The 108987-nt window shown below is 42.0% G+C and overlaps 4 protein-coding genes across 16 annotated transcripts in view; 2 read left to right on the top strand and 2 right to left on the bottom strand.

Annotated features, from left to right (window-relative positions):
• The window catches only part of DPF3 (double PHD fingers 3), a 188411-nt gene extending 172993 nt beyond the window's left edge, over positions 1-15418 (bottom strand). For 2 of the 5 annotated variants that reach the window (XM_015864660.2, XM_032445149.1), the window contains exon 1: positions 15222-15418. In XM_015864660.2, the coding sequence (XP_015720146.1) occupies positions 15222-15253 (32 nt within the window). In that variant the 5' untranslated portion in view covers positions 15254-15418. The remainder of the gene's footprint in view (positions 1-15221) is intronic. The other 3 variants (XM_032445151.1, XM_032445150.1, XM_015864664.2) reach the window with 3 other exon arrangements.
• Positions 15419-33511: 18093 nt separating this feature from the next.
• Positions 33512-70182, top strand: DCAF4 (DDB1 and CUL4 associated factor 4). Of its 4 annotated transcripts, XM_032444925.1 has the most exons (15): positions 33512-33587; positions 33882-34069; positions 35129-35226; positions 36916-37073; positions 37880-37962; positions 38605-38707; positions 39657-39800; positions 40472-40521; positions 41820-41899; positions 43565-43660; positions 43768-43865; positions 44541-44717; positions 44950-45064; positions 68340-68489; positions 68753-70182. In XM_032444925.1, the coding sequence occupies exons 2-14, from the start codon at positions 33960-33962 to the stop codon at positions 68468-68470; spliced, it is 1443 nt and encodes a 480-aa protein (XP_032300816.1). In that variant the 5' UTR covers positions 33512-33587; positions 33882-33959; the 3' UTR covers positions 68471-68489; positions 68753-70182. The 4 variants fall into 4 exon arrangements, with proteins under 4 accessions (XP_032300816.1, XP_015720111.1, XP_015720110.1 ...); XM_015864625.2 differs by having other exon boundaries at positions 68340-70182; XM_015864624.2 differs by lacking the exons at positions 68340-68489; positions 68753-70182 and adding an exon at positions 45947-46355.
• On the bottom strand, positions 52454-76108 carry ZFYVE1 (zinc finger FYVE-type containing 1). 5 transcript variants are annotated; one of them, XM_015864598.2, is made up of 12 exons: positions 75996-76108; positions 74711-75571; positions 63917-64421; positions 61759-61973; positions 59660-59766; positions 58606-58714; positions 57954-58051; positions 57722-57839; positions 57188-57358; positions 56211-56391; positions 55601-55714; positions 52454-54582 (listed from the first exon to the last, which is right to left on the bottom strand). In XM_015864598.2, exons 2-12 carry the CDS (start codon positions 75203-75205, stop codon positions 54350-54352), a joined length of 2346 nt encoding a protein of 781 aa, XP_015720084.1. In that variant the 5' UTR covers positions 75206-75571; positions 75996-76108; the 3' UTR covers positions 52454-54349. The 5 variants fall into 5 exon arrangements, with proteins under 5 accessions (XP_015720084.1, XP_015720085.1, XP_015720087.1 ...); XM_015864599.2 differs by lacking the exon at positions 75996-76108 and adding an exon at positions 75657-75766; XM_015864601.2 differs by lacking the exon at positions 56211-56391.
• A 2453-nt stretch (positions 76109-78561) lies between these two features.
• On the top strand, positions 78562-108108 carry RBM25 (RNA binding motif protein 25). 2 transcript variants are annotated; one of them, XM_015864596.1, is made up of 19 exons: positions 78572-78753; positions 84478-84598; positions 86359-86408; positions 87383-87553; positions 87828-87885; positions 88842-89002; positions 91286-91468; positions 93624-93677; positions 93938-94021; positions 97598-97884; positions 98768-98966; positions 99135-99224; positions 99834-99907; positions 100932-101082; positions 101408-101732; positions 102683-102957; positions 103677-103775; positions 105948-105995; positions 106610-108108. In XM_015864596.1, exons 2-19 carry the CDS (start codon positions 84493-84495, stop codon positions 106700-106702), a joined length of 2508 nt encoding a protein of 835 aa, XP_015720082.1. In that variant the 5' UTR covers positions 78572-78753; positions 84478-84492; the 3' UTR covers positions 106703-108108. The 2 variants fall into 2 exon arrangements, with proteins under 2 accessions (XP_015720083.1, XP_015720082.1); XM_015864597.1 differs by lacking the exon at positions 93624-93677 and having other exon boundaries at positions 78562-78753.
• Positions 108109-108987: the final 879 nt, after the last annotated feature.

Here is a 108987-nt window from a genome sequence, read left to right as displayed (position 1 = left end):
TTTTACTTCAGATCCAGGTTCAATCTTGGAAGCTCACAAGAAGTGCTGAGCTCCAGGATTTTGTTCAGATCCATCCCCGTTACTAAGAAGTCATCTTGCTGCCCATCCTGCGTGTTAAGCTATAGACTTCTGCTAAGGATCTCATAGGTGGCAGCTAATGTCAACATTTGCTCATACATTCTAAGCACAGGGTGTTGCTGAATATCCTACAGGGTGGGAAGATTCTGAGAAGTTAAAGGGAAAGGTAGCTAGGCTGTCTTGAAATAACACAAACTTGATTTATCTCTCATACTGGCACAACATTTTGGACTTCAGTGAATTCACACTGACTGAGTACAAACAAAACCCATGGCCTGTATGAAGCCAACGGGTTTTTTTCCACATTCAATGCCTTGAAACAACACATTCCACTCTGGCCAAAGAAGCTCCTGCTCTCTCATATGCACAAGAAAACAGAGGATCACCCCAAATCTTCCACTGCATATTACTACAAGTGGCGAGGGGGAACAAATCAACCTTCCTCAGTTCAAAAAGGTGCCAAACCAGACATAATCACTAGGAAGAAAAAAAAGAAAAAAAAAAAGAAAGGGGAAAAAAAAGGAATAAAAATAAGAGTCATATTTCAGCAAAGCCTTGGCTGCAGGTTTAGCTGCAGTGGGCAGAGCAGTGGAAATACTGGGTAGATACCTTCCTTGTGAACATGCACAACAAACTACTGACACGACCTTGCCCCCTTCTCTCAGTACTTCCGTTACCTTCCCTGACATCTACCCAAGGATGCTGAGGCAAAGCAAGAGACACAGACAGCCTGTCTGTTCAAGTACAGCTTTCGCTTTTCATCAGTGGGTTTGCCAATGGCTGGGGTAGCTGTGGAAGACTGACAGATTCGTAAGAGCCCAGGGTTTGTGTTTCACTGTTGCCAAGCCACAAGACAAAAACACAAATCTTGCAGAGCACTGAAAATCTACAAGTTTGTGAGGGGTGAGCTGACACCTACCAAGAAGGAAGAAGAGAACTGCAATAATACAAAAAGCAGCCTCCAGATTTCCGAAGTGCCACCTATCTGATCCTCTCATATGGTGCAGTATCTCAGGAGAAGACAACCTGGCATAGAGGCTTCAGAGGCTCTTTAGTCTGAGCTGGGAGAGAGAGAGAACTCACTCCCAGAACACCACAGTCCTTTCTGCTGAAGAAGTGGAGACGAGCAGTAATTGCTAGATGAAATGGAAAAAAATAACCAGCAACAATTCCAGGCCCACATCTACTCTGTCTTTCACTTCATGTGGTCATTTACATCTGGGCAAAGTGAACATGAAACACTTCCAAACCACAGCAGCAGTAATTCACACTTGCTTCCATTGCATAAAGCATGAGATCGGAGAATCAGGCCCTCCCTTAAAAGCAAAACGTCCCCGACAATGAACGCTGAGTAAAATAGAGGATGCGTAATTCCATTTGCTTTGGAAAACAGTCAATTTAGAAAGGTTACCACTCGACAGCAGCCAAAATCTGCTTCTGAACTCCCAACATTCTCAAGCCATAGCCTTGTCAATAGCATACAGGGTGCACAAGATTATGACCAGCTCAGGCCGTTAGTTTCCTTTCTGGGCAGGAATCCCAGCATAACAGATACTTATGCATATTCTGTCCTCATTTTATCTAATTACAAATATCTCTCTAGGGATGGGGAGGGGAGAAGAGGTTTGATCACACGATTTTAGGTCACTTACACAAGGGATTGCTGGGACATGCATTGATCCAAAGAGTGCTGTAATATTGTAAAAGTTCCCAGAGCCCTCCCTCATAAAATAAAGATTTAAAAATCTCTATTTATGAATTTTTGAAAGTAATCAATAGGAAAGAGTCGAATTGCATCCTGCTGTAAATAAGAAAGAAGTACATGGAAATGCTTAAAGTGCCAAGACATTGACTAACAAACAATATCACATTTTCCTAAACACCACCTGTAAACACATTCTTTCTTTTCTATATTATACACACATACAAGCATATAAATATATTCTGCATAGACACCATTTTCTCCAAATAAGATCAATAACATCCGGAAAGAAAAAAAACAAACTGTACAAAGTAGTTTAAGATAAAATGACTTCACGTTGTTAATCTGGATTTTTACACGGTGGTTGCAACTGTGATGAAAGAAGCAGCGTGGTTTTACACTGCTGAACTCTTAAAAGCCACAAACTAATTTAGTGAGATATCCCAACACTAAACATAATTGCCCCCACTTGCCCTAAATCAACATGACCTCAGACTTCTGCAGTCCAAAGAATAGGTACAAAATAGTACACTTCCCACCACCATCATGAAGTGCTCTGAACCTTTTCTTGAGTGCATCACACCTTCTCTTTAAGCGTGAGAGCAAAAAGCAGAACTTGGAGAATTTCTTTAAGACAAAAATGCAAAACTTTGTTTGGAACTGTTTTGGAAAGACTGGAGAAGTTATTGGCTGAATAATTACTTTGGAAAAGGACATGAGAATTAAGCAGACACCCTTCAGGAACAGAAAACCATAGTAATACAAGAAAAAAAGTGGATCTTAAAGGTCAGATGTAGAGTGATAAAGGGAGAAATGCCAGAGTCAAGAGCTGGAACTTGAGAAAGCTATTAAGAAACAGTAATATTCTTCAGACATCAAAACACAAGTGATTAAAGAAATTTCAGCTGTTTTGCAGTGAGAATGGTACACAGGCAAACCATAATGTAGGAACAAGCCAAGAGCTAAAGAAAAACTGTGCCTGAGGATGCCTGAGGTGGAATCCACAGTCTTGCAGTGAAGGCACAACTAGTGAACATCTCTGCTTCTCTGCTTGAGAACTGCAACATGAAATCACACATCTACTAGCAAGTTCTTTAAGCAGATATTGCAAATCACAGTTAGTACTATGCTGCTGAAGTACAGAAAACAAAGTAAAATAATTTTGCTTTAAAACTTTGCAAAATTTTGCAGTAAGGCTAACTGGGCCTGAGTTTATTCATAGCAAGTTTTTTTAGTGCAAAATTAAAAACAAGAAACATGAAAAATTACCAGAAATAGGAAGACAAAAATTAGTACAAGAATGATGAAATGACTGTTGAGCTAGAGAAAGAAGAGTAGACAGGGCTTAAGTCCGACCAAAGACAGTAACTGGAAAGTTATTTAAGGATTTCCATTAAAAAAACTGGTCTGCAGACTGATCTTTTTCAGTGTTTCTTCTAATGACCTTGGCACAAGAAGCATGTGTGCTGATTACTCAAGCTGGAGGGACATCGAGGAAGTTAAGAATATCAGGCAAGAATAAGGAGGAATTAATATAGTAAAAAAAAAAAAATCAGCAGACACCATGAAGATCACCTCCTCAACAACAGCTGAAAAGGGACAGAAGAAACACGAAGAATATCGCAGGCTGACATTACATCTGTCACAGGATGACTGTGAGGAACCAGCATGATACAATAACAAATACAAGATCAAAGTGTTGCAAGGAGAGGTGAAATTAAAGTTATTCTAGAGGGCATCCGGAAGAAACAATGAGTACAGTTCTGCCTACTCATATTCAAGAAAGATAAGTGGGAGTAATCCAAGCTGAGTAGGGAAGGTAAAGATTAAGGGAAAGTAAAAGATAGCATAGATGGTTTCTTCATCAGAACTAAGATGAGAGGACTCATAACAGTGTCATACAAATTCCCGATAGTGGAGAGGAAGACGTGGATGGAGTAACACTATTTAGACTAACAACTCCATTCTGGCACCAGAACAAATGGGTATAAACTGGTCACAAGTAGGGCTAGGCTAAGGATTAAAATGCTATTTCCAGCCACCAGAGAAGTGGGTTCTGGAACCTTCCCAAGGGGAGTAACGGGAACAAACAGTCCAAGCAGGGATTTAAGACAAGGACTTTTCAGTTTATGAAAGGGATTATCTGACATGGTACCAGGGGACTGGACATAAGACCCAGGAACCCTCCTTTAAACCTTCCCTTCTCTTAATTGAACCTCTGTGGCCAATTTGGTCTTTGTCTTCTTGTCTCAAAGAACCCACATAGGAACCAATTAGTGCCAAATCAGATGGCAGCTCTTGTGATATATGAGGACTGCTCTGAAAGTAATGCCTCCTATTTTATTATGTTGGCCTACAACATCAGAGGTGGATGCTGGTGCTATGGCAGTGGAGGCTGAACCTTCTCACCAGTATTCCATTACATTTTGTTGCCGTGTGACAGACAACAGCAGAGGAACAGTCTGACAAAGTGGCGTCTGACATGGAAGTGCATACAAAGCAAGGGTGTGTCACTGGATTTATCCATGCGGAAAAAAATTGCACCCATTGACATTCATTGACATTTGCTGAACTTTTATGGAGATCAAACAGTGGATATGAATACAGTGAGGTGGTGGGTTTCAGCAGCAGCGACAGTGATGTGAAAGACAAGCCATGTACCAGAAAGCCGTACACAGCTGTCACAGTGTGAAATGAAGAACATTTTACCATCAGCTCATCTATGCAAATTGGCTAATGGTGGTGACTACACTGAAAAATAGTGCTTAGTAGCTACAAATCTGCTCTATCAGACAGTGTTATTGTGCTTTTTGTAGTTGTTGTAGTTTCCATGGAAATAAAACGGAGACATTACTTTCAGAACAACCTACGTAGATATCTGTCCACTAACCCAGATCATCCATGCACTCAAGGCAAGAGATTAAGTACAGAATCTTGTTTTAATAGACACTGTAGCCCAACTTAAGTTTTGATGGTAGTACAACATGCATGAAAATCATGTCCAAGCTACTGCTGTGGTCCCTTATGCATTTGCCAAGAGTTCACCAGTGCCAGTGCAAAGCCACTCTCCCAGCTGCAGAGAGGAGTGCAGAATTCCCTCTGAGGAAAGCCTGCATCAGAGCTCATCAGTGAGCACCTCCTAGACATCAGCTTGTAGGAACCCACCACTCTCCTGTCCCATCCTGCTTGCCAACTGCACAAAGGAGAGCTCTGAGCTACGGGTGATTCTTGCAGCCCAACACTGGAAGTACTGGTCAGCATAATGAGCCCTTTCTGACAAACAAAGCCAAAACCCAAGGGAAGCAAAATGTCAAAAACCAAAAGAAATATCCAGGTTTACCAGAATCACCTCAGACTAAGACTGAAATTTTCATGAAGCCTTTGTATGAGTTTAAAGATGTAACACTCAGCATTTGAGCTGGCCCCTCTTGGAAAAAGTAGTATTTATAAAGACAACAGCAAAAGGTCAAAGTCCTGCAGTCCTGAAAACAGATGCATCGGCAGGAAAACCCTGACAGGTCCTAATTGATAACCACGCTTGAGGGAAGCTGCCAGAGGAAAACTGCTGCAGCAAAGGCTACAGGGAGCTACTGCTCCAAAACCCTACTGCTGCAGAAAAGGCACATGTGGCTGCTGGAGCAGGAGATGGACATGGTTAATTGACTGGTAAAGTTTAGCAGAGATGGAATTAATGCAAAGAGCTCAGAGCCCAGGCGTGCAATTCTGTTACCAAGGGAAGGAACCATTCGGCTGGAATTTCAATCCATTTTTAGGTCAAAGACTTTCCCAAAGGCAGAGCGCTCACCCTTCATCTGTTCCTCCTCCTCCCCTCCAAGGGGTGCAGGGAGGAGAAGGTTGCTGGTGACAGCAACCTGAGAAACACGCTGCCTTGTAAGGGCCAGACAGGCCTCGACTTTATGGGCTGTGTGCGTTCAGCAGTGCAGTATTCAGAAGACATTCTCAGGAGAGCCAGCCTCTGATAGCCCTTGGGTTTTGCGGTTAGTTAGGGAAACAAAACTAGAAAGCTGATAATACAGGAGAAGGGAATTTTCTTTCAGTTCAGCTCAGCAAAATGAACACCTGAACCAGATACATTTGCAATCTAGTCAGATAAGGAGTTAGTTACTGTGGAATCACAGCAACAACATGGGAAAAATATACCCAAATAATTACTTGGTTAAATTAAAGTGTACTGCAGAGGAAGATAGGAAGGACACAGACACAAACCACGGACCAGATGACATACGTGACCCGACAAAGTGCTGCACCACCAGTTTTTTATAAGCAACACCCAGCATCATATTCCTCTCATCTAGCCTATCAGAGACATTTTCCTCCATCAGAGGACTAGATTTGGGAACTTCTCAGCTTCTTTTACCATTTGGACAAACACGCTCTACATACTTACAAGTAGTTTCCACTTCCACATACTTATAAGTAGCCTTGTAAAATAAATTGAGTCACTGTTCTCACATCAGTGTCTATGGATTCAATGCATTAATTATACTGAACAGGCTATCTGGTATGCAGCATGGATATTTTTAAATGCAGGGAGGATATATTTTTAACCACTTACCACTTAGTGTAATTCCTTTCATTTTGGTGGTAGAATTTTTGCTCCCCACCAGCCCATAAGCACTCTCATTAAGGATTGTTTCATGGCATTCCTCAGTTAATTCTCCCTATCAGAAACAGGCAGACAGTCTTAGTTTACTTCCCCACTATTCCTGATATCAGCTGGACCAAGGACCTGCTAAGCAGGAAGGATTCCCTTTCACTTCATTCATATCATTCATATACTGCCTAACACTCAACGCTCAAAGCAAAGAAACAGGATTTCTAAACCTCCAAATGTCAGCAGCTGATAGTGTGACACTAACCAAGTCATTTAGTTATGCCATTCCTTCCATGAGAAGAACTGAGAAAAAAATCCCAAAAAAGGGATTACGATGTTTACTTTGAGTATGATTATAAAGTGTTATTCTGCTCTAGAATGAAATTACCACATTCTTGAGATTACAGATAACATTTTTTTTCTAATTCATAGAATCATAGAATCGTTAAGGTTGGAAAAGACCACTAATGTCATCTAGTCCAACTATTGACTCATCACCACTATACCTGATAACCACGTCCCTCAGTACACCTTCACATTTCCTGAACACCTGCAGGGACAGTGACTCCACCACCTCCCTGGGCAGCCTGTGCCAGAGTGTGACCACTCTTTCTGAGTGGTATATATCCATCCTGAACTCCCTGGTGCAATTTGAGGCCATTCCCTCTAGTCCTGTTGCTGTTTCCTGGGAGAAGAGGCCGACCCCCACCACACTTCAACCTCCTTTCTGGTCACTGTACTCTATAACATTAAGGTCTCCTCTGAGCTTCCTCTTCTCCATGCTAAATAATCCCAGTTCCCTTAGCCTCTTCTCAGTAGAAGGAAAAAAATATAGATGGAATAAGTTTTGTCTACCTGTTTTATGATTAGCCTGAAGAAATCTCACTTGGCAGAACTATTCATAGACGGCAAAAAAAAAGTCTTTTGCTGGTAAATAAGGAATCTCCTTTTGACCTATATTCATGCAAAGGAAGTTAAGGACATTTTAGCAACAGGTCATTACATTAGCATGTACTTTACTCAGCCTGAGAGTCATACCTGACTGTAAGAATAAGCTCACAACTCTGACCACAAAAACCAATGAGGAGTCAGGTTTAATTCGGCAGGCTTTCATCTGCCACATCACCACCAAAGAACAAAGCTGCCGCTCCATGCACAGTGAGGCACAGCTCTGGAGGGAGCCTTGCTCCAGGACAGCACCAAAATGCATCACCTCCAACTCCCCACCCACCTCCAAACACCACAGTTGGTCATAAGGAGCCATCCTCCCAGTTCAGGAGCCATTAAAAACACTCTGGCTCACTCTATATGAGGGACCTGAAACAAACATCTCATTTTGGAAAATGGCTCGGGAAGAACACGTGAGGAAGCAGAGCAACAAACAACACCTAAGGTGGGTATAAATCCAGATAAAATATTAAAATCATTAAAGGGTTGCTGCTCCCTGAAGGTTGGAAAAAATGAAGAGAGTTAATTAAAAGCAATCTCCACACAGTGCTGAGCTAGCCTGCCCTGATAAATCAACAGCTAGGACTCTGCTGTAGAGGTCAATGGGGGAAAGAGGTTGAGAGGCAGGGGAGAGGAAAGCTAAGGAAAGATAAAACATCTAGCTGAGCTTATCAACAACAATGAATCATGGCTGGTGACGTGAAATTGAGAAGGGTTTTCCACATATTTCCCCATCAACATTTTTTTGTTACATTTCAGCCTCGTGAATGCCTGTTTGCTATCAGCTGATGACCAGCTAACTGCTGAAGCTCCTATCCATTTGCACCAGGGAGGAGAACAGAAAGAAGGGAGAAGTCTTTGGGGCCCCATTGGACCTGATGAAGTGTTAACATCACATTCACTCACATGCAATTCAATCGCTGGGGACTTCATAACCACAACTGACAGAGGTCACGTCCCAGTTTGGAGAATCACCTCTGAAAAGTAATGTCTGGGCATCAGTCAGGTTCCAGGAAGCAGTAAAAGTGCTGCAATTGAACCACACCTGTGGAGAAAGAGCTCACCGCAGAGGCTTCCCATTACCAGCCCTCATCCAGCACACCTCTCCTGGCTGCTAACCTGCACTAGGCCAACTATAAAAAGTGCTGACCTCAGAGCTATGATCCCAGTCTGTTCTATATCTTACACCAACAGGTATACATTAATGAACTAAAAGCTGAAAGGAAAAGGAGCCCGTAGAAAACACAGAAACCTACAATCTTCCAAACCCTTCTTTAAAAAAAAATTTTTTAAATGTCACCAGGGTAAGCTTGTAGATAGATCTAAGTGGGCTCTGATATCGTTCTGATATATATCTGATACATTTCTGATTCTGATATCACAGAACTCATAGAACAGTAACTTCAAGTATGATGTAGCTTTTATTTGTGGTCAAGACCAAATGAGATTAGCAGTACAACAGCTTTCTGAACCTCCATTTACATCGTTCCTATCTGGAATACAGCTCCATTCATTTCAATTTTTCCCCCATCTCTGACTAATCAGATGTTGGGCTGTGGAGCCGTGAGGCTACAAACACTACAAACTGCAGAACTGCTAGAACCAGACCAAAGATTTCACAGCTGTATGACACAATGCACTGAACTGATGCTCACTTACTCTTCCAAAACGTGTAAAAAAAACGCTCAAAATACTTTGAAGAGGTAATTTTATTCCAACAGGCATAATCTATCTTCCTGTGGCTAGCACAAAGCCAACTCCAAGCAGAAAAGCAGCATAAGCACTGTGCTTTGTGTTTTGGCAGGAGTAGCATGCCCGCATCTGATCAGATCACATCAGCAGTGCCAGCTGATGCGGTAGGGCAGGCTGGCATTAACCAGCTCGGGACGTAGCCTTATTTCTCTGCTATGCACCTGATTTTCTTTGCACCATCTAACAGATTTAGATTTTGAAGCCCCACAAAGCAGAAGCCATTAAAGCCACATGTTTGTAGAGAATTCAGTCTTCACTAAAGAAATCAGGAGCCCAAATAACGTAATCATTACCCCAACCAGAGCACTCTTTATAACACACAAAAGAGCCAAAACGATGAGGGGTCTGGCAAGAAACAAGGGGGAAGAAACTAAATTATGTAGAGTTCCTTTCTTTCACATATTTAGATTTAATATGCACATTACTTCATTACAGTTGGCATTATATACTGATTTATTCATATTAACAGAAAGCAAGGACAGTGTTATCAGATGTCAAAGCCTGATACGGTGCACTGTGTTGTGTGAATGGAGAGGTGATCCTCTCTCATCCAGGCTGGCTCCATTCTGCCTTAGGGGACTGAGACCCTAAGTGTCACTTCCAGCCTTCCTCCCCAGCAGAACAACACTGATGGAGTCAGTGTCCCCATCAGCATCTGAGCAGGGGACTCTCTCCCAGCTACAGCTCAGCAGAACGCCAAATTAATGACTCAGGGCTTGGCAAGCTCACACATGCTGATCACAGCCACCCCAATGCACACTCATCGACACCCATCCCTGCCCCACTCACGCTGCTCAGGTGGCTCCCAGCAGAGCCTCCCTCAAGAGCACCAGGGTGCCAGCAAAACCCTCCGTGCGGCTGCAGCTCAAACCGCACCCAGCCAGGCAGGTAAACTGAAAGCTGAGCCACATGCTGACACAGCCTCACTAGTCCCATGCTGGAGGAGATGGGGGTGAGAGGGATATTGGCCAGCAGCCGCCGAGATACCGCATTATTCTTCTCTGAAACATCTGCTGGGAATCTGTGGTTAAAATACACTCTGCTGGGAAATAAACCATATATAACAATGGGAAGGGGGAAAAAAAAGAGTATAGGAGGCTCATACTTTTAATAGTTCAGGTCATTAAAGATAAATAAGAATTTTAAACATTCAGCATTGAGTCAGTTACTTGGGCTATTTGTTGCACATAACTTGGTTTAGACACTTAAAAAGCAGCAGAGTTTTCTTCTTTCTTTTGACAGAGAAATCACTTTCTGCTTTTCACATACTGGTCCAGAATATTGGGGCTTCTTCCACCAGAGAAGTTTTTAAAGAGAAGAAAGAAGCACTTCCCCTTGAAAAACATTAAAATGGGCATTTTATAAGTATGCTTTCTCCAGGATTGCATTAATGACACCCCTTTAAAACTGATCACCTTAAAAGAAACAAACCAAAGATAAAACTGGAACCTGCATGAAAGAAGTAATCAGCAAATCATAGTCTGTGCCCAATGTAAATGCCAGCAGCGCCATGCACCCCAATGCAGCCCCAGTCTGTACTGCATATAGCACTGCCTCTTTCTGGGGCAATGTGACACCTGAGCCTGGAGATCCCCAGGTCAGGGCTCTGTTTGGTCAAGAGAAAGAGTGTCAGCTCCCAGAGCACATTTGTCCTGCTCCAACAAGTCCTCAGGGATAAACAGCATAGGAACTGTTCTTACTCAAGGCAACATCACATACAGGGTGAGCGCACAGTGAATTCCTAGATTGTAAAATTGAGGTGCCAAGCAAAAGAAATTCATCTTCAATCTGAAAGAGAAAGCAGGGTGAGAAAACACCAGCCTCAGCACACGGTAATTCTAAGAATCTGGAATGTCTCCTTTCTAGACTGCAGAGGCACAGTCAACAAGATAGACAAAGCACCCCCAGGAAGCCATGCTTCCAGTTTGAGGAAAGCAGAGGAAGAAGTGTATTTCCATGAGGCTACACACTGGGTGTGCCCCATTACATTCCCTGGAGTCCACCAGCACTTGAGGACAGAACCCCATTTCACCTCCTGGACTGCCCCCTGCGCAGCCCAGCATGCCATTCCCATTCACCCTCTGGGGACTGAACCTACTGGGCACTGTGAACCCAGACCTCGGGACACATACTTCAGTATTACCATCAAGAAACACCTATCCTTGGAACTTTGTAGCTCATCCCAGATAGGTCAGTATTGCTTTCACACACACCACATATTTTTTAAATCTTTTATTTTTATTTCTTTTTTTCAGTGAGACTTTTATGTCACAAGCTCCATTCATTCTTACTAGCGGAACAACTTCTCAAAAGCACTACAAAAGCTGTTCACACACAAGTTACTGTGTGGCCAGATAAACACTGTAACTAGTAACGCATTCATCTGGCTCTCTTCATTCAGAGCAGCACATCCTCAGGTCTTCAGGATTTGGCTTCTCCCCTCCCCCCCCCACCCCTGACAACTTTGTTCTTAAGCTCGTGTTTCCCTGCGTTAATACAAAAACATTCATCCATCATTTTCCCTGAAGAGTGGTGCTGGGATACAGAAAAGGGTGTTCATGTGGGTAGCAGTCTTGGCTTGAAATGTGTCACACTGGGGCTCATTTATGTTTTTAAGAGACTTCAGAGCCACATTGTAGAGACTTTGGTACATGATTTAATGTATCCAACAACCCTGTTCTGTCAAGCAGAAGAATGCTCCCTTCTGCAAAGCCACATTAAAATCACCTTCACATCACTTGCAAATGCTGAACTGGCAACCTAACTGTCCATCTATCTTTTTGCTTCCACCTGCTGGAAGAAGCACTGCACATCATACTTTGTTACTAAGAATTAGCAAGCAGATGCTTATGCAACAACATCCACACAATAAATAAATAAATAAATAGATAGATGAGTTGTCTCCATCAGCACTTAACCACACTGTAGGGTTGTTTCAGGGGTGGGTAAGAGGGTATGGAAATTTCCAGTTCTGTGTCCTGAGCTTGAAGTCGAGCTCAAGCTAACACAAAACACTCATGTCATACAGGGCCCAAACACCTGCTGCTGACACTAAGCAAGGTGAGCATAGACCTTTTTTCCACTGGTGCCACATGCCACAGAACCCATCGTAACACTGAAGGTCAGTGGTCCACCAGGGTCAGAGCTGCCTGTCAGAGCGATTCTATCCAACCGGCACAGCAATTGGAAAACTGACCACTGCCACGTGCTTGCAGCAGAGCAGCTACAGACAAGGCCAGGAGGGCTTGTAAGGTCAGCTCCAGCACTTCACTCAGCAGGCTGTCTCAAGCTGGTTCCCAACCACCTGGCTGGGAATAAACCTCCCCAAGCACATCAGGGCTGTCCAACAGCACAGCCAGCCAAGGACGGGTTAGTCTCCATCCCATAGCCTGGCAGAGCCAAAGGAGGGAGAGCACCGCACTGGGACACTGGGACACAGCCAGCAGCAGCTCCTTCTGTGTGCATTGGGGCAGAGCTGCAGCGGGGCGACCTCGTGCCGAAAAGACAGCAGCAGCAGCTGAGCGAGTGCTCCAGGGAGTGCATTTAACTGACAATCTGAAAGAAAAGTCAGCTGTGGGAGTACAGACTGAGAAAGGGTGGAGGAAATCAGCTCCACTTCTAGATCGAGCTCTGTAAATTACAAGATCTTAATTACATTAAATACATTATGGTACCGTATGCACATTTCTAGTCAGGCAGGAGTGGAGGAAATGTGGCTGGCTGCTAAGGCTGGAAGCTGCACTGCTGTGCTTTAGACTTGATCTTCAATTCAGAAAGTTTCTTAACCACTTTGTCCTAGTTTAGTCATCCACAAAACAAAGGCAATAATCCCTTCTTCACAGGGGTGATGAGAGGTTTAATTAATTAATGTTTACAAAGCCCACTGAGATTTCTGACTGACACTTTAAGTCATTCAGAATACCACTTCATTGCATTTGTTCCTTCTGCTGCCCCACTCGAACATCTCCGCATTAAGATATCCAAAGGAAAAGATGGAAAGAAGAAATAGAGATAGGTACCCAACAATGAATGCAGCATTTCTAGCCCACTGCTGCCCATCAGCACACTGAGTGCTGCCTTTTCTGCAGGCAAAGAACTCTGTGTTTATCCAGACACCTGCTGCCCTTTCTTCGCAGATCTGTTACGCTCACATCTCTGCCGTTTTTGCCTCGGAGCACCGTGTAGGTGAGCAAGGTGCTGGATGGCAAAAATAGCAGGCGATTGAGTCGGGCTGACCAGACAGACAGAGGCAGCGAGGGGGATAAGAGCAGAGGGATGAAAGCCCCCGAAGAGAACCAGCAAGTGAGAAAAGAGGCAGAGAGAGAGGCGAGCTGAACGTGGGAGCGCCCATCACAGCCGGGGGACTGCACGCACCGCGCTATTCCGTGCAGCGCGTTCCCAGGGACGCTCAGGTACACGGGAGCACGTTATTTCGAGAGCAGCGCAGCACGAACGAGGCCACACATGTGTCCAAGTGCCGGAGAGAAACTGAGCTCTGGGCACCGTAGACGGGCGGCACAGCCGGAGCTGCGGACACCTGAGCCGGGATGTCTCGGTCCCGACATTGTCCCCGGCTCGGAGCGAAACCTTTGTGCGGGCAGTTTCTGTAGGGGGCGTTTGTGGGTTTTCAGATACAATCAAAACGCAGATAAATGCAAATGTCATTCGGCTCCCTTTCATTGTCAGGGAGGACACATGAGGATAAAACGTTGTGCTCTACGTCCTTTCCCCTATTATGCGTCCTACCGCTTTTGTCCTAATTTATCCCGTGCATAATTTATTTACGTGCGTATTGTTTCCCCAACCAGCAACTTTAAAGAATGAGTGGAAATTATAAAATGTTTTATTAAACAACTTCTCGATATAAAAACGCAGGTGGTGCCGGGCAGTCCGTGCCGGTCCCGCTTCCCCCGCTCAGCAGCGCAGCACTTGTGCAGGCAGAGAGACGAGCTGCCCATTGTTCGCGCTCTCCCACGCCGCGCGAGAGGAGCCGAGCTCCGCTGCCCTCCCGGCTCAGCCTGGCGGGGCCGGGGCGGCCCGTTCTCCCCCACCCCCCGGGGCTCCCGGGGAGCGCTGCCCGCTGAGAGCGGCTCCGGAAGCCGGGCGAGAACTGCGAGCGGGACGGAGCGCCCGGGGCATCAGCGCGACAAGTTGCTGCGGGCGGCGCGGGTCCAGAGAGCGGCGGCGGCGGGTGCTGAGCCCCGGGATCCCCTTAAAGGAGCGCGGGGCACCTGCACTGCCGCTGCCCGCGGCCGTGTGGGCGCTGCGGAGCGCACGCGAAATGAAAGCGAAGGTTTTCTGCCAGGACGGAGCGGGAGAGCCGGCAAACGTGTCAGCACCTTTCCGCAGCCCGAGGCTCATCCTCCCCGCAGACTGCGGAGAGACGGCGGCAGGAGTCCCCGGAACCACCTCCGAGCGGTTTGCCAACTCCAGCCGGAGGGACGCGAGTCAAAAACCAACAAAAAAAGAAACAGAAGAAAAGAAAGCGGAGCCACATCCCGCAGCCCTCACTTCGGCTCCGGACTCCGTTCCGCGCTGCTGAGAAGTGCGGGGAAGCGCCGCCGCCAGGTGTCCGCGCTGCGCTGCGCTCCGTCCGCGGGAGCGCTGCCCCGGGAGGCACAACTCTCCCGCGGGAGGTTACGCGGCGCCGGGTCGCGCTCTCCCTAATGCCCCGGGATTAGCCGCGCGCCGGAACCCGAGGGAAACGCCAGAGGAGAGCAGGGGGGACGGCGAGCGATCCCGCGTCCCTCTTAGGACGGGGACCCGGGTGGCGGCGGCAGCCGAGTCGCCCTCCCGCCCCCGGCGCCCGCTCCCGAGCCGCGAGCGGCACCAACTCCCCGCCGCTCGGAGCCTTCCGCGCAAACGGCGCCGCTGCCCCGCGCCGCACCCCGCACCCCGCGGCTCGTCGCTCCCCGCCGCCCGCCCCGCCCCGGCCGCCGCCGGACCCCGCGGGACGCCGCCAGGTGCGGGTGCGCCCCGACCGGGGCCGCAGGACGCGCCGCCCGCCCGGAGCCGCCGAGCCGGGGCCGCGCGAGGAGGCGGGGAGCCGGGGCCGGGCGAGGCGGGAGGGCGGCCGTTCTCGTAGCGGAACCACGCGGAGCGTGTGCGGGTCTGAGCCCTACTTACGCTTTCAGGGGGTTGTGAATGACAGTCGCCATTTTGCTACAATGTAACAGAATATTGTGTCTCGGAGTTCTAAAGGTTCGCTCAGGGGAAGCGCCCGGCCAATCGGCGCGGGTCGTGCCGGCCCGCCGCCCAATCGTGCTCCGCGGGCGGGGCCGTAGCGCTGCTAGTTATTAGGGGAGCTGTCAAAGCCCAGAGGTCGCTCCTGCCTGTGGAGCGGGCGGCGAGCGGCCCTTAAAGGGGCAGCGCCCGCGCGGGGCACGCGGCCGGGCGGATCCTGGCAGGGGCCGCCCCCGGGGACACCGCCCCGCCCGCCGCCCTCCCGCCGGGCCGGCACCGCCATCCGCCCGGCCCCCGGGAGCCGCTTCCCCCCCCCAGGAATTTCCCTCCCGCGTCGGGTGGCCGCGGCCCCGAGCCCTTACATAACCGTAACGACCGGCCGCGATGACCGACACGCCCCGCCCCGGCCGCTCCCGGGACGGGACGGCGGCGGGGGCGAGTCCCGGGAGCCCGCGGCCACCTGCCGCTACACGGAGTGCTCGCAAGGAATTGGGAAGAGCGGCAGAGCGCCCGAAGGAAGCGGCGGGCTGGAACTCCGCGCCACTCGGAGTACAGCGCCGGAATGGAACGGGCACGGTCCGAGCCAGCAGCTCCCGCCCCGTCCCTCCCGAAGGACTCCCCTCCCTTCGGGCACCTCTGTCCATCCAGAAACAAGCAGCAGCCTGCCTCTCCAATCCTCGCATTCATAAAACTGGAGGAAACTCAGCTACACGCAGTTAAATCATTCCCATCGCAGGAGCAAGATAAGCCTACAGAGGGTAGCCCGATCCACAACTTAATGAAAGAATGGAAGTAAATGTTTGAGAGATGTTCAGGTGTAACACAGAGAAAACAGCAATCGTTGAGCTCATGGGATGAGCTTTGCAAGGGCAGAAAAACTAAATCTCTCCCAACTGTTTGTCAAAATAAAACTTTCTAATGTGTGGGCAGCAGAGAAAAGGCTGAGAGATGAACAACAGAGAGGTACAGAAATTATTACATGCAGATAAGGGGAAAGAGCAGTGCATCACTTTCCCAGTCATGCAGGATTCAGCAGCTTTGCCAGAGTCCCCTTTCCCAAAGCAGCACCTGCTGCAGCTCCAAGGCCAACCTGCCCACTGTGTGCTCCCGGAGGGAACCATCTTCCCCTATCTGAGACACTTGGTTACAGGAGAAATAAGCTTCCTGTCAGCTGGAGAGTTGCCAGACTGCCGAGATGTATCCTAACCACGGTTCTGGGAAGCAATCTTCAAGAACGTTTCCATTATCATATTGCATTATATTATATGGTATAGTAGTGGTCCAGGTGACATTGACTGTAACTGCAGAAAGCCCTGTTCGGTACTCACACTGTTCACAGGAAAAGCTAACCACAAACTGCCGAGCTCTCACAAGCACACGATGCTGCGCATGCTGCACAAAAATGAATGGGTCTGAATGCAGCTCAACTGGTGACCCTCGACCAGTGACCTGAATCACGTCCCACTGCCACAAAGATTTCTGGTTTGATGCACTGTTGTGCTATTCACCCGGTGATAAAAATGATCCCAATGTTATCATTTACCCCAGGATGGGCAAGTATCCAATTGAGGGATAACTACTCCTTTGCTTCATGTGAAAAGAAACTGCTGAAGGGAGGCACCAACATCCAACTGTGCTCTAGGAAGTCCTGAGATACCCTAATACAAAATGGTGATGCTTTCAGAGAATTAAAACAAACCTGCTTGAGGTCATTCTCAGAAGTGTATTGAGCCCCTCTGACCCTGTTTGGATGGTGATAAAGACCCATTCTTGCTCTGCAGGCACAGAGATCTTGGCACACTCTGCGGGGAGAGCGGCTTTCTCCTGCTCCTGCAACACCCCTCCTGTCCTTTCTGCTCCTGCCATGTGGGCACTGGGCCTATATCAGCCACCAGCAGGCACAGCAAGTGGCGATAACCACCACAGCTACCAGCCAGAGGAGCACGTCAGGGCCACCCTGCTCAGAGGGGTCCCAGCAGGCCAAGTGCAAAGCGGCCACATCAGACAGAGCCCATTCCTGTTCCACCTGTGCAGATGGAGACATTCAATCTTGCTCACACCTAGCTTTCCTATAGCACATTTCATGGAGAACTGAACAGCATTTAGTTTACTGGTTTAGCTGTGAAGAAGGCACAGAGCACTGACTGACTGCACACTCACAGTGACCTACATAACTTATTCACTGATTTACCAGTTGAAAGTAAAAGAACCGTTACAAAATGTTATTAATAACAAACCATACCACAGAGAGCTCCATATTCACATACACACAGCACTCCATCATCAACTGATTATTCACAAACTAAGGTTTTATATTCATTTGTCTTCTGGTTTTGGGCTACTGCAACTCACTAATCAATACTGTCAACATGGACCTAAACCATGCATGAGCATCAATTCAAGCCCCATGCATCTGAAATACCTCACTTCCATACCCACTGAGCTCCAACTTCATGGTTGTTACACTCCCATTTAACTTCTGATAGTTTGATTCAAACCTACCAAAAACAGCCCAAGGAGGAAAGGAAAGGAAATGTATGCACTGTAAAGACATTTAGTGTTAAAGGAAAATAATATTGGTTTATTTTTAATGAATGGCTGCCAACTGCTTGGACAGACAACTCTCACCATTAAAAATGGAAGGTGGGTTTTGACATAGCACAGTACAATCTCTGGCATTAGCACAATGCCTAAAGCACTCTGATCCTGTGGGGCTGGAGAAAGCAGAGCTTCAGAAGGCACAGTCCACATCCTCACCTCGCAGCACATAGAACTAAGTAGGAGAAGAGCAGGATCCTTTCCACTGCAGTGGAAGTGTCACATCTTAGAGATCATACTGCAGCCATCCTGAACTACCCCTATCTCAAAAGTTTTTACTATTTGCACAACACAAATTTGGCCCCCCTGCGAGGGGCCAAAAACATTCCTGCTCATCCCACAGAGCCTTATTTTAAGCTGAGGACCTTTTGCTGTGAAAGTTTTACCCTCCACTCATTGTCTCCTATTTTCCCTTTTATCTTAAGTTTTCATGAAGTTGTTCTTTTCCAGAGGGAGGCAAGGTTAGGCTCTTGCTTACACATTCCTCAACTCTTGTGAATTGGAAAGTGAAACAAACTACATACTAACACTGAAAGCCACTAATCTAATTTTGCTATGCAGGGAAACAAAAGAAGCAGTTGGTAGTCTACCAGAAGCCACAGGGGCTTTTTTAGCTTTAATATTTCCAGATATGCCTAGTAATATACAACCGTGCTTTGCTCAAACATATTCATATTCAAAGGATGGGATTCACAAAGATACAAGCATGATAGCGTGCTCTGTGAGAGAGGACTTAATTTGTTACAGCAAAACAGGGCCCCACATCCACAGATATCCTGCAACAGATTCTAAGTCTTAACTCCCTTTTATTTATTTAAAGCTTTGCAGGCATCTCATACACTGGTTCTTGTCAGCCCTCCTCCTCCTTTTCTTTGATCTTTCCCAATAGTTGAGTTAGCTGAAAGAGGAGAGGACGGTATCAGGGTGTCAATGTTACAGACTCAACAGCAGCCCTCTGCAGACACATCACCAATAATCTGACACAGTCAGCATAACAAAGATAACTATGGAGCTACACAGCATAAAAATCGGCACCGATGATTCATTCTTTGTAACTTTGGGAACCACATTCTTAAAAGGTGGCCTCCGGTTTTATTTTTTATTCTTGCTTGCTTAAAATTCCCCTCCATAACTACAGCAACAGCTTTTTGAAACCTCAGGGCTGGCTTCATTGCAGCCCTCCTTCTGACTTCCCAAAGTTTTAATTCTGTGCTCTTTCTCCTTTCTCATAAACACCGAGGACACACTATAGTTATTATGGTTCACAGACAGGTTTAACATTTAGATTGAGCATAACGAACCACAATAGAACTCTACCTGAAAAAGAAAAGTTAACAACTCAAAGGAAAACCAAATTGCCAGATTGGCTCAAAGGGCATTAACTTGGAATTTAGCACTTGATTGGAAGAGCTGCACCTTTACCTCATTATTGATGGGACCACCTCACATAAAGGAATGAATATCTGTCTGTAACTTATCCAGTGACTCCACTGTGGTGTTTTTTTTAATATTTATTTAAACTGTAGGCAGAATTGAGCCGTGCAGACACAGCTTGGGAACACCCGTTTTCTTTCATTATTTGGATTTATTTTCTCGTATTTAAAATGTATTTCAGATCTTACAGGGCTAAAGGAACAGATGCTATTGGAAGAAGGATAAAGCAGGTTACTGTTGCAGCACATAAAGAAGTTACACTACACTGAAACTTAAACTTAATCTGAAATTCTCTCACCTTGCAACATTTTTAATTAATATTTATCAGATATTTATTGTCACTATTTGACAAAACCGTCAGTGCTGTCAGCCTCTCTTCCATGGAAATACAAAATGATTACTGTGTTGTAACTTTACTTTTTCTTTCCTTCCTTTTTTTTTTCCTTTTTACTTCCCAAAGAATTTGGGTACAAAAGGAAGACTGAAATCTTGCCACCGTATAACTCAAAATATCTTTCTACATGTAAAAGTTCACGGTAAGAAAAATAAAACCTGATGTGTAGGTGAAGGTGGAAGGGAAAATAATCAGTGTAAACAGCAGTTTAAAACTAGTGAGGGGGTAAGAAGGCATTAAGCTCATTTTATTGCATTGATTGGCCAAACACCAGAGGAAAACAAGTAAGGAGGAAATAAGATGCTTGTGGTTTAGTTCTCTTTTAAAACCTGCTAAATAGTAGGAGTTTTAAAAGCGTCCCGAAGTTGTTTTTATGTTTCCCATCTAACTTTATTTTGGTAGAGGAGGGAAATAACAGAAAGGCACTGACTGACCTGCTTAAATACCAGTTTAGGTCAAGCCTGTCTTTAAAGCTGGCAGGCTCATGGAAATCTTGGTGGACACGAGGTACTGGGATAACACAAAATAGATCTTAGGAATTTATTGAAGTAATTGCAGTTAAAGTCACAAAGCCATACAGAAGCCAGTCCTGATTTTCCTGCCTAAGTCTCCTCAACAACTTGTACCTGTGAAGCTAAATTGGTACATATTTCCCTAATCCAAACAGGCTCTCAGACCAGAAGTACCTCCTTCAGAATTTTACTGATACTCCTACACAGAGATAGCTGTTTTGCTAAAATCTTTTACATAGAAACAGCTCCACTAAGGGTGGGAGCTATTTGTTGGGAGTGCAATGTTCTGTTGTTGTTTGGGGTGTGTTAAACAGGGGTGGAACGGCTTTGGTGTCAAGGACACCTGCTAATAGAGAGGCCCTCCTGCAACAGAAAGCTCTGCCTTGCAGCTCCTGCCCCGTCCATTTCTGTAGCACATCTAAGCCAGTATGTCAGTTTCTCTACAAAAGCTCAATCTTTTGCTAGAGGCATCAGGCCTTTATTGATTCTGTTACAGTGCTGCCTCAACAGAAAGCAGCCAAGAACAACATCAGATTACTAAGAAATTCTAAGCAAAGAAAGTGGCTGATGGGATGGTCTCGATGCAAGGCCCACATTTTTGCTACTGCTGGTGCTGCTTGTTAGACAGTTTCTAGGACTATCCTGTAGAGTCCTTGTGCAACTCCAAGAAAGCCTGTCTGTTTGTGTGTCCGTATGTATATACACACACGAGCCAGACTTTCATCCTCATGTATACTGCATATATAGAACTACTAATTTCATCAGTGTCATTGCTTCTGATTTATATCAATACCTACGAATGTAAGCTTAGAAAAATGTTACTCTAAAAAATCATGGTTAATAGCAGTTACCAGCGACCTCGAGTAGGTTATAGAGTCTCAAGCCTGTTACCTGGTATGCCAATACTTTGCTACAAGTAGTACTCACATATACAATATTATTTAATCCATCTCCAGATCTCAGGCAGGTGGGACAGAAAGGATTGCTACCCAAGTGCTGAGAGTCAAACAGAAGTCTAAACACACCATTACATGAAGCTCACAAAGCCAGCTGTGCCACGTGCAGAAAATCCAAGTGCCATTCCTTGCTATTTCTTCCACAATCTTTTTTTGTTTTAAAGGTCAATCAGCCAGGAGCATCCCAGCATCTAATTCTGAAATAAACACCATTACCTTCAGCATCAGAAGGAAAAAAAAAAAAAAAGAAAGAAAAAAGCCATCAGAAATATCTGAAGGTACCTCAAAGATACCTCATAACATTTAGACTGTTTGATATCTATCATTTTCGAGAGTAATTGAGCACTACAGTTTTCAGACAGAACAGAACTTTGTAGAATTAGGAATTAGACTGGTCACCTACTAAGGTCAGTGCCTTCCATGTGCTGAATTCCGCACTTACTTGAAAAACCCAAAGGGTTTGTCCATCTCACACACAGCAAAATACTCCCTCCCATCTGGTGTCTACAGCTAAAGCCCTCATGAAATACGATCTAAAGGCATTAGAACAATTGTCTTAGAGTAAAAACATTTACAAGGAACAATATTACAGCTGCTGCTGCAATGCTCCAGCTTGCACAAAGTAGAATACTTTACTAAATTATTTTCTTAGGGGAGATTCTCCCTGTCTGGCTCCTGCAGGCGCAGCATCTCGCTACCAAACACAAGCAGTGGGAATTCAGCTTCCAGGAACTAAGTGAAGCCAACAGCCACAGAATAGAGCCTCAGGGCTGATTCTCACCCACTGTACAATCCTTCAGAAATGGTACCAGAAAGTACAACTACCCTCCATTCTTTGCCACTCCCCTTCAGCTCTGCAATAGCTTCTTGCTCTCTCCTAGACACAGGCTAGATCTTCTCCAAGCTCTTTTTATTAAAGCATTTTCTCTCCCCACATAGCAATAATTTTTCTTAGCAATCATAGCCATCCACTCTCATCATCCTTCTAGACAGAGCCATTGGCAAAATCCCTTTAGGGAGGAGAAAGACAACACAGAATGATCTGAAATACACTTGCATTCACTGTGGGTGAGAGGTACTTATTGCTTAAGATCACTCTCGTATCAGACAAGCGATGGATTCCCTTACTCTATTTATACACTTGGAATAATTCACTGGCTAACGCTTTTCCCAGCTAAATAAATGCCCACCTCCTGAAATGGATTCAAACTTCTGGAGCACTGAGGTTACACAACGAGGGTCAGCGTGCAAAGTGCAGTGCCAGAGACATGCAGCTGTTTCCCTCACTCACACTCCCTCCTTCTGATTATTGAACATGAGAATCCCACTTGTATTCCAGATACAAACATAAGCATGTTATATTCCAAAAGTGGGCAGTATCCCAAGCTGGAGAGCTCAGGACATTCAAGCCTGCCACACTTGTTAGCATAACACCAAGAATGCTGGGGAAAAAAAGGCATTCATTTTGCCATTATTGCATATTTAAATTCCACCTCAGCCCATTCCCAAATATATGGGCTCTCAAACCCACCACAAAAATTTTGTTTGCAGGCTGTATCTTTACACAGGTACACTAACTCCTCAGCTTAAAGGCTTGTGGAATATCTATGTGGTTTTCAGAAAAGTCATAACAAGAAAACTCTTTCAGCAAGGAACTGCCACATTTGTCTGCACAGCCATTGAGATGTTGCATTTGCTAAAGGGAAGCTATACTATTAAATACCACACAGGAAAAAAAATACCCAGGAAGAGAAGCAACACAATGAACAGCAACCTGATAAAGCTGTAGACGTCCCTGTTCACTGCAGGGAAGCTGGACTAGATGACATTTGAAAGTCCTTTCCAACTCAGAATAATCATATGATTCAAGGTTGATAGTGTTGGGATGAAACAGGAACAGAGATTTAGGAAGCAATGGCTGATAAAATCTATCTGGCAGAAAGGATCTAGAATCAGAGTAAGAGCGTATAGTCAGTGTGGAGTCACTGGAACTAAGAGCACATAACTATAGGACCTCTAAAAAGCAACATGAGGTATTTATACATGCTGCAATACAGCTGCATAAGCCAAGATGAACACAGCGTAAACTCCACCCAGGTCACGATACCTGGTGCTTCATATCAGGTAACCGAGGGAGCCATTGGGTTGAGGGACCTAGTTTTAGTCTCCTTGACGTTGAATGTTTAGGTTACAGACTTTAAAAACAAACAAACTAAAACTCTGCCAGTCAGATTTTGTTCCCATTTGAAAGATGTAATTCTAACCTTAAGGCTTGGTTCTGCCAAGTTTGGCTTCAAGAGGAAGAAGCACTGGCCAATGCCGTCACAATCAAAGCAGCTCATACTGCCACTCAGACACATTTGTTCTGTGTATACAGTGGTGTGAAGTAAAGCAGAATCTCATCCGCACTTATATGGAAGGTTTTGAAATGTATACACATCGTGCTTGAAATCTGTGCAAAGTCAGTCCAGCGAGAAACCAGCACTGTCCAAAGACAAAGAATAGACCAAGATGTAGCGAGCCCAAAAAGAATCGGCATTTATGCTCTAAAGCACAAAGTCTGGCCTTTATAACTACGAAAGCCGGAGGAGAACGAGGTCCCCGGGGGATCCCCGCACCGCCCCGCGGCCGCGCTCACCTGGGCGTGCGGCCGACAGCGCCCAGCACTGTGGCGCCCCCTGGTGGCGGCCCGTGGCACCAGCAGAGGCAGCCCGGCTAGGAGAGCTCTTCCCTGCGAGTACACCGTGCTAACCAGATACAGGCAAAGCGATTACTTCGCGTTTGTCTGCTTATAAACAAGTTTCTTCATGCAATAATGCACACACACTCGCAGGAAATATTCCCCCCCGCGGTTGAACGTTACCTTCCTTACTATAGGTGACACAGGCACACCGATCCTAAACAGCATTGTCAGCACTTCCATGCCTAAAGCCGCATAAGCTTCCTACTACTCAGTTCCTGAATCGGAAGGTTTCTTCCTTAGAGAAGTTTGTGGCACTGGGGCTTGCCTTGGATTTGTTTTGTTTCCAAAGGGGACAGGAGAATGGAAGCTGAGCATAAAGTGCTTTTGGAGGTTTTGGTAACAGGCACAACCAGCACTGTTCCGCTCTTCCCTCTCCTACCGTGCCATGGAACCAGGGCAGAGAGCGGGCCAGAAAACACTCGGCTCTGCAACTGAAAGTTACATTATAACACAATCCCCATAAAAGAGCTGAATTGAAAACCTTTAATCTGGCATCTTCTACTTTTTGAGGGCTTGAACTTGCAACCCTACTACTATTTCTGTTTCTAAATATCATACACATCCATGCACACCTACACCCAGCTGTGATGGACTTCCATGTGCCATCCTGCTTCTCCCCAGAACACCAGGTGAAAGGACAGAGAGGTTCCATCCCAGGACTTTTATTTTGACCATTCTTTGTACACTTGCAAACACACACAAACATGCAAACACACACACAGTCCCTCTGCAGTACTTGGGCATGCACATGCAGGCATGAACACAGACCTACCAAGACTCATTTAACCTTTGAAGTCAGGCTGGAAGCCTTGGGACACCATCAAATTACACCCAGAAAACAACTTAAAAATAGTGCTATATACGCAGCATTATTTGTCTGCCTTCTACATTTGCTTTATTAGCATAGAGATGCTTCCTGGAAGCCAATTTTTGAAGCGTTTTATCTGCTTTTGCTCCGCTCACTTGAAACCATAGTTCTGTTTGCAGGGTTCTAATTATTCATGCAGCAGCCAACTCGGAATTCACAGGGATGATGATGATGCTTCTGGTGAAGAACAAAACAGAAGGATCAGAGGAACACCTACACAGAGTAGTGCTTCCATGCCAAAACTTTTAGTCAGGAAAAAAAAACAGGTGAAAGATCAGAAAACACTCCAGAAGTTTAGGATTTCTTTGCCACACAATGGTTCTTTAAGGAAGTACCTGGGCTCACGTTTACTGTGTGTGTCTGTCAAATAACACAAGACTTGTTGACTGCAGCCTATAGAGCCAAAGAAGCACATGAGACATTTATTTAAAGTCTTACATCACAAAGAAGCCACTTAGAGTATTTAAATGTTTGTTTCATAATGATGAGAATGGGTCACTAGGCAGTTTGTTATGCTCCAAAAGAAGCAAAATATATATATATGTATATATATGTATATCAGTGATACCAGCCAGTGGAAATCCTTGACAAATGCAAACTTTGGATTTCAGTATCAGATACTTCCTATTCCAAAAGCACGTGCATTATGGCATTGCTTCCATCTGTCAAACTGAAAGTAAGTTTCAAGCTTGTTATGGAGAGGTATTTCCTTAGAGATGGGAAAAAAAAAATCAGACTACAGAAACATTTTCCCCTGAGGACAAAGGATAAACACAAAGGATAAACAACAGTAATGTTGTCACACACATACAGAGCAGCTTCTTCCCCTTCTTCCACTCAACCCTCCCAACCCATCACATCACAGATGAGAGACAGGGTAGAATAAAATAGCCTGGAAAAAAGAATATATAGGGGTAGCAACTAATCCAGACTGTTGTCCACATACGGAGTGCACACAAAGAGCGTCTTACAGGAAAGGAAGCATGGTGGCAGGCTGAAACAAAATGCAATGGACAAGCCAAATAAGCAGTCTCATAATTTATCCATTAAAATCAGGAACATTAAAGGGCACAGCCAAGTTACAACACCCCAAAATAACAAGACTGCACTTGAGTCATTCTTCAGATTAACTCAGGTAGTCACATTACACATCTGACCTACAATACTTATAAATATCCAAAACCTGTAGCATACAAGTTGTTTTGACATTCAAAGTCAATGGCTTCACATTGACTCAGCAAGATGATCCAAAAGAGGTTCACTTTGCATCTCTCTCAGGAAATTCCAAAGATATTGGGTAAGGAACTTTTAAATGCCTTTCCAGGGTTTAGCACCTAATCTAAATTCCATAAAAATAACTCTACAGACTTAAATAGGCTTTGCATCAGATCTGTCAGGGTGTGCCTTTATACTCCATGGCCAGCCTTGCCTACCTGCTAGCTACACCATGACACAGTTAATCTGGAGCTGTCTGCAGTTCTTTTGAGCAAGTTGGACCAAATTACTACAGCAAACTATACTAGCCAAGCACCGTGCTTACTGCAGGCTTTACAGGTGACCAAAATGACATCCAGCTCCATACAAGAAAGGAACTGCTGGGCCATCAGACAGGCTTTATTGCCCAGGCACTGCTCCATGCCAGTACAGCAGTATTGCTGCTAGTTCTGGAGCCAGAGCAGTTGGTGCTGACTTGCAGCCCCTCGCCTGGCACCATCATGACAAAGTTTTCACACAAGCCCAGCATAAATGCTGGTCACAAATCTGAACATAGGAAATGAAGGAGGAAACATATGGTTTTGTAAACCAATAATGTTTTACAAAGTACTAAGAAGGCAACTTTAAACTGGAACATTTATGAGCTCATTCACCCTAATGGGTAAGATACATCTAATATGTTAAAGCTAGAACAGCTTAGATAAGACAATCTCTTTATGGCATTGCTTATATCCTCAGATTAAACCTACTACAGCGCAACTAATTGGACCTATCTGTGGCACACATTCACCAAGCGTTTGGAGATCAGTGTTTCTTCTATTCTACACTTTGTATATTGCAGCTCAACACAGGCCAGCAGCAGCACAGACCCCAGATTCCACAGCAGTAACTAAGCCTGAATAAATTATTTTTAACTGCAAGTCCCAAGCTCTTGCCCTCATTAGGCACAGCCACATCCTTTGTGGCTGTGCTGCATACAAAACTTTTAATAACATCATTTCCAGTTCCTGTAACACTGCTTGTAACTACCAGCAACAGTGAGAAAGAAATCAGGGCCACTTAATAATCTCTTCCCCATGAAACTCTTTCATTGCATCAAACCATCTTGCACTAATTCAGAAAGGCTGCACCCATTTAATATCAGACATTCACATTTCTAGTGCATTCCACGTCATTTCATCAGCAGTGGAATTGGGAATTTAGAAGCAATGGATTTTTTCCCATGCTCTGCCCTAAAAGCAAGGTCCTACCAAATGAAAGGGCACTGTAAGTTAAGTTTTCAAGAAGGTCTCCCTGAGACGTTCCAGCCTACTCACGCGGAAGCTTGTCAGGAACTGAACGTTATTATTCCCACACAACCCAACTCAGCAGGAGCCATCTTTGCCCTTTTTTGTTTTGGAGGTTTTCAGCAATTTTTAGAAGACAGCCTCTACAAGTCAGCAGCACTTCTCTGTTGGACGCAGTCTATACGCAGAACTACACTGCACAAGGACATTCATTTGCTATTTTAGTTTTATCCAGAACAAACTGAAGCAGTTTTACTTAGCTGACTTACCATCATACAATACTTCCTCCCCTTTAAGTTATATTTTTTCCTCAGAAGTTCTCCTAGACCTTGACCTTACATACACATGTATATTTCTTTTCTTTCAGGCCTGGCATTCTGAACTGAAGTGATAAAATATGTTCAGTATTCAAGGTGAGTACACTTTACCAGGTGATATAATAATACTGCCTGTTAGCTTCAGGAAAGTGGGCACGTTTTTTTAAGAAAGCAGGTAAATGCTGAGTCAACCTACACTCAGTTGCTATCCAGGCAGCGGGGAAACAAAACAAAACACAAACAATTACAACTTGCTGGATAATTAATGCAGCTTAAACCGCATGGTCTGGTAGCCTCTTTGTGGAAAATCTCCATCATTTTATACAGAGTGCTCCGTTATCCTTCTTATTTCCCACAAGGTTATAGAAGGCAACGTGTACTGCTCTACAGCCAGTTACTTTGGCTATTCCTTCCTTGTGTCCCACAAAGCTTTCCAGCTCCCAATTAAAAAATGCCTTGCTCAGGGAAATGATAGCTCAACCAAGCCTATAAAGCATCTTCTATATCCTACCTCCTCTTTCAATTTCTATCCAATTAAGCTAAGAGCTAAAGCTCTTTGATTGCTTTGTTGGCTTGTTTTGGTTTGGTCTTTCTTGTGGCTTCTTCGGACTTCAAACTGATAAATTACATCTTGTAGGTGAAACAATTACCGCTTCAGTTTCACAAAGCAGACATGTCGTTTCAGTTGCCTTTAGATTTTTGAAGGACTTCTTACAAAATACTGCTAAGAATAAGAGACTATCCCAATATGCATTTTACTTCAGTGATTTATCAAATATTACGCCCTAGAAATAATTTGTTATATGTTTTGGTCTACAGTACCTTTTTATTACAGGTTTTTCCCCAGGCACAGTAGGGATATTCATTGAGATCTACAGGCTGATGCCCACATCAATAATTAGGACTGGCTATAGTTCATTGTTCCCAGCTCCTAAGCAGTGCTTAGAAGCAAAGCAATCTGCAGATCAGGAAAGGTTCCACAAAGCAGTGTGCCTATGGGGCTTTATGAGCCATGGAACAAACTGAAAGCAACACCAAAGTCAAAGTATACATGCAGTTAGGATGACTAAAGGCACAGCAATCTAAGAATAAAATCTCAGACTGAGGCCACAGTGATAGCTCTAGAAGCATCCAGAATATTAAGAAGTATATAAGTAGAAAGCAAGACATGAGTAGAAGTTTTGTACTTCTATTATGAGACTAGGACCTGCAGACTGATCTTTTACTTCCTTCCAAACCCCTCTCCCTGCCACCAAACAATCAAAGAACCCACAGATACCCTCTACAAAATGTTCTGATGTATAGATATGGACATCGCTTACCTGCGGTAACCTCCCCTCCTCCCACCTTTCTTCCTTCAGGATGTACTCCTGAAAGACCTCAAAAGAAACTTACTCTTACTACTTTACATGTGAGAAACAGGAAGCCTCCCACACTGATCTGCATACACTGCACTGAGCTTTGTCCTCCTGCCCTGTTTCCCCTGAGGATCGCCTACAGGAATTCTTACCTAATAAATCTCTCATTACCCATTAGCTGTTCTTTAAAAAAAGGCAACTTGAAGCAAGAAATTCCACTACATGTCTTCAAAAACAAGAGAAGTGAGGTGGAGTGAGAGACAAAGCAAGAAGATCTTGCATTGTTGAAACAGTGCTTTTACAAGATGGTACATCTACAGTGTGGAATGTATTTAAGGTAACTGAGCTAGCTCATGCTCCAAGACAGTACTGTCCATTTACTGTGCATTTCTAAGAACCACACTCACAAGATTATAATGTTTCCTGCACACAAGTCTTACAAATTACCTTTCTTTGAACGCGAGCAGGATATAGACTTTGAGAAATGAAGCGTTAGCACCTTTGTGACACTATGTTTTTAGTTAAGTTGCTATCAACTTCAAAGATTAAGTATTGCTTTCTGAAAGTGAAGCATGCTTCCACATCAACATTTTTGGAGAAGGGCTTTTTCCCTGCATTATCAGGGTCTCCACATCTGCCCAAAGCCTGTGTATTTAATATTTTTAAAATTCCACTAAAGAGATGATTCCTGTGGTTTACGTCACCAATTTTTCCTTCAGCAGGAAATCAGCTGTCAGAGACCTGACATCCACTATCGATGCGTAAAGCAAAACAGTTCACATCTCTTTGTGCAATATTACAATCTCATGTCCAAAGCAGACAAAGGAGAAAATGAAGCAGCACACAACATTTTGATCCCCCCAAAAAGAAAATACTTCCTTGTAGATTCTGGCTAGGTCTTTTAACTGGCATTTTTTAAATACAAAGCTAAAAATCAGACTTGTAATTGCAAGCACTTTGTGTATTAGATACCCATAAACTGAACAAATGAGCCTGGAAAAAAATGAAAAAGCTGTTAGCCACTACTACTCTAACAATGGTATCATTTATGCAGTGAACATAACCATCCAACACCGACTCCTAATTTATCCCCTACAAAGATACAGGACAGCAGTATTAAAGACAAGTTTCTTCAAAGGCCGGAGTGTCAGGATATGATACTCTACATCATCCCTGCAAGGAATAAAAGGTCCAGTGCCAGTTCAGTGTCCCAGCAGTATAAAACTTTGTTACCCTCTTTACCTGCTTGACAAATGATTTTACCACCTGCAAATGTGATCTTTCACCAAAACCACATTTTCCAAAAAAATAAAAAAAAATTAAAAAAAAAATTAAAAAACACAAATTATTCACAAAGAGGCCAGTTATTGTTTTGAAGTGACAAACAGGAGATCTGCAGAGCAGGCATTTCTGCCCTGAAAACCACTGGCAGTTCCCAGGTCTTCAAAATAGCATTCTCTCTATGCATATGAAAAAGGGTAGTAAGGAATTCTTGATTTTGTAGATTGAGATATACTCATGTGTGCATACACATATGATTTACACATCATCACCTCCTGCAGAAGAGGTGAATATTGCCACATCATTAAATAATTCTTGAATTGGACCCACAAAGAACAGTGACAGACATCAAAAACAGCAAGGCACATTTTAAGATGTTAGGTAACAGATCAAAATGCAGATAAGCTATATTTAAGACATTTAGCTAAAACATCAAAAGTGTTCAAAAGGACTTCACAGATATCTAACGCGCTGCCATCTGAGAGACAGCATACTATTCTGAAAGAAAAACAGCACTAAAGCGCAGCTATTTCTGCAACAGAGACTGACAAAACATGACTGATGTGCATAAGCCTGCGTTACATCACAGGAACAGTACGTCTGAACCAAAACAGCTAAGTAAACCCTTCTTTTGTCCAGAGAGAAAGAGTTTTTTTAACATCACTTTAGAATCAGAGCCAATGGGAGCAACTTGAAGATATACACAGTAACCCATGTGATATTTAACACCAGAGTCTTTATTACAGCTTAGCTTCCTAGGGAGATTTCAAACAAATGTACACATGCATAACAAAATGAGCAGCTATCATGGTGGAGATCCTTATCTTTTGAATTCCCAAACTCAGATTTATTTTCACCTTAAAAATTAATTAGGTAGAAATATCATTCCGGTCACTTGACTTTGACTAAGTGAAACAGAAGCAATGCGTTGGAATTAGTGGTGTAATGGCAAAGGGACTAGCACAGTAAGAGGATGTTACAAAAGTGCTCACCTATCACAGAAGATCTGGGCCTGCAACAGAATCTCCACAAGGGATGGATCTCCAGAAAGAGATCCTTCCCCAGTGGCAGTCAGCCCTTAAATGGGGCCTAAGAGAGGTGCAGCCAGGCTCCACCCCTTCCAGACCTTCACCTGTGTTCCCAGGGTCCTTTCCCCAGGTGCTCAATCAGTGGTTCAGGCCGTGACTCAGCAGTTACCATACGAGTGGCTTTCAGGAAATCTTTTTCCATAATATCGTAGTCCATCCTCATCCTGCAAAAACAGCTTTCATACATAAGTACAACATACCATATCATTTACCTTGCATTCTTGAGCTCTAATACCTCTAGAAGCTACAGCAGTAAATCCTTGCACATGACAAAGTCTCCCTGAAACCATTCCCTTACAGATCAGAAAGAAATGGGTTGTTAGGTTTTTTTCCTCCCACCTCCTCTGAGCAGCTCCAAGTGGCAGCAGCAGCAACACAGCTCTGCACTGGGCTGTGCAGACACACAAGTGATTTGCAGCTGCTGAGGTAGCAAACACAGCCCACTCACTTGTTCTTCCCACAGGAGAAAGATGACAAGATGACATCTCAGAGATGGGCTTTTACCAGAGACCATCTCCTGGAGCATGCTGGCCTATATCATGGGAGCTATAATACCACAGCTCAATTTCTGCCAACATAATTTGTTGGTAACTACTTATGCTTGCATAATCTACAATAAATCACCTTGTTAAGCCAAAAGTCATGAAATCCCTCCACAAAAGTAATTAAAAATATGAATAGGACTGAAATGTCTTTCAGTTAACTATTCCCAAGGACCTATGTAATCCAAAAGTAGGACCTGAGTAAAAGTTTTGCATAAAGGAACATTAAGACTTTTTATTCCCTTTAACCCTGCAGGAAAAAAAAAAAAAAAAAAAAAAAAAGGAAAAAAAGATAAACTTGTTAATCAACAGAATATGCTGCTCAGTAAAGTATATCCAAACATTTCCAGCAGCACCAAAGAGAAGGCAAGGTCTGATCAGAGACTGCTAAGAGTACCTGAAAGGAAGACACTGTGGATAGTCTAAGAGCATACTCTGAATTTGTAGCAACTGGTAACTTAAAAACTAATCACACATACAGGTGTGAAATATTAACAGCTGACTGGCAAACTACCAGGAGTCACTCGCTGGCATGCAGGTGTTCCTTGCCATAATAACAGCCAGAAGTACTATACTAAAAAAAGGGAACAAATAAAACTCCACTGAAATAAACACTTACTCTTAGCTAATTCAATTAAAGGCCATTTTCATTCACAAGTTTTTCAAGTTTTTTTCACAAACTTTAGAGGTGACAAAGCTGATGCCTCAGGAGGAAAGTTTTACCTTCTTACTCAGAGAGAACTCAATCAAATAAGTAGCATCAGTACCCCCGGACCTTAAGAGTTATAAATACAAAAAATACACCCTAAGCAGCTTTACAAAGGGATTTCATTGTGTACTTCTGCTTCTTACATTGATTTTTATAGAAATTCAATACTCGCTACAATAGAGATCTTAATAAAATACCCCTCAGAGCTGAGAGAGAGCAGCTTTGGCTAAGTGCACTGCTGCTCTCTGCTGGGCCTGATCAGACCTGCTTCCTTATCTGTCCATCACCAAGCAGACCCTGGCAGAGCTGCACTTAGAGACCATCAGGACTGCTCTGGGAGCTCGAAATTTAGAACTAAAGTCAAGCAGCAACTTCTATAAGCAAAAATATCTAGAGCATGGTGTCACTGCAAGGCTATGGCAGCTCCTAAGGTACAAAGCATACAAGGTTACATAGGATCTTAATATAACTGCTCTTATTCCACTGCAATTAAACCAAGGCTAAGTTGTGCTTAGACTCTTGCTTTTGATTTCACTTTACAAGGAGCCCCGTGCATATTCCAGTTGCTGAAGCTTGTGTTCCCCACCATAAGGATACAAGAGGAAGCAAGAATGATTGAACCCAGAAGTCGCCATATGTAATACCCAAAGGAACTGGCATTCTTTAGCTGCTGTTTAACTTAGAGACTACATCAATGTCCAAATAGGCAATACAGCTGTAGAGATAAGCAGTATTTCAGCATTACTAGGTTCCTACAGACACACTACGGGACACACAGGCACACAGCAACCACCCCCACAGCTCTAACAGCTGTGAGTGACCGCAGCCCGCCGAGCAGCTTTTATACGCCTTTCCCGCCCAACAGCCTCTGTGTCCCCGCCCCTCCACGCGAGTGTCAGGCGACGGCCTGGCTATTCGCTGAGAGAGCTGTCCATCAAGCGGCAGGTAACGCGCGAGAGCCAATCAGAGGCGCATATCGAGCGGAGCCGTGGCGCTGTGGTGGCGGCGGTGAGGAGCGCTGTCGGTGCGGGGCGGTGGGGGGCGGTTGGCGGCGGCCCCGCTTCAAGGCACGGTCCCGCTTCAGGGCTCGGCTCCTGCGGACCGACCCTCGCGGCTCCGCGGCTCCGCGGCTGAGGGCCCCGCCCGCCGGCTGCCAGGAGGCCCTTCCGGCTGAGGCCCGGCAGGCGTCAGGGCCTGGTCCGGGCCGGGAGGCAGCAGGCAGCAGGCCCGTGTTGCTGCCCTGCCCTGCCCTGCCCGGCCCGGCCCAGCCCGGGCTGTGTCAGCGTTTCTGTCCTCCCGCAGGAGGTGAAGGGGCTGCGGCCGGGCCCTGCCAGGCACACGGCTCTGAAGGACGGACCGGCGTTTGGCTTACGGACAGCGATGGGGAGAAGCCACGGGGGAGGCAAGGAGAAGCGAGGGTGGGGCTACCGCAGGCGCTGCCACCGCCCCCCTCGGCGCCAGAGACCCAATGGCAGACACTGCAGCGACAGGCGAGTGTGGGCCGGGCTGGGCCGGGCTGTCCTCGGCGTCTGCAGGATGGAGCTTGTGCTGGGTACTGCCCGGGGAGCGTGTGTCTGTCCGGAAATGTATCGCTTGCTCAGCTTTAGAGAAAGAGATGCACGCGTACGAGTTGCTGCTTTAGCTCCGGTTGGGTAAAAGGTTAAAAGATGTCCCCTAATTCAGAGGATGTACAATAGGAATGTACTTTATTAACGAGCTTGGGGTGGCTGTATTTTTTCTCCTTTGGAGATTAAGTTCTTTAAAAATCTCACACCTGTATAGCTGAACAGCAGTAGGGCTGGTTTTAGAATCTGAATTCTGTACTCATTGTGTTCCAATAATGTCTGACTCATGAAAAACGTTTCGACCTAACGATTTTAGGGTGACCTTTCTTAAAAGGTGGGCATTGTACAGGTGAGTCAGAAGGCATCCTGAAGGAGTTTTACTCATCGATGCTTAATGTGCCTGTTTAAATGGCTTCTAAAAGGTGAAAGGTGCAATTACCCTCTTTACTGTGGCATTTCTTAGAAAAGTAGAGATGTTTCTGTCTTGAAGTGTTCCTTAAGGTTTTGTTTGGCTTACGTGTTTCTGAACCTCATCAGTGAACTTCCAGTCATGAAGGCAATGGCAAAATGTTTTTGACCTGTCATCGCTGTTTTACCCATGCTTTTCCCATTTACTTTAAGCTGTAAAGAGTTATCAAGATGGGCTTTTCTTTTAAGCAGGGGTCACAGTAACATGTCCAGAATTCATCTTTTTCTGAGTAGAGTTAGAGACATGCAGGATCAGTAACTCTCTCTGATGTTTTAGTGATAGTCAAGCCTTGTAACATACTATTATCTTTAGTGTTCATGAGAAGTTTTTAAGCTAAATACTTTTACTGTTCTTTTTCCATTGGTTAGCGTACGGTGATACACAGAATGTGCTTATCACAGACCTGGAAAGTAGTGCTGTATTAATGTGACTAACAAACTGTTCTAAAGAGGCTTTGTGGAAGAGAAGTATAGGACAACTGTGAGTCTGTCTTGAAAGCAGTACTACTTTTTTAGGCCTGAAGAGGAGGAAGCACAAAGCCCAGTGAATCCAGGTCCCAGCTGCAGTGGAAATCCTTCTTCTTCCAGTTCAACACAGAACTCTGCAGTACCAGGTAAGAGATGCCATTTACAGGTCAGAAATCAGCGTTTGTGTGTTGACTGTATGAAAAACATAGTAGTGGGTGTGTTAATAGTATGGGGTTAGAGGATGAACATAAGCTGGAAAGTTTACAGAGAGAAGTAGTATCTGAAAAGGTGATCAAAAAAGATGTAGTAAGGGAAAATCTGGGAAGCAGGACAAAATGTACTTTTGGGCCCAGAATTCCATCTTTTACATGAAAACTTGTGTGCTTAGCCAAGCTGGTATAAACCAAAAAGAAATATTTCTCTCTCTTAAAATCAGTATCTGGGGAAGAATACGAACTTTGTTCTTTTGTATCTGCATTGAAGATATTATAAAATACATCTTTAAATCAAAACCTTAAATAAAATAAGACAGCATATAAAATATATGTATAATGTAGATTGAATTATCCAGCCTTTTAAAGGACATATTTATCTACCACTTTGTGGGGAAAAAAAACAACAAACGAATAATGCATTTCTATGCCTTCAGTATATTTGTCATCTGTAAGACGGAAGATCTGGTTAAATGACCTGTTCATTCATTATTAGGGATTCATCTGGCAGAACCAGGCTTGATATAGTAGCAGTGCTCCTGAAGATAATGTCCCCCCATTTGCATTCTGGTTTTCTGATTCATTAAACATTGCTAGGAAAAGCTGAGCCTGTGGGAACCTGTGTATCTCCACAGTAGGAGAGTCCTGAAACACTGCTGGCACTGGAACCTCTTAGTGACTGTCAAAGCCAGAGTATATCACCCTTCTCTTGATCAAGAGTTTGTGAGCCTGTTAGGAAATAATACGTATAATCCAAAACATGTGTTGCTGTGTGAGCTGATTCCATGTACTAAAGCAGCGTGCTTTAATTCACCTTGCTAATAACAGTCACTAACTGTATGTTTTTGTTGAGGCAAATACAACTTGGTTGTTTGTTGCCAGGCTGAAACATAAGAGATGATGACAATGAGCTGAATTGCAAATAACCTCAAATGCAATTTGTAGTAGTAGATAAGGGTTTAAATAAAAATTCTTGAAGACATTAATATTCACCATTTCTGAAGTAAAATTCTTTATCTTGAGACAGCATACTGTTATTTTGCCTGTCTGTGTGAATTTACCTGAGTAGTGAAGCACTAAAGCCAAATGATTCTATACTCAGATCATCTTCGGGAAGAGCCCCTGTATGTTGTCTAATTGTACTCTAGCTTATATCAAGATCTCTCCTTGGTGGTGGTGAAGAAGTGGTTTGTTCTGGGCAGGGAATTGCTTTGTATTTGGCTTGGGTGGTACTTAGTTGCCTTGTTTGCTTGGGACTGCCCTAAAAGTAGACATAACCTGGAGCAGCCCCTTGTGATTGATGCATAAAGAAAGGTCATTTTTGTTACACAGCGAAACCTCTCCTTTCTGCTTCTCTGAAGTGTGAAATCTGTGTGAAGTTCACTCTGGCCAGCAGTAGCATCCCTTCTGTATCTGTGTAACAGCATTGCAGTTGCAAACTACAAACTTTTTGCTTTAAGTGGATGCCATCTGTTTCCAGTCTGTGTAGCATCCATGGGACCACCAGGGGGCAAACTCTGAGCTGTGTAACACATTCCTGTTAAGATGTAGGATGTCAAAGTGTAATAAATAACTTTGGCTGGCTGGCTGATTTTGCTTTTTTGTTTTTGTTTTGTTCTTAAGAACTGCCGGGATTTTACTATGATCCAGAAAAAAACCGCTATTTTCGCCTCCTGCCTGGACATAATAACTACAACCCACTCACCAAGGAGAGCATTCAGTACAAGGCAATGGAAAGTAAAAGACTGAGACTCTTAGAAGAGGAAGAACAACAAAAGAGGGTATGTTCTGAAAAAGACTGTAATTAGTCTTCAAGTGTGCTCTGTCTTGGGGCAGGTGACAAGCTGAAGTCCTTCAGCTTTTTCCTATGGTACAATCCCATAAGCTGTCTGAAGGAACAGAAATTTCTTTTTGCTGCGAATTTATAGCTCTTGAAGTCTCTTGTTTGGTTGTTTCACACAGGAAGGAAAGCAGGTCACTGAGCAAACACAAAAAAAGAATCTTGTAAAGGGACAAACTCTCAGAATAGCAAGTTGTCTAACAGTTACACTTGAGTCGTGACATTGGGTGCCTGGTTTCAAATCCCTGCTTTGAACTGACAAAATGAGACTTCTGTTGTAGGTTTTCTGTATGTTTATATGCCCAAACCCGAGGAAAAGATCTGTTAATTTATAATTCTACACAACTCTTTATCCTTTGCTCTCCCTAGTATTTATGAAATCTTAAAGATTTCACATGAAATCTCGAAAAAGGGTGAATGAAAAAGTTGTTTCACAGTGCTGTAAGACGTGCAGTTAATAGTAGTCCTGCAGTAATAGAATCTTGCTATGTAATCAGATTTAGTGTTTTAGAGTGAAAGCAATTTCACACCCCAAGGTGGTAATATTGATGGTGTCAAGCAAAAACAAGAGCTATCTGTATTTAGCAGACCAGGGAGTCAGTGCTTGAATGTGCTTTGTAGACCTGAAACATTATTGCACATAGGCTAGAGGAAAAAGTTATCCAGATATCCTAAACATCCAAGACCTGTGGCCATGTTTGAATCATACACAAGCAAATAACTGAGTACATTTTCATCCTATTCCAGAAAACAACAAGGGCTGGATTGAACTCGTCTGTGCTGTTACAGAAAAGGCAGCTGGGTTTGCTCAGCTCCACAAGTTATTGCAGGTACGATGATTTGTTTTCTGTTTGCTATATTGAGTTCTGCTGTCAGCACAACCATTGCTGTCAGTTCTGTTTGTTTTGTTTGCAATTCTCACTCTTCCGCTAAGGAGAGAGTAACGTTATTTATTCTGACAGAAAAAGCAGTATTTTTTAATAATCAATTTTCTGGACTGGTGAGAATTCAAATGTGAAAGATGCTTCCCTGTCTCGGATGATTGGGGTTTAAGGCTTCCCATTTCTTTCTGTGTGGTTGTTTGCTACATTGTTCTGTTTGATTACAGTGTAGCATTTCTTTAATGCTCCTGGGCTGACAGGGTCATTTCCCCCTGGGTTAGAATATCTGTTTTCAGATTGAATAACAATGTACAAAGCAAGTTAGTGGCTTGATATGTTCCTGCTACTGAAGGTGTGGGGGGGTTCACAATGGGATGAGATGGGATGAAATATCACGAATGTGGAAGATGCACAGGGGTTATGCAGTTTCATGGGATATATAAGCGAAATTGTAGCATGCTAGTTTGCAGGCATTTTATTTTCTGTGATTAAGAAGCAGTTCTGGCTTTCTTATCCAGAATTCTTTTCATCGGCATTTAACCTAGGCTTACCCAAGTTCTTTCTCTCCTCCCTCCCCAACTGCTTCTACAGGCTGGTCCATGAACTAAAAGTGAACTGCATGCAGAGGAGGAAGATAGAAATTCACAGTCCAGATTCCTCAGTTGCTGGAACCAACAATTTTAAAATAATTGTGGTATGTTACGAGAACTGATAAATCTTCAGGTTAAAAAGAGCATTTCTTCAGTGAAAATTTTAACCAAACCTCATAGGTCATATTTTGCTTTCAAATATGCATTGTCCCCATTGTGTCAGTTCTCAAAATATGAGCTAAGTAGTTTTTAACAGGTAGGAAGAAACCGTTCCTTTCCTGGAGAGGAAAATGATGAAAAGATTGGATATATAAGTGATTTTTGAAGCTGACCAGCATATTCTATGGGGAATAAACAGGAATCAAGTGGATAATTACTATGGTGGCTTTTTGAATGGGAAATTTAGGAAAATGAAAGAGGAATTTGGGGAGTAACTACCCTGCGGTCTAGAGATTCTGTATAATTATCGTTAACAATTTTACATCTTATGCTATAAAGGCAGTTTCTACTGGATTTGGTTGTAGTGTGTGTACAGGAAAGATCGCTGGAGCAAGTAGCTTCCATTTGTCCATGTAGAAAGATCTGCAGGAGAGCAAAACAGAGCACTGCATAGGTATTTGAGGCCAAAAAGGAGCTGGAAACCTATTGTCACAAAAGAAAAGTTGAAATGTAGCACCATCATTTTGTTGTGATTTGATCCAACACAAGGAGAATCTCCTATAGTTGTGCAGTGTAGAAGAATTTCATATTCACTTTTTATAAGATTTCTTTCTTTGAGTCCTCTACTGATACCAGTCTGTGCTTCATAATTAACCAGAGCAAGTGTCTGGTATAATTGGAAGTAGTATGTATCATTGGCTAAGGATTAAATATTTTCTTACTGATATTTTTTTCTATGCATTCATAAGAAGAGCTTTTGACCACTATTTTAAAAATGAATAGAAAGTTGATGGTGTTACAGGCATCAGAATTAACACATTTCTTTCTTTTAGGCACCTCAAGCCATTATTTTCAGTAAGTTTCACTAAGTGCAACAATGCTTCTGTTTTACAGGCAGATGTTGCTTGTGAGCGAATATTCACTGTGAACGACGTAGAGCATGGAGGATGTAAATATGGTATCATCAACCTCAGTGGTTTGGGGAAGGAGTCTCTCACTGTGGAGATGTATGACAACCTCTACTTCACAAACCGCAAAGTACCGTGTTCTGTTCCTGCTTCCTTCAGTTGTCACATTCACAAACACTATTACTTGGGAGGCACAGGTGAAAAGCATGAGGCATGGGAAAGGGTTTAGTAGGAGAGAATAGAAGAATCTAGCAGTGTGTTATTGGGATAAACACAAAATTGTAGTAAACTCGTCTCTGATAGTTTGAGTACCAGCAGTAGTTCTCCAGGATGCTGTGCTACTATTGGAACTGAAGGCTATTGAAGGACCTTCCAAGGATAGTGCTTACTTCAGAGTTGTGCATAGCCATAGCTGTCAAAACCGTGTTGAGAAAGACAAATTTGTATGCTTCTTTCTTAAAAATAAGTTTGGAAAAGTGTATTTATTTCTGAACATGAATGTTTAGAACAGGCTTTGGTAAGCTTTTCATGCTCAGATCTTTTAAGGGTGATCCTTTAAATAATAGGACGTGCTTGATGCCTCAGTCTGTATCTGGACAGGTGTCTCAATACTTCCCTCTCTCCTGTACATCTAAGAGGGGTATAAGGCTAAAACAAAATACCTGTATGTCCCTGCTGTGCTATTTTGTGGGATATGGAAGTGTGCCCACTGCATAGTTTCATGTTATCTTTGCATGGAAATACCCTTTCATTAATTGAGTAAGAGATCTACAAAAATAGTATGTCTTCTTGTGTCTGAAGGTGAATTCTGTGTGCTGGGCATCATTGACTCATCCAGACTCTCATGTTTTATATCCTTTTAAAAAAGCAAAATGTCAGTTCTGTTTTGACTGTTCTGCACAGAGCAGTTGACTTTCAGGAAGATCTCTTATGTAGCTACTGTAGAACTCTTGATTTCTAGAAAACGGGAATTTTAAAAAGGCTGGAATTTGCTGGCTGTTGTGAGACAGGTGATGTTATGGATATATGTAGTATTGTTCCCATGCAGTAAAGGCAAAAGACTACTTTGCCTGCACTGGAGATTTGCCAGTCTATTAATAGTGCAGATGCCAGACCAAAAATGGTCTAATGATTAGAAATTGATTGGGCAACAACAAGAGAGATTTATGGCAACTGACTTTCTCTTTTAAGAAGTGGAATGCTCTGAAGTGGGTTTGGTTGGTTTCTGTTGTAAACCACCCTCATATTGTTTGGGGGGAAGATGAAAATGGCAGGAATTCGTTGGCATCGTGCTCTGCAACTTTGAGAACACATTCTGCAGATTTGTCTCAAAAGAAAAGGAAAGGAAGGCTGATGGTATAGTAGAGGAAGCAGCAATGGACAGTGCAGAGTCACAGGAGAGAGGAACAAAAGGGGATTTAAAAGTGGGAGATGGCAGGCAACAGAAATGCTATTAAAGCGCCATTAAAAGTGGCGAGTAAAAGAGAAAATGAAAAAAAGCTTACACCTGTGTCGTGGCTCAGGGGAATAGCCACACAATTCAGAACTGATCCAGAAGGTGGCAGGAATTCATCATCTTGCCTAGAGATGGTTAGGAGTTGAGGACAGTTAGCTTATTCGATGCTTTCCAATAGTCACATCACAGATTTAACCCACCAAATTTGAAAAGCAGCTTTCAAAACCAGTTTATGCCTGCTACAATTTTTATGAAGTATTTAATGAAATCTAAATTGACTCTTGATTCCTTAATATGTGTACCTCTTTCTCCAACCCATCTCCATGCAAAACAGTTCTGTATCAATGCAGTGTTATCATCATGTAAAGATGAGAAGAATGATCCATGTAGGTCCTGCAGGTTTTTTCTATCCATAGAAGAATGCCTTAGTATCTCTCTCAACCTTATCTTTTGGTAGTGAAACTACAAAAAGTAAAATTGGAGTTCTTTCTAGCTCATTCCTATGAAAGAAAGGAAGCGTAAGGGCCCAATTGTGAGTGTAAAGCACAATAACACTCTTGGAAGATGTTACTGAAGGGAAAGTATTGAGAGCAGCAGCTGTGTCAGAGCATCTTACCCTTCCCAGCTATAAATACTACGCAGCCTTTTCCATTTTAGGGAGAAATCTTTGTTTTCCTTAACTCACTCCAGCACGCTGTGTCTCATGGGAATTGCAGAAACTCCAGGCTGTGCCAGTCTGCTTCCAGCATCATTGTTCAGCAGCACTAACCCAGGTAGGGCATCGCTGGGTTTTTTTGGATAACAGGGTATGCAAAGAGTACAAATCATGCGCACACTTCAGTGGTTGATGGGACTGTTGTATTGTTGTAAAAATGTAGAAAGTTTGGAGCAGAATAAGAAACAAACATTAAATAACTTACCTTGATAATTAATTAACAAGCAGCATTCAAAGCTCAAGTTTATTTTTAACTGCTGCTGATGCAGTACTTGACTTTGGCAGGAGAACACCTCACTTGAAAGTAAACATTTGAGATTATTCATTTGAGTAGCTTGGCCTTTAACTAACACACAGAAGCTGCATACAAGAAATACTCAAATTTCCTTATAGACTATCCAGTGTCATTGCAGGATACTTTGTCATAGTAGCTACTCAAGTGTGCTCAGTAGATTAATCGTAGGTGGAAAGCTGCTGGAAGTCTCACCCCATGGCTCCTTGTACAGTACTAAATATCATTCTTAGTTGTGTGTAAGCATGACTCATTTAGAAAATCCTATGTTTATAGAACAAAAATATTATATGTTCTATGGGGCAGCAGCTGTGCTGATACCTTCAGAACATGCTGTACAGTCGTCAAACCTGGTGTCCTATTCAGACATGATCAGTTAAGTTTATATAGATCAGATCTGTGTCTGTGCTAGAAGAGTATGGACCCATTTAAATTGTTTGATGTTATTTTATTTATGGAGCCTTGGGGGAAAGAAAAAAGTCGGGGGTGGGGGAAATGATTCATAGAGCTGGTGTGAACTTGAAAAGTCACTAAAGACAGATGGTTACTAGGCCAGTGTGCTCTGTAGAATATTTTAAAGCCTGCACCAGTCAGGTGCCCCTAGTTATGCTCAAGTCCTTCTGTCTGGTATTCTCTACAGGCTGTTTTAGATATTTCTAAGCGTCTTGCCTTACTGCAATCTCCTGAATTCTTGTTTTGAGGGAAAATTGCTGAATAGAGGGTGTGAGCAAAATAGAACTTAACCGATCTGAAACGTGGTTTTAGATGTGTCTCCTGTTCTGCCCGATATCTGTAAGATCATGGCAGACATGCCATAAAGTAAATGAAAACTGAGCACTTTAAGCATGTGAGTTGGTAGACCTTGTGCAGGAGCTACACAAGCAACAATCAAATCTAGAGTATTGTTACTTACTCAAACCTGCTTTGTAAACAGAGACAGCCCAGGAGAATCAGTTGTAGAATCAATAAAAGAAACAACAATACCAGTCTGTCCTTTTGTTTTGTTTTGTTTTCTTTTCCTTTCCTGTATGGGTTTGGTTGTTTTTTCTTGTGGTTGGTTATTTTTCAATTTTTCGCTGTCTTCACTGTCTATAGAACTTATAATAGAAGTTAGGCTTTAGCCAGTCTATAGCTTTTGAAGTCTTCAAAAATGGCTTGCTTTGTGCAAGTGTTATTTTTCTCTTCTTTATTTTTTTTCCTGCTCTGAAGAATTTTAACAGCCTCTCAGATGTGGATATAGACAGATAAAGTGTAAGTCCTAAGCTTACAATCATGAAAACCCACTTTTGTTTTCTGCATCTTGAGTACCCAGGGCTATTAACATTGTCTCTGCTTCTAATTACGACGTTCAGAGTAACATCCAGAGAAGCTTTCTGAGTTACATTGTCCTTGTATTTTATGAATGTTCTGCGTGTTGTTCATTCCTCCTAGGAGATCGACCTGGAATGCTGTGCAGCTTCAAGATATCTACGGCCTGGTCCTGTGCTTGGTGCCTGAATCCACAGGCAGACAACTGCTTCAGCACAGGTGATCTGCAAAGCTAGCAACCACTTTTATCTCTGGCAAAGACTTCTCGCATAAATCTCATGCCTGCTACTCAAATTGTAACTAAACAAACATAACATCTCCCTTAGGCCTGACGCGACGAGTTCTTGTGACCAACGTAGTGACAGGGCATCGACAGACATTTGGAACGAGCAGCGACGTCTTGGCACAACAGTTTGCCACCCAGGTACAAAGAATCATACACCTTTTTCTTTTTCAGAGCACTGATATTAGTGGTCTTTCTGTTCTGGTGTGATAGGCCTCATCATGTTGTATAGAAGGTTATGACTACAGTTATTGTTCCTTAACAGAGGTGATATGGTCCTATGCTGGCACACAGTGTAATAGCAATGAAAGAAATAACTGACTTCAGACTGTGGCAGCAGAGTAATTTTTGTTCAATATTCAGGGATAAAAAGGAAATAATGGAAGTAGAGAGTGCACGGCAATCACACACTGTAGGATTGGTTTGTTTTTGCCAAATGACCTGATTTCATTAACACTCAGTTTATTGTCTTCATAAAGGAGAAGAAAATGGCTATAAAATTCTAATTGACTTGTAAACAAAGACTTAAGGAGAGGGGTCAAATTGGAACATGAGAATTTCAGTTCCTATTCTGCTGTTATGTTAGACTAAGTTCTTGCTAACCTTGCTGAACTTTTACAGCAGAGGTAAATACGTGAGGTTTGAATGGAGCTAATGAGTTAGCTGAAAATTGCTGTACTAAAAATTCTGATTCTTAATGCCTGCGTTAATGATTTCACAAATGCACCAGAGAGCTCAAAACCTTAAGTAACTTCTGCAGAACTTGTACATCCTTTCACTTGTTACACAATACACCTCTCTTTTGGATTCTTCCAGACGCCAACACTTTACAATGGCTGTCGTTCAGGTGAAATTTTCAGCATTGATGTACGCCAACGCAACCGAAAGGGCCAGAACTGGAAAGCAACTCGTCTCTTCCATGACTCAGCAGTTACATCAATTCGCCTCCTTGAGGCAGAACACTACCTTATGGCATCAGATATGGCTGGAAAGGTATGGCTTTATTATCTTTAGGCTATACTGTTCTTTTTAGTATCTAGGCAATAACAAGTGCCTACCCCAGTCCTAAAGATGGATGCCAGTTCTTTGCAGAGTAGTGTGTAACTGGGTGGTAGTTCCCCATTTGGGTCATTACTGCTCAATACTAAGATCCAGTTATTTACCAACAGTTGAGCGATCTCTACTCTGTTAACATGCTCTTTGGAACAATTTCTTTACCGTGCAGATAAAACTGTGGGATCTGAGAACAGTGAAGTGTGTGAAACAGTATGAAGGTCATCACAATGAATACGCTATTCTCCCTTTGCATGTAAATGAGGAGGAAGGACTTCTTACAGCAGGTATGCTGACTTTTTCTCCTCAATTTATAAGAGTATGGCAGTGATTTTCTTATCCTGGAGGAATGTTTCTCATGTACAGATGTTGAAAGTTGTGAAGCTGGGAATTCTTTAAAATTCAGCAAAAATTTGCCTTTAGGTGTACTATAATCAACTACAAAATCTAAAATAAGATGTTACAGATGCACACGTACTGTAATCATTCCCATAGTGCTCTCAACTGCTTTGTTTTCAAAGTCCCTTTATCCTTTCCCCAGCGTAGTTTAAGAACAGAGAAGAAAATACTTCAAAATGAAGGTCAGAGAAGCAATGCATTAACAGAATGCTTGAAGCAATATTTTTATACTGAGACTAAAGACCATATATATAGGTTTCTTTGATGCTGACACGTGGCAATGGACCAAAGCTTGTAAGGAGAGCTCCCTGTAAATTGTTTCTCACTTGGGCTTATTATGAATATACACAGCTGCAGTTTGAGACTTTTTTATTGTGTTTCCTTTTTGGAAAAAAAACAAAACAAAACCAAAATCCCTAAATCTTCATTCTTTGGCTCAGTTTCTTAAGTTCACTTTAAACTTAGGGATCTTTTCTCCTTGGATCTTTCAGTAAGTGATGGAATAATGAGAATAATTAAATACTTTTAACAAACTGAGTTTTTCTCCACTTTGTTTTGCTCAGGAGCTTGATAATAAGGAAAGCACTCTTACCCTGCCTTTTATTGCCTAATAGGAAATGCATATTTTTTTCCTCTTTACCCATAAGGTGTGTAGAAACAGTCATGTTTTTTCCCCCATACGCTACCTTCAGCCACTGTGATGAAAATCTTGCAGTACCACAGAAATGATTCCTGGTGTGATGCTGACCACTGATGTCCTTCCTTTCCAGTTGGTCAGGATTGCTACACCAGAATTTGGAGTCTCCAAGATGCCTCTCTGCTTAGAACCATTCCTTCTCCCCACCCATCCTCCAAAGATGCTATTCCCAGTGTGGTATTTTCTTCAAGACTTGGAGGTAGACGGGGAGTTCCTGGCTTGCTCATGGCTGTCAAACAGGATCTTTACCACTTCTCCTATAACTGACACCACTGATATTCTCTTCTGACCCAGTATACAATGCTGCTAGCCTATACCTGACTTGAGAATGTTTACACACATCACCATGTTGTTGCATAAAACTACATGCCGCATTTGCGTCTGCTTTACCTGAGAAATTGCAAATTTCTGTCAGCAGGTTTGGCAAATCTTGCTGTATACATCTCAGGCATTTAGTTAATAAAAGCTGAATGCTGATAATATCTTGTTGGCTGTCGCTGGTGCTCTCTCAAATCCTTGCAAACATAGCATCAACTGCATGCTAGAAGGAGGCCAGGAAGGCATCAAGTGGCAGAAACAGTTTCAAACAGAAGCAAGAAATAGAGGACCTGCACCCTACACACATGCACAAGTTAGGGATAATGACCCTAAAGAGCTGCTGTTCTGCCACAGCAGGCTAAGCAGTCCTGTGCCTGCACTCAAGGAAAATCTTTGCCGCCATCCTAGGCATGGTGTAATCTTATCTGGCTTTTGTATGTCTCAGCAGAAGTTATTCTTCACCTAAAGCTTTTAGCCAGAGAAACCTATTTAAAGGAGGAACTGTACCCTACCACCTTCATCATGATGGGCCATCGTTTCCACTCCACCTCACACTGGTGCATATACACGGAAAGCTCTTAAGCTGTAACTGAGGAGAAGGAATACTTGCAGTTAAGCAAACTGTTCAGTCACAAGAAATGATTTTTCCTCAGTGGCTGCCTGTGTAAGCCGCAGTGTGAGCACAGTACTCACAGTTGTCAGGAATGAGGTACTGGCAGGTGGTGTGAGCTTTCTAAGCATGCATTGAAGTCGTAGTGTTGCAGCCTACCCCTCCCCTCTGCAGCCCTGCTAGTGACCTGAGCTCACTGAGCACACTTTATGAGTGTCTCCAGCTTGGCTTTCTCCAGAAGGAACTGAGTTCAAGTAGCTCTGCAGCACAAGTCCAACAGAAGAAGATTCCCTTTGCAATGCTGTGCAAGCTTGAGCCTAGACTGAAGTTTTTTGGTTTTCTTTGTTTGCTCATTGGTTTCCAGTGCATTTCCCCTTTCAAGTGAACTTGGATAAGGTAATTACACAAAGGGTCCTGCAGGCTCCACATTCAGTTCTCCCATCTTCACATGACCTTTGGGCCTAAGCAATACACTATTCTGGGAAACTGCCTCTCAGCAGCTCCTGTTGCTCATTATGCTTCATTTTTCTGCAGCTGTCTCCTTCCCTTTATGCTTTCTCACCCGTGAGTCAATACAGAAGACAAAAAGTTATAGCAGGAAAACTGGCCTCATGGGAGCAGCATGAATACACTCTACAAGAAATATGTGTTGCTAGGGTATTTAAGATGCAAGATAAATCCCAGCAAACACTCAACACAGTTTCTTCCCCAAGTATATGTTCAAAGTCCTCTAAATTTTTCTTGTATTCCGTTAAGAGCTGGCTTCCCTTCTCTTGACAGCTATGGCTCTCCTGATACACCTGGCTTTAGCATTTATCTGCAGAGCATTTTATTCTTTCCTCACAATGTGGAGCAGATACTGCTTGCAGCACGCTCTGTGCTGCCACTTCTTTCTATGGAACATGTTTATAAAGCTAAGCATCCCGTGCTCTCATCAGATGATGAGTCTCACTTCACACTGACTTGCGGGCTTTTCTCACTTGTTCTATGTTGGATAAGCAAGAGCCCAGCTTGTCTAGTGTGGTCACCAATTCCTGGCTTGCCTTGCTTTTCAATTTGAGAGCATATTTTGCAGCTTATCTTGTTATAATCCCTTGGGACATTTTCTGTTGCATGCACAGCAATTACTACATGCAGCACAAGTTTCAGAAGTATTTGCACTGGCTCAGTTAATAACATATGCTGCAACTAAGCACCTGTTCAGAAAACAGAACCGTAACTAACCCCATCCCACTGCAAACTCCAGATGTTTGCATCTGACAGTCCATTCAGAGTTGGGCAGTAACATGCTCTATATTGATATTCTTGCTAGCAAACATATGGAGTTCAAACATTTGCAAGTGGCAAACTGCAGTAATCATGAACTCCCTTCAGAAGAACTAATTCCAGAACGTGTAAATAGCATTTAACCTCTTCAGTGTTGTTAACACCAGTAGGGTCTGCTCTGCAAGAACAAGACCCTGCAATAATCATGTCTGTCCAGTTACTGTGGGAAACGCAGGCTAAGAGCTGTGGCAGAAAGGCACCTTATGTAACTAAAGACAGTTTATTTTCTTTGCTCCTTTTTAGCCAAAGCCAAAAAAACAAAAAGATACTCATTTGCTTTCTGTTGTTTCCAGGAACCAAACGTGAACATGTCCCACCAAACCCATTTTTTTACCCAACCAATGCTTTTGCAGCCAATGCTTCTAATGAAGCCTGCAAGAACAGCATGAAATGAGAGGGGAAGCAGAATAAAAAGAGAGGTAATTTGGCTTCAGTAACAAACCACAAGCGGTGTGCAGGCTCTGGTTGGTATATTAAAATCAACTGTTTGTTTATTATGCAGGAGTAGCTCGGCCCCTAAGGTACCTTAACAAAAATAAACCTGCACCACCCTCTCTCCAGCTCCAGTATCAGAATATCCTATTTCTTTGCCTCAGATTCTCTGCAAGCACCAGATCTAGTAGAAAACTTTAGAGGCCAACCCTGCACTCCAAGCTAAGCTGTAGTATGTCTCATCCATCAGGCACAATTTGTTGGGTCCTTTTTGCTCACTGTAGCAAAGCTCAGAGAGGACAACCAGGCTCTCCTCTTGGACCACACTTGACTGATAGGTTATAGAGCTTCAGGGCTGGCAAAAAACCACACTGACATCCCTGAGCATCTCTGTGCTTTTCACACTAGAGCCCACAGCCACCAGGAGCACTCAGTGGAGATATGCTACATCTTAGGAGGGGAAAAGAAACCTCATCCTCTAGAAAACTTACCAAAAACAGCTATTGAAGAATGTTCACGTCCTGAACTAGCTACTGTTGCTTCGCACATCCTAGTTACCTGTGTTCAGCCAAACACCAGATTGTTTATGCAGTTCAAGGGCTCAGCACCACACACAGTGAGGTTCCAGCAGGCTCCTACAGAAAATACAAGGCCTAGAAAACCAAGGTCATGCTGTGCTTGTCACCTCCCTCAAGCCAAAGTACAGGGCATTATTGACTTTCCACAGCTGAGCTAACCTTTTTACTTTCCATCTGTTGCATACAGCTCCATACTGCAGTTCCTCTCTGATGGGAACTCCCTCCCCAGTTTAAAGCAGGATAGGACCCAGGTACTCTGTCCCTCCTTGGTGAAAGAGCAGCAGCATTTTCCTTGTTCCCTCCCTTCAGAGAAAGAACAGTGGGTTGTTGGGTTTTTTTGCTAGTGGGAATCCCCCAGGATATGAGAGATGAAGAGGAACTGGGCCACCTTTTTGCAGTAAGAGCAGATATATGACATGGACAACAGCCTTGCCATGCCATTCCTTCCTGTTCCATTGCAGCGAATTTAATAAATGATAAAAGCTTGCAGATTGCCAGCCCCTCATCACCATGATTGTTTTAGAAGTCACAGACTCTTAGCCTTGTTTTTCCATACATGCAGCATGCTCCTGTTGTCATTTCTCTCCACCCTTTAAAAACCCTCTAGGTCACATACAGTAAGCTTAGATTTAACAAGTAGAAACACTTCCACTTCTCTAAGTACAAGTGTCTAAAGCAGGGAGGGCATTCACTTTTGGGTCTTCTGGGCAGTAGTAAGGGACAAAAAGTTGCAGGTGAAGCACGAAAATATAATCAAGATCACTTGGCCTTTTCTTGTTCAAACAGTTCCTTTCCTACCCGCAGTTCTATCATTCTGATACCACATTTAGCTTTCCGATTATCGCAGCATAATTTGCTGATTTTGAAAGCCCTCATAGTAAGCTCTATTTATTTTGGCATTGCCACGATTTCATTGTTGATCTGCCTGCACTGCGAACAAAAATCTTCTATGACATACACAGCTACGTGCTGTGCTGACAGAATATACGTGTTGACATTGCTTTACCAAGAAAAAGTGCTCAGCTAAAGCAATAGGGAACAAAAAACAGACGGCTCGATCGCTTGTCCAAATCACTCTCTGTTCTCAAATTACTGGCAAAGGCACATCCGTTAGTGCCAAATCCTATTACGGCCATAAGTGATAAATTAAATGCAAGGACAAAGCCTCAACATGTGACACTGTATCAACTGAAAACATCAGTTGACAACAGAATACAAAAGCAAGAGGTTGCAAAATCTAAGACAGTAGTACATAAATCTGCTATGGATAGTTACACTGGAAGCAAAAGGAGAAAAAGTCTGTATCAGCAGGTGGGAAACCAGTCCTGCAATGTTCAAGCAGAGACTCCCCAGATCAATGAGGGGAATGTCTCGGCACAGCCACAGCAGACAGGCAGCCAGCATAAATGCCAGGCAGACCTAACATGATGGGCGTTCATTTCAACAAAAGCTACTGCTTACCTTGAAAGGCAGAATATCATCACATTCACCAGAACACAACCGAAGGTCCAATTCCCAAGTGACACAATGGGGAGCATAAGTGATATATTGGCAACTTCAGCAACCTCACCTGTGAGGAACTGGTCAGGAGGATGAACAAACAGGAAATACAACAGAAAATAATTATAAAAGGGTGAAAAACAAAAGTAATTTTTCTTGTGCAAGACCCCAGCAACAGGTACATGTCACAGCTCTGCCATTTGGCCAGCTTCTTCCCTGGCTGCAAGTCTCAGGTACACCTGCTATGCCTGTAAGCCAGGTTTGGATCAAAGCTTTCAGGCGGATACTCTAACTGAAAACATGCACATCTGTATGAAGCTCACATATCTGCTTCCCAAGAGACAGAAACACACCACCTGTTTGAAGGTGAATCTTTGAGCTGAATTGGCATTGAATGGAAACAAATCCATCAGAGTAATCACATCAGACATTTCTCCCTCTAGAAATCCTGTCCTGTTTTGCAGTACATAGTTTTTCATTTGGGCGTGCTTTCAGGAGTGTTTTGCACATCATTTAATTTGCATGATTCTTATTTCAATGGCTTTTTTTCAGAGCATTTTCTAATCTGAAGAGGTGCAGATGATGTTTGATCTGTCAATAACCAATCTGACATCATTTTTCTGGCAAAAGGTTTACATCATACTGTCCAATCATTCAGTAACTCAGAACATGCTTTTTATCGTGCCACATCCCAGGCCAATTGAATTCATTATCTTCCCACTAGAGCTTATTCATTTTAGCTACTGACATACAAACATTGCAGTGAACTCCATTTGATCCAAATGACACATTACCATCCTCTCTGGGGGGAATTCAATGGTAAGTCCTTAATTCATCTTCGGTGTAGATGCACAATGATCTTGTGGAAATTTCCTGGATAACACCCCCCCTTCCCATCCCCACCCTTGTAACTAAACAAGATCTTATCATCCAGCATTAGAATTAATTCCTCAGTTGCATATCTTGCTCAGCCTAATTTGCACTCTTCACATCTTGCACAGGAGTTACATTGAAGTATCAGACCTGTCTCGTAACACAGGAATGGCATTATGAAACATCTGGGCTTTTGCAATGCTCCAAAAAGGCTGCTGTCAAGTGCAGACATTTTGCAAAGATTCACTCTGGTTAGGCACTCCCAATACCTCCACAAGCAAAGCTTCTCACCCAGTAGTTCATTAATATAACTGTCAAATATTTCTACTGCTGGCATTAACTTTTGTCTTCAGAAGGCCAGTCCAAGCACATGGTGCTTCCCTGTTAAATACTTCAGTGGTCCCCACACCACCCCAGATGTATTGACTTTACATTTCCTGTGAAGCTTGCTGTCCAAAGACACCATTTAGAGCCCTTTTGCTTAAAGAATCCTGATAATCCTAACATACTAATACCTCATAGGGTTAGGCTCTATTAAAACATGCATCTATCCCCTTTAAATGGTTAATCCACTTAATAGCCATATTCTTTGCTCTGTTTACTTGCAGCACCCAATACAAGCAGAGTAAGGAAGAGCTCTTGTCTGCAGAAAACTGCAGAGAACTTAAACCTCACAGATATTTTCCCCCTAATTTTGAGAAACAAAGACCCAAACAATCCTCTCAGTAATTCAGCCTGCTGCAGGTTAAACACAGCAAAAACATTTTCGATTCATTGAGCAACGGCATAAAAGATTCAGCTTCAGGATAATTGATCAAAAATGTATTCTTCAGACTGCTAAATCACTAAGGTAGCATATATACTAAAAATGTTCCTTTGGATTTCCTCTTGGACTCAGCAGTAAATCTGTTTGTGACATGGAAAAACAAAAGCAGACAAGATGTTGAAACAGATGCCAACAATTTTATACAAGGAATGTCATGGCTGCTTTCTTTGTGCATTAACATGATAGTAAAGGCTCATGCATAAATAGCACACAGGGCACAGCCTACAAACCAAGAACACATTGCTCGCCCGTTAAAATAATAAGACGACTTTGAAGCACAGAATTATGCTGGATGTGCAGAACGTGTTTTGAAGAGAGGATTTCTACCTACTCGTGCCCTCCCTTGGGCATCTGTCGGTTATGGCAGAGTTTGCTTATTAAAATGTGAGATAGTCCCCAGCAAACTTGGTCAGTACAGAAGGTGTCCTGGAAGTCTTCAAGTCTACTTCCACACGCAGGCTGGATGTAGTTGCAAAGGGGCAATCACTCAGTACAGTCTTTCAGAGACAAGTGAGAACTACTTCTTACAAGGAAAAAGTCAGAATGCTTGTTCAGAAGATAAAGTCTTTTTATAGCAGTTAATTTAATAATACAGGCCTAAAACAGGGTGATGGGCACTCATCTACAGAAGAGCACATTTAGTAAGAAGAAGCTGGGGAAAAAATACCACAGTTTCAGGACACTGCATCAAACTCCAGCCACTCCAAGAAGAGACAAGTCTCCTGTGGTAGAAGTATTCTTGACTATGTAAGCCAACAACAAAGAATTTTAGGCAGTTCAATCCACAATGGTCTCTTACTTCTTATAACTGGAACCACAAATCCACAGTACAAGACAGCATTAATTAGGTTAAGTGGTGGTTTTGGTAATAAAAATCAGTGAATTCAATGCGGTCCTTTAATAAAAGGATGAAGTCCAGTGAGAGTCAGTTGCTAGGAGCAAAAAAGAAAGGTTCCCATTTTTCAAGTGGATTCATAAGCTCATATTATTAGCAAAAAAAAAAAAAAGCTGTCAGATCTGTGCAGTTTCTACACAACCATGTCTGAGAACCCAGAAGTTCCACAGAATCAGAGATCTTTTGAAAAAGTGGGGGAGGAAAAAAAAGAAAAATCAGAACCCAAGCAAACCAAACCTCTGGTCTCAGAATTGCCTACACAACTTGTTCTCTTATTCTGCTCTGTACAAAACTTAATTGCAACAAGCTGGCAAACCTGAAAAAAAAAACCACAACCTGAGTATATGAGAATATTACCAGGGAGAGCAAAACCCTGCTACCTTTTGATCTGGTACTGAAGTAGAAATAGAGAACTCAGAATGCTTTGCATTGTGCTATATGAGTTGCTTTACCTTTGAAAGCTCTACTGGTCTCTACCAGAGGGTCATTCAACTTGATACTTCTTGCACTGCAAGACCACTGTTCATATCATAGTCCAAACAAACTTCCTAATGAACAGCCAGGAGCATGGCACATCCAGATGCAGGGCTGCCTGAATTACCAGGTGTAATTCATACCATCAGCATTGGAGATGCCTGTGATTTCCTGGCAGCACCGAGTCCAAGCCTTCCTCACATGGCATCATGATCAGTATGACGTTCCAGAAGAATCAGAAGGTTGCGTGTCTGATCCAACATAGCAAGGAACACCATCATCCATCATTTGAACTAGGAATACTCAAAGCTTCATTAGCCAACTGCATTCTTAATATGCTAAATTATTCATATATATATAGATAGATAGATATAGTTAAATTGAAATAAAATATACTGGATTTTGGTTTGCTCATTTACGAGGGAGCTCCTTCCCTTCCCCAGTTAATCTCAAATTAAAACCTAACGGCTGAACTGAAGTTCATTCCCAGCATTCCAAGATGGATATAATACATGAGAGGAGGCCAGAGACTGGAAACATGCACTCTGGCTGCAACAGGTTAAGAAGTGAAAGGGAGACCAAATATTTTCATTTGTAACCCTGAGAACATAAGGAATTGCAAAGATCTGGAGATGAGCCTGGGGTTAAAGGTCGCCAGGCTTTTTATTGCAGTTAAAGCAGACTCGGACTGGGTGATCCCATCCACGAGAAGGAACCGCTCTGCGGTCATGTGAGCACTCATCACAGAATCCCTGGCCACAGGCCCGACAGTGGTGTTTGGAAAGCTTGATGCTGAATTCCTTCCGGCAGTTGTGGCAGTGCAGGATCTCATGGTCTGGTACCCAGTATGCAGGTCGGGCAGCATCTTTTACCAGACCTACGGAGGAAGTGGCAGGGGGAGAAAATCTGTGAAAATAGGCATATGAAGAACAGCTCCATACCTTCTTCTGCCAAAGGTGGAAATGTCAGAACACTGCCATTAAGGGGAATAAGACCTACTGACACTACCTCGGTGTAACAGATGGACAGATCAGCCCAAATGGGTAATTCCACCCCTCCTCAAAGGAACAGACTGTTTTTCCTTAAGTCCTGGCATCTTTCCTTACTCAAGCTCTTTCAGAAGTTGAGACAGTTGCTTTTTCCTAACTTCAGTTTCGACCGTGGCCAAGAAAATAGTCATCCAGCCAAAAATTCATAAACACACTTACTACCTAAACTGAGGAAGATATTTACTCTTCCTTTCATTGAGTTAGCCAACGAACAGCCCACACAGCTGATGGTGGTTCACACTGTAGGCAAAGTAACAAAGTGATGATATGGGCAGTGAGTAGGAAGAAACTCCAACAACGGCAGATTCAGGTGGAAGATGTTTGATGACATACCTGAACTGCTACCCAGCACATGAAAGAGCAGCAAACTCTCACTGTGATCTTTAGTGATGACCTTAGTACATTACTGATCACATTTCCATCATTACAAGTTTGCACAGCTCAATTCTCAACCCCCCAGCAGAAGTACCAAATGACAGCAGTTTCCATGAACACACTTGAGGGCATTCTGCATCTCTGGAATAAAACCAAGCCTGATAAAATGCTTCCTAATTGGCCAGTCCTTAAGGAACTGACTGGTAGGTCACTGCAGAGAAGCATCAGGGTAGCATGAATTATTTGCAGTTCATACACACAGGTTGGAACTACAGGGAGAAAAGAAAAGGTTCAGACTTCAGAAACAGCACGCCAGAAATCAAGGAGAAATATCAGCTCTAGAACTCTCAACCAACAATGGTATCGTGGTGGAGGTGCCAGTGTGTCATACATTATCTTGAAGTTTAGTCTGAAATTTTAACTTGTAAAATCAATTAGACACAAGATTTATCACAAGAGAGCAGAGCTCACCTAAGGGAATGTCCATGGCTGTCACCACTGCTCCAAGAGTGTTCTGCACAGCTTCCCCCACCTTCCTGGCAATAAGCGTCCCCCCTTCTTCATCTGAAGGCAGCTCAGCCACATCTGCATGGCACAAGAATAAAGGGCTCAGCATCTATTTCCAGCACAACTTCTGCCAAATTTCAATTCATTTGCATTGTAAAAACCCAAAAGCAGCAAACCCGAGAGAGCTTGGGATCTCTCCTCAGTCTTTATCACCTAAATCCCCAATCTTTGATTGCAGAGTTTTCACTTTTATTTCAGAAAAAAAAGTACAGAACACAGACTACTGAACCAGCTCTGATGTCAACTCTGCACCATCAACAGGTGCTGGGAAAAGGAAGCAAAGATCCAATTAGAAAGTAACTCAATCAGTGAGTAAAATATCTGGTAACTTGTTGCAAAGGTCCTCTTCCTGCCAAAAGTCATCAAGCTCTTGGGTTCAATGCTAAGAACTCTAAGCCAAATCCAACTTGAACTACGCTGTTCACACCCAGTGAGAACTGTGATCCAGGAGCCAAAGATAAAGACTTCAGACCATTACCCAGGGATAATTCTGTCACAGTCAACTCAAAATTACCTAACTGGATGCCCCTGTTTTCATAGCAGTTGTCACACACGCGCACTGGTGCTGGTCCCCAGCCTCGCTCAGGCACAGGACGGGTCTTGGAAGAACAGCCATCACAGAAGCCCTCTCCACAGGCCCGGCAGTGATGTTTAGTGTCATTATCTTTAAAAGGCGTGTTGCACTTATTACAACTCTGATCAGGACAACGTAGAAAGAAAAACCGTTAGCTTGATCTTCCATAAGGGTCTCATAGCAGAAAAATTAAGAGCAGAATCCCAGGATGGCATTACTCAGATTGAAATTGTGATAAATACAGTTACATGTAAGACTTGTGCGATATCAGTCCCATATCTTGACCTCAAGGAAGTGGATTGGATAGGCGTATATACAGCAGATAAGCCAATAGGTTGCTATGATCCCTTCAGTCACAACCACAAATAATTACTGCCACATCACGTATGGCTGAATGGTGGGTACTAGGTCTCAGTAGGTTGTAAGAATTCAGAAGGCTTTTATCACTGAGGTAGTTAACCATTTCCTTTAAGACGCAGAGAATCCCTTTCTAGTTCAATCATTGGGTCCAGAACTGTGCAACTGGTATGAAACCAGAGTTAAATCCCTGCACTTACAAAAACAGTACCATCAACCACAAAAGCAAGATTTAACATATTGATTCTTTGCTTCTAAAAGCAAGTTCATGCTAGCTAGGATGTTTAAACGGTGATATTGCTGAGAGACGAGGTAACAAGAAGAGAGAGAACTGTTTATATGGCAGGGCTGGGCAGAATCTCTGTTCATTCTTTCTCTGGCTAAGTCAAGAATGGGAAAAGTTGAAAGCAATTCAGTTTTTCCAAAACAGTAGGACAAGGGCGTGGTGCAGTAAAACAAGAAGTATTTGGAATATACAAAATGCAAAAAGGTAAGGAAAAAAAAATCTAGCTGTGCAAAGCTTTCCTCCACAGTATGAAAGTGCAGCAGCTGCTATTTACCAGGATCTGAGAGTTAGGTCTCCAGTAAGCTGGGGCAATCTGGTCTGTCAACCAGGAGGTCACAGCTTTTGTGGGTCCCAGGCTAAGTTCAGATACTGATTGTGCCATGAAATTCATCCCATCCAATAAACGCTGGGCTGCATTGTTGTTGTCTTTCAGAAAGCCATCCGTCTGGAATAAAGCAGGCATTGATTTGAGAATAAAGTCAGGGAAACCTGATTTTTCAAAGACAGATGGCTCCACAACCCACTGCTGCCATTACACTGGAGAGCAGGCATGATAAGAATTTCAACAGCTCCACTTCGAAACACAGTTGTAGTGGTGTAATATTCATACACAGCACTCATGAAATGGTTGACGTGCCAGTTTTAGACAGCTGAAAAAAATGAGAAGTTCCTTCAAAGGCTCTTCTAAACCCAGAGACAAGAGACCTGCTTGAAGGGACCTGCTCTAATGAGCATTGAGCCACTTTCTCCAGAGTACAGAATAACCACCATACATGCTAGATACAGAATATCCAGCAACAAGACTTACCCCTGGCCAGACATGCTCAATTTCTGTCCTCACCACAGTATTTACAGGATCTTGGTTGCCAAACCAGTACTGTCGGCTGCGGTACACCACTCCACAGTTAGGGCACTCAATCACATATCTGCAAAAAAGGATTTAAAGGAAGATGGGTGATCTCAGTGAGATACTGAAAGTCCAGGGCACTAGGCAGAGCAGAAGCAACAGGCAGCAGAGATATTTTAACTGCTGTACTCACCCTGACCAAGCATATTTGGCAAGGCCCAGCCAAGGTGAGTCAGTGGAAGCAGAGGTTTTTGGCACCACACTAACCTCCATTCCTCGTTCATAACAGGCCTGTAACACAAAGGATCAATTAAAACTGCATTCTTAGGAATCCCAGCCAGCAGGTATTGCAGCTGTTTTGCCACGAAAAGTATGCAACTGGCTTACAGTGGTCTTTGCAACAAAGAGGCCACTCATTAAAACATATGAAAGAAATGACTATCAGTTATTACACTGGTAGATATCTCTACTGTACTGAAAACCACGATGATGGCTGAAAATCTTCCTTATCCTGCACACATTCCATACAAAAATTACCTAATACCAAGCAATGGGTGTAAGCAAGTAAAGAGAATAACTGCATTCAGTGCATAGAAGGTTAATATCACCCACGTTTTGAGCAGTTGGGCTCTCAATGTAGCTAGCAAGGTGACAGTTACTCGTAATGGTGATGATCTCTATGCAAAAAATACAAGTTCAGCAGGAATTAATTTTTCTTGTCAAAGTTAGGGCAACTCTCCCATTCAAAGTAATACAAGAAAACAGTCCCACGCCTGTGATGTTCCTCATTCATTGAGGCACCCCTCTCGTTCAGTTCTTCAGACCCTGTTGCTGTCTCTACTCACCTTGCAAGTATAGACTCTGTTGTCATACTGATGAGAGTATCTGCATCGACTTTTGGATTCATGAGGGACTCCTTCCTTTGTGTGGTTCATGCTCTTTTTACAGCCACACCTGAGAATACAAGAGCGACCATAAGCTGATATTGTTAGATACAGGACAGATGTCACTAAGAGTTCGTTTATGTTACTGTCCTGCATTTGTAAAGGTGTTCTAACCCCAACAGCTGTACATAAAGCAGCACTGTCACATACCTATCACTGAAAGGCAGGCTGTTTGGAAGGAGCTGTAGCAGCTGTTTCACAGTACAAAGCAACATCACACAACAATTTAGTGCAGAAAATGATCGCTGTAGCCAATTTAAATTTCACAGAAAATTTAAGCAGGACAAACCAAGCTTGGAAATTGGCCAGAATAGTGTTAACACTGCAGCCTTTCCTAAGATCTGCTAGGAATTCTCTAACAAACATAAAAGAGTATGAATGTAGCACTACAGTATATTAGAGAGAGAACTCTTTTTCAGCCATAGTAACATCGTACTGCTATAGTACTTTACAGGCTCAAAACTTTTGCTGGCTCAGTCTCCAGGCTTTTTCCACAGGGCTACAAGCCAAGCTCTACTCAGAACTGGGGCTCTTCTTGGAAATAGTCATAGGCTAGTCCTGTAATGATGTGTGCTTTAATATTGTTTATTTAATAAAAACAGAAATCATCATAGAATGTCTAAGGAAATCCCCTGACACCTTCTTTCTTTCTAAGCCCTGTGTGCAGTTCTCAGTCAAGTTACTCATGAACCAACTGTGGAAAGGATATGGGCAGAAGAGGTCTGTAGCGATACACAAAAATAGAGTAGGCAAAGGCCACATATCATATGAAGCTGGGACACAGCAATAACAGCCATCTAATTAATGTGTCTAATCTCAGAAGAATTCTGTCTCAAAGTACTATCTACTATCAGACATAGTTGTCAAAACATCTACAGCAGAAGAATACAAAGTTCCTGTGACCAGAACAGCACTATTTTCTAGAAGAATGAGGGTGCCTTTGTCATCCACTTACCCACAGCTGAGACACACAGAGGAACATGTGAAATATTCATCTGGAAAGAAAGAGCTATGAGCCATCTGGTCATCAGGGATTTCCCCACTAAACCGGTCACTCAGAGCCTGTGAAGCAGGGAAAAATGGATGAAACTGGAACAGACTGAGAGCAATTCAAACATTTTACAAAAATTTTTCCCCAGCAAAAGAATGGGTGATTCTTCTGGAAGCAGAGGCAGAGAAAGGGCACAAAGCTAACAAATTCTGTCTTGCTAACCTGGAAACTAAGACAAAAATCAGAAACCAAGCAAGAGAGAGTATTCTGTGCTTGTATTAAAATAAGCTGAATGCTTCTAAAACACCCACTGGTTGAAGTTGGGAGAGAACTCTAGAGGTCATCCTCTTAAACATGGATGGCAAGGCCATCCAGAACAGAGTGCCCAGGACTGCATCCAGGCAGCTTTTGAACATCTTCAATGCTGGAGACTACAGAATCTCTTGGCAAACTGTTCCAATGCTCAGTCAACCTCACAGTGAAAACATGCTTCCTGATGTTCAGGTGAAGCCCTGCATTTCAGCTTTAGTCTGTTGCCTCTAACTAAGAGGGGTCAGTATTGCAGAAACTTAAAGGAGACTTTGAAGATTTGTGTATGTGTTAGAAAACAGAACATGAGAAAACGTTCTCTGTCCTTCAGCTCAAACTGCTGCCTTGATTTTTCCTCTGGCTGTTTGAATAATTGTTCTTCCCTAGGCTGGTAAAACTACACAAAAGACAAAGGGATTTGTCCCATTTCTTGGGAGCAGCAGTCCTTAGCCTTGGCAGATAAAACATCTTCAGTTTTTTGGGTCTTATGACAAAAACAAGTAGACATGTAAGCACTGACAAAGCAATTATTTTCTGATTTCACAAAACTTCAAGGAAATTACTGTTAAGATCTCCTTCAAGCTTGACTAATACTGGCCAAAGCATTCAAAAGTTACAGGAGATGGACAAAGACGCCTAGCAAACCCTATGCCCTCAAGAAGCAAAGTAAATATGTTAATTTGTATTCAGTAGTGATGTGAACACAGCAACCATCCTAACGAACACATACTGAGGTATACTGGCAGCTGTATCTGATACTTCCTACCTTGATTATTGCATTTAGTTCTTAGAAATTTCAGTTTTATTAACCTTTCCAGCTGCTTTTCCCCCTGTAGCCTGTCTGCTCCCAGCACAGGGAATTGTGTATATGCTACCCTGATGCTTCCTTCTGCATTTCAGCTAACTCAAATACCACACAGTTGGAATCATCTGTTTCAGTGGCCAAAAGGCCACCAACACTGTCACCTTCTGCAGGTATGCTTCCAGTGTCCCCATCCTTGGCTAGCAGGGATGCTTTTCTAGGCTAATAAATATGGGGAAATCTGTAGGCCAAACTGCAAACTTTAAAGACCTGAAAATCCCTCCTTCACTCTGGCAAGGTGAAATTTCTAAGCAAATCACCAGCTGCTCACTCCACCAATTCCTTTTCACCAGCCTTCTGATCTGATGCTGCACTCTGAAACAATACAACCTTTTGCTTAATCCTATATGGTTTCCTAGCTTCTAACACATCTCCTTCCTCTTTTTTGCCTCCTAGCCCTTGAGTTATACTGTGCTCAATGTTATGTTTTGCAAACCATTGACTACCTCTAAGTTATTTGCATTCTCTCCCCTTGTGTTGAGGAATTTCACCAATAATTCCTTTTAAGCCTCCTGCTCGTAAATCACTGTCATTATGTGCTCACCACTCACAACATCCATTGTTTTTTCCTCTCCATTTCTTCCCAGCTCACTTTTTTGCTTTTGCTTTGGACTTTTCTTGACACCACAGGGCCTCACTTGTGGTGGGTGGTTCTTGTTTTTTGTTGGCTGTTTTCATTGTTATTGTTTGCTCTATTAAAGTAAAAGTTACCTAACCAATTTGGTTGTTACACAAAATCATTACTTTCAAAAACTTACTTTATTTCCAGATATCTGCCATTCTTTGACACTAGTTCACTTACTCTAGCTTTATTAGCTGCAACTAACAATTACCAGCAACAGTGACAGGGATAAAGATCGTGATGAACTGATCTCCAAACCAGCGGACTTACCTTTAATGCTTTGTAGATAACACCAGGCTGTCTAGGTGACCGAGTTGTATTGTTCTCCAGCTGCTGCTCCACAGCTCGTCTAAGTCCAGAGAAATCTGTTGGAGGATTGTATGTCCTTGTTCCCTTGTAATGGATTGAGCTGAAAGCCTCAGGAAAACAGCTTAGCTTCCGAAACCGATCTTGAATGAGCTTCTCAGGAACTTCAGAAGGATGATCTGTATTTAAAAGCATCAGGAAGCATATAAACAACTGATGGTTAAAATACACATAACATTTAAATTGCACAGTGTTTTCATATGCAACACTGCACTAGCTCTCCTAATTAATTTTTCTAATGCATCTGCAGTGTAGCTATCATTACATTTTACAAGTAGAGAAAGAAAAACAAGAACTGTTTCCAAAAGCAGACTCTTTTCTGATATGCAGTTTTAGATTCTAAGACGAGGTTTCACAGAGACTGTAAATCCACTGGTAAAACTGGAACATCTAGATTTGGAAACACAGAATCAACTTGATATAACACAAGTCCATGTCAGCACACTTGCTAGCTCTTCTCACCAGACCGTAACTTAGTATAGCAAGCCCAGCACCTGATAAGTGGAGGACATGAACCTAATATGAGCAAGGAAGACTGAGTCTCCACCTTGGTATAAGGTGAAGCGCTTTATAACCTGCCACAGCAGTTCAGACCTCATAGAGCTGACCACCATCTTCTGCCTGCTGTCAAGCACCTGCTGTACATTTCAGAAGATCACAGGTCTCTTCTTCCCCATCCTGAAACCATAAACACTCTCATCTCACAACTATCTGTCAAGGTGGATGGTTGCAGCTTGTTGCAAATTCACATATTACAAGTTTTCTTTCCTATTCCTACCATAATCAGAGTGATCATGAAAACATTTCTTTTTTTTTCCACTCCTGACTTTTCACACAGGAGCAATGATCATTGTGAGTCACTGAATATGACCTGATGAAATGGCAAATTTCAACAACTATATGAAATTCTCCATTGCTAATAAGTAAATTGCTACATAACAAAAGGAACTGCCATGGCAGGTGAGTTAAAGATGATTAAAAAGGCTCTCAGATAATCAGTATATGAAATTTCAAGTTCTAATAGCTCAAGATCTCATCAGTTAGAAAGGCCAAAATGAGAGTGTGGGCCAGCAGGGAGCTACTGTGGTATTACACGACAGAAGACTCCCAGATGTTCACAGGTGGCAGAACTGAGTCTTACTGCAAGCCAGTTCATAAAGGCCTTTGCTCAAAGAATCAGGAATGGACAGAAGGAATGAAGAAAGGTTTCATCGTATCTTTTGAAACAGGGAAGAAGTGGGCCCAGGAGAAGAAGCTGGTATCCCCCTGCATGGCCAAAACCAAAAATCTGCCTTGACACATTTGAGGTATTACACTCGGACATGCAAATAAAACAAACAATTGAAAGATGCAAAACCCAGTAAAACACAAGTTAAAAGCACTAGTAAAGAACATTGAAAGTGATAGGAATAATAATAATGTGCCTGGCCTGCTGCTTTGTCCATACCAAATATACACACAGAAAATGGTGTCAAACCATCAACTTCACACTACCACAATCTCAGTCCCAACCTCATACTAGCCTCAAAATCACTCTGGCTTATGGAACTTGAAAGCATAGGTTGAAGGTACTGTGAGTACTGATACTCATCAGTTTTCATATTGTTTCTCTTCCTAGTATCTACATATATTCTGGCTTTTTGTATTGCCTTCCCCCCCCCCCCCCCCTTTTTTTTTTTTTTTTTTTTTTTTTTGCAACAGGATCCTCTATATCCCCGCCAAAATCCCAGCGTGTCAGTTTTCACCTTTGCCTGACATATTACCCACACTCAGGATCATGCATTATGACTGACCCCTCCCAAGGCTGGCAGAACTCCCATCATGACCATTCAGTGCCAACGCCCAGCTGGCTAAGAGGATTATTCCAGCTGATCTAGGATAGTCCACCATCATGGAACACTCTGCTGTTGCCACAGCCTGGCTTACAGACTAGAACTACCGAGAGCAAAACTCAAACCACATCTTCTACGTGGTAGTAAAGAGCACAGAATATTCAATGCAACCTGGTAATCTATTGATAGCATCTAGCACATCAGTTAGTCACTTTTTACTGCCTACTTACCAGAGCCCAGTAGCTTGGTGTACACAGTCTCATGGAAGATGATGACACCTGGACCCAAAGTTGACAGAGGAACATCTAGGCCACACCGGGCTGTGGTAGCTTTTAGCTCCTTGGTAAAATGTTTTAAATAAGCCTCTGAGGCATCACCAAGGAATTTGAAGAGATCATTGTGGAGCCTGTCAGCACGAGTACGGTAGATGACAAGGTCAGAGATGGCCAGGACCTTCAACAGCAGCCGTGTTCTCTGGCTGAGGTTCACGGTGGCCCCCAGGAGGCCCTCTGTATCAATTACCACCACTTTGCGGACAGGGTCATAGGCTGCCCAGACTCCAACTGTGCAGGACTCTTGGGCTGGAGATGTCTTGAAGACTTCCCGGCCATAGAAGAAAGCGTGGTTAAGGGTGTGAGACTTGCCATCCCCTGTGTTCCCAAAGATGGACACTACCTTTAGATGCTGGTCAGGACTACAGTCCAGTTTCTTAATAAAGTCTTCCTCATTCCTTACCTTCAAAAGAAAACAACAATATCAACAAAAAAGAAATGTTATAGCTATGCAATTGGAGCAGACAACTCAGACAGCATAGCCAGTTCCAGGATTCCTAAGATTAATGAGTGATTACTTGGTGTTCAGACTGTCTCAAGTTTCTGAAGCACTGAGAATTCAAAAGCAAAATACTAGAAAGCAGCTTTGTAACACATACAAGTCAATGGGATGTAGGTCATTTCATCAAGTTGCTGTTTTGAAGGTGATGTCTTGCTGTAATTACGTGCCTCTACTATAATGTCACCTAGTTCACTGTGGTGGTCTCTTTTCAGACATAAGAGCAAAAACCTACTGCCAAGCCTGCCACAACATTTACCTGGAGCATAACAGACACTTCCACTAGCACTGGTCTCCTGGCAAGCCTCTGAACTGAAGTGCAAAGCAGGTAAATGCTTTTGCCACCTTAACTAGCACCATTCAGAGTCTGAGCACCTGTTCAAGGAAAAAAAGCTCTTTCCTTTGTTCAGCCATGCTTTAACCATCCCACAGCAGCAGGCTGTCAGACAACTGCCTCCACCATCATGATCCTCATCTCAAGGAACCCAAGGCAGCCAGAAGACACAGGGCTTCTGTGCCTTTCAGACTGACTTGGTGGTTGGAGGCTCCTTGGCTACTTGTCCACCTCCTGAGCAAGTAGTCCTAGCAAGTCTCATGATACTAGAGCCCCATAGGCCATGAGGTAATGAATAGTTTCTTCCTGTAAGGTTATCCTTGGATCATTAGATGAGTTTTAAGCTCATCCAGCCTCTGGTCAACTCCATTAAGTCCAGACTTTGAAAGAAAACCACAAACTAGTCAGTGCACCAGACTGTGGTTGGGAACTGTGTTCAGAAAAAACAAACAAACAAACAGCAGACCATGGGGCCACAGCAGCTACTCACTGGCTCAAAGCATTCAAGGCAGCCTCACAGTGTGCAGAAGACAAGCAAATAAAGAGCTGAAAATGCTTTCATTAGAAAGAATCTTTTCTTGTATCCGTGGGAAACCATCGAGACACTCAAAATTTATACTCATAAGAGAGGTTCTGCTTTTTTGTAGCTGTGATTATCGGTTCATTATCATTATGGTAGCTGAGATGACAGATTCAGTTTCAATCAGTACCTCTGGAGATGCCTCTGTGGATAAAAGCAAGTTCTTGATTCATGGGATAGCTCCAAAAAGCAATCACTATATATTTGACTATATAAAAATGACCGATGTACATAAGCAAAGAGGAATATGATGAAAAGCAACATAATCTGGATCTCCTGCCTCCCAAACTTCTCACCATAAGGGTGGCAGGCTTTTTGCCAGTGTCTGATCAGACCTAATCGATCTGGTAATTCACTCTCTGAACAGCTTAAGGAAGCATCAGTCTTCTCCAATCAGTTTAAACATAGGCAGGGCAACACCTAAAGTTGTCTAGTCAGCATTGGTTATTATGCTGGTACCAGATAGGGAGAGTGAAAAAGGACCATTGGGGCCACAGGGATAAGGGTAATCCGTAAAGCATTCCCATCAGTGAGAAATGTGAGCTATCTCACACAAACTCCACTATATCTAAGATTGTCCCAGGCCAAGCTAATGTAAATCTGTACAATACCCTCTGTCCAGTCTGCTTTAACAATGGCCCCTGCCAGGGCAACTTAATGCAGGAAGAAGAGTTGGATTGCTGAGCCAGAGGAAGAGTTGATTCCAGATCAACAATCAGCTGACTTCATCTCAGGACAGAACTAGAAACAATTCAGACATCACCTAGGAGCACACGAATACACTGAAGAAGAATACACAGCTCATCCTATACTCTCATGGGTCTTAGTAACAGCTGAGAAAGAACTTAGACAAGAAAAGGGTGCTTTCCCATATACTTTATCAGCTCTAAGACCTTCCTGAGAAGTGGTTGCATCTGGATGCTCACATCTGATGCAAAACCAGTAAGCCTACCCTATATGGGTTGTCAAAGCCCTTTGCAACCTCTGCACAGTTTCTTTAAGACCGTTAAAGACAGGATGGATGCAATATGTGTGTTGAAGCACGTGGGGCTCCAGACCTATTTCTTCATTTCCCACCCCCACCCCCATCTCTAAAGAACTTTTTTTGATACCTCCTTCTGCTGCATGTGCAAAGGACTAACACTTCCATTGCTACGTACACTCCCCTGCTGCCCAAGAGCTCCACATCTGACATAAACAGCAGTGCATAAATATGAGAGCTTCCTTAAATTCCATAGCAATGACAAGCAAGAATGAAAACTTTGTACACCTAAGATGAGTCATCTCCCTCCAGTTCCTCTTCTATTTCCCTAAAGGTCATTCTGTCATTTCCAGTGTCAGACATTCATTTACACTTCTGTTATGGATCTCAAAAAAAAGATTATCTTCTAGGAAGAAAAGGTTTGATATCACCACAGGTTAGAACCTTGGTCAGCCTTATTTTCCAGCTTGGACCACATTTCTTTCACAACTGTCATTCGGCCAGTTACTCCAAAGCTGAGTCAAATTGAAAGTGAAGGCTTTCAGGAGGAAAAAAATGAAAGCTTTAGAGTCCTAAAGAGGATGCAAAAACCTCACTCTGCACTGCGGTGGAATGCATAGAGATCTCAACCCCCCTTGTCACTCATACTCTGAAATGCATTATACCTAACAAAACGTGTTTCCTAGTTCCAAGACATAATAAAATTAGAATTGTTTAAGAAAAGTCTAGAAACAAGAACAGATAAGATTCCTGACCAAGATTTCTTGGAAACAACACTGTTCAAACAATAACAAATTAAAGCTTAGGAACAAAACACATTAAGTACATTGGAGTTTCCAATGACCTGTACTCACAGAACTTTAGCTCTGCCTCTGGGCAAAACACATTAAGTGAATCTGACATTTTTAACCAGTTTTCTCCACTTAAAACCACTTATGAATGTTGGCTGATATTCATGGAAGTGATGCACAGAACTACAGTTGTGCCACGATGACACAGTAGTTGACAAACAAAATTTAAGTGCATGTCTAGAGCTCGAGGTCTTACTGTCGGGTCACTACACCAGAATTTCAGATGTAAAGAAAACAAGAGAAATCTGTCAAACAAACATCTTCGTCTAGCTATAGCCTATGAGGCAAGTCTGAGAGGGATAACTGGCAACACATCATAGCACTGCCTCCAAAATCCATATATCTTCAGAGGACCTTACAAACAGACTTAATAAGAAAAGCTGCTGGAAACAACCCACTTTGGTTCCAGAAGAAACCTTAGTTGATATTCCCAAATGTTTCATGCTACCAAGTGAGAAAAAACACTGGGTGGCTCCCTGTGAAGAAGAAAAGCTCTCAATTATGAAATCCGTAACATCCACAGATGGATGAGAGGAATCTTAGACTATCTTAATTCAAAAGCTGGAATACTATAGACTAATGCAAGCTGGAAGGGACCTCAGGAAGCCATTACTCCCACTCAGTAGCTAGAGGGCTTCCAAACAAGAAAGAGGAACTTGGCCGCAGGTACTCAGGAAGAATTAAGACTGACCTTTAAGCCCAAGGAACTCTAGTTTCCTGCCCTGGCTTTATCCTACACCTTTTCTTCCTCATGTCTTTCTATGGAAATGTCATTTATGCCATCAAACCTTCCACATTTAACTTAAAATCTGTAATTCAACTGCATAAGCATATTAGATAGAGAAATATGCCTCTAAAACACACATATTTCCTAAGAGTTTACTGAAAACAAAAAGCAGAGTAGAAAGACTCTAAAACTTCCTGAGGAAAGGTCTTAAATTGCATGTCTCATCAGTAGTTAAAATACTGCAATTGGGAATAAATTGTTATTTATATTTATTACAGATTAATTATAATGCAATATTATATCACCCAGGAGACTCTTTGTAAATACAGTTATCATCATTATTTTCAGTAATCCCCTTGATTGTCATGAGAACAGCGGGAACCAGCGTTTTCAAGATCACAGACCTACATAGCCTCAGGACCAAACTCCACGTGACCCAATACTGGATGCAAAGAAGGAAAATCAAAGAAGGGGATTGACAAACCCTAAGGATTTAAGGTGAGATTCCAACACTCCTCAGCTGCATACAGTTTTGGATCTCATTCTCTACACGGGGTACAGGTCTGGCTTCAACGTAAAAAAGCACTTAAAACTGAATTCTAAGCAGAATTTTTTTGTACGCACTGATTTTGTCTTGACTCCAGTACCAGCCATGGGTCCTGCTGAGATTTGTTCTGTTAGGCTCTGTACTCATCCATGAAAACACTGTTACCAAAATGAAAATCCTTTTCAGACAAAAACTATCCTGTTCTTTTCCACAGCTCTGGAACTAGATTCAGTGACATGCACGGGTTTGTCTTGAGACAAACAGAACAAGCCTCAGTGTGACCTACAGATCCACGCAAAGGGCAGAGGTTTTCCTTGGTGAAGCCCTTGTCTATCAGTTACAGGACTCTTATCACTGTCACTTTCAGGAAATAGTTAAAACTTGCCTATCAAACCTAACTGAGGAGACAGGCTGTTTCAAGGACTTTAAGACAGGATACATTTGGGGGGTGGGGAAGGAATAAAATAAAAACAACTACTATGAGTGGATGGGAGGTAATTTAATTTTATTGGGACCCTCTATAACCTAAGAAGCAATATTGACTGAAATATTGTTTTTAGCAGATATTCTACCCTTGTAGATGACAAATGAGTCAAAAAACATCTGAAAGCAGATGACTACACAAAAGCCTGTTATCTATTTGCCATCTGAAAAACCTACATTTTCCCCACTCTTCCTTTTAGGAGATCTCAAAATTAACAGACTTTGTGGTAAATGCAACTGCTGCAGTAATAATGTTATTTCAAGAGTGTCATTAAACTCTTACAGAGAACTGTAAACAAAGCAGTAGAGATCATTATCCTGTTCACTAAGTACTCTTTCAGTTCTGTCCAGATGTTCGTTTGGTCACACAGTTACCATCCTCACGTCATAGCTGTAGCAGCAGAGGCACATCCAGTTCAAAAGATATGCCCAGAAGACAGCAAGTCAGTGAGTTCCAGGCATAGCAATTAGCTTTGCTAAATGCGAAGCATAATTACCTGTATGGGCACTGTGATACCACTGTCTCTGTTACAAGGGGCATTCAGAAACTTATATTACAATTTCACTTTTCAGAGTAGTTACTTTAGTTATTTTCCCAAGTGCAGGGTGTTTTGATGGACAAGTCGTGGGAATGTGAACACCTGCCTTTATTTGATCCCAAAGCAGGGTAATAATAACCCAAAAGAAAAGGTACATTACTATACTAATACTTGTGAACCAGTGGCTTGTACAAAGCAAGATGGCACAGAAAATTGAAGTTGTAGAGGGGCTGGAGGAGAATACACTACCAGATCCCTTATCTTAAAGGAGGTGTGCATTTGTTGAATGAATGACTCTTCTCCTTCCTTCTAAAAACACTCTTCAAAATACTGGTGTATGTCTGGGGAAGAAAGAGCGTTCCCAATCTCCTGTCGCAAAGTAGTTCATCCTACTACTTCGTTTTGGGCACAGAAAACTAATGCACTGAACTGTAGAAGATGGAACTGCAAAACTGGTAACACAGCAGGATGGGAAAAATCCCCAAAGCACTTGTGCAAGAAAAGCTCCCTGAAGTGCAAACAGGAGGAATTCATCAATAGTACAACAGGATCAGGAACAGAAATTACAAGTTCTGATCCAACAGATCACATTGACCTAAAAAATATAAATCCTTCAACATTTCTTCTTCTTCTTTTGTATTTATGGTAAATACACCAGCTGTGACTCTTCAGGCTATGGGACATGGACTAAAATCCCAAGAAACTCACAGGAGACAGTAAAAAACAAAAACAAAACCAACATTCTCCCAACAAGTTGAGCAAAACTGCAAGACTGTCATAGAAATTAAGAGTATGTGTTAGACAAGTGGGGTTTGGGGTTGTTTTTGTTTGTTTTTACTACAAAGACAAGCAGCAAAACTTAGATTCTGACATAAACCAGCTTGTACTGACACACAAAAAACACTTCATTAGAAAGCGTAGTTCCTAGTGACTCTCCATTATCTCATCTCTACGGTTTGGCCAGGCTCAAGTAAGGAGGTAATAAGGAGAAAAATACAATAGTGCTTTCATCAGGTTTGCAGCAGGTGCAACAACAGCAAAGCAGGTAACACCCCTGTGTTATCATTCAGTACATACAACTTTCTAACAAGAGGTGACACAGAGGAGGAGTATGGACTGTTACACTGGTTATAGTACAAAATACTCAGTATTTAAATAAAGGCTGTGGCTCATTTTGTCATGTAAACTGTCTGCAGAGCGTTAGATAGATCCTGCTCAGTATTTGCTGATGGAAAGAGCTTAATCCTTTAAGTGTCTAACCCTACTAGCCAGAATAAAAAGAACTCAGAAACGAGGCTGCATCTAAGAAATGCAGCTGTTTATGGAGGGAGGGAGGAGGGGGAAGAAAAGAGAAAACCCTGCTAACTGAAGAAACACAGATCAGAGTGCATATCACAATGCAGATCCAGAAATAAATGTGTGGTCCTTTCTCCCATATAGCATTATATTACTGGGGATGTTCTTTTTGCTTTAGTGGCAAGCTTCAGGTGAAAAAAAAAGACTTTTTTCTTCCTGCCTCCTTGATAAGACAGGTTACAAAGACAATTCATTTTATTTTCTTTGAAACTGAGAGGATGGATATTCCTTGTAGTAGAGAGAGTTTCTAGTCAAATATCAGTAACTCCAAGGTAGACTGGTAACAAGCATTTTCCCTGTCTGCTGTAGTTGATGAAAGACATTTTGCCATTTGCATAAATTACACATCCTCAGTTATAGCTTCGGACACAGTGTCATAGCAGAAGCCACCAATGGCACTACAACGAAGTTCTGATCCTGTGGTAGCTCTTGACGTCTGTTCCCCAAGATAAAGCTATCAAGTTGTTGTTATGCCTTGTTAAGCATTTCTTCTCCCTTGCCTCAGAAGTAGCTGCAATGAACTCACTGTACAACCAGCACATAACTCTCCACCCTATTGCAAATACACTGTATAAAGATTAAGCAGAAATAGCTGCTATTCCAAAAACTACATACACATTAAGTACAAGAAAGAAACAAAGACCAGTGTAAAAGCTTGAGAGGCACTGAGAAAGTATCATGGCTCAAACTGAAGACTTCAGCCTCAGCCATGAATTCATTGTTGCATTTTGTTGTGTTGTTCCTTACCAATAAAAGTAAATAACATTTTAAAATGCGACCAGTTAAATGATTCTCTAAGTTCTTTAGAGAAGTGCCTCCCACGTGCAAGGGGCTGCCCTGGTGATCGTAAAATGGAGCTTGTTTGAAAATTCAGCAAGTTTGAGGCAAGAAATGAAAGCTGACACCTTACCAGAACAGAAGACTCATTTGGGAGATTTACACTTATAAGAAAAGTTGGCACAGATTTGGTGTTTGTTCTAGCATAGCAAAAAAGAATAAGATGCAGATGTAATGAGAGCAGTGACAAGATCAAAGCAATTGATGGAGGAAACAGTCTGCACAGTATCACTCTGAGTAGAAATAAACATGGAAGGTAGAATATGTCCAAAACAATTAACAAACAGATGCTGCAGTTATCAAGAACAAATTGACTCAAGTGTCAACTTCAGATACGTGACAAGGCCAGAAATTTAATACTGTGCAAAAAGAAACCACCAAACTATAATACAGCCCAAGGAAAAAGACCAAGAATGGGGTCCAAGCTGCAAAAAAATGCCAGTTTGAAAAATATGGACAAGAGTGTTAGTTTGGTTTTTTTCCAGTTCTAGAAAAAGGAAAGGAAATATCTGTAGTATAAGCCAAGATGGCTGGGGACTCAGTCACAAGACATAGTGCTGTGTGCTGTGTAAGACAGCAGCAGCTGAACTCCAGGAGGAACAGCCTCTCTCTGGTTCTTCCATAGACTTGCAGAATGAGCTTGTATTTAACCTTCAGAAGCACTTCCTTAACATGAGATAATACATCTCTTTTTGAGGCACTCAGATACAGCGCTGTGATACAAACATCACAAAGCAGCCTGCACTTCACAGTGATGAGCTTAGGCTAGTCAATTCTCTCCAAACTACTGCTGCACAAACAATGGTTTAAAATGGGACCTTTCCCATCCTGAAGTGGATTCGAAACAAGCCCAAAAACTCCTCGGCTTTTTGAGCTTACAGTTATGTCTGCAAAGTGCAAAAAGCTCAAAGCTAGCCCTGAACAAGTTAGCACATCTATGCAACATGGCACTAAGACAATTATGCAGACTTCATAATGATGACAGCTGAATCACTGCTGTGCTGGGACCAAGCTAAGAATCTCTGCCTCTCAGCCAAACGTCTTATGGATGAGTTACACTGCTTCTGGAATTGAAACTGTTGTTGCTGACACACTGTAAACAGTGTTTCAAGTTCAATCTCAAGTTTCAGAACCACCAGCTCCTAGAAGCAGAGAGGGACTACCAGATAGGACACAACTCCTTGAGCTGAAGAGCTCCAAGTTTCACAAGGAAATTAAGAAATCTCTTAGCCCCCAGTTTCCACATCATTGTACTACCTCCAAGTAGGGTACACCAGCAAGTATCTTAATCTGTTGCACTTAGTCAGCAGCAGAACCTGTTCTGCCTAATGTGGTAGGACTAGCCATGAACATTTACATGGCCAAATGCGCCATGAACAGCAAATAAGCAATTTCCTCTCCAATTTCCTAACAAACTTCAAGTTCCAAAGGTCAGAGGACAGTTGAAGATAGTTGGATTCCATAATTGTGATAAAGCCTTCTCCTGTTTGCCCAAGCTTGTAAAGCTGCATACCCTCAAATTCTGAATTTCCACATTTCAGGTTATTGTGGCTTTGTTTTTTTGTTGTTTTCATTTGTTTGTTTGTTTTTGTTTTTTGCAAGAGTTGTTTAGAGAACAAAATACTTCCTCTAAAGTGCTCAGGAACCATCCTACTAATGGCAAACACACACACAAAGACTGAACATGACTTACCTATACCTACATTGCCTGCTCAGTATTACTAAGAACAAAAAGAAGCTACAGAACATGTCCTCAGAGTTAATCATCTGACAGCTATCTCTGAATAAAGGTTCTCATGCTCACCAGCAGAAACATCACCATAACAGCAAGAACTCGAAGTTCCAGCTGATAGAAAATATTTTAGTTGAAAACTTACAAACTGCGTGGAGACTTGGCTGTGAGCTGTCACATAAGCAGTGAGCTGTGAGAAAGAGAACATCACTCAAGATGGAAGAATTGACTCAAGACCTCAATAAGAAACAAGATCATTTTCAGAGAGCTTTTTCAACCCTGTTCTCATCAACTTGTTAACACCTTATAAAGAACCACTACAGTTCCAATAAGGAAGTTGGCTTTATTGCACATGACATTTAAATAGTAAAGCACTTGCTTGCAAGAGGCAGCCAAAAGTCTGCCCCAGTAAGGCTTACAGATTCATGGGTATAAAAATAACTTAAAACAGTACAACCAGAAGCAACCACAGCTTGTGAGGAGACTTCTAGGACAGCCCTGTTCTAAGGCATTTCAAACCTTGCTCTAGAAGCTAGATGAAGAGCAGTGAAAAACCTGCACCTTGAAGAGATAATTGCACCTGCCACACATTATATGAAAATGTATGAGCGCTTAGAGGAAGCACACACTTAAGATTGCTTCTACACCTGAAACTCAATCATCCAGTTCACAGTCACCATCATTCTTTTCTCCCTTAAGCCTTAGTATACCACATTTTTAAGACTGGCAGCATGAATGTGTTAAATTAGGGCACAGGTTCAGCCATCAGGAGAGTACACATTTTATTCCAGTGTTGCCTGAGTGAGGTTTAACACAAATTTGCAAATGCTCCTTGTCATATGTTATATCTGCTGCCAGCGCTCCCATTTGCAGGGTACCTACTGTAATCCTCTCCATTCAGTTTGGTTCAGGAATAATAAACACCTCGCACGTAGAGTTCTTATCTTAGTTGCGTGTGGCCCAATACAGTCAATTCTCTCACCAGTATCATTTACCAAGAGGTCTTCATGAACTTGCCTTTCAAGAAGCCAGTGAGCAAGGTTTGTCTTCAGCACTGGGTCTCTTTGGCCCAAGACACTCATCCAGTGCCAGGAACCAGCCATTCTCAGTTTGTTACTGTTGCTGCCAGTAGCACTTCAAGCATTAATCCCTCATCTCCCTAATGCATCAGACAAAAATACAAACCAAAGGATCTCATTTGTCAAACAGCTACAGTAGCTCTTACCTGAATCTCCTCAGTTTCATCCACCAAGAGGAAACTCACAACTTTCTCAGCCATCTTCCTTCTCCTGGTCTCCTCATCCATCTCCTCCTCTTCCTGCTCCTGGGCTTTGCCAGCATGGTACACAGTGACAGGGTGCTTCCTCCTGTTCCCCCCAGCATGTGTTCTCTTCTGACACTCTACGCAGAGGTTGATTTTGCACACCTGGCACCTCACCGCTGCTATCTGTCTCGATCCCGTCATACTGGCGTGCATGATGTTCCCATTGGCACCTTTGCAGGAGTCACAGTAAGGAACATGGCCAGGCCTTATGCGGGTCCGTTCATGGTTCCGCAGCCTTTCTGGCTGGTGCAGCTCCTCTTCGCAGCGCTGGCACTGCAGGCTCCTGCACTCGTCACACTCAAAGACGGCCTCATCTGTCCCACTGCAAACGTAGCTCTCCTGGCAGAGGAGAGCTGTGTTCTGGCCCTTCTCTGCAGTCTGTGTGTGGGCACTCATCTTCAGATTTCTTTACAGCAGCAATTCTCCCTCCTGGTTGTGCTTTAAATAACAATACTGTGAAAAGTCAGTTGCAAATTCAGTATTTTTCTCAGGTGAAAGAAACACAACAGGAATTCTGTCTGTACTTAATTCTAAGTAACAGAGAGATGTTTCTTTAAGATTCATACATCAGCTCGCCACCCTGGGAGCCCTCTTAGGCACAGGTGAAGTTCATCTTCTCCCACTTAGTCTGAAAGCACGCAGTTGGTTTCATTTGTTGTTATACCCAAACGCTGGCACCTGTTCTTTCACTCCATCATGTGCTTGCAGTGATAGGACAAAACCAGCCAGGTGCCCCTGGGCAGGTGGAAGGCAAGGATCTCCCTAAAGCAAAGAGCAAACAGAGACATTAGTAACGCAAAAGAAAGAAAGGCATTAGAAATACGTAAATACGTATGTATGTACACACGGTGTTGTGTCAGTACTAGAAAATTCTTTGCTTTCACCCCGAGCTAAGCTCCTCCTTCAGAGTTCAGGGTATTTATTTATTCGCCGGGAATTTCCCGACGCGCTGTGCCAGCCCCGGCTGTTCGGTGACTCCCAGCCCCGCTCTCATGATTCCAGGAGGCTTCTCCCTCCCTGCGGCCCGTTCCCCCGCTGTCTCCCGGCCCCGGAGACGCGCCCGTCGCCTTTGTCTGTGCGCTCCGTGGCCTGGCCTCTTTCTCTCCCCGCGGCTCCGGGGCGGCGCCGGCCGGGCGGTGCGAAGCCGGCGGCCCCGTTGCGTAACGGCGGTGCGCCCAGCACCTACCTCGGGCCGCGGTCGGAGCGCTGCCGGGAGCTGCGGCGCCGAACAAAGGCGACCGCGGCCGGGGCGTCGCGAGCCGGGCTATTGTTTACAGCTCCGCGGCCGCCCTCCTTCCCTTTCCTCCCCCGGCACCCAGCGACCGAGCAGTCGGCTCCCGGCCGCCGCTTCCTCCGCCCCGCCCGGGCGGCCGCGGGGAGCCCGCTTCTCCTCCCCCGGCGGCCGGGGCGGGCCCCGAGCATGCAGGCGAGGCGCCTGGCGGGGCACGGCAGGGCAGGACCGGGGCACCCGCCGCCACCGCCCTGCGCCCGCTCCGCTGTTGTCAGCGGGATCAGCTGATCGCGGGGATCTCGGGCTCGTCGCTCAGCGCACACACGGGGAGCGGCGGCGGGCACGCCGGGAGATGTAGTCCGAGCATCCGCATCACGGGGTGCGACAAGGAGCCTGTTGGGAGCTGTAGTGCCGGGCCGCCCGCACCGCCATCTTGTTCTCTATTGCTTTATGAGCGTGGCCAAGGAAGGGCTGACAAGGAACAGCGCTGCTCTTACTCCTCTCAGATTGACTTGGGCTGAAATGCCAATGGGTGCTCGCTGGAGGAGGATCTGTGGCTTCACTTCAGCAGCTGATGCATCAGTATCCATAGAAAGGCAGCTAGAAATTGCTCTGCTACTTGGTGCAGTGGTTTGGCTGGATACAAATTATTTATAGAATGAGTTAATTGCATAACTGGATATCTATGTGAACAGCAGTGACAGTGACTGCACCTTCTGTGAGAGATTTAATGGTATGAGGAAGGGAAAACAAAACATAATAAGCACATCACCACTGGAGTGAATCTTCTTTACCTGGTGATTTTGGAGCTGTGCACCCATCAAATATTTTAAACATTGCACAGCTGAGAAACAACCTGACCTTTTTACTCTGAGATACCTCCTGGTATGTTTAGAGTTATTTCTTACACTTGAAATACAAAACAATCTGCAGACATAAAGAGTTTCTATTTATTTTCAGTCTAAATCTTCAAAGCCCCGTACTGGATTTTTTGATGGACTTGAGAATAGTCAGCAGTGACTAAGGGAATCAAGTGAGCTGCAATCAGTAACTGGAGAGTGGAGTCTCAGTTTCACAGCTGAAAGGTAAGAGGATAGCACAGAAAATTCTGAAATTCAGGAATAGAAAGACTAGAAATCTGGAAGTAATTATTTTTATTGGATGCTTCACTGATTACAAAGGGTATTGGAGGCAAAAACTGATGATTTGTACAAGTAAATGCACATTGTGACTTTCTCCAGCTAAACAACAACGAATAAATATCTATATGATGAAAGCTATTGTCTCAGACACACGTAGGACATATGAGCTGTACTTAATAGAGCACAGGCATTATTCCTAAAGAGGAAGGAATTTCATTGAATCTTTAAGTACTTGGTAAAGCTGAGATCTCTACCCTTGCACATGAAGGCTTGTAAAGCCCAGGGAGGTTGTGGATGCCCCGTCCTTGGAGGTGTTCAAGACCAGGTTGGACGGGGCCCTGGGCAACCTGATCTAGTAAAGGTGTATGTTTGGTGGCCCTGCCAGGCAGGGGGGTTGGAACTACATGATCCTTGAGGTCCCTTCCAACCCGGGTCATTCTGTGATTCTGTGATTAGATGTACGCATTTCAGCTCAGTTGCTGGCTGCTGGTTCTGCAGTTTTTCTTTCCACTGCAGGTGGAGAGGATGGTTTGTCACTACACGTTCCTTTGAGTATTTCACTTTATATGGTATATATGTGCAGTGGGAACGCATGCTATGGAGATAACAGGCCTTTTTCCATAGCCAATCCAAATGTTAATGGGGCTGATGTTGTGACCCATTTTGCATCACCTTCCAGGCTGCTTTCCTTCCATCCCCAGCTGCTTGCTCTTTGCACACGCAGCCTCCGTGCCGTCAGCAGCTGTGCTCTGAAATGCTCTGGAGGGGAGGTGTACAATGTTAAGATTATTAACGCGGTCTGGATGCTGGATGTAGGTGAGGGAAAGCAGCAGCAGCATCCCTACACAGGACAAGGTGCCATACAGCGCAGAGGCCTTTTTTATTCTCTTTTCTTTTAACTGAGGATACAGCATCGTAGGACACCTGTTCTTTTTGCCTGTTATAAATCTTCTCAGGTGAGGCACAGCCTTCCACACATCCTAACAACTTAGGGCAGCTTTCCTTTACAGGCCCCTAACGTTGGCTGCACTGTAATTACCCCAAACACACGTTCCCTCACACGCCCGGGGGTTCCCAGCCTTCTGCTGCCGCTCGCAAATGGCGGCTCCCAACGGCGAAACCTCCCGTGGCCTCGAACCGCCGCTCCCTGACCTCAAGATGGCGGAGCTCCACTAGGTCAGGCCGCCGCGCCGCCCGCCCCCAGCAAAGATGGCGGCGGCACAGATGCCGTCGCCCTCCCGCCGCCCTTCTAGCCGCTGCCTCTCTGTGGTTGGGCGCCTCGCTCTGTGGGCGCGGATGGAGGGGGCGCTCTAAGCCCGTCTCTATGGTAGAACGGCGCGGTGCACGTCGGGCCGCTGCCGGAAGGGGCGGGTCACGTGACCCCGCGCAGCGCGGCGGTGTCGGCTCGGCGCGGTGTGTTCGCGGCCTAGCGGCGCCTCGGGCCCTCCAGGCCTGCAGCCCGCTCCCCGGCGGCTGTCCCAGCGGCTGTCCTAGCGCCATCCCGGCCCTGCGCCTCTCGGAGGGGCCGCGGCGGCGCTTCGGACGCGGCTCCCGCCCCGCAGTGAGGAAGGGTGAGCGACGCGGGGCCGCGGCGGCCGGAAGGGGGTGGGAAGGTGGCGGCGGTGCCTCGGCCGCCCGCCGGGAGGAGGCGCCTCCGGGGCCGGGCCGGGCTCGCGCCGCTGCGTTGCCGTCCCGCTCTTCGGACCGCGGTCGCTTCTCGGCGGGAAGGCGGCGCGGGGCCGGCGCCGAGGGGGGGAACGAGAGCGGCCTCGGGGAGGCGCTCACGGGGCGGCGGGGCCCTTCGCTTCCCCTCCCGCCCGGGCGGCGTGCGGGGCCTGCCGTCCCCTGCGGCCGCACAGGGACCGCCGGGCGACGCGGGCCGGCACGGCGGAAGGCGAGAGGAGAAGCCGAGAGGGAACGAGCCCGCGGCGGCGGCCGCTGCAGCTGCCCCTGGCCCGCTCCTGGCCTGGCCGGCACACTGGGGTTGCATTCGTCGGTGCCGCTTCCTGCGAGGGAGCGCTTTAAGGAGGGTAACGTCCCGGGCGCGGTCCGCGGCGGTCGTCGCACGGCACGTGTAAACCTGTGTTGGAGACAATCGGGCTGAGCCCTGTGAGTCCCACCTGTGTTATATAGGCACGTGCTTTCTCGTGCCTTTTTTTTTTTTTTTCCCCTCCTTAATAGGGAAAAGCATTTTTCTGTCTGAGGGAAAACTTATTTTGACTGTTTTGTTCATGTGTGTTTCAGTTTTTGGTTGATTTATTATAATACAGACAGCGACATCCTGAACACAACTAGTGCTTTTTTTTTTTTTTTTCTTTATGACAACAGATCTTCCGTGGCCTCTCAGGAAATGGAGTCTTAAGCTTGTGTCGTTCTTGGTCAGTTCTACTTAAAATGACTGCACACAAATCTGTATTTTTTATTTATTTCTTTGTGAAGTAGCAAATTGTTGCTACCAGGATTGCATCAGCATTTACTGAAGGTGGCCCAGAACAGCTTGAGTAGGGAAGCACAGGCTGCTTTCTTCCTTCTCCTGCGGAGGAGCTGCTTTGCACACAGTGCTTCGCATTTCTCACTTCTGTCTCTTTGACGTTCCCTTCCATTTAGCAATGTCCCGGCCTTGTTTGTCTTTTGGGAAGAGTCGATAGCAAAGTTAAGTTGGAAGGCCATTTATTTTACTGACAAGAGCTTAATATGAGCACAGAATTAAAAATGAAATCCAAGGTGTTAAAATCAGTGTGATTAGTAGAGCTCTGGGTAAGGAGCTTTCAGACAGAGGCTTTGGTTCAGGTAAGCAAATTGCTTTTTCAGTTGGTATTTTACAGTAATTTGGGTTGCAACTTACTTATGACTGAAATCTTTCTAGATCATCTAGGTCAGTGCTCAGGCTTAAGCAAATACTAGTTTTGTTCGGCAGCAAATACTGTTAAAATATCTGTGTTTTCTCTTTTGACGTGTCGGTCATGTTTTCCACTGATGTATCACTTTGCCTCCAGGTAATTCTGGAGAAAGCTGTAAAGCTTTATAGGGAAATGCTGGGCATCATCACTTAAAGGATCTGATAGTTTGAAGGAAAAGAGCCTTTAGTTTTAGGTGCCTTTGTACCTTTTTGAGACGCATTCATATAGGCTGTATTTCCAATGAGTGACAAACTGTTAAAGATTAGTTTTATTTTGGAGTTATTTTTACAGTGGAGAGGCTTAAAAATCCACTCACCACATAAAGACTGATGTTAGAAGCCTGTCGGGAAGTAATGCCTTCAGTAGGCTGGTTTGTTGTCTGATTTCTCCAGTTGTGTTTGGAAATGTTTGAGCTGCTGAGCTGCACCTGTCCTGGTATAAAATACATGAAATATTTTGTTGTAAAATTACATGCAGGCAACAACACAATAGAAAAAAAACTGTAGGAACATTACAGTGAAACATGGGGATGAAATGCCTTTGTGACTCAGGGTGTTACTGCGTAGCACGGTGTTATGCAATAAGTGTGGATGTTGTCATGGCTCCTAATCGTCTGGAAGTTAAGATTGTAATCAAAGCTGGACTTTGGTGACATTTCTTTAAATGTGTTTTGGTTTGCTGCCCCCTTACTGGAGGGATCAGGCTGTGCAACATCTCGGTATGAGTTGGTGTAAATATTGTTTTACTTGGGATGCGAAAGGATTGCATTGGGAAGTGATGATAACAAACTGTAATCAGAGAAGCTGAAATCAAGCTGGATCCAGCTGTGCTATCGCTGCTGTTATGTTGTATTTATTCTTAAAGTGCATTAATTCTAGTTTTGCTTTATGACTTCAGGATTTCTGTGGTTGCTTCTAGCTTTGTTTAGTTGGGAGCTGAACAGTAAGTATTATAACTGTCTGTTCTATGGGAAACAACTTGAGAAAACAATGAGAAATATTTCACAGGGTCTTCAATGAAAGTGATAATGTGTTAACATGGTTATAAACACTAGGGAGATGAGTTGTGTGCTGGGTGGAATTGAGATGCTGCTGAGCAGGTGGTTCAGCTGCCACTTCCAAATACAGTAGTTGCCAGTGTCTTTCAATAAATTGTGTTCAGTGTATGATGCATCTCCTCACCCACTTACCAAAAGAAATAGAGGAAACCAGAAATATGTTAAAAGAATGCTGTATTTTTAAAAAATAATGTCTGCAGTATGGTCTACTTGTGGTTACTCTCCTCTTAATGGGAAGTATATAATAGGAGTTAAAGATAATGCATGGGGCAACAGCACCTGAATGATGGTGACTCTCATTTCATGGTACCTCTGAGTTCTGTGTGGCCTTGTACAGGAGCCCAGCATCCGCCCAGTTCTGTGCCCTGCACACTCATTTCATTGTGTGCCTCAGAGCATGCATGCGGCTGGCCAGAAGAGCTCAGGCCTCATGGGCAAAACACACAGAATTAACATGTCTCAGAGGGTTTTACCCAACCTTTGGGCCGTGAGGGTATTTCTGCACTCTGTGTATTTCAGAAGGTTGGTGCAGTGGATGCAGTCAACATTTGGTTCCTTCAGGACTTAGTGAATGGAAGATCAGTGAATGAAAGCAGCCGAACTCCTTTTAGACTAAAGCTGAACCTGGAGCATTGTAGCTGTGCTTGTGTAGCGCTTGCTGTTTTGTTAGCTGGTTTCACATTAGTAGTTACATACAGTAGCAGGAAAGGGACCAAGATTTTCTCTGCTGTTGATATCCAGTGTCCCAGACAGCAGAGGTGCCAGCAGTGGATCGTGTGAGATTTAAGGCAGGAGCAGAATGGCTTACTAGCTGTTGTCAAGAAAACCATACAGATATTGGGGGGAAAAAAGAGCGTTTCAAGTAAAATGAAATGCTGCAGATAATTGTATGTTTCACATCCATCTGACTAGGTGACATAAAGACTAAATTTGATCTGTCCTTGCTGCTTTGTTACTTTTGTGGAGTAACGATAACTTGTCTGCTGTCATTTTGCTTTTTGATTTTAGAAAAAACTTGAAGGAAATGCCCTCTGCCTGTGTGCGTGTGAGATGTCCATTAAGCTCAGTATGTTTCAACGTTTTTTAATTCAAAGGACTGTTTCACTTCTTACTCCCCAGGCTTTTTTATACTTCCCTGAAATGGTGCCTTAAATAAAGTGCTTATTAGAACAAGAAGAGGTTGCACCTACTGGCAGCTTGGAAAATTCCCACTTGTTTTTTGTTTAACAGTCCTCTCATTTATGTCCTGTGGACCTCAAATTACGTAACTCTACTGTAGCCTCTATGGAACGTCAGACCCACAAGATAATTACTCTGGCATCCTGTTCCAAAGCTGCTTTGAGTTTTTGCCTAGTTTCATACAAAGATGAATAATAAGGAAGTTCTAGACTGTTCCGTACCATCCAGGCTTCACATTGTGGAGGAGAGTCTGTTGGTGTGTAGACTCTTCATTCTATAAACAATGTTCTTCCAAATCAAATGCATTGGCAGTACATCTTTGCTGCTTTCTTTTTGCAGGTTCTCTTTAAGAAGTCAGGAGTGACAAGCGATAGTTATTTAAGTGTATCCATTATAAAGAACAAAAAGGCTTTCTGTTTTTACATTGTATGAAATAATCATCGTTAAACTGGTGGAGGAAAAATTTGCTATCTTGTTTCTTGTACCATCCTAGAGACCTTGTGCAAAAGGAGTGTATCTTTTCTCTTGGTGTGATGTGGATGAATGCTCTTTGGGGCCAATTAATGCAGTCATCATGAACCTCTTGTGACTGATTCAGTATCTTCAGGTGAATTATGCTGTGGGTTCACACTTGAACTCTTGTACTCAATTTCTGGAGTTCCAAAGATGCTGCCAAGTATATCTAGGTTTCTCTGTAATCCTCTCCAGTAGGCTGTATGCCCTTGTCCCTCATGGCTGTTTATAGACTCTTTGGAAATGAGATTTTGCTACAGGCTTGTCTTTATTTTGAGTTCTTTTACTTGCATCTGCTATTATGTTAAAGTACTGATTCTAGCTCTTTTACTGTTTACGATTATCATTAGGTACTTGCTCTTGCACAGGTGTGGAAGTTACATTTGTATCCAGCAAGCTCACCTCCTGTTTAGCGTTCAGCGGTAGGAAACCGGGTGTGCACCATCCCATCTACAGATCTGTTTTAGTTATCAGAATTTTATTCGTTGTAATTCTTGCTCTCAAGGCCTTCTGTCATGGTTTTGACTTCCATTTGCCTGTTTGGAAAAAAACAACTGCACTGCAGCCTACAGTACTGCTCAGTCTTTCAGGAAACATAGCTGTGTATATGGGAAGCTCACTGGGCTCTTATCTGATAGTCTTTGCGACTTCTATCTATGTAATCCAGGGTGTTTGAAGCTTCAGTGCTTCCTCAGCATGGTATGGATGTGCCTATGTACTCATGAGAAAATATAGGCATGACAAGTTACTGCTCAGTAATTTAGCGTGTTTTAACAAGCATTAAAAGACTTAAAGGGCCCAGAGATTTAAACTGTGTGACCTGCAGTGGGTGTTGGTAACCAGAGCTCCATTTGGTACTATAGAGTGAGAGCCAAGACTTAACTATGTGAGGTTGCTGGTAAAATTCTAAAAGCAAGAGCATTAGTTTTGGGTGATCTTGAGTCTTATTGGGTGGTGTCAGTAATACCTGCATAAGAATAACTGAGTAGGAAAATGATGTTAAATCTTCTGTTCTCTGTGATAGTGCGTTGACCCTCAGCTCCCAGGCTATCCTCCCTGATGGGTCTAGAAGGTTTGTGAGCTTGGAAGTTGAAAAAATAGATCAGAGGACCTTCTTCCAAGTGTTTAACTGCCTCCATTCTGGAGACTGGGGTTTTCTCCAGTGTCTGTGGTGTTATCTTCAATTCTTGTCAGTGCTGTACATGAGGATTCCCCACTTCTCTCTCTGAAATTGTGCTATGGTTGTATTATGTGATCATTTCTTGTTCTGGAGAACTACTTGCTTTACCAAAGAGGGTATTCCAAGCTTGCTTCTGCTTTCAGATACTGCAAAGAAGAAAACCTTCATTTTAAAGAAACAACATGCATGCTATTAAATGCTGTTTAGATCATGTTCTTTGTAAAACATTGATATAATGAGGCACATAATGGTTATGGTGGGTTTTTTTACTGCTGTTTTTCATTGGTAAGGAATACTTGTATTACAAAGAAAACTTTTCCCCAGCTGATTATTAAAAATGTTTTAATTTGTAGGTGAATGTCCGTATAAAGCTTGAACATCATTAGATATGTATCATTTTGTCTGCTTTTATGATTTATCTTTGGGAACTGACTAATACAGTTTTCCTTTTCTATCCTTTTGACAGATTGCTTCTGTAAGAATGTCTTTCCCACCTCATTTGAATCGCCCTCCAATGGGAATCCCAACTCTCCCCCCTGGGATTCCACCTCCACAGTTTCCCGGCTTTCCTCCACCTGTGCCTCCTGGTAAGTTCTTAATGTATGAAGCTGTTGCAGAAAGAAATTTGGTTTTGTTATAAGCTACTATTTTCCAGGAGTTACTGGGTTTAATTGTACTACAGTAACACTGATTTGTGTTCATTGCAATTGAGTCTCTAGTTGTAGCTACACAACATGTCAAGTGCACAAACTCTGTTAGGTCTGTCACTGTCTGCTTACTTCTGACCAGAAATTAATCTGTTAGACATGGTACCAGTTCTGTTGTCCTTTTGTTTAAGTCTGAAGCTAGATTGTCATTTTTGTTAGGTATTTTAAGAGTCACTTTCTTGGCAGTATACAGATTTTGATTACTTTCAAATAAGCTGTTGTAGTAGCTTTTGGAAACACTTCTCCATGCCAAGTACGCATGGTGTGAAAATACAGGGGTAACCATTCTTGGAATAACAAGTCACCTCTTGTTCCAAGTTCCAGCAGTTCATTACCAGCTGTGTAAAAGTGCTACTTCCTTGTTATGTCTGTTGTCCTCCTGAACTGTGATGCGAGCATTTGGCAAATGGCATCTTTTGGTCTTTTTCATCACGTTCCATGCAAGCATTTGCATTTGGAGTATCTCAGAGGATAAATTCTTTCCTTGCCAATGAGCTGCTTCAAAACTCCAGTCAGGTAGTTGCTCTTACAAGTCTGCATGTTCTTGCATTGCAGACTGTGTCTGTAGGTATTAGTTGGGATACAGATGCACTGACTTTTTATAGAGCAGCAAAATGATGCCCATGGTCTTGATCATCAGTATGTTTACTGATGGTGCCCAACATCTTATTAGATTTTATTGGGTTCTGCTGAGCACTAGGCACATCAGTTTGTTACAACTGCACTACCAGACTCTGTCTGGGGCTGATTCTTCTAGTCTGAGACATGATGTGGTGCATTAAAACTGAGAGCAGATTCTCTGAAGAGAATTTGTTAGAAAGAAGAATCAAAGGCTGAAGATGTTTGTGTAGCATGAAAAAAGATCTTGGATCCCCAGAGAGTATTTTCGTGAAGAACGTGAAATTAACTTCATTGTTCTTGTGTCTTACTGTCTTACTGACAGATAGCTTTATCTCCCCTGTAACAGTTGGTATGTAAAGGTAAACAGCCTTTATTATGACTAGGTGTTAGCTAACATGATAGTGCTTAAAGCCATCAGTGAGTATTGTAGTGGGTAGAAGGATATTACATATAATTTCACACTATTAAATAGTGGTGTTAATTAAAATTTAAAGACTTAAGCTCAATAATTAATGGGGTAGTGTGCTTGTGAATTGTTTTTTCTTTTTAAATGCAACCTTTATTAAGCTGTGTCATAAATAATAAAGAATGCTAACAGGCTTCATGCTTTTGGACCTCAGCCCTAAACACTATGAAGGGACTGATTGTGTTGTTGGAACTGATCAAATAAGGAATGAGATTACTACCTTTTGGACTTAGAATACTTATTTGTCTATTGGATTCTCAGCCTCACTCATCTTCTAGAGCAATACTGTGGTTTGAATGTGCTTTTAAAATAAGTTTATTGGTGAAGAACAAGGCCAAAATGAGAATATGTTAAGAGTAGCCAGGATGTTCATGTTCTGAAACCATGCTCAGGCTGTGCTTGAGTGCTTAAGGAATTACTGGTAATCAATACGCTAAAATTCTCATGTCATCTAAATTGCTGTCTTGTTTAGTAATCATGACTGCGAGCAATTCATCTGTGTTTATCAGTAATCTTAACTGGACAGATTAATGTTCTGTGTTGCCTTTCTCAGGGACCCCTATGATTCCTGTGCCAATGGGCATTATGGCTCCTGCTCCAACTGTAAGTATTACATTGGGATGAGTTTCACGAGTAGATTTCAACAGTATTTTTGTCTTCTGAACTATTTCATTAAAAGACATACTGTGGAAAGAAACGTTTAATAGTTATTTAAATTATTATGCTAATTAAAGTATGAAAGCTATATATTGACATGTAGGTGAATTAGCATTTTAGTGATTTAGCATAAGAAATCTCCCCAAAGTAACGATATATTCTTTTGATAGTTTGCATTATCTGTTATAGAAAGATATGTTTGTGGTAACCAGTGGTGTTTAAGAGAATAATGCTGGAACAAATACATTATTCACTTTCCTCATAACATTATTAAAACTGACACATTTAGAAGAAGTTTTGAGAGGAGAACCATCTAATCTTTCTTCTTAAGTGGAAGGAGAGGTGCAGCAAATTGGAACAAACATTCTTGTCTGTCTCTGTACAGTTTGCTTTACAAGTAGTTGCTCCTTAACTGAAAGCAAATGGCTATGGGCTGTGTACTGACCAACTTAATGAGTAGTGTTTATTTGCTCTCGAAGTTTTTAAGACCTGTTATATGTCCAGTGAAACCTTTTAAGATTTAAGTCTAAGTTACTTTACGCTTGCAGCTTTTTTTTTTAAGCATCTAGCACAATGTTAGGTGCAGTGCTTCAACTTCCCATGACTCATATGTCACAAATGAGTAATTTGTAAAACAAATGATGTTTAATATTACTGCATGCTTGCCGTGAGACCTTCCAGTAGCCATGTTCAGGTACACCTTTTTTCTTTCTATCAGAAAATGACATTCTCTTGATGTTGAATGGATATCGAAATGTGAAATGTTTATTTACTCACTCCATAAATTGAATCAGAAGTCATATAAAAAATTAACTTTCAAATTCATGTCTATCCTACTTTGTCTTAAAAAATTTAAATATAGGGGGGAAAAAAAAAACAGCAGCAGTGCTTTATTTTGTGTTCTCTCCTCCTCTTTCTAGGTATTAGTCCCTACCACAGTGTCTATGGTTGGAAAACACTTAGGAGTGAGGAAAGATCACCCTGGCTTAAAGAACAAAGAAAATGATGAAAATAGTGGTCCCACTACCACAGTTTTTGTAGGCAACATTTCTGAGAAGGCCTCGGACATGCTCATACGGCAGCTTCTAGCAGTAAGTATAGAGGGCTGCTTTTTATCATTAATCCCTGCTTAATAAATAAAGTTGCGATCCTCCAAGTAGTGGAACTGAAACTAAAAGCGGGGTTGGTCCTACTTACTGGATCAGCAGTCCAGTAGCTTTGACCTTACAGTCAATAAATAAGGGAAGGGTAATTTTTTTTAGCTGTATATGTCAGTGAATATAGATGTGGTTTGTGCAGCAACTGTTAACTTTTTTTAATGTTTCATACAAAATAATACTCAAATGTTATTTGTCTTTAATGCAGAAATGTGGCTTGGTTTTGAGTTGGAAAAGAGTTCAAGGGGCATCTGGAAAACTTCAAGGTAATGTTCATGCTTTTCAAAATCTCTGATCAAAATAATGTTTTTATTACTTGGCAGATTATGAGATGTTTGGCGATGTTATTTTAATATTTAATGTTTTAAGATATTGAATACAGAACTTAACTGTTAAATGCTTCCTGATACAGTGTTAGTATTTTGTCCTACAAATTAACACAGGAAAAAAAAACCAAAGAAACTGAGAAAGATTAAAATGTTTTCTGTTCTGAGACTACATCATGTGTTTATAGACCATTTCTGAGAGATAGCTACCAGCCTGGACTTAACTTCCAGGGGAATGGATTTGCAGCACCGTTGGTAGTCACTTCCATTACTGTGTATTAGCTTTAACTGTTAAGGAGGTTTTCCTGATTTAAAGTTTTTCATTCTTTCCTATCCCCGTTTTGTACTCATTTTTTTCCTATAATGTTTGTCCATTGGGTATATGAAATAATTATGGTTATTCTGTTAATGTTTCTGTATATTCTTCTATTTTACTATTTCTTATAATTAAATATTATAATATGATTATATAATTATTGTTTTCTTATCTTTCTGATACATGATTTAATATTCACAATGTTCTTTTCCCCTCACAACTTTCTGTAACTGTTGTGAAATACTCTAGATTAATGCTGTACTCTTGATTGATGTTATCAATCTTCAGACAGTTGCAAATCTGAGATGCCTCTTTGCATGGGTTACATTTGTTAGCTAAGATCATTTTAAATGCTTTATAAACTACAGTGTTGTACATTGGTTTTGACTTTATTTACCAGGCTATTCCTTATATCAAACGTTATACACTTAATTATCTTGTTGGGGTTTTTTTTGTGTACTTTAAATGGAGACGTATCTACGTTCAAATTTTGATTCAAAATATATTGGTTTGTTTAAACAAAGCTGATTACCAGAAGAGCTTTAACACGCTCACTTCTCATTTTAATCATCTATTTCAGCCTTTGGATTTTGTGAATACAAAGAACCAGAATCCACACTACGGGCACTGAGACTACTCCATGACCTCCAGATAGGAGAGAAGAAGCTACTAGTAAAAGTTGATGCAAAGACAAAGGCTCAGCTAGATGAGTGGAAAGCAAAGAAAAAGGCCTCTAATGGGGTACGTATATAATATATGACTTGTGTTATTTTGGCAGGAGGGCAATGTGATGTGCTTTTTAGATCAAACTGCGAACCGGTCTCCTAGTTTCTTTTCTTTTCTCTGCCACTAATTCACTTTAGGATTTTGCCAGAATCGAATTAATGAGTCTGAAGATGCAATGAAAGGAAATGAAGTGGAAGCTCTTAATTCACAAGTACTCTTGAAAACTTTTACCATGTTTACTACAAATAATTGCATTAACCCGCTTTAAGATTTATTACCCCTTTTAGGTGTACCTACACAACATTCTAGATGAACACAAACACAGTTATATACAAGTTAGCTTTGTTTAACTTTTGCAGTCATGGAATCATAAAATATCCTGAGATAGAAGGGACTTAGGAGGATTGAGTCCAACTCCTGACTCTGCACAGGGCAACCTAAGAGTTAAATTCTATCTGCAAGCACTGTCCAAATGCTTATTTGAGACTGAGAACCTTGGAGTCATGAACACTTGCCTTGGGAGGTTGTTCCAGTGCCTTTCACCCTCTCCATTAAAAAATTCTTTGTTTCTTATGATCCAATCTGAATTTTCCCTAATGTAGCTTTAAGTCATTCTCCCTTGTCCAGTGACCAATGCACAGATGAGCACCTCCCTCTTTGCTCCCCCTCATGAGGAAAATACAGACAGCAGTGAGGTCATCTATTAGGCTTCTGTAAGTTGAACTGACCAAGTGTCTTCAGTTTGAGCCTCCTTGGTGATGTCCTGTAATTGTTTCACTGCATTTGTTACCGTCTTTTGGACACATTGTACTGTTTATAAAATACCTTATGTACAGTAGCCCAAAAGTACACACAGTGCTTGAGGTGAGACTGTACCAATGCTGATTAAACTGGTACAGTCCCTATCTTTGACCAGCAAGCTGTACTGTGCCTGGTGCCCCTCAGGATATGGTTGGCCCTTTGGCTGTTGGGGCATATTGTTCATCACAACTGAAGTTTAATCTGTTCACAATTATTTATAAAATACAACTGCATCTATGGAATCAATTAAAAATTAATTCTGAAGTGTAGAATATAGAAAATAGCTGTAGTGTGTGATTCTGTTGCTTCAGTTTTATTTATTAGTTCTTAAGTTTATAAACTCCAGATCTGTTAGTTTGCAAATTCTGGCAGAGTAACTGTCTGTTCCTTTTATTGACAAATCTTCTGGAACAAATTAATGAAAAGGAGAGAGGTTCATGATTCAGTAAAAGATGTGGGCATCAGGCAGTGAGCAGTCATCTGTCAAGTTTGTGTGTTAAAATCAATCTTATTTCTTAGCATTTTGTGTCACAAGTTGTTGAGTTTGCTCTGTAACTATCTTAAAGTATTATAGACTCCTTAAGATATTCAGTATTTAAGACAATTACTTTCCATGAAATTGAATAGGCTCTTGTTCAGGGAACTATTATTCACATTAAAAAATCAGTTTTTAGGAAGTTTAGGTTTGCTAATAAAGGTATGTAAAATGAATTGCAAACACGCAAGTACTTCCTTTTAATGAGAGTTATTTTCTTTTTTAATGAGAACTAGAGACATAGTCGTCACCTGAAACTCTTGATGCTTTTGACTATGTACCTAGTGTACAGTAATAAATGCAGTAGATGCTCAGTTAAGCAGACTACTAACGTGATGAGTTTTAAATGAAGTAATACATTAACTGTGAGCATAGATAAAGATTTGTTTGTTCTCTTCCATTCAGACTTTTCTTTCCTCCTAGCATCACTTGTATTACTACTGGGTTTAAAACATCAGTGAAGCTTTTGTACAATTAATGAATTTTATTTTCCATGAGCTCCTGTGGGCTTTGGGGCAGTTTCATATAATTCTCCTTTAATAAACTACAACTTTAAGGTTAGATACTTACATTGTATGGCAGCTCAGTAGGCATTGAGGAACTGATTCTGAAACAGCTTAAAGGTCGTGAAGGAAACAGAGCAGAAGCTTTTGACCATGAGTGGAGCTATAATGATTGCCTTTCTGTGTGTGTTCTTTTTCTTTAGTCACTCACTATTTGGGTTTTATTTTGCAATCCTATGTCTGCTCTCAACTGTCATTCCACAAGTAAAACTGTGATCCCTTCATTACTGCTAGTGTGCAAAGATCTGAGTAAAAATAAAGCTAAAATAAAGTTACTACTTGGGGGTTGTTTTAGTAAAAACTAAGTACATTAATATGATGATGGAAGGTTAACTTCTAAAATAACACTAATATTATTCTCAATTTGTTGATTTCTGTTACTTTGCCATTTTTCCTTAGAATTCCAGACCAGAGACTACAAATGATGATGATGAAGCACTGGATGAGGAAACAAAGAGAAGAGATCAGATAATTAAAGGGGCCATTGATGTCTTAATACGAGAATATTCCAGCGAGCTCAATGCCCCCTCCCAGGAATCTGACTCTCACCCCAGGAAGAAGAAAAAGGAAAAGAAGGAGGACGTATGTGTTTTGATTTTGGACAAAGCAGATTTTTCTTCAACTCAGCTTTATATAATGGCCAAACCTTGTGCAAACGCTTTTAACCTAAACTCATGATGAGAAACCAGATCAACAAGCATTGATGTCAGCAGCAGTTTTATGTTTTATGCTGAAAACTAGTTAGTTATAGAAACTATCCTTTCAGGATGGTTTAGGGATCTAAACTTCTTGGAACAACAGCTTTGAATCTGAGCAGGTTTGAATTGACCTTTCATCCCTCTGAAGGTGGAAATACTAAATTGAGTGCAGTTTAAACTGTATGTGCATGTAGGTTTTTCAGATGACAACTTTAAAAACGTCTAAAAACTTTCTGCATACTTTGCATTTCCATTTAATAATGCCAGGGCACTTCTGTAATGGTAGGGATTTGCTCTGGTAGTTTTTGACAAATTTCTCTCTTTGCTTATAGTACACATTATTTTAATGTACCGTGATCCAACTTGATTGCAGCTGTTTCTCCACATGTGGATGAATTTCATTAGCCGTATATTTGAGTGTCTCACAAATTTTGGAAGGATCCTTCAGGGATGAAAGGCATATTATAATCTTCCTACTTTGCAAAATTACTTTTACACGCATGTGTCAATTTGGCTGGAATTTATCAGCTGGTTTTACTATATTGTGTAATGCAAAAAAAAATTGTTAAGCAGGAATGAATGTTCTGGTTTAGACCTGCTTCTGTGAATGACCTTTTTGTGGTTTAAAACAAACTCTGGAGAAGAGGGATTAAGAATGAACAAACTCAGACTTAGCTTTTCCAGCCAAATTTCTAAGCATGGGAAAATGGAGATTTACGCTTGCCATTCTGCACCTAATATGAAAGATTGGAAAACTGATCAAGATTTTTCTGCACTTAAGTCTTCTGTAAAGTACCTATTCCAAAGTCAATAATGCAGTTTCAGATACTTATGGGGTTTAAGAGTGGTGCAAGAAGTAACATCTCCCTCAGGGAGTGAACATATCTTCCCCATAACATTATTAGCCATGGCTAACCTAAGGCATAAGAGTGCTGAGCTGAGAATTTGTCTTTCTTTTCTCTCCCTTCCTTTGGGAGAAGATGCTTTCTTGGATGAGAATGAACAAATGAGTCACTGTCTAATGGTATCAGCTATGTTTTTTGTTAGATGCATTGTTGAAATGTAAATTGTTCTATGAGTACATTTATATGGTGATGATTTAGGACAGGTAGTTATGTGCTGTAAGAAGCCATCAGTCTTGAGAGATGAGTGCTGAGTATGTCACTGGGACAGAAAGACACTCTGCTAGTTTTCTGTGATGTAAAATTTAACCAATCTGAGCTAGTCAAGTGGATAAAATATGCTCTTAGTTCTTGTGGGTTGAAATTTCATCCCATCATTCCTCCCATATTGGGAAGAAGGAAAGGAAACTTGAAGTTGCCATCATTGGCCTGTGCGGATAGAAGTGGGAGTAAAGAGATGGTCCTAGCTCATTGTTCTCTGGGCCATGAAAGAGGAGAGAGAGGAGGACTGTGTTCTGGTGGGAAAGGGAAGATGGATGCAGATATGTATATGTGGGGTTGGGGAAGCTTGCTAGCTTTGGGGCTTTAGTGCCCTGGAGGGCATGGGGGTAAAGAAAGCTCCCACTGATGTTAGAAACTGAGTCTGGTGTTAGTTCCTATGGATGAAGGCATGTCTGATATGGGGGAGTTGAAAAATGTGTGTGGGGAACTGAGAGTGAGTGGAATCTGTTTTTCAATTTCGAGCACGGGGGAACCTCGCTAATTCGCACTACTAGTTAGTAGGTGCAACTTACCAAATTTTGCGAATTAGCGAGTAAAGCAAACTCGTGCACCACAAATATACTGATTGTATTGGCAAGTGTAGCTTAGTCTTGTTTATGATGTTTTCATAGCATACTAATGTCCTGTAGTATACTTGATGATTCAGTGAAGTCTTAGTAATATGAGACTTCACTGTCTACTGAAGTAGTTCAGAGAAGGGAGAATTAGCGAGGTTCTTCTGTAATTTTGTTGAATCAAGAAATGAGATCACAGCAATACAACATTGCTTTGTAGTACAAACATACAAAACATTGTTTTTCAGAGTAGTATGCAATCTATTTTTAAAAAAAAAAATCTCCGTGGATTTTTCCGCAGATTTTCCGCAGATTTCCAGTGGCCCCACTGATACCTTATCCACTCATCACCAAGGTTCGTTTACATTGTAGGCTTTGACAATGACTGTGTTTACTGCTAGTTGCCAGATTTGTGACTCTTGTCCATCTGATTTTTTTATTTTTATTTTTTTTTCACTCATTAACATCAGACTGTCAGGTTTGGTACTGCAGAAGGACTTTATGTATCTCTTACAAGACTGGTTGAAAAATTCTAACCTTCAGCTTTTCTCTTGTTCTCCTATGTCTGTACAAACAGCTCTTAATGCTTCTCCTCCTGTCCCCCTTGTTTTTTAGGAGGATATAAATGCTATAGAAATGGAGGAAGACAAAAGAGACCTGATATCAAGAGAGATCAGTAAATTCAGAGACACACACAAGGTAGTATTCTTGTTTTTGCGCTTAATACAAATTAGAATTTTTCAAAATCCAAAAAGACACTATTATAAAATGTAGCAGTACATTGCGATATCACTTAAAATGATGCTTATGTTAGGTTTAATATACATGTAACTCTTGACCAGTAAAAAAAAAGACAATTACCACGTTAAAGTGGCGCTTGACATCTTTATGCTAAGGCTTTTGATTGCTACTGATTATTTTTCAGTCTTCTCACTTTAACATGAATAAAGGCAGCTTAAGTTTCTTCACAAACATTAAGTCGAGATATTTATACTAAAGGCTAAATGGGGCTGCAGTGTAAGACATACACTTGAGTGTGTTTCTGTAGGTAGATTTATAACATAATCCAAGATTTTACGAAGAGTTGAAAATTGAATTAAATTTAAGTCTTTTATTTTAATAGTTCTAAGTTAAGAGTGGGGGAAAGATTAAAACTAGGTCAGTGGTTACCAGACTTACCAAACTTTAGATGCATGGAAGAACTGTAAATTCCCATAAAGCTAATCTATTCATTGACCCCCACCATTATGATAGAGATCATATGGTGACTAATGCAAGATGAAACTCACAGCTTGGAAAGTAACATGGAATAGGATGTAAGTATGAGCTTCTGTTTTTTATTATACTTATGGATGCCCCCTCAGAAAAATATGCAAAGGGGTAACTGGCTTGGAAATGTTGGTGTATATTAAATCCCACCTTAGTTCTCACTTAAGGAAGTTTCCATTAATGCTATCGCATCTGTGAATGTTTCTGCTTAGTAAAATGAAACTTATATATCATAAAGCACAGCTATGCATGCCATGTTCTTGTTTTAATGTTTTGCTTGAAGTTGATAATATTTTTCCCCTATGAAACTGGAAAGGCCCTTGGTGTAGGGGGATAGCAGCACACTCCTCTTTTGAGCCCACACTTATGTCTCAAAATATCTGTAATCAACATTAATGAAAATGTTGAAGCTGCATCAATGGGAAAAATGCCCATGCTACTCAGCTTTACCTTGTGTAGTTACTAAAGATGGTACTGTGTTTTCGTGCAACTTAATCTGTACAAATGCAAGTGACTACACATTGTTAGACATATATGTGTTTGGTTTTTCACTTGATCAAAGTTGTTAAAGGTGGAAATGAGGGGGAAAAATTCCAGAAGAAATCATCTGGAGAAGCTCAGCAATTCAGCGTGAAACTGATTCACAGTGGAACTTCAGTAGAACTGTGTTCAATTCCAAGCCCCAAAAAGCCATTGTTCTTAAGATGCAAACAAGTAATATGCTTAACAAAAATGAGCAAACAAACAAACAAACAAAAAGTGCTTCATTGCTCCAGAAGCTTTTGGGCATATTCTGCCTTTAATCTTCATTTTTGGGGGGCTGTTCTTGTTACTTAACATCAAAGTCGAACTGAAAACAGTCAATGTATATATTGGATACCTTTAAAAGGGGCTGTTGAATTTTTAGCAGCTGGTTAGTGAGCACAGTGAACCTTTGCATGTTTTTGGTATGAGTTTATAAAACAATAACCATAGACTGTCAGGGTATCAGGATTGCAGGGGGCGTCCATTTACAGCACGGACGAGTCTGAAGAGAGCTCAAGGTAAGATTTATGATTTTTCTACCTGTTCATTTCTGTTCATTACTTCAATATATCAGATACTGTTCCCATCCCATTACCCTTTCAGATCCTCTTGTTTAGGCTGATAGAAGTTGAGGTCAGATTTAGATTATGAAGTAGGCTGACTTATTTTTTTTTCCAATTGAATTTTAAGGAAGCGGACCTACATAATGGGTTTTCATTTATAAGGCTGTGCGTTTGCACACGTGTAAACATTAAGTTTAAAAAAAAAACAACATAAAAGCAAACCCAAACACATGAGAATGTTTTTCACCACAAAGTTTGAGTGGCAAAAAAGCAGTTCAGCAAAAGAAATTTCTATTGGAACATCTAAGATAACCTGTAAGTATCAACCACTGCAGTATATAAACTTTTAAAAAAGTATATGAAATTTGAGGTAAGTTGGATTTTTAGAAGTTGGCAGCTTAGTTTATCATCTGACTAGACTGAGGTTTAATACTGTAAAACTTCTGTAAAGTATGGTCCTTTAGAAATTGATTTTCAGCCCCATGTATCTCTTAGAATCCAAGTTTTGTTTTTCATACCAGTTTTCTACCTATTTCCTACCATTTTTAGTCCCTTTTTCCTTTTGTGATTTTAATGTATCCAATATTGGTTTGCCTGTATTGTGCTATCGATGCAGAGTAGTTTCACTGGATACATTAATCACTAGTGAATTAGCTTTATTTCTGTAATCTTTTGTTGGTTCTCTGGTCCCCGTGCCTATGGCAGAAGATCATTTATCAGGTAAGATTGCTTTTTAAAGTTGTCTTACATGCTTTGTTTAAAAGAAAAGAAAAAAAAAAAAACAGAATGCTGTTTGATTGTTCCAGATTTTAATTTCATTTCAGTGATGGTAAACGTGGAGCCAAAGGGGATAAACGTGTTTATTCTGCTCAGTATTTTTCAAAAAAAAAAAAAAAAAGTGGTATTCTGGCATCTGTCAGGTTGAAATTTGGTGTACTTGGTTGTTATTTGGTATATTTGTGAACCGTGTACTTGCTCTTCCTCCCAGAAACATAGCTTGTAGGCAAGGTTAATCCAGTGTTGGCGGTCCATGTCCTAGCACAGCATCTGTAAGTTAACACATAACAATTGCTTCCAAGGATGGATTTATCTATCATTCTGTTGATGTATTTTCTATTGTCTTATAGGAATTCTGGTCATAGGAACTGTTTCTAAGTGAAATTTAAAAAATGGCAATTTTGCACAATTTTTAGTAAAACTGTAGCAGGTAACCCTTTAGTTTCTGTGTTTCAAAAGAGCTATTTCCAACCTTTTTATTTTATTTTTTTTTTTAACTCTCTCCATCTTGCAGTGGTGGAAGTTAAGGATTCCATTCTGCAGAGTCCAATTTTTACAAATGAACTGTTAGATTTTTTTTTTTAGGGAGGTGAAAGGTTGCAGCTCTCTTCACTGTTAAACCACATGCACGATGTGTAAGTGGAAAAAATTTCTTAACCCAACTTTTCATATAGGGTTGTTTCGGTCTGCCAAGACTTCTTGTGAAACAGTGTCCCAGTAAGCATTCTACTCAAATATATTCCTTGTTGAACAGGATTAAATTTTGTCAGCTAGAAGTTCACTCTGCTTGTACCCAAGTGGCATATAGGACCAATGGAATCTGTGGCCCACTTGAATCATGACTGGCAATGCACTGCATACGTGCAGTTTAGTCAGCTTGTTTGAGGCCAGCCCTGCTCTGCTAAGGTTGGAGATTGCTGGTCTGTGTAGATCTATGCTTTTGCACGAAATCTAGTCTTGTGATTGCTGCATTTTGATTTCATACTTATGAGTTCCAAAAAATACCCACCAAACCCTCCTTAATATTTTAAAATCAATGGCGGTTTTGGTATTTCCATTACCTGCCTTGTGTGTTGCGTCGGGAATATCCAGTTTGTATAACTACAAAATTAACTATGTAAGTTCTCTTGTTGGTTTTTAGAAACTGGAGGAGGAAAAAGGCAAAAAGGAGAAAGAAAGACAGGAAATTGAAAAAGAACGCAGAGAAAGAGAAAGGGAACGGGAGCGTGAACGAGAAAGGAGAGAGCGTGAAAGAGAAAGGGAACGGGAGCGTGAACGAGAGAAGGAAAAGGAACGGGAGCGTGAACGGGAACGAGATAGGGATCGTGACCGAACTAAAGACCGGGACAGAGACCGAGATCGGGATAGAGATCGGGACAGAGATCGTGAAAGAAGTTCGGATCGCAACAAGGATCGGAGCAGATCAAGGTAGTGCACCTGAGGTTGCTATCTGTTTCCATTACTTCCAGTGTTTTTTTGCTGAGTCTATAATTCAGCACAGAAGCTGCCATTCAAAATAAGGATGGTCCTTTTGAATGAATGAATGAAAGAAGGGAAATTGAAATATTAAACATTGTATTTATAGTAATCAGAAGAGTACTTGATTTCCTGCATAGCATAGAAACATAAGGACTGTATCATGCAGTAAGCCACCAATTATGACTTAAGTAAACAGGTTTTATCAGTAGTCATCATTTTTTCATGCATAATTTTGTTTGTTCTTGAAGTTCTCTGACATTTTCACCATTCTGTGCCTTAAATAGTTTTCATCTTCCTTGCATATATGGATGTTTGGTTTTTTTAAAACAAGGGAATCCCTTTTCCAGTCTTAAACTGTGACTCATTATGTCAGTCTGTAGGTGCTACCATTTTCATCTTCACCTTAGGAGAAATAGCAGTTACACTTCACATTTTCTTGTAAATGGGGCTTATACTATCTGTAAGCTGTGAAAATGTGAAGGGTTTATTAAGCATACTTTTTTGTGTGGCATTTTTAGCTGTCACTTGTTTATAGAGAACTACAAACGTAACCTGATAAATGAGTTGCTGTGTGCTTACGCTTAACTTCTGTAGATATTCCTACTAAATAGTTGCAGTGCTCAAACAACTACTTACTTATATTCAAGAACTATTTATCTCAAAGTCCTGATTTATGTCCACTGCTGTATTGGCTAATCATCCTGTATAATTGCACAAGAAAGACAACTTGCAAGATGGTGTAAGTAGTTCATTATACACTTAAAAGTACATCATTTCATTGAATGGACAAGAAGGACTCTGTACTTAAATTTGAACTTCTTGCTTCCTTCAGAGAAAAAAGCAGAGACAGGGAAAGAGAACGGGAAAGAGAACGAGAGCGTGAAAGGGAACGGGAAAGGGAGCGGGAACGAGAACGGGAACGAGAACGAGAAAAGGATAAAAAGAGAGACCGAGAGGAAGATGAAGAAGATGCCTATGAACGCCGAAAGTTAGAGAGGAAACTGCGGGAAAAGGAAGCTGCGTATCAAGAGGTAGGCTGGAATTTCTAAGAACCATTGGATTCTTTGTTGCAGAGTCTTAAACTATAACTAACTTTACTTAATTCTGATGTGTTTCTAAATAATAATATGAACTATCTTAAAAGTAGTTCTGCTTTTAATTTGCTTGAGACTGGATTGTATGTTTTTCTTCTGTTGCAGCGTCTTAAAAACTGGGAAATCAGAGAGAGGAAGAAAAGTCGAGAATATGAAAAAGAGGCTGAAAGAGAAGAAGAAAGAAGGAGGGAAATGGTAAGGCTTAGCTTTACCTGTATTTTTTTTCCCCTTGTTATTTGTTGTCCCACATAGAAAGGAATGTTCTTCTGCTATCTTTGTGCAGTGTTAGTGCTTTCATTTTGTATATGCACATATCCAAAAATTTGAATTAATAGGCTTGAAAAAGATGTCAAACAGAAGAACAATGAGAGTCCTGAGCAATTCAGTGTCTTGATCTTGTGAAGATAAGACAACGAGAAGTAGGCAGCTGTACAAGCCCTATGGTTTGACCATCGCACACAAATCTTTCTGTAACCTGTATTTTTATGAGATTTTTTTCAAAATCTATGTTTTCTATATTATAGCAATGGAACTAGAGAAGCATTTTTGCTTCCAGCCTTCTCATATGCCTGAGCCTTATGTAATAGCTAAGCACTGCTAAATTTCTGTGGTAATTTCACAACTGATGAACTAAAGCCAGTTGCCAATATAACAGCTGGAAATGTCATCTGAAATTACAGCTTTAGAAGGTGGATACTTCCACAGTTTAATAGTTTTCCTTTTTGTTTGAAGCACTGACTTGCTAAAAACGTGACTAGATTTTTAAACCAGAAATAATACTCTTTATGCTATGATGTCTTGCAGGCAAAAGAAGCAAAACGGTTAAAAGAATTCTTAGAAGATTATGATGATGACAGAGATGATCCAAAATACTACAGGTGTGTGTTTGTGTTGATCCCAGGCAAGAAAATATTCACCAATCATTTTAACAAAATTGTGGGGTTTGTTGGCAGAGGTTTGTGGAGTTTCACATATAAGGGATTAAGTGGTGAAGTAACAGTCATATAAGTATCCAAGTTATTTCAGCATTCTTTAGGTGCCAGAGGGAAAAGGCAAAGTCCTTAAGTGCTGCTTGCTAGTGCTTGGGAGTAGCTATTCCTTCCTGCTGCTTAACTTTCAAGTCAAGCACAGCACAGGTCACTGTAAGTACAAAATAATGTTAGAGCAGGCAGGGAGACAGGATGAAGCTTATTTCTAAATAGTTCACTACAAGGAAGCTGCAAATTGTATCAAGAACAAGCATACTAGGGATGAGAAAGATCCTTCAGTTTGGGCCTAGATAAAACTTGCATCAGACTAAGATATTAGAACTGGTTCTTGATGCGTACAGCTCTATAAAATTTGGTTATTTTACTTATATTTACAGTCTTATTCTCTGTTTAATGTGATGGGTGGCAAATTCTGTACTGGAATGTGGGGTGTAAGAGAAACTGTTAATCACAGCCTGAACCTCTGATTAACCATCTGAGGCAAGTGATGAGTCAGCTGCAAGAGCACAGGTGAAGGTAATTCAGCTGTGCTCCCAGAAGGGGTGGAGCTTGACCACCTCTCCTAGATCCTTAAATGGGATGACCACCACTAAGGCAGCATCTCTTTCTGGAGATTGCTCCTGTGGGGAGTTTCTACAGCTAGCCTTAACATTGGCGAGTATCTTGACTGTGAGGCTCAACATCGGTGAGTCTTTTCTATATAACCTCTGGCTGTCCATCTACCTTGCCTTTGAATAATTACAACTGTACATAGGGATTTAGTTTCCTCTGTTTAAAAAGAATGGGGGACATAACGTGCTTTTATGCTCTAATTTATTAAGTGCCGTACATCAATATTGGGTACTTCTTGCATTGTCGTACAAGGTTATAATTGGAATGTTCTTTTAAAGTACAATTTTTGTACCTTTTGTAGGGGTAGTGCTCTTCAGAAGAGACTCCGAGATCGAGAGAAAGAGATGGAAGCAGATGAGCGGGATAGGAAGAGAGAAAAGGAGGAATTAGAAGAAATCAGGCAGCGCCTCCTGGCAGAAGGACACCCAGATCCAGATGCAGAACTCCAGAGGGTAAGAAGATGTTAGTCCAACAGAAAGAAAAAAATCTCTTGATATTCTGCTCATCTTAAGTGATATTAAATGTTTAGTAAGCTAAAAATTGAATGACTAATGCTTTTATCTATTCACTTTTTCTTAAATAAATTCAGGCAAGCAGTAAGAAGACTACAAATGAAAAATTGCTTCAGATGCCTCTCTAGATGGAGTTAGAAAACTAGATTAGCCAGTAATTCTCAATAAAATGACAATAGTTGTATGTATTCATTCTTAACTAATGGGTGTTTTTTTTTAACAGTGTTGTTTTTAGAGAGCTTATTTGCTAATTGTTTCATTGTAGATGGAGCAGGAGGCTGAGCGCCGTAGGCAGCCACAAATCAAACAGGAGCCAGAGTCTGAGGAAGAAGAGGAGGAAAAAGCAGAAAAAGAAGAAAAAAGAGAAGAACCAGAGGAAGAAGAGGAAGAGCCTGAGCAAAAGCCCTGCCTTAAACCAACATTACGACCAATTAGTTCTGCCCCATCTGTTTCTTCTGCTAGTGGAAATGCAACCCCTAACACACCTGGTGATGAATCTCCCTGTGGCATTATTATCCCCCATGAAAATTCACCTGATCAGCAACAGCCAGAGGAGCATCGGCCCAAAATAGGACTTAGCCTCAAACTAGGTGAGTTTACAGTTTTATGTTAATGGTGAAATGGGTTTGCAATGAAATAAAAATATGGCAAGATGACCAGTTTTCCAAATATATTGTACATTTTAACGTGTTCTGTCAAGTGTTGTTGTCCATATGTTCTGCATATGGAATATATAGATCTCTCTTCTGAAATGTAGAGTGGAGAAGTCTAGTCATCCTAAAGGATTAATATTTTAAGAATGCTCTAAGCTGAGATTAGTTATTTTACTTTGAAGATTTCTAAGTGTCTCTTGTAAAACTATTTGTTACTTTTCATTAATGTAAGTTTATGGGAATTGTCTAAGACTTAATTAACATATTTATTCATGAAGACCCTTTCAAAACAAGGAAACTGGAAATGAGGTTTTTTTTCCCCCCCATTAAAGTAGTACAGTGAAGTGGTAACAATTGCAGTTGGAGCATGAGGATAGAGTTCCTTAGCTCTTTAGCAATTTCATAGTGTTGAAAAAAACATAACATTTCTGTTGAGAGTACTGGAACTAATGATATTTGTTTTCAAGGGAGTTTGTTTATTTATTATTTTGAACTATACTAAGGCTGTAGGTTGATCTCATACTAATGTTACAACATGAGTGAAAAGCACCTGTATGTTATTAGTCTAACAAATTTAATGCTTTTCCTACAATTGGATTCATAGTTAACTTTCACACTGTTGCTTTGCCACTGCCAAGGTTTGAACTCCTGTTATTTTCTCCCTCTCTCAGTAAGGGACTAAAGCTAATTGGCTTTAGAGTATGAGTGGAGAGCTGCCTGTTTTTCTGGAACCTTGAAGAAGCTCAGTTTGAACCAGACATTTTAATAGCACATTTTGAGATTTGGCATTATATAACACAAACTGATATTCATAAAAAGAATGTGTGAAGAGCAAATTAGGTTTAATTGCAGTTCATGAATATGTGATTCTGTCTTATGGGTTGTAGGTGCCTGTAATAGTCCTAATCAGCCCAATGCTGTAAAAAGGAAGAAGCTTGCTGTGGATAGTGTTTTCAATAAATTTGATGACGAAGACAGTGATGATGTGCCCCGGAAAAGGAAACTTGTCCCCCTGGATTATGGAGATGAAGATAAAAGCAACATCAAAGGCAGTGTTAATACAGAGGAAAAACGCAAGCATATTAAGAGTCTCATTGAGAAGATTCCCACAGCAAAGCCAGAGCTCTTTGCATATCCTCTTGACTGGTCAATTGTGGATTCGGTAAGTTAATTTCTTAACCATGCTCAAAAAGCCTGATTTTTCTAAACAAACCTTGGAAAAGTTTCTAAATAGCTGTCAGAAATAGCGATACCCAAATCACTGAGTGTTCTCAGTTGATACCTAATTATTTGTAGGTTGCTCTGAAAGTCATGTCTCCTATTTATTTCTGTAGAAACTACAACAGAACAAAGAGCATTAGAATACTGTTTGATATAACAAATTCTCTGCTACAAAACACTGTTCTTCAACATAGTCATCACCACTGGATTTGCATTTTCACTAGTGATGGACAAGGGCCTGCATGGTGTATGTGTTTAAAAAATAATAGTAATAATAAAAATCTATATTAGCTGACATGATCTACAGAAATGTTCAGCAAGTATCATTGGGTGCAAATTTTTCCTCCTGGAGGAATTCAGTTCCATATCTTTGCACTGTATGTACTTTCACATCCTATGCCATTTTGCAAGACTTCCCCTCTGATGTAATCTGTTGCACATGAACACTGTATAACAGTATTCTGCTGGGAAGGTTCAAGCTCTACTACCGTACCACCAACATTGCCTCTGACATTGTGAGCCAATAAAATAGGAGAAATTTACTTTTGGAGCTGTCATCTTTCACTGAGCTGTTGTTTTGGGTATTCTGGCTGCCTTTCTGGCAGTAATTTTTCAGGGTGATTAAAATTTATGGGAATAATGGTGTGATTTTTCTTTCAGACACTAATGGAACGTCGGATCAGACCATGGATCAACAAGAAAATAATAGAATATATTGGCGAAGAAGAAGCTACACTAGTTGACTTTGTTTGTTCTAAGGTTAGTATCTTCTAGGTCTTTTTCAAAGTCTGGATTTTATTGCCAATTAAAGCTGCAGGAATAGTAGGAGTATCTGTTATTTGAAGGCAGTCTGTTCTTATCTTCTCTGTAATTTATAATATTAGTGAGCAGAGATGATTGATGTACTTCAGGTTTGTATGTACACTGTTTTTACGGGTTACCTCCTTGAATGGTTAAGTTCAATGTGTACATACTAGATGTTCATGTTTAGTGCTCTACTCCATGAAGCCATCTGAAATGAGCAGTTGACAAAAGCAGCTGTTGTACTTGATAATTTTACCATTTGATTTCAGATAAACATTTAATTTGCTATGAACATTTTAGTTTACAGAGTAGGATGTATGTGGATTCAGGGGAAGACGGTAGGCTGACATCATGTGGGTTTCAAATCAACTTTTTAAGAAAGCTTCTTAGTTATTGTTATTTCTTTGGTAGTAGACAAATACCAAGGTATTAGACCGAGCACTAGAAGACATTCTCCCATTCCTCTCAGTCATTTGACCTAAACTCTGCTTAGATTATTCCATCAAATTAGATGCTGCTTTCACAGTATATTCTTAAAGACTTCCCTCAGCTTATATTTTACTGGCTGCAGGATTAAGTCCAGAGAGTGGTGGTCAGTGTTTCAATGTCTGGATGGAGACTGGTGATGAGTGGTGTCCCACAGGATTCAATGCGGGGGCCAATACTCTTTAATAACTTAATCGGTGATATTGACATTGGAGTTGAGTGCACCCTCAGCATGTTTGCTGATGACACCAAGCTGTGTGGTATAGTTGACACACCAGAGGGACAGGATGCCATTCAGGGGAACCTGGACAGGCTTTTGAGCAGTTGGGCCCAGACGAACCTTGCGAGATTTGACAGAACCAAATCCAAGATCTTGCTCTTGGGTCAAGGCAACCCCCATTATTAGTACAAGCTGGGGGGGGGGAGGGAATGAAAAGATTGAATACAGCCCTGCTGAAAAAGACCTGGGGGTACTGGTGGGTGTGAAGCTGGACATGAGCCAGCAGCGTGCTCTCACAGCCCAGAAAGCCAACCATATTCTGGGCTTTATCAGAAGTTTAGCCAGCAGGTCAAGGGAGGTGATCCTGCCCCTTTACTCTGCACTGGTGAGGCCTCTCCTGGAGTACTGTGTGGAATCCTCATACAGGAGAGATGTGGACCTGTTGGAGTGTATCCAGAGAAGGACCGCAAAAACTATGTGTGGAGTGAAACACATCTCATACAAGGACAGGCTGAGAGAACTGGAGCTCTTCAAACTGGGGAAGAAAGAGCTTGTGAGATGACCTGATAGTGGCCTTTCCAGCATCAGAAGGGTTGCTACAGGAACAAAGGGGTTAGACTCTAGCAGGATCTGTGGTGACAGGGCAAGGGGAAATGGTTTTAAGCTCAAAGAGTGTGATTAGATTTAGGTTAGATGTGAGGAAAATATGTTTTACAGTGAGTGTGGTAAGGCAGTGGAACAGGTTGCCCAGTGATGTGGTTGATACCCCATCCCTGGAGACTTTAAAGATGAGGCTGGATAAGGCCCTTCACAGCCTTATCTAGCTGTGCACGTCCCTGTTGATTGCAGGAGGGTTGGATTAGGTGGCCTTCAGTGGTCCCTTCCAACTGTAACAATTTGAAGGGCTACTGCATAAAGCAGGTTGGGTGATTGTTTTATGGCATGAGTGGTTAATAGTTAGAAAATATGTCATGCTAAATTATATTTAAAAGAAACGTAAAGAATGTCACTGTATAGTTTTGAAGGACAGCTTTATAATTCTAGAAAATTAAAATCCTTTCAAGAATGAAAACTGCACTAGAACGATGGAGCAAATTTTGCTTCAGTCTTCCAGTCTTCATTGTTGAAGGAAGAGGAGTTTACCAAAGGTGCCAAATAGCCAGCAAAGAAAGACTGTTGAATCTTTGGAGCTTGCTAGAACTTGTTCCTCAGTAACAAGCCATAAACTTGCACTTGCTGTAATTAAATCTAATGAAATTTTAAATTTTGCTCTGGTTAACGCAAGAAACTAATGAATTGGAAACATTTTTATCTGTGCAAAGTATTAAAAATTCTTAGGAAGTAGCAATTCTTTTTCCATCCCAAAGTCATTCATATGGTTTACTTTGAGTTTTCAGACCAAAAACATTTATTTCTTTCAGGTTATGGCTCACAGTTCACCACAGAGCATACTGGATGACGTTGCCATGGTAAGCAGAAATTGTGTAACTGATGTACCTTCTGCACTGCACAGAAGCTAGTAGTCAATTGTGTGAATTAGTAGGAGTCAATAACAGAACTATTTGGTGTTCACAGAATTTGCATACCGTAGGTAGATATGGAAGCTGTTTTGATTAAACAGCTTGTGCTAGGACAGACGTGATATTCCAGTTACGGCCTCTGGGTAGAAAATAGTGATCACTGTGGGGAAACTCTCTGTATTGGGAAATATAGAAGAAAGATTCTGTCCTTAGCAGTAGAGGTAAGGCTTGACAGTAACAGAACTGTACCAGAAATATTAACTTCACTCTCTTGTAACTACATTTTCTAATTTGTTTTATGGTGAGTCTGTTCCTAATTAGTGAGTATATACAAGTGTGTAAGGTCAAGTCAGGTGTAAGTGCAGGATGGACAAAATCCCTGGAAGTTTATCCAGAGTTTCACTCAGAGAGTTAGCATTGATTATATCACCTCCACTGCATTGGAATTGGGTACTAAGTGATCTTTCATCTGGCTGCAGATTGTGATATGTCTACTGGAATAAATCATCGTTACTAGAATCCCTAACCTAAAAAATAATGTATAAAATGTGTGTTTCCTACAGGTACTAGATGAAGAAGCTGAAGTTTTCATAGTCAAAATGTGGAGGTTGTTGATATACGAGACAGAAGCCAAGAAGATTGGTCTAGTGAAATAAAGCACTCTCCTTGCTTCTGGGGTTCCATTTCAGTTTTTGCTTTTTTTTTCCCCCCCTCCATCATCCAAGGACTTCAAATCTTCTCTGTTCTCAGAGACTTGAGACCTGTTTCATTTTTTTTTTAAATGTAGAAAATGTGAATTATTTTTTTTGTCCTCTGCTTAGAGGCCCCTTCTACCCTTCTCAGTTAGTCATCTGAAATCCTGCATTGGTTCTCTTTATAATTCACCAGGTACAATTACCGGTATGTTTTATAAGCTGCAGCTACTGTACACGCTCTCTGGTAATCCTATGTTACTTTGATTCTTGTAAATATTAAAAAACAAAACAAAACAAAAACCCTCTTTTGCAAAATATTTGCACTTAATATGGAACTATTCTCAGTTACAGGTTAAAATTTAATTTAAACTATGTGGTTAGAGCTGCTTCCACGGAACAGTTTTGTGTGTTTTCTGTTCTCCTTACTAATTCTGGAAGTTTCCTCACACTTCTGGTTCTGACACGAGCCGTTAATGGTGTTGATGTATCACTGTCCATTTAGCTCCCAATAAAGCTGGAAGTTGATTTTTCTGCAGATGCTCTGTTTTTTCCTAGGAAGTGCAAATTGCAGGAAGCTTTTAATTTGCTCAGTTAAAAAAGAACAGGACCTCAGTGAGTGCTATTAATTTTTTTAAAAGTCTTTCATATCTTCTTGATTTCATTTTTGTCACTTCTCTGTAGTCCCTTATCTCCAAAGTAATTGATTTTTTTTTAAACTTTGATATTTATTATTAAAAGTTTGTTTTAGAGTAATGAGAAAAGAAAACACACGTGCTTGGGAAGCTGCAGAGTCGTAACTGAGTGTAGCGGTTGACAAAAACTGAACCGTAAGTTTTCAAACAAAGCTGAAGTCTTGTTTTTATCCATACTGTTAAAACTAGCCCTGACTTTTGTTTTCTACTGTAAGATGTCTGTTGTCCACAAAAAGAGGGTTGTATTTTACTGCCTTGTTTGTATGGATTTTTATAAATAGGCTGATGTGATATAAATGATGAGATGTACTGTAAACTGCATTTTTTTTATCTCATACCCAGGTAAGAAGACAAATCAATAATGTGCTATGAACTGTTTTGATTGCAGGACTGTGTTCCAGGGAGCAAACTATCTCAAAAACACTTTTAATTTTTAAATGAAATTCTTAATAGCAAACAAATTAAATAAAGGTGTTCCGATATCTCTATATTGTATTTAACTGAAGGATACAGGTTGACCTGTTCAGAAAACATAACTGTGACCTTGAGTTACTAGTTCTTTGTATCTGGAGAGGAGACTTGAAAACACTGTTCTTAACAAATGGGATCGTGTAAAGGTTCCACCATGTAAATATTTCAAATATTAAAAATGTATATATTTGATTTGAGGACTGACATTGGAGTCTTGTGCAGCGTGCGATTTTTGGGTTTTTTAAACACTGCTTTTTGAATTGGTGAATCAAGACGCGCTCACTAATGAGGGTGTTGGGGTTTTCTAAATATCCACCTCATTTTTGTGAGGTCCCTAGACCTGCAAATGCAGATGTGATCCCTGTGCGTTCTTTCACATCCCTGTCATGTTATACGCTACATGCTTTTCTCAACTTGAAGTGTAATGCTCAGATGTTACCATTATGTGGTGCTTAAATTTGTTTGAGGCTTCCATGCTCCAGCTCCCCCTTCCTCCCCTAGTTCTCCAAATTCAAGAAGTTCATAACTTGCCCTGTTCCTAGGAAGTACAGAGGAGAGGTGAACTTCATGAGTGCTTTTTGTTCTGCTAACACAGTGTTCTATCAATAGTATTTAAACAAGCAAAATACAACAAATGCCCTGTAATGCTACCACGAGACACATTGCATCAGGCCTTCTTGAGATACTCACATGAGATTTCTAGTTGTGAAACGTCAGCTTCTTTTCCTTTACCCTACATTACAGTTCTATATTTGTCTATTACATTATTTGTGGAATGGATGCAAGCTTGTATGCTCGAAGGAGACTGAAGGCAGCATCTGCATGAGGAAGATCCAGTACTTAAACTGGAATGTTAACTATCCAGGTAATTGAGATTTGCATCTGTAGTGGGAGGAAGTAGGAATGAGCACTGTATTGGGTACAATGTCATAGAATCATGGGAGAGTTTAGGTTGGAAGGGGCCTTAAAGCCCACCCAGTCCCAACCCCATGCAGTAGGCAGGGCTGCCACCCACCACTATTGCTGCCCAAGGCCTATCTAACCTGACCTTGAGCCCCTCCAGGGTTGGGGCACATATGGCTG

The sequence above is a fragment of the Coturnix japonica genome, chromosome 5, assembly GCF_001577835.2.
Source record: "Coturnix japonica isolate 7356 chromosome 5, Coturnix japonica 2.1, whole genome shotgun sequence".
Classification (NCBI taxonomy): domain Eukaryota; kingdom Metazoa; phylum Chordata; class Aves; order Galliformes; family Phasianidae; genus Coturnix; species Coturnix japonica.
Note: the sequence above shows the minus strand (reverse complement) of the source record. Positions and strands in the feature narration are given on the sequence as shown.

Bases quoted from the DNA above. Each gene is read 5' to 3' on its own strand.
- DCAF4 (XM_015864624.2), top strand. From the start codon at position 33,960: ATGGGGAGAAGCCACGGGGGAGGCAAGGAGAAGCGAGGGTGGGGCTAC. The intron at 35,227-36,915 runs GTAAGAGATGCC...TTTGTTCTTAAG, and splicing joins ACAGAACTCTGCAGTACCAG to AACTGCCGGGATTTTACTAT. The intron at 37,074-37,879 runs GTATGTTCTGAA...ATCCTATTCCAG, and splicing joins AGGAAGAACAACAAAAGAGG to AAAACAACAAGGGCTGGATT.
- ZFYVE1 (XM_015864598.2), bottom strand. From the start codon at position 75,205: ATGAGTGCCCACACACAGACTGCAGAGAAGGGCCAGAACACAGCTCTC. The intron at 59,767-61,758 runs GTAAGTCCGCTG...CCTGCTTCACAG, and splicing joins TTATCTACAAAGCATTAAAG to GCTCTGAGTGACCGGTTTAG. The intron at 54,583-55,600 runs GTGAGCTCTGCT...CTTCCTCCGTAG, and splicing joins AGCCATGGACATTCCCTTAG to GTCTGGTAAAAGATGCTGCC.
- RBM25 (XM_015864596.1), top strand. From the start codon at position 84,493: ATGTCTTTCCCACCTCATTTGAATCGCCCTCCAATGGGAATCCCAACT. The intron at 87,886-88,841 runs GTAATGTTCATG...CATCTATTTCAG, and splicing joins GGCATCTGGAAAACTTCAAG to CCTTTGGATTTTGTGAATAC. The intron at 99,908-100,931 runs GTGTGTGTTTGT...TACCTTTTGTAG, and splicing joins GATGATCCAAAATACTACAG to GGGTAGTGCTCTTCAGAAGA.